The 115951-nt window shown below is 41.9% G+C and overlaps 2 protein-coding genes and 1 pseudogene across 4 annotated transcripts; 1 reads left to right on the top strand and 2 right to left on the bottom strand.

The window, feature by feature from the left end:
• Nucleotides 1-10425: 10425 nt before the first annotated feature.
• TBC1D22B (TBC1 domain family member 22B) lies at nt 10426-95799 on the bottom strand. Of its 3 annotated transcripts, XM_045843768.1 has the most exons (14): nt 95593-95799; nt 82304-82360; nt 76572-76617; nt 69098-69405; nt 66600-66779; nt 65987-66057; nt 64411-64539; nt 62974-63039; nt 59555-59669; nt 38671-38777; nt 38122-38197; nt 35660-35787; nt 35273-35368; nt 10426-12402 (listed from the first exon to the last, which is right to left on the bottom strand). In XM_045843768.1, exons 2-14 carry the CDS (start codon nt 82344-82346, stop codon nt 12274-12276), a joined length of 1494 nt encoding a protein of 497 aa, XP_045699724.1. In that variant the 5' UTR covers nt 82347-82360; nt 95593-95799; the 3' UTR covers nt 10426-12273. The 3 variants fall into 3 exon arrangements, with proteins under 3 accessions (XP_045699724.1, XP_045699723.1, XP_045699725.1); XM_045843767.1 differs by lacking the exon at nt 76572-76617; XM_045843769.1 differs by lacking the exon at nt 76572-76617 and having other exon boundaries at nt 69098-69226.
• On the bottom strand, nt 26637-29834 carry LOC123821389 (annotated as a pseudogene).
• LOC123821983 (guanine nucleotide-binding protein G(I)/G(S)/G(O) subunit gamma-5-like) lies at nt 78219-78645 on the top strand. The gene has a single exon (XM_045843771.1). It carries the CDS (start codon nt 78219-78221, stop codon nt 78423-78425), a length of 207 nt encoding a protein of 68 aa, XP_045699727.1. The 3' UTR covers nt 78426-78645.
• Nucleotides 95800-115951: the final 20152 nt, after the last annotated feature.

Raw genomic sequence — 115951 nt, 5'->3', positions numbered from 1 at the left:
TTCTGTAATATACAAACCCCAAATATTTGTGGTTAAGGCAGTAGAAGTTTCTTTCTTACTCACGCAGTTATCCGGTGCAGTGTTTCTGGCTGGTGGACAGCCTCCCACTAAGTCATTCAGGAACTTGGACTACTGCTGTCCTGGGTATTCTCTGTTCTCCAGGGCTTGGAGTGTTTTGCATCCAGAAAGCAAAACAGGGAAAAGGCACACCTACTTTTTAACTGTATAGTCCCAGAAGTGACTTATATTACTACTGCTCACATTTTATTGGAGAGAACTGGTCACACAAACCCCACCTAGATCCAAGGAAGGTTAGGAAACGTTGGCCAGGCAGTTCCCAGAAACAACTCTCGACTACAGAAAAGCAAGCATGAATTTTGGTGGGCAGTTAGCCATCTCTGAAAGACTTTAAAACTCAAGTAAACGAATTAAAATGATGATCATGACGAAGCTTCCCCTTCCTCTCCCCCTCTCTCATATCCTTCCTGTCTCCCTGGAACAGAGGTGGGATAAAAGGATGAAAGACAAGTGATCACATTTTGCTCACTGTGTGGATTTGTGTGAGGCCAGCTCCCATGCAAGTCAGTGGTAAACTAGAGGCCACTGCTGCAGTGTGGCCGTGAGGTGTGTGGAGTCTGGAGCTGGCTGCCTGAGCTCAGATCCTTGCTCTGCAACTTAGTAGATATAAGACCTTGAGCAAGTTACTTAACCTCCCCACCCCCAGCCTCAGTTTCCCCATTTGTAAGATGAGGGTGATGATATGGATAGCACTTCACTTATAGGATTGTTATGAGGAGTAACTCGGTCAATTCTATGCTTTGTACATAGAAAGTACCCAGTAATCATTCGCTGCTGTTGCAGGAGAATGGGGTGCTAGCTTCTGCAGAGCCACTTCCTGTAGACACAAACTCTGTCTTCCTGTTGTTTTTCCATGTTCTCTTATCTAGGAGATGTGTCTAGGATGCTTCCCTTCTCTAATTGGTGAAGTTATAAAGTAGAAATCCCTCCAATCAATCTTAGATCCTCTTATTACCCATCTCTAAGCAAGATGGGTTTTTCAAAATGTGTAAACCAAACGGTTTCCTCGGTGAGCAAGGGCCAATCCACTTTGGGGGCAGAGCTCTGCCAGTTGATTTGAAGTGTGATGTCCTGTGTGAGGTTCAATAGGGGTGAGGTGGAACATTTTCATTATGTTTTCATAGACTGAACTGAGAAGAAGGGGGTCTTGCTGTAGCATCTCAAGCAGTCCTGTTGTTTCTCCCTAAGTAATCTCCTCAAGTTGAGATCACAGGCCAACTTTTCAATACATTGCTGCCTTACTGCTCATCTTTGGGGCAGGGGGGCTGCGAGGCTCAGATGGATCCTCTGGACTCAGGGGAACTGGGGGAGGCAGACTCCCGGATGGGGTGACCCAGCTTTGTGTGCGCTGTGGGGGCAGGAGGTGGGGCTCAAGGCTCCACAGTCCCCTTCACTCTGCCTTTCGTCTTACTCATGTGTTCTACCACCTTCTCTTTTCCACCCACACCCAAATTAAGACTCTGTGCTGAAGGAATCAGGGAAAGATGTCTTCTATTTAACGGGAAATGTTTTAGAAAAACAGAAATAGGCAAAGCGGGGAAAAGGAGCCATCTGCTTTGGACAGATTGTGTATTAAATGCTATTTTATATAAACAGGATTTCAAGTATAGAGTCAGAAAGATATTTCTGATACCTTTAATCAAGTTTATTATATTTTAGAAGTACCCATAATGGCTCATCAAGTTTATTTTCTTCTGGAGGTGTCTGTAAGCAGTAATTAAGGTGAATGTTTTAGAGGTACTTGAAATCAGTACTGTAGGAAACCACCTTGTTCCTTATTGGTTGGGCCCTAGCTGTTTCTTTAAGCATTCACATCCTTTAACTTGTCATCAACAAGCATCAGCATCCAATTCAAATATTTATTACCCATTAGATTTTATTAAGGAGCGGGAGGAGGAAGGGTGGAGGGAGGCATGCAAAAGGGAAAGAAGGCAGCGGGAATTAGGCATCAGTAATTACTTGTTTTCCTCTCACTGCAGAGTTGGCTTCAGCCTGTTTATTTTTACACATAATATATGGAACCAAGTGCCTAATATAAAATTAGGCTTGGGGTGACTTACAATTAAACCACACCACTTTGAGTTGGCTATTTGTAGACTACAAAACCCAAAAACATCCCTAACTCGATTTGCCTTTGTCCAGGACTCAGGAAGGGTGGGGGCAGGGGGAGTGTTTGTCACATGGAGAACGCAGAGTTCTATAATCTAAGGTTATAATGCAATTCTCATGACATTTTTTGGACTCACACATTGACTGCTCTATGAGTTCTGGCATTTATTAATCAGGATTTGTTGAAATGTGCTTAAGTTTATTTCAATTACTAGTGGGCTTCTCTCTCCCATTTCAGTAATAATGTTTAGAGCTGTGTTTTCCAAACCCAGCTAGCATGCGCTAATGAATGTTGACCATCACATCTGAAACACGGAGTAGACAGAGCAGGGCAGGCCAGCACACACGGTGAGGGCAGGCAGTTTGTGACATGTCACTGGTGTTTGTGTGTGTCTGTCTGGGTGCTGGGCTCGATGTGAAGGGGGGTTTTCACTGTAGGTTGTGGTGAAAAACATCTGGAGGGTCTCTGGCGCTAGACAAGGTGAAGCGAGCTGGCTGCGGCCTCTTCCTGCCACTAAATACAGCAAAACATTCTGGTCAAAATACAACTACCTGAAAACTCTGAAAAATAAACAAGCACACAAATGTGGGCAGAGGGACCCAAAACTTGAAGAAGCTATCTGTATAGGGTGAATTTCTCAAAATTTTTTCTTCTTTTGACTCACAGCTTTGACCTGAGAGTGGGCCCCAGGTGGGGAGCTTCACAGTAGTAGAGGTAGCAAAAACTCGGAGGGAAAATCCTGAAAGAAAACAACTCTTATTTCTTCCACTCTACTCACACTTCCACATTTCTGGCACCAAATGTGTGTGTGTGTGTGTGTGTGTGTTTTCCACACCAACCGTCCTACAGTCCAGCTTTGACACCAAACACCTAGAGTTGGTGCAGACCCTACACGTCAGTCCCACAACACCTCCCCGCTTTGGTGCCAGTCACCAGTCTCAGGGTGTCACCTGTACTTATGACCAACTGGCTGCAAATTGGGGGTTCCCAGGACCCCTTCCTCAGGTTGGATAGTTTGCTGTCACAGCTCACAGAACTCAGAGAAGCAGCCTATGGTTTACTCTAGAGGACCAGCCAGATGGAGAGGGATGCGGGGCAAGGCCAGGGAGGTCTAAGCACAGGAGCTCCGTGCGGTGAGTCCGCACACATCTCCCTAGCACGTGGGTGTGCTCGCCACCCCGGGGGCTCTCTGAACCTCTTCGGTAAGGGTTTTTTTATGGAGGCTTCATCACGTAGGCATAATTGATTATTAACTCAAACCCCAGCCCTTCTCCCCTCCTCCGAGGATGTGGGTGGGGTAGAGCTGATGGTTTCAGGCTTTTTCTAACCATGGCTTGGTCTTTCACTGACCAGTCCCAACCCGAAACAGTCCAGGAGCTCCCCAAGGGTCACCTCCTATCACTCAGGAAATCCCAAGGGTTTCAGGAGCTCTATGTCAGGAACTGAAGTAGAGACCAAGTATACATTTCTTATTATGTCACAAACCCATCTGTCTGACCAGAGGACTTGGGGGAAAGGGTCCACGCAAGCCAGACAGTTGGGAGGGGGAAATACAATGAAATTTTTTTCTCTCTCCCACACCTGTGTCAAGAGCAGGCCTCTATTATGGAGCAGTGGTGGTAGCAGTAGAGGCAGAAATTTCGAGAGAGACACTGTCGTTCTGACTAATTGCCGAGGAAACACAGCACCTGTGAGCCAGAGTGAAGCAGGAATCCAGAGAGAAGTCGGCTAGCGAAGGGGATCCCCTAACTCTGTGTATGATATGGCACAGTTCTGCATGGCCAAAACCAACCCAAAGCAGCCTCTGGAAACTAAAAGGGCAATGAATGGTGGTCCATGGAAGAAAAGACAGAACTTGCAGTTTGGACAGGACTGACTGCCTGCTAAAACAGAACAAAATCAACACTTTCCAGAGCAGGGGTCAGCAAGCACTTCATAAAGGGTCAGATGGTAAATACAAAGCCACATACTCCATCACAACTATTCATTCCTGCTGTCGTGCCAAAGCAGCCATAGACAATATGCAAATAAATAGGCATGGAAGTATTCCAATAAAATTTTTCTGATGCCAAAACCTGGGACAATGGAACTTTATTTATAAAAACAGCAGGCAGTTTGGATTGGCCTGAAGGCCATAGTTTGCTGACCCCTGCTCTAGAGGGTCTTAATAAGACCCAGCATCTCACCCATTATATTCAAAATGTCCAGGATACAATCCAAAATCATTCAACATACAAAGACCTAGGGAAATGTGATCAATATTAACGAGACGAGATGCTGGAGATGCCAACCCCCATATGATACAGATTGGAATGATCAGACAAAGATTTAAGACACGTATTGTAACTATCCTTCATGAGGTAAGTAAGCACACTTGAAAGGAAGAGAAATGGAAATATTCGAACAGTATCTAAAACTTAAAAATCACTGTATGGGCATGACAGTAAATGGAAATAACAGAAATGAAGTTAATGAACTTGAAGATATATGAAGAGAAAATAATCTGAAGAAGTAATGAACAGAGACTTTGGGACTGTGGGTCTAACACTCATATCACTGCAGTCCCAAGGGAGCAATAAGAGCTTGGTGCAGGAAAAAAATATGTATTTGAGGAAATAATACCTAAAAGCTTCTGAAACTTGGTGAAAGACAAAAAAACTATAGATTTAAGGAACTCAGTGAACCCTAAACAGTGTAAAACAAAACAGTGTAATGCAGGACTTCCGGCCAAGATGGAGGCGTAGGTAGACACTGTGCCTCCTCGCACAACCAAGATAGGGACAACAGTTTAGAAACAGAATAACAATCAGAACTGACAGAAAATTGAACTGTATGGAAGTTGGACAACCGAGAAGTTGAAATAGACCCGTTCATCCAGACTGGTAGGAGGGGCAGAGTTGGGCAGCCAGGCATGGGTCGCAGTGTGGAGAGCAGAGTGTGTTGGGACTGGGTGAGTAAGGCATCTGGGGTGCGCAAGACCACAGCGGGTGGACCCTGAGTGCGCAAGCAGTAGATGGCAAACCCCAGCCGAGGGGTGGCAACTGGCAGACCCAGCGAGGCGGCGATTGTGAAGCAAGGCACTGAGAGCAACCCAGGATCCCAGCACCGGGGAACAGAGCCTCGGGACACTGATTGAAAACACCTGTGAGAGTTGAGGTGCACGGAGAGACACCCAACCTCACAGGAGAGATCCTTGGAAAGTCCCACGGCATGCACAAGCCCACCCACATGGGAATTGGCACCAGAGGGGCCCAGTTTGCTAGGGGGAAGCAGCAGAAGGTACTGAGGTCACACGGAGAACAGAGCAACCGCCATTGTTCCCTCTAGACTCCGCCCCCACATACAATGTCACAACCCAGCGACTGGGGTGCCCTGCCCTGATGAACACCTAAGGCTCCGCCTCTCACACATAACAGGCACAACCAGACCAAAGGCAGGGTGGGGCAGGGGTGGGGGGGTGGAGGAAGATGGCTCAAACAGAAGTGAAAGCCCCACAATAGTACTTTTAAGTGACGGAGAGATAGCCAACCTATCAGATGCACAGTTCAAAGCACTGGTGATCAAGATGCTCATAGAATTGGGTGATTTTGGTCACAAATTTGATGAACAAATACAGGCTACGATAAGAGAAATGAAGGAAAATGTGAAAGAAACCAATAGTGATGGGAAGGAAACTGGGACTCAAAACAATAGAGTGGACCAGAAGGAAGAAAGAAACAACCAAACAGAAAAGAATGGAGAAATAAGAATTCAAAAAAATGAGGACAGGCTTAGGAACCTCCAGGACATCTTTAAATGTTCCAACATCCGAATTATAGGGGTACCACAAGGAGAAGAGGAAGAGCAACAAGTGGAAAACAGATTTGAACAAATAATAAAAGAGAACTTCCCTATTCTGGCAAAGGAAATAGACTTCCAGGAAGTCCAGGAAGCTCAGAGAGTCCCAAAGAAGTTGGATCCAAGAAGGAACACACCAAGGCACATCATAATTACATTAGCCCAGTAAAAATGGAGAGAATCCTAGAAGCAGCAAGAGATAAGGAGACAGTAACCTACAAAGGAGTTCCCATCAGACTGTCAGCTGATTTCTCAAAAGAGATCTTGCAGGCAAGAAGGGGCTGGAAAGAAGTATTCCAAGTCATGAAAGGCAAGGACCTACATCCCAGATTGCTCTATCCAGCAAGCTATCATTTAGAATGGAAGGGCAGATAAAGTGCTTCTCAGATAAGGTCAAGTGAAAGGAGTTCATCCTCACCAAGCCCTTATTTTATGAAATGTTAAAGGGACTTATCTAAGAAAAAGAAAATAAAAAAAAAACATGAACAGTAAAAGGACGGCAAACTCACAATTACTAATAACCACACCTAAAACAAAAACAAACTAAGCAAACAACTAGAACAGGAACAGAACCACAGAATTGGAGATGACATGGAGGGTTAGCAACAGGGGAGTGGGAGGAGGAGAGAGGGGGAAAAGGTATGGAGAATAGGTAGCATAGATGGTAGGTAGAAAATAGACAGGGGGAGGGTAAGAATAGTATGGGAAATACAGAAGCTAAATAACTTATGACACATGGACATGAACTAAAGGCGGGGAATGTGGGTGGGAGAGGGTGTGCAGGGTGGAGGGGAGTGAAGGAGGGGTAATAGGACAACTGTAATAGCATAATCAATAAAATATATTAAACAAACAAAAAAACCAGTGTAATGCAAAAACAAACATAAAACCTCCAAAACAAATACACAAAAAGCAATACAACCCACACTCAGACATATAATCAAAACTTCTGAAACCCAAAGGGAAAAGAAGTCTTAAAAGCAGTCAGAGAAGCAAAATGGTGGGTCCTCAGAATATTAAAAATAGAATTACCATATGATTCAGCAAGTAGACTTCTGGGTGTATACCCAAAAGAACTGAAAGCAGGGACTCAAAGTGATACTTATATATGTACACAGTCACGGCAGCATTATTCACGATAGCCAACAATGGAAGTAAGCCAACTGACCATCATCAATAGATAAATGGGAAACCAAAATGAGGTATATACATACAGTAGAATATTATCCAGCCTTAAAAAGGAAGAAAATTCTGATATATGTGATGACATGGAAGAACCTTGAGAACATATACTAAATGAAATAAGCCAGACACACAAAGACGAATACTGTATGCTTCCATTTATGTGAGGAACCTAGAATGGTCAAATTCACGGAGACAGAAAGCAGAAGGGCAACTGTCAGAGCTGGGGGAGGGAAAATAGGGAGCTGCTGTCTAATTAGTACCGAGTCTCAGCTTTGCGAGACGAGTTCTGGAGGTGGTGGTGGTAGTTGCAAACAATGTGAATGTACTTAATGTTACCGAACTGTACACTTAAAAATTGTTACAATGGCCAATCTTGCCACATTTTTTAGGAAAGCAGCCTAAGAAAGATGATGACCATGGAACAATGATCATGACAAGGCGGGACTCCTCATCGGGAACTGCGCAGGGAGGCAAGCAGACAGCGGGCTGTCTTTAAAGTGCCGGAAGCAAATAACTATATCCGGAGAAAACATATGCAGGGATAAAGGCCAAGTAAAGACACTTCTCAGATGAAGAAGGATAGGAAGACAGCATACCTGCTCTACGAGAAATGTTCAAGAAAGTTATTTAGGCTGAAGGGAAATAATAGCAGAGGAAAACTTAGGAAATGAAGGAGAAACATGAAGTGGTAAACGTATCCTCCTAAGTTCTTTTAAATGCATGTTAACTATTGAGAGCAAAAATTGTAGCAGTATCTGCTCCGGTTTTCAGTGTATGTCCCCATAATTTATACAACTGTGATATAAAAGGGGGAGGGTGAAAGGGTCCACATGGTTATAAGGCTTCTACATTTTACTTGAAGTGATAAAATATTAGCTGTACATAGACTGTAAACTGTTCTGATTCTGTGTTAATTTCATCAAGAATCTAAAAGCCTCTCTTTGGTGTCGGTGGCAGCCTCCAAACCATCTGTGCAGAGATGTAGATGTGAACAAAGCTGACTCCATCCTCCTGTGCCCCCTGGTTTCTTTCAAATTTCCATGTTCTGAACTTGACCTAATAGTCTCAGCCAGCACCAAAGCCTCATAATAACTAGTTGTGTCCTGTAAACTTACACAATGTAACCATAAAGAATCCTGTCAGTAAAAAAAAAAGAATGGCGTAGCAACTGAGATAAATACCAAACTAGGTGTGTCAGTTGTAAGCATCATGAGACCACCAGGAGGTACTGTCCCTTTGTCTTGTCCATCATTGGCAGTTCAGCTACACTAGAAAACATTTATTGTATCTATTATAAGTAACCTACTCTACAATAAATCGTTATAATTCTGGGTTGCCTACGATTGCCTGCCTCATTTTCTGGTCTCCAGATATCTTCTTGGTTTGGTGGTCACTGCACGTTTGTTCCACCTTCAGACAGTCTCCAGCTGGGAACTGAGTGTCAGAAGTCCCGAGAACAGGTATCAAGGGCACAGTTATTGGGGCTTAGTTTCTGATTCCAATTCTTAAAGCTTTACAAAGATGCTGGTCATACAAAGTCCAATCCAAAAACAAGCCAAACGCTGTAAGCCAGAGGCTCTTGCCTCAAGAAGTAAATGAGGTCACTATTTAGGTGACCTACCACTCCCACTTCACAGATGAATAAAAGCTGAGGGAGGGCCGGCCTATTTAAGTAGAACTGTAGAGCTTTAGGTTACAGAAACACTGTAGGTCAGAGTACGCCAGAATTAGTCTGAAAGCTTTTTATCAATTTTCTAATTGTGACCAAATGTATTTCAGAAGAATGCTCAGTTGCAGGCCAGATCACCAGTTGGGGGCGTGCGAGAGGCAACCGATCTATGTATCTCTCTCAATATTTCTCTCCCTCTCTTTCTCCCTCCCTTCTTCTCTCTCTAAAAATAAATTTAAAAATCTTTAAAAAAAGGAAAAAGAAAAATGTTCAACTTCCTATATAAATGAAAAACAGAATTTTGAATGAAGACTAATTCAGATTATTTTTTCTACCAGACTCAGAAATAATTATATGGCCTCAAGTCCAAATAATATCAAAGACAAATCCCTTCTATATGTTTATGGGAAAGTCTGGTTTTTATTTTCAACTCATTTTCTTCAGTTCTTATTGTAGAGATTGCTACCTGAATCCTAGTATGTTCTCCCCTTCCTCCACAGTAGTAGAATCCTGGTTTTGAGCCAAGGTATGTGGCTGCCTGGAACTGACTAATCCCCTGACCTCCCTTGCAACTAGGGGTGACCTGCCGTGGGCCTGAGCTTTGACCTGTGAGTTGTAAGAGGAGGTATTAAGAGGCAGCTTCCTGGAACCTTCCTTAAAACACTTATGGAGCGTCTCCTCCATTCTTTCTTCTTTGTCCCTTCTTTAATCCATCCTGTTGCTTGGAAAGTGGAGGCAGCAGCTAGGGCACTAGCTGTCACCCTGACTGTGAAGACCTGGAGAAGAAGCCCAGGCTCCTAGAGGCCCTGTGAGTGCTCATCATCCTCACTCCCGGTTGCCTACTTTTGGACATTTACGTTAGGGAGAAGTAAATCCCCTTGTTGTGTGAGCCAGTTACTTTTGGTTCCTGTTACATGCACTGAATTTAACCCTAATGACTGAAACCAAGAAACACTCCCAAATGAATCCTAGGAAGCAGTTTCAGGTGTTGAAACTATGGAGTCAGGTTACTAGGAGAAAAACCAATTAACCACCAAAAAACTTTAACGAAGACCTTATTAACTGGAGGGCCATTCTTTGAATACATTTTAGTTCTAAATGGTTCGATGACAAAAACACTGCCGGCAAGCCAGAGGGCCGTCCTCTGGACTTGGGCTTGGACTGGACAATGAGGGTGTTGAACTAGACATCTGGTCCAGCGCTAGAATTCTCGTCCATTTTCTAACCTCCATTACATTATAAACTCCTCTCCACTAAATACGTCCATGTCAAGTGCTTATCCTAGTGTTTGGCGCACGGAAGACGCTCTGTCAGCTCCTAGGCACCACATTGCCTCTCATTTCCAGTTTCTAGTCCCTTCGCACAGATGGTGCTCTGCGAGGGGCTCCTGGCGTCCACTGAGGCTGCTTTTTGATCTTCGGTTGATCCCCGCTTGCCTTCCAGAAGGCGTCTCCCCCACACTTACTAGTGTCAACAGGAAAAGCCTGAGAAAAGGAGACTCCTTAGGTTCCAAGCTACACAAATCCAAGGGAGAAAAAAACAGCAGTGGAGGAGGAAATACACCATTTATTTACAATTCTTTCACTTTATCCACAATTTCCCATACAAACATAAAAACTAAAAAAATAAAACCACCACTTGGGAACACGAGTGTCTTTCTTCAGTCCGGCTGAGGACGGGTCACGAGCCCTCTCTGCGGAAGAGACGGAGGCACACGGAAGGGGCGGCGCGGGGTTAGGAAGAATGCCTGAGACGCAGCTCCCGATGAGAAACGGAACACGCCTGCCTGTGTGGAGGGGCTCCACTGGCAGAGACGCAAGGGTGCCACCCACCAGGGACACCGCTTGGCTTCTCAAGAAGATGACATCTGCTTGCCACCATCCCTACTTCTCCACGACCAAACACCAAAAATCGATCATGGGTCACACAGCTCAGGAGCTGGGTGAGGTGTGATCATGATAGCGGGGGACACTGGACGCCTGTCTCTGAGAAGAGCCCCAAACCTCAGAGACACATGGGAAACCCCTTTCCTTGGCACTGTCAGTCACAGCTTTTGTCTTTAATACAACGCTGACTTAAAAATGTAAAAACAAAAGCCCTCCTCAGATTCTGGGGAAAGGCAGGGGCTAAACACATGCAGAAGGGCTTCTGCCTCTGCGATCCTCTCTCCAGGAGGCTGCTAGGGGAGGAGGGTGGGGAGCTCTGTCCGAAGATGGAAGGAGCAGGGTAGGTGCTGCACCAAGGCCTGGAGCGGGAGGGGAGTGGGGCAGGAAGAAAAACTCTGGGACACTGATGTTGGGGATGGCTGCCACTGGTCTCACAGCAGCCCCATCTGCTCAGTGATGCTCATGCTAACAGACGCCCATGCGCCTCCCTCACAGGACGGCACCCAGAAACCAACCTGGAGGTGCTGACGCCACCTCCCTGGCAGCTTCACCTGTGCTAGTGACCTGGATTGCTTTCACATGTTGATGCACATTATAAATATAAAATCATATCTGCTACAAAGAGGACATATATTTGTACATCTTTACCCATATACATAATAACACAATTTACACATAATATCTTGGAGTGGGTCATCATGGAAAAAGGATTGGGAGAGGTAAAACGCCCCTCCTCCCTTCCCTGCCCTGATCCTTCTCAAGGGACACTTGTACACTTAGTCACTGGGGCCGTTCCCAGCTGATGGGGCTAGTCTGGATAAAGGAATTCAGACATGTAATTACATGTTGGGTGTGTACACCCACCTATGCACACAAATGCACACTCACATACTGGTGACAAAAGGAAAAATAAAACTCCTAGCCCTTGGGTGCAGGCCTCTTCCCAGAGTTATAAGCATCAGTACCTCGCTCCATCTGAGAACAATGGTCTTAAAAAGCTGCCCCTCACTGGCTCAGACCAGGACAGAAGGTAAAAGGGCTAGGAACTGGGAACAGGGGAGAGGGGGCCAGGAGTATTTTGAAAACATAAGGCATTTTTGACCTGTGATTAAATCAAACCACGTGACAAAAAGCAACAGTATCAGTTGGGGCTAGGAGGCAAGAGACAGCCAATCCATGGAGGGATGATGTGAGTTAAGACCCTGAGCCTTCCCCTTCATTTGTCCAGTTTCTTTTAAAGGGGCAGACAACCCTGTACCTCCTTTTCAGTCCTCTCCCAGGGCTGGGCCCATCCACGTGGCACGGAATACTGACAGCGGTCCAGGAGACCCACCCGGAGACATGAGGTGGTGGATAGGCACGCCGAAAAGTTAAGACCTGGGCGGCAGATGTGAGTGTTCTACAGCAGGAGTAGTTCCTGGCCGGGGTCCACAGCTCGCACAGTGTCCACAGTGATCAGATCGCCATCAGAGATGGGGGCAGTCTGGGTTCCCAAGGGGAGACAGCACCTATCGGCGGTAGTGATTGGGGGCGTCGGCAAACATATACTTGAGTCTGTACGCCTCGGCGAGAAGCAGCCCGATCTCTTCGTTGCCCCAGTGTATCGTAGGTAGGTTTTGTAGCAGCATGAGGAGACCCTGGAAGGCAAGAAAGGACTGTTCCTCATCCCAGGACTACAGAGCAAAGGACCAGCAGGCCCTGGAACGGGGCCCCTTTGTCCTGGTTCATACATCCCAAAGGGTAAGGCCTCTTTCCTCCCAAGCAGCACATGGCCCTCAGCCCAAAGTTCAACTACAGGGAGCCTTGAAAAGCCTCTGCTAATTCTCGGACCCATTAACACCTACCTCTTTAAAAGTACTGTAGAGAATGACAACAATAAATAAGGATATTTTTAAAAGAAAAATAATCACTCAGCCTCAAATATCTCTAATTTTTTTGTCTTTTCACATGCATATTTCTTTAAATAGCTGTAATAATAATTAGAATTTTATGTGCTTTCAAATCATTTTTACCCATAATTTTCATGTTTTCCCATGTAGCCTTCAAAAATGATTATATTAAGTATTAGTATTCTGTCATGTGGCTACATCCTAATTTACTCAACCATTTCCCTTTTGCCAGTAACTTAATTTGCTTCCTTAAAAACAAAAACACAAAAAACCTTTATTGGAGACTGCTACCTATCATTCTGCATTTAACATTTTTCTCACAATATCAATGTTACTTGTAATCACCCTATTTATCCTCTGCTGTGTTCTCCAAAGACTGTCCCCAACCTACATGTCCCGCTTATTTCCCACTTTTCCTAACGTGTATGCCTCATCCAGCCAGGTCCACCTCAGCCAGATTTACTTCTGCCTCCATGGTTTATGTTGTTCCTTTCACTTGAAACACCTTCTCTTTTCTCCTCCACCTATCTAATCCTATTCAGTTTTCAAAGCACAGGTCCCTGAAACAGCTCCATGGAGATAGCCTATTAAAAAAGATATTAGAATTAAAAATAACTGTGAGATTTAGGTTCTCTTTATAGTTTAGTTACTCGTGCTATTATTGTTGCTGCTTCAAGTTCTTCTTCTGTCTCTCTTTCTGAACTGGTATTCTTGCTATTTTTCTGATTATAAAAGTAACAGTAGGGACAGAAGACGGCAGCCAAGTAGGTGGAAGCTACGTCCACTTGTTCTTGCAACTCAGATACTCGGCTGATCTGCCAACAAATAAACTGAACATTCAACAGAATCTTAGCTGATATGAATTTGGAGCCAAGGGGAACAGAAGACACCTTGCAATGGGTGCATACAAGACATGGCAGGGGTCGTGGCTCCAGCTGGAGGGGAGAAGCCACCAATGAGCCGCCAATAATCAAAGCCCAAGAACAACAAGAGAGCCCACATACACGGAATAAAGGGCAGCCCTACCGCATCCAGATCAGGAGATTAAAGAGACAGTACCACTGAGTCCCACAGAACTCCTACCACAGAAGTTCACCTCACGAAGACAGCAGGCAAACTAGAGAAACCTGAGAGGCAGAAACAAACAAAAAGCCATCTAAAATGGGTAGACAAGGAAATAACCCCCCAGAAAAATAGCTAAAGAAATTGAGGCAAGCAATTTATTAGACATACAATTCAAAATAATGGTTATAAGGATGCTCAAGGAACTCAGTGTGAACTACAAGGAACTTTATGGGAGGTACAAGGAACTTACTGGGAACTACAGCAGCATGAAAAAGGACATAGAAACTATGAATAAAAACCAGGAAGAAATGAAGAATATAATACCTGAAATGAAAAATACACTAGAAGGAATTAAAAACAAACTAGATGAAGCAGAGGACCAAATCAGTGAGCTGGAAGACAAGGTAGAAAGAAATACCCAGTCAGAACAACAAAACAAAAAAAGACTCAAAAAGAACAAGGACAGTTTAAGGGAGCTTCAGGACAACATGAAATGTAACAACATTCACACCATAGGAATATCAGAAGAAGAAAAGGAGCAAGGGATAGAAACCCTGTTTGACAAAATAATGACAGAAAAGTTCCCTAACTTGGTGAGGGAAAAAGTCACACAAATTCAGGAAGTACAGAGGGTCCTAATCAAGATGAAACTAAAGAGGCTCACTCCAAGACACATCATAATTAAAATAGCAAAATTTAAAGACAAAGAGAGAATCTGAAAGGAAGCAAAGGAGAAACAGCTAATAACATACAAAGGAACTCTGATAAGGCTAATAGCTTATTTCTGAACAGAAACACTACAAGCCAGAAGGGACTGTCATGAAATATTCCCAGGTAGTGAACAGCAAGGACCAACAACCAGGACTACCCTTTCCAGCAAGGCTCTAATTTAAAGTGAAAGGTGAAATAAAGAGCTTCTCAGACAAAAGAAGGCTAAAAGAATACACCCAACAAACCAGCACTGCAAGACATGCTAAAAGGACTGCTTTAAAAAGGAGGAGAGAGAGAGAGGCAGGGGGAGAGAGATAGAAATGAGAGAGAGAAGAGGAGGGAGAGGGAGGGAGGGGGAGGGGAGGGGAGGGGGAGGGGAGGAGAAACATAGGTATGGAAAAAATGGCAATGAATAAGTACCTACCAATAACCTTAAATGTAAATGGATTAAATGCTCCAATCAAAAGACATAGGGTAGCTGAATAGATAAGACAACATGACCCACATATCTGCTGTCTACAAGAGACCCACCTCAGAACAGAAGATCTACACAGGCTGAAAGTGAAGGGATAGAAAAACATAGTCCAAGCAAACCGACATGAGAAGAAAGCAAGGGCAGCAGTACTTATATCAGACAAAACAGACTTCAAAACAAAGGCCATAAAAAGACAATGAAGGTCACGACATAATACTTAAGGGAGTAGTCCAACAGGAAGATATAACCCTTGTAAACATATATGCACCCAACACAGGAGCACCTAAATGTGTAAAGAAAATCTTGATGACTTCAGGCAAAATACTGACAACAACACAGTCGTGGTAAGGGACTTTAACACCCCACTGTCAACAATGGACAGATCTTCCAAACAGAATCAATGAAGACATGGTGGCACTAAATGACACCCTAGACCAACAGACTTAATTGATATATACTTTTAATTGAGATATACTTTCTTTGGGAAGAAACTTTCACCCCAAAGAAGCAAAATATACATTCTTTTCAAGTGCACATGGAACATTTTCAAAGACAGACCACATGGTAGGACACAAAATAAGCCTCAACAAATTCAAGAAAATTGAGATCATATCAAGCATGTGCTCGGATCAAAATGGACTGAATCTAGAAACCAATCTCAAGGAAAAAACTAAAAAACCCTCATATGCATTGAGACTAAACTACATATTATTAAGTAATGAATGGGTTAACAATGAGATCAAGGAAAACATCAAAAAGTATTGGGAAACAAATGAAAATGAACTCACAGCAACCCAAACCTATGGGACACAGTGAAAACAGTCCTAGAGGGAAGCTCACAGTGATACAGGCCTACCTAAAGAAGATAGAAAAACCTCAAATAAACAACCTAACCCTACATCTACAAAAACTAGAGCCCAACAAACAAAGCCCAGATTGAGTAGAAAGAAGGAAATAATCAAGGTCAGAGTAGAATTAATCGACACAGAGACTAAAAGAACAATTCAAAGGATCAATAAATCCAGGAGCTGCTTCTTTGAAAAAATAAACAAAATTGACAAACCTTTTAACCAGAGTCATCAAGGAAAAAAAGAGAGAGAACCTAAATAAATAAAATCAGAAAAGAAGAAGTTACAACCAATACCACAGAAATACAAAGGATTGTAAGAAATTACTATGAAAAACTCTAAGCCAATAAATTGGACAACCTGGGCGAAATGGACAAATTCTAAAAACATACAATTTTCTGAAACTGAATAAAGAAGCAGCAGAAAGCCTGAATAGAACAGTAATAGTGAGATGGAAGCAGTAATAAAAAACTCCAGACACACAAAAGCCCTGGACCAGAAGGCTTCACAGGTGAATTTTACCAAACACTAAGGAAGAACTACCACAGTTTTCAGACTATAAGATGCACATTTCCCTCCCCCAACAAATTTGGGAGGAATAATGGTTGTTAATGCTGCTATTGAGTTCTACTTACATTTACACTGGTGAAATATATTATTTATGTTATTAAATATTTTATCACATTTTTTGTTTCAAAAATTTTTTCCCCCATTTTTCTCTTCTAAAACCTGGGTGCATCTTATGGTCTGAAAAATATGGTAATTCCTATCTTTCTCAAACTACTCCAAAAAATCCAAGAAGAGCCCTGGCTGGTGTAGCTCAGTGGTTGAATGCCTGTAAATTAAATGGATACTGGCTCGATTCCCAGTCAGGGCACATGCCTGGGTTGTGGGCCAGGTCCCCAGTGGGGAGTGCTCAAGAGGCAACCGCACACTGATGTTTCTCTCCCTCTCTTTGTCCCTCCCTTCCCCTCTCTAAAAATAAATACAATTTTTTAAAAAGTTCACGAAAAGGGAAGACTCCCAAACTCTTTTTATGAGGCTGTATCATCCTAATTCCAAAACCAGGTAAAGACACAACAAAGAAAGAAAAACACAGACCAATATCTCTGATGTATATAGATGCTAAAATCCTCAACAAAATATTGGCAAACCAGCAATACATTAAAAAGATCATACACCATTATCAAGTGGGATTCATCCCAGGGATGCAAGGATGGTACAATATTGGCAAATCAATAAATGTAATATATCACATAAACAAAATGAAGGACAAAAACCATATGATCATATCAATGTGATCTACCCAAAGCAATCTATAGATTCAATACAATTCCTATTAAAATATTCCATTGGTAAATGGCATATTTCACAGATCTAGAACAAATATTTCAAAAATATATATGGAACCAAAAAAAGATCCCAAATAGCCTCAGCAATCTTGAGAAAGAACAAAGTAGCAGGGATCACCATACCTGATATCAAACTATATTACAAGTCCACAGTAATCAAAACAGTCTGGTACTGGCATAAGAACAGACACATAGATCAATGGAATAGAAAAGAGAGCCCAGAAATAAACCCAAGTCTCTATAGTCAATATTTGACAAAGGGAGCATGAGCATACAATGGGGTAAAAATAGCCTCTTCAACAAATGGTATCGGAAGAACTGGAATGGTACATGCAAAAAAATAAAACTAGAGCACCAACTTACACCGTACACCAAAATAAACTCAAAATGGATAAAAGACCTAATATAAGTTATACCACTGTTAAAGTCCTAGAGGAAAACATAGGCAGAAAAATTTCAGATATCCTATATAGCAATTTTTTGCCGATATATCTCCAAAGGCAAGGGAAATAAAGGAAAAAAAAATAAACAAATGGGAGTACATCAAATTAAAAAGCTTCTGCACAGCTAAAGAAACCATCATCAAAATGAAAAGGGAACCAACTGTATGGGAAAACATATTTGCCAATGATACCTCAGACAAGGGTTTGATGTCCAAAATACATAAAGAACTCATATGACTCAACACCAGGAACAAATAATCCAATTAAAAAGTGGGCAAAGGACCTGAACAGACACTTCTCCAAGGAGGACACACAGAGGGCCCAGAAACATGAAAGAATGCTCAGCATCACTAGCCATCAGAGAGATGCAAATTAAAACCAAAATGAGTTCTTACCTCACACCAGTCAGAATGGCCATCATTAATAAATCAACAAACAACAAGTGCTGGCAAGGATGTGGAGAAAAGGGAACCCTAGTGCACTGTTGGTAGGAATGCAGACTGGTGCAGCCACTATGGAAAACAGTATGGAATTTCCTCAAAAAATAAAAAATGGAACTGCCTCTTGATCCAGTGTTTCCATTGCTGGGAATATACACTGTGAAACACCAATTCAAAAGAACATATGCACCCCTATGTTCTTAGCAGCACAATTTACAATAGCCAAGTGCTGGAAATAGCCTAAATGCCCATCAGTAAATGAGTGGATCAAAAAACTGTGTACATTTTACACAATGGAATATTAAGTAGCAGAAAGAAAGAAGGAACTCCCACCTTTTGTGACAGCATGGATGGAACTGGAGAGCATTATGCTAAGTGAAATAAGCCAGCTGGTAAGAGACAAATGCCATACGATGTCACCTATAAGTGGAGCCTAATAAATAAAATAAACTAATGAACGAAATAGAACCACAGGAGTGGAAACATGGAACAGACTGACAGTGACCAGAGGGGAAGGGGGAGGTGGATCATGGTGGAAAGAAGGGGAAGGGACTACTCAAAGAACATGTATGAATGACCCATGGACATGAACAACAGTGTGGGAACTGACTGTGGGAGAGTAGGGTGGGCTGGGTGGGAGAGGGCAAAGGGGGAAAAATTGGGACAACTGTAATAGAATAACAATAAAAATAATAAAAAAAAGTAATAGTAGCAAGACATAAACCCCAGAGCCATAAACAGACTGAGAGATTTGGTTACATATAACTCTGAAACCTTAATATGTTGTCTTGGCTACAGGACACATATTCATATGGTCTTAACCAACACAGGCTATGGCTACCAAAATCAGAAACACACGTGGAGTTGGGTCCTGGACTACATCTGTGTCCCTTTCCCCAGGAAATACTCCCACTCCTGTACCAAAGTCTCACTGCATCACTACTTCAAACGGTGGGAAGTGACACTAGAGTCTCCGTCAGTATGGGAATAGTTAGATGAACCACGGTTATCTATACCATGAAACACAAGGCAGCACCTCTAACAAATGAATTAGGACTCCATATGCCAAGGTGGAAAGATATCTAAGACATTTTTAGGAGAAAACAATAGTAAGTTGCAGGAAAATATGCATAATATGATATCACCTAGGTAAATGGGAAAACACAATATATTTGCAATTTACATATGCACATATGTAAATAAAAACTTTAGAAGGCTAGGTGGTATACTGTTAACAATGGTTACTTTTCAGGATAGGAGACTTTCACTTTCTCATTACACTTCTGTATCTTTCAAGTCCTTTGTTTTCAACTTTTACAATAAAGTGTCTATATATTACTTGTGACCGAACACTTTTTCCCCTGAGTAATACCCATTCTATGGAAGTTTTAATAACAAGTAAAGGAAGCAGAAAATAAAAATACTTATAACTTCATAATCAAGAGTAAGCTTGCTTTTAATGTTTTGATATATTTTCTTCTAGTCCTTTTTCTATCACCTTTTACAGTTAAAACATTTTCTCTATATAATTTTTAATCTATTTAGCATTTATCATAAGCATTTAATCTAATATTAAAAACTCCTTGTAGCCCTGGCTGGTGTGGCTTAGTGGATTGAGCGTGGGCCTGTGAACCAAAGGGTGTCTGGTTTCGATTCTCAGTCAGGGCACATGCCTGGTTGCAGGCCAGGTCTCCAGCAGGGGGTGCACAAGAGGCAACCACACACTGGTGTTTCTCTCCCTCTCTTTCTCCTACCCTTTTCCCCGTTTAACAATAAATAAAGAATATCTTTAAAAATAAATCAAACTCCTTGTAAACAATTCTCAATGGTCAAACAATTTTTCATGATGCAGATGTACTATAATTTATTCTACATCCTCCTGTTTTAAGCACTTGATTATTTCTGGCTTTTCACTATAATAAAATTACAATGAACAGCCTGGTGCATAAAGTCATATTTATATGATTTCCTTTAGCTAAATGCCTAGAAATGAAATAACTGTGTCAAAGGGCATGAACATTTTAAAGGACTTAATGCTCATCCAGAAAATGCATTCCAGAAAAATGCTCATTTTCTACCCTGACTGGCATGACTCAGTTGGTTGAACATCCTCTCAGAAATCGAAAGGTCACCAGTCTGATTTCCAGTCAGGGCACATGCCTAGGTTGTGGGCCACATCCCTGGTTGGGGGGTGTGCGAGAGGCAAATGATCGGTGTTTCTCTCCATATCTCCCTCCCATCCTCTCTCTAAAAATACATAAATTAAATAAATATTTTTGAAAAAGCTTATTTCCCTAGATTAGGGGTACCAAATTAATTTTCACCCAGCCACATCTGCTTCACAGTTGCCTCCAAAGGGCTGAATGTAATTTTAGGACTGTATAAATGTAACTACTCCTTAACAGTTAAGTGAGAGCTCGGGCTGCCACCTGGTAGAAACAAGGTGCCAGGCTGGATAAAACAAGGTGGAGGGTCAGATTCAGCCTGTGGGCCTTGTGTTTGCCACCTGTACCCTAGATCTCCACCAGCACTGAATATTCTCATTAAACAAATTTTGTTAATTGTAACTCCTGTCCCTGAGATCTCCAAGCCTGAGATTAGAACGAAGAGCCTTCAGTCAAAATGGTGGTGAACCCACTGGAAGAATATAATGAAAAGCAATTCGACTTCTGGCCTAGATGGAAGCGTAGGTAGACACACTGTGCCTCCTCACACAACCAAAAGAAGGACAACAACAATTTAAAAAGAAAAAACAACCAGAACTGACAGAAAACTGAACTGTGTGGAAGTCCAACAACCAAGGAGTTAAAGAAGACACATTCATCCAGACCAGTAGGAGGGGCAGAGTCGGGCAGTGGGGCAGAGAGGGCCTGCAGCAAAGTGGACCCAGCAAGGCAGCAGATTGTGGATGGGTGCCACACACAAGGCGGCTGGTGGACTGGGCGGTCCCACATTTGCGTGCAGATAAACCAGGCAAAACTGGGGAGTGAGACAGACAGCACAACCCAGGATCCCAAGCTCAGGGAAATAAAGTCTCAAAACACCAATTGAAAACACCTGTGGGGGTTGAGGAAGCAGCAGGAGAAACTCCCAGCCTCACAGGAGAGTTCCTTGGAGAGACCCACAGGGTCCTAGAATGTACATAAACCCACCCACAGGGGAATCAGCACCAGAAAGGCCCAATTTGCTTGTGGGAAGCAGGGGAAGGGACTAGAATCTGGCAGAGAGCGGTGAAAGCACTATCATTCCCTCTCTGACCCCCGCCCCACAGAGAGCATCACAACCCAGCAACTGGGTTGCCCCGCTCTGGCGAACACCTAAGGCTCTCCCCCTCACTACATAACAGGAGCATCAAGACAAAACAAATGGCCCAAATGAAAGAACAGATCAAAGCTCCAGAAAAAATACAACTAAGAGATGAAGAGGTAGCCAACCTATCAGGTGCACAGTTCAAAACACTGGTAATCAGGATGCTCACAGAATTGATTGAATTTGGTCATAAACTAGATGAAAAAATGGAGGCTACACTAAGTGAAATAAAGAAAAATGTACAGAGAACCAATAGTGATGGGAAGGAACTGGGACTCAAATCAACGGTGTGGACCAGAAGGAAGAAAAAAACATCCAATCAGAAAAGAATGAAGAAACAAGAATTTTTAAAAAATGAGGACAGGCCTAGGAACCTCCAGGACATCTTTAAACATTCCAACATCAAAATTATAGGGGTACCAGAAGTAGAAGAGGAAGAGCAACAAGTGGGAAAGTTATTGGAACAAATAATAAAGGAGAACTTCCCCAATCTGGCAAAGGAAATGGACTTCCAGGAAGTCCAGGAAGCTCAGAGAGTCCCAAAGAAGTTAGACCCAAGGAGGAACACAACAAGGCACATCATAATTACATTAGCCAAGGTAAAAATGAAGGAGAGAATCCTAGAAGCAGCAAGAGATAAGGAGACCGTAACCTACAAAGGAGTGCCCATCAGACTGTCAGCTGATTTCTCAAAAGAGATCTTACAGGCAATAAGGGGCTGGAAAGAAGTATTCCAAGTCATGAAAGTCAAGGACCTACATCCAAGATTGCTCTATCCAGCAAAGCTTGCATTTAGAATGGAAGGACAGATAAAATCCTTCTCAGATAAGGTCAAGTTAAAGGAGTTCATCCTCACCAAGCCCTTATTTTATGAAATGTTAAAGGGACTTATCTAAGAAAAAGAAGATAAAGAACATGTACAGTAAAATGACAGCAAACTCACAACTATTAACAACTGAACCTATAAAAACAAAAACAAAATCAAACTAAGCAAACAACTAGAACAGGAACAGGACCACAGAAATGGAGATCACATGGGGAGTTATCAACAGGGGAGTGGGAGGAGGAGAGAAGGGGAAAAGGTACAGAGAATAAGTAGCATAGATGGTAGACAGAAAATAGACAGGGGGATGTTAAGAATAGTATGGAAAATGTAGAAGCCAAAGAACTTATATGTATGACCCATGGACATGAACTAAAGTGGGGGAATGTGGGTGGGAAGGAGTGTGCAGGGTGGAGGGGAATGAAGAGGAGAAAATGGGACAACTGTAATAGCATAATCAATAAAATCTATTAAAAAGAAAAAAACAATTAGTCTGTGTGCTTTTCTATCTACCCATCTTTCCCCATCATTTAAAAAAGATGTTGTCCTTGAATACCCTCCCCCAGGGACTCCCTGACCTCTGGCTCCTTTGACTCCTCTTCTGCTTCCTGTGCCTTCCCCCAAATGCCCACCCCCCACCACCCAAACTGGAAAAGTTATCATCTTTTTTTGCTAGCACCCTCCTCAGGGCATCAACTTTTATTCTAACTTTGGCAGACTCTATTATAGAGGTCTTCACCTTTTCTGTACCTCAGAATCTGGCTATCTCAAAATAATGATTTTAAATACATAAAATAAAATACACAGAATTGCAAAAGAGAACAATTAAGTTGATGTATAGTTATAAAAATATTTCTTAAACAAATGTGATATTATAATGTATGTACTCATTAATATATTGTATAACAAGCTCTAATGGCAGACTAAATAACTACCACAACGTCAAAGCAGTAATGAACACCTTACGTTGCTGACAAAGACAGGCACTGCTGCCACTGCTGTGCTGTGTTGCCTACACTCATTATTGTAGAAGATGCTAATTTTGAATTAGGAGTCACTGAAAATAAAACTATAATTGTTTTTTCCATCCACACCCAGGGTTCTCCTGACTTCTAAATATGGACACTAGGTTAAAGTCCCGTGCTCTTTTAGTAACTTGCTCTTCTCTTGATCCACACCACAGATAACAAGAACTCTTATACTTCCCTTCAGAGTCTAGAACACTCAAGTGTCCACACTAACACTAATAATGTTAATTTTTAACTTAAACATTCATTGGAAAACTTTTCTTTTTTGTTTAAATTGCTTTTTGTTGGCATACAATCTCATTTCCACTTTCAATAAACTCACTGGATAAGGTCAAGTTGCTATCCTATTTCTTGAGGACATACCTCATTAACCCAGAACCAGCCCTTGCCTTCCAGAGAAGGGGAGCTAAAGGCATGGTGTCTGTTTAGACTCATCCAGAACATAAGTAAGAAGATTTCAGGGCCCTGGAGACTCAATGAGACCCTTAAGCCTTCAACTGATCATCCCACTTGCCATCACAGCCCCTGGTTCAAACCAGGCTGCAGGAAGTTAATCAAACACAGGAACTCTTAGAAATGCATGGGTCCAAGCCTCATTCCTGGAGTTTTGGATTCTAAAGACTTGAGATGGGATCTGGCAACCCTCACCTTTCACAAACATCTCCAATGATCCCATCAGGCAACCGGGTTTGGGGTTACCACTACAAGTACTAAAAAGCTCTTGATGGAATAAAAGCACACTTAAGATCTCAAGAAAGGAAACCCACAGATGTCCTACGAGATATCCTGCAGCCAAGTTGTTATTTTAATGTTTAAAAAAATTTTTGCACAAGCATGTACTCATGAAGTATGTATAAAATACAAAAGTGGGGGAAATGGTGTATGCCTATGCTTTATGACATTATAGAACAACCACTGTATTTTGTAAAGTGATAGAGATTACAAAATGAAGCATACAAAATGCTTCCATTAACAGTTACATACAACATGTGTTTATTCATATAAAATTGCATATTGAAGTGTCTGGGAGGAAATATCTCACCTTTGTATGGTAAGATTTCAGGTGCCTAATTTTCTTTCTACATAATGGTATTTTCTAATTTTCCTATAATGGTACATACACATACAATTGATTTTTTTTTAAATAGCAAGAAAGGGGTAATCTTTCTAGAAGAGAATATTCTTTGCTAGGATAGGATCTACCTGTAATTTCTAATTCTTCTAGCCTTGCTAGAAATTTCCCAGAAGCCTGGAAATAATTCTACCTTCGGCCAAGTTATCCTCCCCACCTTCCCCTAGGGCAGTGAGGTTTAGGAGCGAGGAACCACTCCGCCACCTGGTGGCTATGGCTAGGAATGCACCCCCCATCGTAGTGCTGTAACAATGGAAAACCTGACCAATACACTGATAAATCTGAGAAAGAGATAAAGAGGTAGAAACCAAATATTCATAGCTTAGAGAAGGTGTTAGGCACAAATCAGGTGCTTTTATCTAGAGGTAGAGAAGAGACACTGCCTGGGCAGAGAATGAACAGCTGTTCCAAAGACAGCTCCTGGGAGCACTAGCAGGACATGCAGTCAGATGAGACACAGCAGTTGTGGGAAGACAGCTTGTGGGGCAAGCAAAAGAGAGGGTTCCAAATCAATGCAAAGAGGTGATGGCTGTCAGAGAACAAAAGATGGAAATGGCTGAAATAGTAGAACCGGGCCTGGCAGAAGTACCTGCTGAGAATCCACAGATCACAAAGGAAGAGAAGAATGGTAGAGGAAGAATTTGAGCTGTGCATGTATGGAGGGGTGGGGTGGGGAGAAGACAATTAGATAAGGAGCAAAGGGAGAAGCAGTGATAGTAGGTAATAGGCAAAGAGGCTTTGGTAAGGAAAAGATACAGGGAAAATCTGTTAGAGAATGTCCAATAGATAGAATAATTGATGAAGAGGGAGAGATCAAGGATAATAACCATTATAATGGTAGTATCATTTATTAAGCACCTACTGCATACCAGACAGAGCCCTAGATGCTTCACATGTACTCTGGATTAACACATTTCATTGTCATACCAACTATGAGATACATATTAGGTCTGTTTTACAGATAAAGAAGTTGAGGCACAGAGGTTAAGGAACTTGCCCATGGTCACTAAGTAGTTCTGGGCTGAGATCTGAACCCAGGCAATCTATGAGTGAGAACTTGTACTCACACAACCACTATTCTTCACACTGCCTGCCTTGGAGTGAGAAGAAACCTGGGGCATAATGTAGAAGGAACAAGAAGTCATAGGAGTGGCTGTTTGAAGGAAATCTGGAAGAATTGGTTAATTTTACTCAGTGATAGGAGCCAAGCACAACCAAAGACAGGAGGTATACTAAGTGACAGCAGAAGAACTTGATTACAGCCACATCAAATATATATTACGAAATAGGATACTGCGTGTAGAATCACTTAGCAATACTAGAACATTCTTTACAAGTAAATGTAAAGTGTATTCAGGCATGTAAAAATACCTTCTTAGTCAAATATCTACTTTAAAACAAATCCTTCCTGTTTTGAGAATCAGTGAGGTAGCAAAACAATTCCTCTGATTCAATTTTCAAAAATGTGTCCTCCATGTAAACTTTTTGAAAGCCAAACTTCTGTATGGTTTCTCTAACGTCAAAGTACCTAGTACATTTGGCGAGTTCCCCCTCAGAGAAAGGCATGTTGAGACCCCTCGATGGCTTGTTTTGTTTACATGTCGAGGAATCTTGTCCTTTCTCACACCAGCCTGCTTTCTGCAGAAGATCTTCGGTTCCCAGGGCTCTCTCTGAACCCTTCTGGGCAGGATTCAAACTGGCAGTTTACTGGGTATCTGTGAAGATGGGACCTGCATTTAGGCAACATTCCATGACCCCACCCTTGAGTTTCTGCAGAAGTGGTGGGTGGATGCCATCCAGTTCAAGGGTTGTATTTACATTTAGTTTGTTATTTATGCCTGGAATATCTCACAGCTTAGCACTGTTTTATTTCATAACTCTGTCTCCTACAAAAGACACTTTCAGAGTGGGAATCTCTCCAAGGTCTTCTTCAGGAAGATGAAAGCAAAGGATTCTGAGACTCGCTGCTACTTTGGTTTAGGATCATCAGCTGGTCCCAATGACTTGCCAGTTCCCGTTCTACGTAGTTAAAGGAATTTTGATTATTGGTCCCTGTAGTCCCCTCGAAATCACCTGAAGCACCTGAGGCCTTGTCGGCACCTACCCTGGCATCTTGGTGGGGTCCCCTGCTCTTCTGGCCCTCACAGATGCTGTCCCAAGGTGACTTTTTAGACTGTAGGGTGACCAGGCATTGGCTCAGGTCCCTGTTCTGATTTGGGCACACACTTTTCCTGGATACATTGTTACAGTCAAATAGTTACCAGGGTATCTGGGGGTTTCTTTATTCTGTACAAATCTTTTTCTTAACTATAAATTAGGGATTTATTATAAAATGCAAAATGTTAGTTTCTCATCATCAGTGATTCAAGAAAACAAGGTGATGAGTCCTAGGTGGGGCTCGGGACTGGAGCCAGCTCCAGAGAGGTCCAACAGGCACATCTGCAACATCCAGCAGATGGCCATTCTCGAGGGCAGCTGCCACCTGCCCCTTCTTGTTCACTGCATGCTCAGAGATAATGGTCCCTGGATAATGTCCATCTAATACTGCATTTAATACTGGGGAAGCTTTTGCAGAAGCTTGACCTTGATGGGCCTTGATGATCTTGATAGACAGGCCAATAAGGGTGGCCACGCTGCAGTGAGCACAGTGGGTGTGAAGGCTTTGGCCACTGTGATCTCAGCTTGCGCGCCAGAACCGGGCCTTGCTCTACTACATTCAGTTCTTTTGGTGTCAGTGGATGCTCTGGGTCATTGATGGAGCAAATCAGATCAAAGATCTTGTGCATGTGCCGATGCTGCCAGGGATTGGCTGGTCCTCTTCACCCATGGTCACAGCCACTCCCCCAGTGCTCAAAGATGAGCAGGTAAGCATTCTCCAGGAGGCTACCCCCACCCCACCACCACCCACTATAGCAGAACCCCTGGTATAAATTTCACGGGCAGTTTTCCTAAGTGCCCACAATTTGACATAGCTTGTGCTCTAAATGTGCACTGGGTTCTTGACTTTTGGAGGTATTTCCCTTCTCCCTCCCAGCCACTCCTTTTGTTTGATTGTATTCTGTGGTGTTGCACTGACCAGAGGGTCTGCCATACTCATTCACAGAACTCACTCACCTTTCCTGTCCTGGATTTGACATGGGGAAGTCTCCCCCAAAATCTGACTTCCACACCTGCTTCAATGGTGTGCTCTGGGTGTTAGGAATAAAGACATGTTTTCCAGTGACCTAATTCTGTGGATTCCCCACTCTCATTTAACATTCCAGGCTTAGCCTTGGCCAGAAGGCAGAAGCTGCAAGTCCACTCTGACTGCTGTGATTTTGTTATTGAACACTGGAGTGTACACCCCTGAGACTCAGCTGGATTCTGGGGTGGGACCAAGGCATCCCTCCTCTTTCCATTTCCAAAAAGCTGGCAGTGCAGGTCGGGCCCAGACATCACAGGGCCAGGCTCTAGGGCTAGGGCTGTTGATGTGACAAACGGAGGGGGTAAAAGTTTCTCTGTTTTAGAATCAAGCTCAATTTCCTTCCCATGGTCTTCTCCAGATCAGTCCAGAGCAGCCAGCATTCGCCCCTCACCTCTTCTGACACTCCAGCCACACTGCCTTCTTTCTGCCTCTTTCCTCCCCAACACCTCAACCTCTTGCCCCTTCAGCGGTACAGGGCAGTCCTCTGTCAGGCTGGCCACAGCTGCGATGTCCTTTCCTCTAGCTCACCATCAGAAAGCACCTAAAAAAAGTGTGTGTCTGGGGCAAGCACTGAGGTCTTGCTTTTGGTGCAGTCTTACATCTGAGTGGGGCTGGCTGGCCTCTCCAAACTCACAGGCTCAGCCTGGTTCCCTGGAGGGTCCCCTTTGCTTGCCTTCTCCTTTTAGGACCCACAACAGCCTTGACAGCCTTCTTCAGGCTCTCGGCTTGGGGAGAGGAGCCCCATGTCCTCTCTCAGCAGTGCGCAACTGCACACGGAGGCCCTGCTGACTGTGAATTAAGGTGTTCATTCCAAGGTCAACATCACTCTATCTGACCACCACTAAAGCTCCCCTTTAGCCAGGAAGGCTGCCCACCATTACTGCTCCCATCCCTAACACACTCAGAGCGGCACAACCTCCTGCACAGCCACCACCCCCACAGCCGATTAGCTCTGTGACTATCAGCCCTGAATCCTAATGGTCACACTTCGCCCTTCAGACCCCTAACTTGCTGATAATATCAAGATCCTCACTACCAAAATTCAAGTATTCAATGCAATCATGTACTCTTCAGCCTTTCCCTGTGAAAGAGGAAGCTTTTATCCATTTTGACTTGGGTAATTTTTACAGGGTCCGCAGTCTATTTGGTAGGTGGGTTTTACTGTTGTTGCATTTTCCTTCCCCATTCACATCCCTTGCAACCTTTCAATGGTGGCCTCAGGACAAACTGGACCAGTGCCCTTCTATCACGCACTCTACTGCCAGCTTCAAAAGAGAACAAAAAACCCTTTAAATGCAAATAACATACAGTAACTACACAAATGTTAATACAGCACCACCCCATCGATGAGAAACACCCCCTGTGCCCTAGACGACTCATGTTCCTCCCCAGTCAACACTCCCCCCAACCACTGACCTGACCTGCACCATCGGTTAGTGTTCTTGACCTTTACATATATGCTTTCCTACTATCTTATTTCCAAAGTAATCATGACATCTCTAAATATTTCTTAGTGGCAAAATACTGGCTTAACCAGGGTTCCTTGAAGAAGCAGCTGATTCCAAGGCTGGAACAAAGAAAATCACTAGATAAACCTGGAACACCCTGTGGTGCCAGCAAGGAAGGAAGCCTGTAAGTATTAATGGTGTCAAAAAGACTCAGAACCAACCTGAAGGAGCACCCAAGGCCCAAAGCTGGACAACCTGAAGAGCAGAATAAATAATGACAGTGTTGGGAAACCCATAAAGTAAAATAAATGCCCATGAATCCTATATCGATATAAATACTTGAATAAATAAGTGGGAGATAAGGAACAGCTCTTCCTTAGAGTAGACTGCCAATTAATAAATGTGGAAGGAATGATGAAAACAGAAAATCACTGTTAGGCAAACATCACAGTAATGACTGGTATAGGCAAGAACCATTAGCACAAGTTAAATTACCAGTAAAAGAATGATGGGATACCCGGTAACTACATAGTCTCAAAGTGTCTAGCCAGAAGATACTTACTAATTACCAAGAGGAAAATAGTTAACTTTTCCGTGAGGAAGCCCAGTCAACCCAACTAAATCAGTGATTTTCAACCTTTTTCATCTCATGGCATATATAAACTAATTACTACAATACTAAGACACACCGAAAAATATATTTTACCAATATGACCAAAAAAAGGGTATAATTTTGATTCATTCACACCAGACAGCTATATGCCAAACAACCCTAAATTAAGAGACATTCTACAGCTTTTTTTTTTTGGGAAGTCACAGTTGCATCTGCACCTCGGTGCCGTTCAGCCCACTCCTGTTCCTGGCTCACCACTGTTCGCTCTTGCTGAGGAACAAGTCGGTCAGGAAGCCGCGCTGCAACCATGGCTTTTAAAGATACCGGAAAGACACCTGTGGAACCAGAGGTGGTGATTCACCGAATTAGAATTACTCTAACCAGCCAGAACGTAAAGTCTTTGGAGAAGGTGTGTGCTGATTTGATCAGAGGCACAAAGGAAAAGAATCTCAAAGTGAAAGGACCAGTTTGAATGCCTACCAAGACACTGAGAATCACTACAAGAAAAACCCCCTGCAGGGAGGGTTCTAAGACTTGGGATCAATTTCAGATGAGGATCCACAAGCGACTCATTGACTTGCACAGCCCCTCTGAGATTGTTAAGCAGATTACTTCCATCAGTATTGAGCCAGGAGTTGAGGTTGAAGTCACCATTAGAGATGCCTAAATCATTCTTTTTAATAAATTGACTATCAGTTGTTAAAAAAAGAGACATTCTACAAAATAATAAATAATTAATCAGTAATCTTCAGAATTTTTTTTTTGAGAATTTTCTTTGTCATGAAAGGCAAGGACAGCCTGAGGAACTATCCCAGATCAGGAACCTGGTCTAGGAAAAAAACACTAACACAGAAACTGCTGAGATCCAAATAAGCCCTGCAGATTAACAGCATGTCATCAACGCACACCTGCTGGCTCACTGAGGCACTGTATGTAAGACATGATATTCAGTTGATAAGGGTGGGGTGTATGGGGACTCTGTACTACTTCTTTTTTTTTTAAGATTTATTTATTTTTAGAGAGACAGGAAGGGAGGGAGAAGGAAATGGAGAGAAACACCGATGTGTGAGAGATACATCGACTGGTTGTCTCTCACACACCCCCAGCCGGGGACCTGGCCCTCAACCCAGGCATGTGCCCTGACCGGGAATTGAACCAGTGACCCTCTGGTTTGGAGGCTGACACTCAATCCACTGAGCCACACCAGTCAGGGCAGAATTCTGTACTATTTTTGCAACATTTTTGTAATTGTAAAATTATTTCAAAATAGAAAGTTAAGAGAGAGAGAGAAACATACACAAACCCTTTCAAAAACCTGGTTTGAGTGGAATCCCTCCTCCCCCAGCCCTTCCTGAGCCTAATACTCGGTCTTTAGTGAGCAGGTGGCCCTAAAGCCCTCAGCTCTCTCAGGGCTGGGGCTGGGGTTGAGGACTTCACAGGCAGAGGCCCAGAGCTGCTGTCTGCTCCAGCAACTTGCACTAGTGCCCAGTCAGCTCCAGTGATTCTCAGAGCCCCTCCTTCCCACAGAGACACGTACAGGGTGCTTTTGAGCACCCTGGGTAGGAAAGCAGGAAAGGGCATCAGGATGTCACAGGTCCTCCTGGCAACAGAAGGAGAAAAATCCAGGGACCAGAATAGTGGAAGATCAAAAGGAGGACCTTGGAGGACTTCTTTTTCTGTTTCAAAACCACCAAGTTTTGTTAAACATTTACTTTATGAGAAGAAATCCTACTAGCAATAGCCAGTAAGAAGGTAGGAGTGGTGAGGGGGTAGGTGAAATCTTGGGAAGGGAAGGTGGGGGAGAGGGATGGAGGGAGAAACAGGGAGAGAGTGAGGAGGAGCACAGTGCAGATCCCTGCCTGCCTATGAGCAGCTACCATGTAAGCATGGAGTTGCGTCTCTACCCCTTATTCCCTGGGTGACCTTGGCCTCATTACTTAATCCTACTGTGACTCAATTTCCCCGTATATCAAATGAGAGTAGTAATTATGGTCTACCTTGTGGGACTGTTCAAGGATTAAATGAATTAACACAGGTAAGCATTTAGAATAGTTCCTGGTACATTAAAAATGCTGATTATTTATTAGACTGGACCTTATGAAACAGCCAGTATTTGACCATTTTGACCCATAAAAACAATCTCATAAAATGTAACTTAACATTATCATCGCTATTCTGTGACACCAGCCCAAGATGAGGGACACAAGTGCCAAGGCCTCCTCTACCATACAAGAGGGTTGGCCCAGCTCTGCTGAAGTTCTCATTTCCAGCAGCCCGTGGCCCAGAAGACCAGACCATTCTGCCCCTCCAGCACCTGTGTACAGATATGCCTCAGGTTCCCGTGCTCAGAGGTCTCAGGAAGGAAGCCTGTTTAACGTGATCCTCTTGTCAAGTTTTGGTCCCTGCTCCCAGGCAACTGCTTGGCCAGAGGGAAGCAAGTGCCCATCCTGGGGGTTCTGGCCACAACTGGAGCACTGCCCTTTGCCCCTGTACCCTCTGACACCTCCTCTCCAGCCTCAATTGTTCATCCAGCTTCACAGTTTCACCCAGGGTTAGCCAAGCATTGTTCACTCAGGTAAATTAAAAAGCACTCAGACTTGGGTTCCTTAACTCTGTCTTCACTTCACTGCTTCCAGACTCAGGAGTGTACTGCAGGGAGCCCTCACTGTTTTGAGGGCTATATGCACAGTACACCATTCTAACCAAGCCCCGTGCATTAATGTGATAATCTTCACAATAGCCCTAGGAGGCAGGTACTCTTAACCCTATTTTACAGGTAAGAAAAGTGAGGTATCAAGAGCCCCTTTACTTCTTAAGTTTGTACATCTAGAAAAGCAACAAAACTAGGACTTGACCCCAAGCGGACCAGCTCCAGAGACTGTGGCTTAATACTGCTCTGTTATGCATAGTCTTCAACTTTAGGAGGAAAGTCTCTGCTTCCTGGAACTCCCCACTAGCTCCCCTCACAGCTGGCTCCCCTTCTTGCTGGTTAAGGATGATAAAGGTCTGGTCTGCTGAAACTGCCTCAACTTTAACTTTTGCCTCTGCAGCAACTTCATCTGGTTTTCCTTCAAGTCACTGCAGCTTTTAGCCCTAAAACTTCTCTCCCCCAGGCTAGGCCTCTTTGGCTCTCTTGGATACCTGTATTCATTTGCAGAGCTTCCTTTGCAGTGATTTGATTACAGGAGGCCCTTTTCTCTGCAAGGTCCCAGGCCTGCATCTCACCATCTGACACAATGCTCTTGTGCCCCGTGCCACACTTCTGTCTCCTAAAGGACACCTCCTGTCTATCTTAACACAGCCCGAACCACTGTTCGTGTTATTCACAGAATTACAGGACTGTGGGGATGGGGGGAGCTTTGAGGATTATCCGATTTCATTGCTTCTTCTATTTTGTCTAAAAGAAAGAGGTGAGACTCCTCTCCAAGCAGGACTGCAGTGTTATATACAACAGCAGACAAAAAGCTCCATTGTTATTCTGTGGGTTATTATAGAAACATCTAAAATCTATCAGATAATGGAACATGCTATCCAGAAAGAACAGCTCTATGTCTAACACAGTTGTAAAGTCAGACTAGTATCCTGTGCTCTGTCAACACTGTGCATCGCTAAAAGCCATTCCAGGAATCCCCTCTCCATCCCTGAGCTAATCTGGGCAGCACTTTTATCACATATGACAAGGCCCTCTGAGCATGGCTCATGATAACTAAATTAAATCCCATGCTCTCAGTATCCTGCTCCACTTCAACCACATTATCAAAATTGATAGCTCACCCCAGCACACAGCCATTGCGGCCCCTTGTGCTCATTTATCCTGGGATGTCACATATGCTGCTTGTTGGCAGAAGCTGTGGCTCTTTATCAGCTGCCTGCAGCCTTGGCACCACAGCCAGCATCTACTCAGAGGCTTGCTCTTTCCTTTTTCTTCTAAAGCCCTCACTTGGGCAGGTCGGGTCCTGTCTTTCCATCTATCTGCTGAACAGGTTTCTGCCCACCTAACACCAATTATGGAGTGGTACTCTTCGGGGATCACATGGAGAGGCTGCTGCTCTTGAGGACACCTATGTTATTAATTAGACCTTAGGAAGACACTCAGCCTTCTCTGGCTTTCTTCCCCCTGCTTTCAAAAAAAAAAAAAAGATACTCACTTGGAAAAAACCACCCTTAGTTCAGAAATGTACAAATCAGAAAAACAAAAGCTCACTAACGCCCCCAGAGATAATGACCGTGAACAGCCTGCAGGCCTTTCTCTCTGCAGACTACAGAGCCTGGCAATCTCTCTCCTCAGACCCATTTCCCTGTCCCCAAGCCTCCGGGAGCAGCTGCCTGGCATTCCACCACCTAACACTTGCCATTCATCCTCTTGAGGCTTCCAGGATGCTGCACTTGAAGGCCATCTCCCCTGCTCCCTTTGCTCCGACTATCTCTACTGCCTGGTCCTTGTCTCTCCTCTGCACTTACTTCCTTAGGGATCTCATCCACTATCTTAGCTTTAAGGAGCAATAGTTAAAGGCTCCTAGACATGTATGTCCAGTCCAGACCTCTTTCAAACTTCAGACTCCTGAAATTTATCTGTCTACCCTACCTCTCTGTCTGGATGTCTAATGGTAGTTAAAATTCAACAAGCCCAAAACTGGACTCCAGATTTTCCTCTGTGAACCTGCTCCTCCTTCAGCCTTCTCATAAATTGTGAAGTCACCCTGACTCATCCCTTTCTGTTATGCTTTACACCCAAATCAGAAGGAATTCCTCTTGGCTCGGCTTACAAAATATATCCAAGATCTAGCCAGTAGACACACCTCTACTGCCACCATTCAGGTTCAAGCCACTCTCCTGTCTCACCTGGAGGACTACAGTAGTCTCCTGATTTCACACTTGCCCACCCCAGAGAAGCGAGTGATCCTTTAAAAATATCAGATAGTGTCCCTCCTCTGCTCAAGACACTGTTACAGCTCCCCTTCTACTCAGAGAAAAGGTCAAAGTCCTTATAGTGTCCCCAAAGTCCTCTGTGAGTTTTCTGGCCTGACCTCTCCCAACTCTCACCCGAACCACTCTGCTCCAGGCCACACTGGCCCCCATCATGCTTCCCTAAACAGCAGGAGCTCTGCTGCTTTAACACCTTTGCTCTGGCTGGTCCCTCTGCCTGGCCTCTTCCCCAGATGACCATGTGGTTGGCTCCCTCCCCTTCCCCAAGCCTTTGCTCAAATATCACCTTCTCGGTGACCCTACTGTGATCACTTCGTTTGAAATTGCAACCTACCCCTTCTCTACCTCCTAATAATCCCTTTATCCTGCTCTACATTAGAAATATGTTCTTATCACCCTGTCACATTCTTTTTAATTTACTATACTTTTGCTTATTATAAATCTCTTTCCAACTATTCAACAGTAGGTAAGCTCTATGAGAACAGAGATGTCTGTTTTACTCTCAAATATATCCTAAGCCTTCAACAGTGCCTAGCATATGGCACTGAAAAACATGCTTGTCAGTGAATGAGAGGTCTCTCAGGGATGCCCAGCAGGTCTGCAGCAGCCTGTCAGGCACTAAGACCCTTTCACACCGAAGAGCTCTGGCCTCCTAGGACTGCCTGCCAACTGAGAGTGGCAACCTTTTCTGAACACCCCTTCTCCTTCCCTCTTCCAAGCCAGGGACCTGCTGTGGTACCTTCTGTCTGTTCAGTCCACCAATCAGACAGCTCCCATTCTGCTGCCCAGCCCCAGTCCAGGCTGAGCTCCTGTCCACTCACCTGGAAGTCCTCCTCATCCAAGATTTCTTTTCTCCACTTGATCAGGAAAGCTGCACACACGTAGAGATGGAAGTGGGAGAACCCTTCTGGTTCAGACTGGGAAAGCAAAGGACAGAGTTAGGTCTCTAAGCCCTGACCAGCAGCTGGCTTTAGTCCTCTTGGGTCCAATCCATTTGCAAGATGGGAATGCAGCACAGCAGCCCTTTCACAGCACGGCAAACAGAGGTCTAGGAAGACTGAGCAGAGGCCTTGCCCCTGAGGCCAAGGAAGACACAGAAGAAGCAGAAAGGAGGTGGGGGAACTTCAAGCAGCTACACTCCCCACCAGGGCAGGGAGCGGGCACCCTAGGGACAGCCTTGCAAGTGGAGGACAGGGAACTCTTCATACCTGGTACGTGTCCCACAGTCGGATGGTGCAGCGAAGGGGAAGCTCCCGCATGAGCAGGTTGTTCATCCAACGAAAGGCAAACTGTAGGTATTCAACCTCGTACCTCCTGAAGTGATTATGTACCTGCTCTGAAACAGGAAGTGTCACTGGCACCGGGAGCACAACCTGGGGGATCAGGCCCTGAAAAAGTCACATGAGCCAAAAAGGCAGTTTCCATTTCTTCCCCCCTAACCCCAAGAAGCCAGACCGAGGGGCCGAACCAACACCAACTGTCCTGCATGTTTGATTCCCCTGTGTCACGGCAACACTGCACACAGAACTACTTTCGCATCACGGAGTCATGGTCTTGGTGTCTCTTCCTTCTCAGGGCTGCTCTAGCCACAAACCAGAGACATAAGGTTCCCTTGGCTGCCTGATCTTATTACTCATCAGAGAAGGAGCCAGAATGGAAAAGAACACAGGGTCACCTTGGCCACCCTCCTGCCAGTGAGGATTTCCTCCTCAGCAGCCCCCACAGATGGCAGCCGGCAGGGGCTTAAACCCTGCCAGTTGAAAGAGGTTCACCGACTGCACTCAAGGGCAGCCTCTCCCACCGAAGTATTAAGTGATTCACCAGAAAAGTATTTCGCCGTATTCAACAGAAACCATCTCCCCTAACTCCCACCCCTTGGTGTTTGTGTGCCATTCTGGAAAAACCCAAATCAAACCTGACCCCTGTTCTACAAGACAGTCCTTCAAATAATACTTAATAGAATTTTTTGACTTTTTAATAGAATTTTTTACATCATTATCCTCCTCAGTTTCCCGATCTATAAAATGGGGATAATTGCTCATACCTTGGAAGGTTTGAGAGAAGATAAAATGAGAAAATAAAAGTACTTACAACAGCACCTGGCATGTGGTAAATACTTAATACAATTTTTGAAGGAGTAATTATTAACAATGGTTACTTCTGGTGGGTAGAATTTGAGAAAGGGGGAGAATTTTTACTTTTTATTTTGTGTTTTCTGAACTGTTTAAATTTCTGTAGTAAGTATTACTTCTATAATTCAAAGGATAAAGGTATATACACTTCAAGCTCCACTTTCCTAAGCACTAGGCCTTTTTTACCAGGCACGTGTGAGGGCAGAGAAAACCAGGCGAGGGCGGCCGGTGGCAGGAACTGTCAGCCGGCTCAGCAGCCACCTCTGGCGGCAGGCGCCAAGTGCCAGAATCCAGGTGGGGGACACAGAGACAGGGCCCTGCCCTGCCCTGGAGCTAACAGCTGGTCGGAGTGGTAAGAGAGAAAACATGCCACATATTACATAGAGAAAACAACTGAAAATAAGCAAATGAACATGGAAGACTGAAACCCTAAGTCATAAAAAGAAGCTGAAGTGAGAGGAACAAATCAGGGGAGGTTTTCATGGGAAAAAAACCTGGGGAAGGAGAGAGAAAGATACACAATTCTGTGTGGGATGGAAGGCAATGCTTCAGCAAAGCAGAAAGCCCCTGCCTGGGAAAGCCAGGAAACGAGATTTAGTAGTTGGTGTAGTAACTGGTGAAGTCCTGAGGAAGCTTTACAGCTTCACTGGTGCTGCTGCTGCCACGTAACAGACCTCACTGTTCAGTTCTATGTGTTCTTGATAAAACCTAACTCTGACTTCTCTCCCAGGGCCTCAGTTTCTTTGTCAGTCAATAGCAGGCTTCCTGAGTTGCCTTTTTTTAAAAATTAATTATGCCTTGTTGATTATGCTATTGCAGTTGTCCTGAGTACCCCCCCACCCCCTCCACCCAGCGCCCCTCACTCCCTCAGGCAATCTTCATTGTTCATGTCCATGGGTCATGTGTGTAAGCTCTTTGGCTCTGAGCTGCCTTTTAATTCTAACGTTCCATGATTCTAAGCCACAGCTAAGGAATTACTATAAGGCTCCTGTTACTCAAAGACATTCTGCTTCAGGAAAAGTCACCCAAACAGGTCACAGTAGCTATGGGAAGTCCTACTGGGCTATCAGCCAGACTTGAGGACCTTGTGTCAAGCCCAGGAGTCCTGAGTTTTATCACCATATGAAGGACAAGGTCAGACTACAGAAGGGGAACTCAACCAGAACAATGCTTAAGAAAGATGCTGTCATGTGATAGAAGGTTGGAAGAGGAAAGGTTTAGAGCAGGCAATGGCTGGCTCAGAGCAGTGGCTAGGGAGATGGAGCAGGGAGGATGAATTTGAGGAGAGATGCTGAAGGAGAATTGATAGAACTTGGTGACAGAAAACTAAGCAGAAAAAAGAATTTGAAATAATAGCTGAGTTCTTACCTCAACTTCCTGTTGCGATTTGAAAGGATGCTGGTGCCACCAACAGCACAGAGTAAATCAGAAAGGGTCACAGCTGGGAGGAGGGCTGAGGGGGGCACCCACAGCATCACTTGCTTGCATTGGAATCATACTGTGCTATGGGTAGAGAACTCCCAGTCCTCTGAACCTACCATCAATCCGGCTGACAAGCTCTTCCAGCGCCTTGACCTTCTTCTGGATCCCTGGTTGTGCAAAGGTGTAGTTATCCTGACAATGAAACAGAGCCCAGAATAAACAGGGACTCAGAACAGTCATGCTACCACTCCTCAAGTTCACAGAAACATGTTTAAAAACACCAGCTGTTTTTCCAAAGCCAGTGCCAGTATTTGGCGGAACGAAGGAATCTCCAGAACACCTGAGTGTGGGGAAGCCTAACAGAGCAAAGCTGTCCTCGGCAAAGGTGAATGACATGGCCCAGGTGCACAGTGGAAGGAAGGAGCATGCTCTGATGTCAAAGCCAGGGCAACATGGACACTGTCTGAGACTCCAGGGGACGCTAGACCATTGCTTTTTGAAAACTTTAAGCCAATGAAAGAGGTAAAGATGGATGGACAATAAGGGGAGGTGCCATGCCAGGTGAGGTGGGGGGGAATGTCTGATGCAGAAGAGCAGTAAGGAACCCAAAGGCCCACAGGAAGCCCTGTGAACCCAGATGACCCACAGGGGCAGAAACTGCTCACCTGGATGCCATCCAGCAGTTTGCTCATGCACCAAAAGCTGTCGGCTTCAATGCTTCGCAGCATGTCCTGAGACAAATTGGTCACATCGAAGTTCTCCACATCCTCTTCTGTAAAAGAAAAGGTGAAGAAGGTCCAGAGGTCTTCTCTGGACAATGGAGAAAGACAGAGTCTAGTATCGTCACTGGGGCCCTTTGGGCAAGGACAGAGCCAGGCTAACCTGATGCCGAGGACAGGGACTGCCCTCCTCCCCTTGGCAGGTGGGCAAGTGAAACCCAGGGGAGTTCTTGATGATCTCATTACAACACTGAACAGGCCATTCCTCACACCAAGTCTGCTGGGTCCAAAATATCTTTCTCTTCCCCTGCATTTGTTCATTCCATTTTAGAAAAAGACACTTCAGGCCTCATATTCAATGAGCTATACACCCAGGCCCCTGAACAAGGTCTGGAAAAATTATTTGACTTCAGAAATTCAGTGAGCTGTGTAGCACACTCATATGTAGTGAGAGCAACTGGGATCAAATAGCCCCCACAGCTCATTTTTAAAGGCGGGATCCCCCAATTCTGACTAGACAGACCCACGGCCTCCCCACTCAGAAGTGATGAGTGTGAGAAGGCAGCCCAAACCTGTGGTAGCTACTAATTTTATTTTCAATGATTTGGTAGTTCTCAGGATGGGCTGTGTAAAACATAATCCTAGAGGATACTCAAGAAAAAAGGGGTTCCACAGACAAACGTGGTTGAGAAATGCCACATTATATATCCTCACCTTGGAGATTCACAAAGGGCATAGCCAACAAAAATATTTGAGAAGCTGTAAGAAATTCTCCATTGAGTAAATATGCTTAGGGTAAGGGGGGGAGGCGGGGAGAGAAACACTGATGTGAGAGAGGAACGTCTATCGGTCGCCTCTTACACACACCCTGACAGGGGACTCAACACACAACCCAAGCATGTGCCCAGACTGGGAACTGAACCAGCGACCTTTCGCTTTGTGGGACGACGCCCAACCCACTGAGCCACACCAGTTAGGACATGGGCCCTCTTTTAAAAAGGACCATCTATTAGCTCTCATGGAAATCCCACACCAAGTAAAAGGAGTGAGAAGTCATCTGTCTGGTCTGAGACCCCAGTGGGGAGAACATAAGGAGTCCTCAAGACATTCAGAGAAGGAAAAGGCCATGTGGTGTTTCCTTCCTGCTGCAGAGAAGCAAAAGTACTAAGAAAGGCTCTCCTTGCCCGACAAGATAGGCCACCCCAACCCACAGGCTCCTGTATGTCTGTCAGAGGCCACACGAGGAAACATTTAGGCCCTTGAGTTCTGCACCAAAGGTAGCTTCTCTCCCAAGACCCATACACCCTGTTTTGAAAGCAAGAAATTTACTGCAGTCCCTGGTGCTGCAGACAGACACAGGCATCCGACAAAATGTATTCAGAATCCAGCCCTTTCATTTATGAGAATTATTACCAAGACCTACAACTGAACCTCCTCGAGATAACATGTAATAACAACTCTCAGATTTTCCTCTTGTATAAATAACATTTTTAAATGGACATCAAGGACTGTAAAAACCCTTTTAGGGAAGGGGGGATGTTTTATTAGAAAAGCTATGACCCTGGAAACAACCTAGAAGTCCAGCTCGAAGCACAGACACAAGTAAATACATGTTAATACATGTTAAATGCTACCAATGGGGCCTGGCACACAGTAGGTACAATATAGTTCTAGGTGTAGTTTATTAGGAATTTGTAACATGGGAAAGTAAATCACTGTGTGAAGGGAAAAAACAAGGTTCACAATTATTCTTGGTACACTCTCAGCTACTGTATGTATGTGTGTTTACATAAGCACAGTGGAAAGACGAAATATATCATAAGGTTTAGATATAAACCCGGGCTTGTTCCTCAGGTGGTAGGGATAAAGGATTTTTATTCTCTCTAAGTTTTATTAGACTTTTCAAAATTTCTACAATAAGCATAATTTTTATAGTCAGGGGAAAATGTAATTATTTTAGATAAAAAGCTACAATTGATGACACCTGCCTTTTATCACACACAAAAAAGAATAAAGCAGTTTTTCTAAAACACAAAGCTTGCAGAAACTAAGACTTCAGATAATATATAAAGGTCCATTTGAGAAACTACATTGAGGGGAAAAAAAACCTTTCTAGAAATATCATCTTTCTTTTTTCCTAACTTAAACACTTACTATGTAGTGTTTTCTAGGGGTGGCCATATATGTACTATTAATTTAGTTAAGTGATAGTAAGCTGTAAGACCCACCCAGCTCAGAACTTTCTTTTTCTTCTTGCTTGGTATTACTTCTCTAAGGTCCTTGCGTGTGGCTGTACGTATCTGTAGCCTACTGCCCCAGGGTGCTCACCCACCCCCCGAATTCACATATCTGTTCCCCAGGCACAGATCCCCAGGTGCCTCCAACTGCCACTACTACAAACATGCCTGGAGAAAACTTTCCCTTCCTCCAGTACGAGAACTGCTCTGGGTCACAGGTACTGCCAGGTCCAGGCTCACAGCAGTGCATGAGGAAATAATGCCATTTCCTTTCTAGTAAGCATAGCTGCTCACACGAACCAACGGAGATGCTCCCTCTTCTGACAAGGAAACAGCCTTGTCAGAAAAAAGTGAAACCCACGAGGCAGGCTCAGGGCCAAAACCACTCCCACCACTCACTCTTGTGCCCAGAGGAAGCTCCAGGGCTCCACAATCACTTGAAGGGTCTTTTCCACCGTAGGCATTCTACAGTTCCAGAACATTGTAGTGGAAATGTCACTGCGAATGGAAACCACATGTAGCAGAGTAACAAAGAGCTTGGGTCCCCGAGAACAACAGGGGACAGAGCTGCCATATGAGCCCTGGCAACCTATGGCTTTTTGTCAGACACAATAGCATGTAATTAAAAGAACAGACTCTGGAGCCAGACTGTGTAGGTCAAATCCTGACTCCCTCAATCACTAGCTATGTGGCTTTGGGCAAATCACTCTACCTTCTGAGCCTCAATTCCTCATCTGTTAAAGTGGTGATTTCCAACCAGTGTCATAGGATGGAATATGGGTTAAACAAGTTAATATATAAAAATGCTAACAGTGCTTGGCATAAAATAAGCATTATGCAAATATCAGCTAGTATTATTGTTATTAAATGAGGAATAATAAACTCCTGTCCTGTTTCAGCCCACTTTTTAAATTAAATGTATTGTGATGACATTGGTTAATAAGATTAGATAGGTTGCAAATGTACATATCTATGATACATGATAAGTATATTGCATTGTGTGCCCACCCTCCAAAGTCAAATCTTCCATCACCATATATTTGACCCCCTTTACCCTTTACTGCCTCCCATCACCATTCCCTCCGGTAACCACCACACTGTTCTCTGTGCTTGAGTTTTTGTTTGCTTTTCTTGTTTGTTGACTTGTTGCTTTCAGAGCCTCAGTTATTTTGGATCCCTGTTATTTGCAGCCAAACCTAACATAATTCCAGAACATACCTTAAAAATTTTTAAAGTTTCCATTTCCACCATTTGGTCTTATGGAGAAGATTTAACAATGTGGGGACTTAAGTTGGTAAGATGCCACTCTCAGCAATTGTGCCAACTTCAGACATTCAGCTGCCTTTCCAGGGAGGAGGAGACCAAGAGACAAGATGCCAGGCCCTCTTAGGGGGCATCGATTTGGGGGCTCTTTTTTCCCTATGTTCTGCCCTAGTGCCAGGCCTGTCCTTGCTGTCACAGATAGGGGAACAGTTTACCAGTACTTCAGATTGGGGAGAGAGTTTAGTTCTAGTGTTCTGCCTGATGGGAGGACAAAATTCACACATTTAGTAAAAACACTGTGAGCTGAGTGCCCCAGCAGAAAGCAGCAGAGATAGGGAGGCCCAAATGCTCTGTGAAGGGCTTCATTCATCATAAACAGTCTGTTCAGAAGGATCATTAAATGTCCCACTTGAGAAAATTCAACATATTAATTGAGCTGGGATGGGAAGCCATGCCAGCAACATAGTCTCGAATGAGGACATTGTCCCTTCAGTCATCCCTACAGACATGCAGCAGCCAAGGACTCCGGCTGGAGGGAAAGATTTTAAGGGATATTTTATGGCTATTTTAGGAGGCAAAGCATCTAAAAAGAGAAAATCCAAAGCTCCTTATAAAAATAAAATTGCCTACTCTGGGTTTGACAGAAACATGCCCATTCATAAGCAGATAAAATGTCCTTGAGTCGTGGCTCATGTCAACTGTTTATTTTATTTTTTTTTTTGAGAACTGCAAGTCCTGGGCCTAAAATCAGCCTCACATGTGCCTGAAGAACTCCTCCATGGCTTAGGGCTTTGCTTAAACTGACAAGAGTTACTTGTCCATTCACTGCTCGTGGCATTTCCCAGGATTTGCTGGGTCAGAAAGCCTGACCGAAGGCACGACAGGGTTCCAGGCACCAGATTGCAGATGGCTGTCTCTTATCCAAATCCTCTGGCTTATTTGGTTCCTGTCTTTTTCTTTCTTTTAAGTAAACTCGTAAGAATACCTTACATATTTTTTTATCACAAAAGTAAACTAATTGAGAAAAGGAAAATACAATTTTTTCAGCCACACATCTAAAGAACCTCATAAAACAGAAACTTAAATTTTTCATCCAAAACAGTTTTTTAAGAAAAGCTGTTTTAAGGAATTCATCTAATTGCCTGTATGTAATAGTTAAGTGGTTCAAGTGCCATAAAAATATATTGTTGGAAATTATTCACTTAGTACTTGGCAGTACTAGGTAGGTACTTGATGGCAGCAGCTGAGACAAGGACACCATTGAAAACCTTAGTGTGGAGAGCACAGAGGGGCCACTCAGCTAACCCCAGGAAAGTGAAATCACCACACAGAGAAGGGAGAGTAGCAGCACTGGTCTCTCCAGGGAGGACGTCCGAGGAGAGACTTCTGAGGTTCCTGCAGAGCAGAGACCCAGAGGGTAAACGTTGTAACTGTGTGGGAGACTGTTTTAAAGACACAGAGAAGCAGCTGACCATGGAGCCCTTCCTGACACTGTGCCTGTTCATCAGGGTAGTAACCCAAAAGCTAAATAGTAACTCGGAATGACTCATGAACTCTGGCTATACACTACCCAGTGTGGAGTACCCTGGGTATTATGGATGTCATGATACCTGGGTAAAATTAATTTTAAAAACCAACAAACCACAAAATTTTCTCTATTTTCCACAGATTTCTGTATTACTTTTACTTAGCAAACATTAGTGGCTGCTGGTTAACTTGATCTCATGGCACTGCTGGCTGTAGGACCCTAGGTTATATGAGACCAAACTCTGTATTCAAGTTACGAAAGCAAGGGAAGGGCGGGTCCAGCACACACTTAACCTTCTAGGATGTGCCCAAAGACCACCCACAGAGACAGGCAGCATGTATGTGAACAAGCTCTGGGAAGTCCAGATCCCCCAATGCCAATGTCAGCTGCCCCGAGGTTCCTCATGCAGGGTCAAACATCTTGAATACATTGGCTACCTTAGTTTCTCCTGTTATAATTTCTCACTTATTCTTGGGGTCAGATGAGAGTGAGCACACATACACATGCCACTTGTACCATGAGCCAGGGAGAGGGCAGGCTAGGTCTCATCTCAGAGATGACAAGCCACAAATTGACTTTGGATAACTTACCTCCTACATGATAGGAAATGCAGCACTGGATATCCCAGTAAATGCACACTATTCTCAGAAGTGTCAGCCCAGTCGCTCAGCACTCTGACTGGGCTGTCTCCACATATGTGTCTACTTCTGGGAAGGGTCTCAAATACTCAGCCTGTCACATATGAGGCTGCCTCATTGGTGAAGACAGGGCCAGGGGGCATCTTCAGGAAAGGGTTAGAGTCCCAAATAGGGTGAGTGCTAAAGTATTCAGCATCAGCTCCACTCACCAATTCCCTCCAAACCAAAGCATTAAAATGGAAAATGAAGTAGCCTTACTATGTGATTCATTTCATATACAGTTTAGAGACAGGTAAAACTAACTGAGGTGTTAGAAGTCAGTGCAGTGGTTACCCTTGCTGGGGCAGGGGTGAGGGGCACTAGAAAGGGACTTCTACAGCACTGGGAATGTTCCATACCCTGATACAGGCACTAGTTATTTAGGGGAAATTTACCAAGCTGTGCATGTATGATATACGTACTTTCAAAAATATACGTTATATTTCATCCTTGTGTGGCTCAATGGATTGAGTGATGGCCTGTGAACCAAAGGGTCACTGGATTGATTCCCAGTCAAGAGTCAGGCACGCACCTGGGTTACAGGCCAGGTCCCCAGTTGGGGACATGTGAGAGGCAACCAATCAATGTCTCTCCACACACATCATTGATGTTTCTCTCCCTCTCTTTCTCCTTCCCTTTCTCTCTCTGAAAATAAATAAAATCTTCTAAAAATATGTTATGTTTCAATGTAAAGTATACATTTTTTTTATCCTCACCAAAGGACATGCTTATTGATTTTAGAGAGAGGGGTGGGGAAGAAGAGGGAGGAAGAGAGAGAGAGAGAGAGCGAGAGAGAGAGCAAGAGAGAGAGAGAGAGAGAAATATCAATGTGACAGAGAAACACTGATTGGTTGCCTCTCGGACATGCCCAGACCCAGGGACAGAACCTGCAACCCCGGCATGTGCCCTGACTGGGAATAAAACTGCATGACCTTTCAGTTTATGGGAGGATGCTCCAACCAACTGAGCCACAGCAGCCAGGGCTAAAGTTTACATTTTAAAAAGCAAAAAGAAATGTCCTCTCAAGACAATAATGAAATCCCACCATTAGTTTGTCCAGGTTCATCTCTGGTCTCCACACCTCATCAGACAAGGAAGAACAGGATGAGCAGGGCGGATACCACATGCAGAGTCGGATGTGAGTGAAGAGTGAAGCCGCCTAGCAACTGAGAGCATGGAGCTGAAGCATGCAGCCCAGGAGCAGACATGGCAGCGGGGCCTCGGTATCTGGGCATGTGGGTGTTTAATACTCACTTCCTTTCTCTGAGAATGAGTGTTAACTATCAAAAGCTAACTGCATGGCCTGCCCCCTTGACTGAGTCAGGGCTCTGCTCACACGTCGTCTTCTCATGATGACCTTGGCTTACCACCCTGTCAAAAACCTGCTCCCATTCCCACTCTTGCCAACAAGGCACATCTCTGTCCTTTCCTGTTTCGTTTTTCTCCATAGCACTTATCACAATCCAACAAATGCCGGTTTTTCTACTTATTCCGCTCATCAGAATTTAAGCTGCAGGAAAGGGATTTCTTTCTGCATATAATTTACAGCTGATTACACGTAAGTGCACAGCTGTTTCAACACATGTATACATCTGTGCAAAAATAGGCCCCAGTCCAAACAGAGAACATATCTAACAACCCAGAAAGTTTCCATGCCTCTTTCCAGTCAATCTCCATCAGAGTCAACCATCGTTCTGATTTCTATTGCCATACATTATTTTTAAACTCTACTTAAATGAAATCATATAATGTGTAATTTTTCTTCAACATATTTTTTAAAAATCTTTTTACTTTTCAATTCCTTTGCTCATATTTAAACATTTTATTTTTAAGTATATTTTATTAACTATGCTATTACAGTTGCTCCCATTTTTTTCTCCCCTTTATCCCCTTCCACCTGGTATGCTCATTCCCTCCAGCAATCCCCCCCTCCTTAGTTCATGTCCATGGGTCATACATGTAAGTTCTTTGGTTTCTCCATTTCCTATACTATTCTTAAACTCCACCTATCTATTTTGTACCTACCATTTATGCTTCTTATTCCCTGTACCTTTTCCCCCATTCTCCCTCTTTCGCCTCCCTGCTGATAACCCTCCATGTCATTTCCATTTCTGTGATTCTGTTCCTGTTCTAGTCATTTGCTGAGTTTGTTTGTTTTTAGGTTCAGTTGCTGATAGTTGAGTTTGTTGTCATTTTACTGTCCATAGTTTTGATCTTTTCTTTAGATAAGTCCCTTTAACATTTCATATAATAAGGACTTGGTGATGATGAACTCCTTTAGCTTTACCTTGTCTGGGAAGCACATTATTTGCCCTCCCATTCTAAATGATAGCTTTACTGGATAATTTTGGATGTAGGTTCAAGACTTGGAATACTTCTTTCTAGCCCCTTCTTGCCTGAAGGTTTCTTTTGAGAAATCAACTGATAGTCTTATGGGAACTCCTTTGTAGGTGACTGTCCCCTTATCTCTTGCTGCTTTTAAGATCTCTCTTTATCTTTAACTTTTGGTATTTTAATTATGATGTGTCTTGGTGTGGCCCTCTTTGGGTCCAAGTTCTCTGAGACTCTCTGAGCTTCCTGGACTTCCTGGAAGTCCATTTTCTTTGCCAAATTGTAGAAGTTTTCTCTCATTATTTTTCCAAGTAAGTTTTCAATTTCTTGCTCTTCCTCTTCTCATTCTGGGACCCCTATGATTCAGATGTTGATATGTTTAAAATTGTCCCAGAGGTTCTTAAGCCTGTCTTCATTTTTTTGAATTCTTGTTTCTTCACTCTGTTCCAGTTGAATGTTTATTTCTTCTTTTTGTTCCAAATCATTGATTTGAGTCCTGGCTTCCTTCCCATCACTGTTGGTTCCCTGTGCATTTTCCTTTATTTCATTTTGCATAGCCTTCACTTCTTCCTCTATTGTGCATCTGAACTCAATGATTACCAATGTTTTGAACTCTGCATCTGATCAGGTTGACTATCTCCTCAGCACTTAGTTCTTTTTCTGGAGTTTTGATCTGGTCATTCACTCGGGCCATATTTCTTTGTTTTGGCACACCTGTTACATTGTAAGGGACGGAGCCTTAGGTATTTGCCAGAGCGGGGCAACCCACTTCCCTGTGTTGTGGTGCTATATGTGGAGGGGGGTCACAGAGGTAACAATGCCACTTGCTCAGCTCTTGGTGGACTTTGAGTCACTTCCCATTTCCCCCAAGTGACTGGTGCCCTTCTAGGTGCTGATTCTCTGAGTGGGTGGGCTTGTGTACATTCTAGGACCCTGTGGGCCCCTCAAACTAATTCTCCTGAGAGACTGGCAGTTACTTCCAGTGCTGCAACCACCACAGATTTTTTATAGCCAGAGGTTATAAGGAGGGGTCAGAGAGGAAACAATGCTGCTTGCTCGGCTCTCGATCCGCTTTCAGACACTTCCTCTGCTTCCCCAAGCGACTGGCGCCCTTCCAGGTGCTGCCCTGGTGCTGAATCCTGGATGGCTGGGCTTGTGTACATTCTAGGACTCTATGAGCCCTGCCCCTCCAATGGACTCTGAGTGACTGGCAGTTTCTTCTGGTGCCGCAACCTCCACAGGTTTTTACAGACAGAAGTTCTGAGGCTTTATTTTCCTGCTGTTGGAATCCTGGGTTATATGGTCTGTCTTGTACCCCAGTTGTTCTTCCTGGTTTTTATATGCATGCAAACGCGGGACTGCCTGGTCTGCCAGTCACCACCTCACCACCCCGGCTGCCTGTCTCCACCCCTCCTACCAGTCTGGATGAACGTTTGTTCATTAAGTCTTGGTTGTCAAACTTCCATACAGTTATATTTCCTGACAGTTCTGGTTGTTTTTTATTTTTAAATTGGCTGTTATCCTTCTTTTGGTTGTGCAATGAGGTGAAGCATTTTATCCATCTATGCCTCCATCTTGGCCAGAAGTTCCTCAACGTAAATGGTTTCTGAAGTGGTTTGTTCAATGTTGTTGCCTTTATCAGTAATTTGTCCTTTCTTATAGTTCAGTACCTTTCCACTGCATGATTATCCATTCTCCTGCTAACAGATATTTAGGTTGTTTACAATTTTTGTCTATATGAACATTCTTACACAGCCTTTTAGGGAGGATAAGTTTTCATTTCCCCTGAATAACTAGAAGTGAAAGGCACAGATTTTTGCCTATTCTGTTTGTGGTTGTATCCCCAGTGCCTAGAGCAGTGCCAGATAAATACTTGCTGAGGAATGGTGGTTCTCAATCTCCATCCCTCAGAAGAGATAGACCTTTTGGCTACCTCAGCACAGTATCAGAACACAGAATGTAATTCACTGCCCTCCAGTGGCCAAGCACAGTACAGCCATACTCATTCCTGGATATCTTGTGACATTATCATAAACTTTTCATTCTTTCATTTATCTAGATGTATGAAAAGTATATTTTAGATACCAAATTGAAGGCGCTGGGAATATAAAGATGTTTAAAATTGTCTCTGGTCTCAAAGAATCATACAGTTTGGTGGCAAAGGGCAGGAGGGAAACACAGAAATGTGTATTACAGTAAAGTGCTCCAGACAAAATGTACAGGGTTATGGAAGCAGTACTGCTGGGGTGGCAGGGGTTGGGGGGAGGTCTCAGGGAAGGCTTCCAGGAGGAAGGGGAGTCTTAAAAGATGCATAAGGATTAGTCTAGGGGATAAAAGGATGGTGCAGAACAAGGCTTTTGATTAAAAAATGTCAACACCAGGCTGCTGAATTTAAGGGGTGATGCAGGGCAAAGATCACCCAGGGCATTACACAACAAGCTAGAGAACCTGGACATTTTAACCTGCAGGTGATGAGATGCTACTGAAGGGTTTCAGGCAGAGGAGCTGCATGGGCAGGTCTGTGTTTAAATGGTGTGGAAGATGGGCTTGAAGGGGATGAAACTGGAGATGGGAAAACACTCTTGGCAATTTCAGCAATTCAGGCCTGACCTAAGGCAGTCATAGGATGGAGAGGGGAACAGATTCAAGAAATATTTAGGACATAAAATCACCAGAGCTTTGTAATTGACTGGATATGGAAGAGTGAGAAAAAGGAATCATGAAGCATTCTTTACATTAAGTGACAGGAAATGCTGCTATCTGAGGCAAAGAGGTAGCTGGGAATAGGGAGGAGAGGAGTCAGTCAAACAATGAGTCTCAGGGGCCACATGGTAGCAAGGACTGCCAGTTGTCTACAAATGACTATTCCCCCTTCCTTCTTGGTGACAGGGCCCCTATGGGTACTGGCCACCTGGGATACAAACTGTTTTCCAGCCTCACTTGCAGGCAGTAACGGCCATTAAGACTAAGTTCTGACAAAAGAGATTTGAACCCAAGCATCAGGTATTTGGGGAGTGTCCTTAAATGGAAGGAGTATACCCTTCTCCCTTTCCTCCTCCTCACCTGCTAGAATACAGCTGTGATGGCTAGAACTCACAGCTATGTTGGATCACAAGAAGGAAGCCATGTGCTGAGAAGGGTAGAACAGTGACAGGAAGGAGCCTGGGCCCCTGATATCTGGGAGCACAATACAAGCCCTCTACTACTTACCTCTGGAGTTTTAATGTTGAGAGAAATAAGCTTTTCTCTCTTGCTTAAGATACTTAAGGTATCTGGGATTCCTTGTTACATGCAGCCTTTCCTTACTGATCATCTATGAGAAATGGACAAGTCATATAGGGAACTGGATGCATGAGTCAGACGTATGGGAAAGTGTTTCCTTTGGAGAGTTCCGGTGCTGTTCTGGCTCTAAATAGAACCTGACATGAAAGTCCTGCTGTACTGCTGCGTGCAGAAAAGGGGGAGTTACTTGATACTAGTGCTTCACTGGTGATGAAAGAAATCACCAGACATCACTCTTTTTTTGAAAATAGGACATGTCCTGAGCCTCACTCTTTTACATGATTTCCTCATATGTATCACTTAAGTAGTTGCTGATCAGCAGTTTATTTTAGTGATGACCTCACTATCAATTACTTGACCTCAATGTGTTCAGAGCTGGATCAGTAACATCGTCTAAGCCCTGGTGGGTGTGGCTCGGTTGGTTGGGCATTGTCCCACAAAGTGAAATGTCACTGGTTTGATTCCTGGTCAGGGCACATGCCTAGGATCAGGTTTGGTCCCCATCCGGGGTGTGTATGAGAGGCAACCAAATGATGTTTTTCTATCACATCAATATTTCTCTCCTTTTCTCCCTCCCCTCTCTCTAATAAAATAAATAAAATCTATAATAATAATAATAATAATAATACCTAAACCCAGAGATTTTGGAGATTAGAGACTAGAGGTATTCTGCAGTCTCAGAGAGCATAGGCCAGAGATTGTACACTGTTACCCCTGGACCAAGACACAGAGGGCTTATCCACAGAGGAGGTACTCCTATGTGAGCAGCTGGTTTCAGCAGATAAAAAAGCTGCTTGGGGTCTAGGGTAGTATGGACAACTTCTCTCTCAACTCAGGGGAGAGTCTGGATCTGTTTTCAACTATTTAAAAAAAAAATGACACAAAGCATGAAGCAAGCTCAGGTACTAATTTATAAAGGTGACAGAGAATAGCTGGGGGAGGATGCAGGAGAAAGGCCAAACAATGTCCAGGTGGCGTATGGGTCCCGCAGCTCCAGTGGGACAGAGCATCCATGCTACGGCTCAGGAAGAGGGGCTGGGGGGGGTGAGGCTGCCTGGTGACAGTTGTCCAGGATGCCTACTCCCTGAGCAAAGAATACCTGAGGTCTCCTGAACATGGAGCATCATATCAAAAACCTTTTATAGTAGCTGCCTTTACTAGGATATGACACCATCAGAGAAGGGGATAAAAGAAGGATTATTACTCAGATAAGAGAATTATTCTCGAAGAGCACAATGTTGTAACTAGTTCAAGAAAGGCCTTGGAGCTGGAGAGAAGTCTGTATGCTTTGTGTCTTTGAAACTTAATTTGCATCCATCAACTGGTGAGCAGATAAAGTGTGGTATATCCATACAATTAAATATCACTGAATAAAAAGGAAGTGCTGACACATACTACAACCTGGATGAAATGCAAACATATGCTAATCTTTAGGCCATCTGACCTTGGCAAGTTATTTAACCTCTCTAATCTTCAGCTTGTTTATCTATAAAATGGAGATAATGAAAGTACTACTTCACAGGATTATTGTAAGGATTAAATAAAATAATGATTAACAAGGCTTCAACCCACACCTGGTAAGCATTCATATGTAAATAAATAAACTGTAGCTATCATTATTTTGTTGTTATTCCTCCAATTAAAGACTGATAACCATGCTCTTAGGTTAGACATCTGGAGATGGCTGAATCAGCCTTGCCAAGACTTCAGTGTCCATTCCCAATGTCTTATCCACTCCCTGTGTGCTCTAGCAGACTGTGCATATTTAAGAGGTGGCCTGTTGTTCAGCAAACGAAGTATCTCACTTGGATATAAAGAATCACAGAGCTTAAGGAATAAATTAATTTAACATTATCCTAAAATGCTAATAAGACTTGTGGGGATTTATCTGTCTTTACCTTATAAAAATATTCAATAGAGTAAATACTATGTACTATGTTTTAAGAATAATACTAAGAGCTGAACATTTATCTACTAGGATACTAAATCCCAAATTTGTCTTTTAAAGACTAAGTCAGAGCTTACCCTTAGGGTTTCCTGTTAGAACTACTGTGTAATGATTATGTTTAAAAGACACAGTCTGATAATAAAAGTAAATTAAACATAAAAAATATATACAAAGTGAAAGAAGCCAGATACAAAGACCACATATTGTATGATTCCATTTTTATGAAAAGTCTGGAAAAGGCAAATCCAGACACACAAGGTAGATTAGCAGTTGCCTGGGGGTACAGAGGAAGGGGGACTTGGGGCTGATGGCTAAGGGGTACAAGGTTTCTCTGGGGAGGGGTAATGTTCTAAAATTGATTTTAGTGATGGGTCACACGACTATTAGACATACTGAAAACTATTAAATTGTATCTTTTAAATATCTGATATATTTATTTTTATCCTTACCTGAGGACATGCTTATTGATTTTAGAGAGAGGGAAAGGAAGGGAGATAGAGAGAGGGAGAGAAACATCAATGTGAGAGAGAAACATCATTCTGTTGCCTCTAGCATGCTCCCTGACCTGGGACCAAATTCAAAACCCAGGCAGGTGCCCTCATTGGGAATCAAACCTGCAACCCTTTGGTTTATGGGACGATGCTCCAACCCACTGAGCCACACTGGCCAGGGTTTGAATTGTATTTTAAACAGGTGAGTTGTATGGTATGTGAATACATCTCAATAAACCTGCTACTCAAGAAAGCTCCCCACAAAACTTAGTTTATAAATTAACTTCAACCTCAATAAAAATTTTAAAGAGTTCCCTACCTCTTGAATTTGGCAAGTTGATTCTAAAGTTTATCTGGAAGAAGAGCCAAGGCAATTTTTTAGAAAGGGTATGAAAGAGACTAGCCCTGGAATAATAAAACATACTATAAAGCTCTAAAATCCAAGCCATGAGGTACTTGCACAGAAATGTATATAAATGGGAAAGAAATAAGCAGAACTATGCAATAAAGGAATTTACGTTGTATGATGAAGAGGGGTTTCACAGCAGTGTGAGGATGCACTACTTATAAATGGCGTTGAAACAATGAACTATCCAGCTGGAACAGTAACTTAAAATCTCAATCCCCACAACACAGGAAAATAAATTTACTAGTGAAATTTAAAAAGCGAAATGTAGCCCTGACTGGTGTGGCTCAGTTGGTTGGGCATCATCCCACAAAGTGAAAGGTTGCTTTTTTGATTCCTCGTCAGGGCATACGCAGATTCGGTCCTTGGTCCAGGCATGTGCTAGAGGCAACCAACTGACATTTCTTTCCTATGTTGATGTTTCTTTCTCTCTCCCTTCCCCTCTCGCTAAAAATAAATAAAATCTTAAAAAAAGAAAAAAAGACTTCCGGCCAAGATGGAGGTGTGGGTAGACACACTGTGCCTCCTCACGCAACCAAAAGAAGGACAACAATTTAAAAACAAAAAAACAACCAAAACTGACAGAAAATCAAACTGTATGGAAGTCCGACAACCAAGGAGTTAAAGAAGAAACATTCATCCAGACTGGTAGGAGGGGCAGAGTTGGGCAGCCAGGTGAAGAGGACACAGGGCAAGGTAGCAGGTGGTGGACCAGGGAGGGCAAGGCCACGCACGGATTGTGGAACAGGGTGCTGTGCACAAGGAGGCTGGTGGACCGAGTGGTCCCACATTCATGCCCACATAAACCAGGCGAAACTGGGGAGTGAGATGGACCTTGAAAACCAGGGTCCCAGCTCAGGGAAATAAAGCCTCAAATCACTGATTCAAAACACCTGTGGGGGTTGAGGTGCTGGGAGAAACTCCCAGCCTCACAGGAGAGTTTGCTGGAGAAACCCACAAGGTCCTAGAACATACACAAGCCCACCCACACGGGAATCAGCACTAGAAGGGACCAATTTGCTTGTGGGAAGCGGGGGAAGTGACTCACATCCGGCAGAGAGGGAAGCAAGTGTCATTGTTCCCTCTTGGACCCCTTACTCACATACAGTGCCACAACACACTGATGTGGGTTGCCCCGCCCTGGTGAACACCTAAGGCTCCACCCTTCACTACGTAACAGGTGCTCTGAGAAAAAAATATGGCCCAAATGAAAGAACAGATCAAAGCTCCAGAAAAAATACAACTAAGCGATGAAGAGCTAGCCAATCTATCAGATGCACAGTTCAAAACACTGGTAATCAGGATGCTCACAGAATTAGTTGAATCGGTCACAAATTAAATGAAAAAATGAAGGCTACGCTAAGTGAAATAAAGGAAAATGTACAGAGAACCAATAGTGATGGGAAGGAAACTGAGACTCAAATCAACGGTGTGGACCAGAAGGAAGAGAGAAACATCCAGTCAGAAAAGAATGAAGAAACAAGAATTCAAAAAAATGAGGACAGGCTTAGGAACCTCCAGGACATCTTTAAATGTTCCAACATCCAAATTATAGGGGTACCAGAAGGAGAAGAGGAAGAGCAACAAATGGAAAAGTTATTGGAACAAATAATAAAGGAGAACTTCCCCATTCTGGCAAAGGAAATAGACTTCCAGGAAGTCCAAGAAGCTCAGATAGTCCTAAAGAAGTTAGACCCAAGGAGGAACACACTAAGGCACATCATAATTATACTAGCCAAGATTAAAGATAAGGAGAGAATCTTAAAAGCAGCAAGACAAAAGGAGAGAGTTACCTACAAAGGAGTGCTTATCAGACTGTCAGCTGATTTCTCAAAAGAGACCTTAAAGGCAACAAGGGGCTAGAACGAAGTATTCCAAGTCATGAAAGGCAAGGACCTACATCCAAGATTACTCTATCCAGCAAAGCTTTCATTTAGAATGGAAGGGCAGATAAAGTGCTTTCCAGATAAGGTCAAGTTAAAGGAGTTCATCATCACCAAGTCCTTATTTTATGAACTGTTAAAGGGACTTATCTAAGAAAAGAAGATAAAAAACATGTACAGTAAAATGACAGCAAACTCACAATTATTAACAACCCCACCTAAAACAAAAACAAACAAAGAAAACAACTAGAACAGGAACAGAACCACAGAAATGGAGATCACATGGAGGGTTATCAGCAGGATAAGCAGGATGGAGGGAGTGGGAGGGGGAGAGAGGGGGAAAAGGTACAGAGAATAAGTAGCATAGATGGCAGGTAGAAAATAGACAGGGGGAGGGTAAGAATAGTATGGGAAATGCAGAAGCCAAAGAACTTATATGTATGACCCATGGACATGAACTAAAGAGGGGGGATGTGGGTGGAAGGGGATGTGCAGGGTGGAGGGGAGTGAAGGGGGGAAAATGCGATGGACAATTTTAACAGCATAATCAATAAAAGATATTTAAAAAAAAGAAAAAAAGAAAAGCTAAATGTAAATCCAAATCCACAAGAGTATTAAAAGAAAACATGGGAGAATATTTTTATAATATTGGGGTGGGGAAGGAAAGACTTCCTAACAAGTTACCAAATCCAAAAGCCATAATGGAGGAGACATTTCCTCCTTGTCCTCACACTTTGCAAAGACTTGTTTACCTGTTTGTGGATCCTCCCCCACTAGATGGGAGGAACCACAGGGCAGGGCCCAAGTCTGTCATCTGATTTGCTTTATCCCCTGGTACATAATAGGAGCTCAATAAATACTTGTCAAATGGAAAAATTTGACTATATAAAAATTAGGAAGTTCTATATAAGGAGACACAATACACAAATTAAAAAGACAAATGACCTGGGAGAAAGAAATATTAGGTTGAACCATATAAAATTCCTGTGGGGAGAGGTAAAAAATGGTTGAATATTAGCAATTTCATGTGGTTCATTCAACCTAATATTTTTAACACACACCAGATGAAGAATAAATATATCTAATCTACAAAAACCTCTTACAAAATAAGTCCAAATATCCAATAGAAAAAATGGCTAAAAGATTTGAACAAGTAACAAAGAAACATGTAATAAAGAAACAAACACTAAAACACATACGAAAAGATAAACAACCTCACTGATGAGCAAGTGAAAATAAATATGAAACGCAAACCATGGTGGTATATGTGCTATATTGGTGCAACACAAGTGCACTAAGAGGCCCAGTTGTGCTAAGGATGTGAAGAAAAATGCACTCAAACATCAGTGATTAGAGTATAAGCTGGTATAAACTTTTCTGGAGTGTAATTCAGTAGTACCTATTTGGCATGCTCTTGGGACTAGCAATTTCACTTCTAGAGACTCCCATTCAGAGAGATATATATTTTGACTAAAATGCACAAGAAAATATGTACAAGGATATTCAATGTTATTTATAACAGCTAAAAGTTATAGACAATTTAAATGTCATTCTATAGAACTGTTAAACTATAGTAAAGCCTTATTATGAAAATAAATGTAATTGCTGAAAATGGTAAGTTACAGTAGACCTGTATGCTCAGACTTGGAAAGGTGGCCATGATATTTGTGAGCGAACACATCGGTATACAAAAACGTATGGATAGTTTGATCCCATTTTTCTGAATGCAACAAAGAATAATAATATATGCAGGCCTATCCACATGCAGGAAAAAGTATGGAAAAATATATACCAAAAGGTCAATAGTAGTTATCTCTGGGGGCGGGAGGCAGTTAATAGCACTTCAAAATTTTTTTGATTCTTTTTTTAATGAACAGGTACTTCTACTGCAATTTTTTTAAAGGCAAGGAGCAATAAGAAATGTGCCTGCTACCTGCTTTGGAGCATAGAAGGGAGCAGAGGGAGCCATCAGAGGTCCAAGGGTAAGGATCTGAGATGAGACAACCCTGGTTTAAAGAGCATAGGTATTAAGGTCAAAAGACCTGTGTTTGAGTTTTAAAAGCTCATTAAACCTCTGAGGCTTGGATTTCTCACCTGTAAAATGGGTTGAAACATTTAGCTTAAAGAGATATTGGGGCCTACTAAATGAAATCAGGTATGTCAAAGTACTTTGCAAATGGTAAAGTGGTTTAAAAATCAGGGTGAGCCCTGACTAGTGTGGCTCAGTGGATTGAGTGCTGGCCTGTGAATCAAAGGGTCGCCAGTTCAATTCCCAGTCAGGGCACATGCCTGGGTTGCAGGACAGGTCCCCAGTAGGGGGCACGTGAGAGGCAATCTCACATTGATGTTTCTCTCCCTCCCTGTCTTCCTCCCTTCCCCTCTCTCTAAAAATAAATAAATAAATAAATAAATAAATAAATACCAGGGTGGTATTACTGCCTGGTATGGTGAAGCCCTAGGCTGAAAACTGGAAAAACAAGGGCTAACACTACAAAGTCCTGAGAGAGAGAGAAAAATGGGAACTGATGAGACATATCAAGCAATTAGAATGTGTGGAGTCAATTTGGACCCTGATTCAAATTGTTAAATATATTTATGAGAATCAGGAAAATTTAAATACTGTTATACATAACATCATATTAAGGAGCTATTATTACTTTTTAGCTATAATAATTGCATTGTGGCTGTGGATTTCTTCAATCATTGTGTTCTAGAGATACATATGGGAATATTTATGGATGAAATGATGTGATGCTTGATTAGCTCTAAATAATTCACAAAGCTGAGAGGATGGAGAATGAGTAGAAGTACAGATGAAACAACACTGGCTGTTGAAGTTGGGTGATAAGTATAAAGGGTTTTAAAGTATGATTTTTTCTAATTTTACATATGCTTGAAATGTAACATAGTAAAATTTTGTAAAAAATGAGTGGATGCCACCTTCCTAGGTCTAGGAGAAGCTGATCGGCAGCCCGCTGCAGTGGTGATACTGAGTGCTGCAGAGGGCTTGCCATGAGCAGCCCATGCTGCCCTGCACGAGTGCTGGGAGTCAGTAGTGCTTTCACTGGTCAGCAGGCGGGCTGACAACCAAATACCAAAATCAGAATGCAGTCCTACTTATCAAATAAAGAAAGGCACTGTGCGTGGTGGGACTGGTGGGGTTGAGGCAGTAATGGGATGGCTTACTCTAGAAAGTAAAGAAAATTTGGGTACAAAATATAAAAAGCAGCTAACAATATAATTAAATATCCAACTGGAACTGCTTTTAATTGGCATAATACTGTCACTAAGATTTCATGCCAGCATTTAGACTTCAAATGTAGACTAATGAATGAATTAATACCTTTCTAGGCTCCTCCTTTAATGCTATTTTAGAAAAGTGCTATTGTAAGCAGCAGCCTACAATATAGTATATATATCCCAATAGATCAGCTGCAGTGTTCCTAATAAAATTAAATACACAGATTTAAGCTGTCTCTAAAAGTTGACCTGTGAATGTGAAGGGAAAATGAAAAGTCCTCTAGCCAAAGCTTTATTTATATGCTTCCAGTAGCTGAATTTTCACTAGTCTCGCTTTTGCTTGGGATCACCTGACAGAGTGGGCAAGAGTGACCTTCCACCCTTACTCCAAGGTCTGCCCTGGTTGCTTCCACTAAAGGGGAACCAGGATGATATCATTCAGTTGTCTTACTTTTTGAGACTGCCTTATGGAGAACCAAAACACCATCCCTTTAAGCCCCATCAGAAAGCCTGAATGGGACGAATCAAGTGAGACATTTCCTAGCCTTCCCCTGCCAAGGGTCTCCACTCTAGTCCACTTCTCATTACTTTACTTTCCTACCCCCCTGCAATGGCTTTCTCCAAAATCCATAAAATCCAACCCCCGACCCCTAAGTCTAAAGAAAAAGGTTCTAGTCCTAGCCCTGCCACTAAGAAGGAGTGAATCTTACAGCCTATCTGTGAAATGAGAAGATTACATGGCTGGTTTGCTAAGACTCTTATCACTGTTGATTCTCATGTGAGCTTCCCTTTAAGAAGAAAACATCAGGCCATGACAGATGGGTTTTCCTTTGAATTTATTAACACAAGTAATTAAGGAAAAAAAAAAAAAGGCGGAGGATCCTTAAATCCTTTTAAGACCACCTAATTTAGGCCTGGCCAAGGGAGGAGGCCGGGGCTGCAAAAGAACCTAACTGCCACAGTGACATCTAATCATTCCACCCAAAGTGACCAGAACCCAAAAGGGTAAGAGGTGAAGGAGGAGGGGAAGAAATCAAGGTGCTGGGGCTATCCTTGGTCCACCCCATTACCTCCAATGTGAGCTGGATTCTGGTGCCACGACCTTTGCCCCTGTACATGTCCACATCCTACTACTGAGAAACAGCGTGTGAACTAAGTGAACTGCTGTGAACAGGGTGTGAACTAAGTGAACTGATATATCGTACAATCTAAAATGCCGGCTTTCATGGATGTGGGCCTGTGTTTCACACAAGTTCAAAATAATCCTAAAATGACCTCAGATAAACTATCAAATCCTCTGTTTATGGCAGAACGTAACATACCGATTCAATCATTCTTGTGAGAGAGCAGGTCTTTTTAGGTGAGATTTATGATCATTGCAAGAGATAGATTCCAGGCTTCTATGTTGTTAAAATAGCCTTAGCTCACTCAAGTCACTATCTTGACTTAGCAAGACGTGCCTACTGGCTGCACTCGGGAAGAACAAACAGACTGAAGAGAAGAAAGAACAATAGCTCGTCCAACTTGGTACTCATGCTTCTTACCCACATATTCTGATAGGAAGACGACAAAGAACGGAGTGACCAGGTCATTAATTCCCTGGACATACCCACTGGCAGGGTGTCGGATGGCCCAAATAAACAGAATTCTTTCGAAGATCTAGGAAAGAAGGAAAGAAGATATAACTGTTAAATTATGGGGATACACTCCCTCCCTCCATTTACCTGCCTCATACTTTATCTCAGGGTCGCTGTAAAATTTTTAAATGCTATGAGATGAAATACAGAAATATAAAGTTTCTAAGGTGCCAATTGTTTTTAAGCAGAGGTAGATACTTCTTGCCCTTTATCTTTACAGTGTGTAGCCAGTCTGGTGTAAGATTAGGAAAAGGATGGCAACACAATGCCTCAGAAAAGGTTTGCAATGCAAGTCACTGATTCAGGATGTCATTTGAAGACACTGTTTTTCTAGTTCCAGGAGCAAGTATCAAACAGCCAAGTTTTGGTACTTTTGCTAAATCTCTTTTTTGTCATTACAGAATGGAGATAGGAAATACCTTCTCTACCACCTTCTCCTTTCTCCCTGCTGAGATGGAAGAAGATGTAGTGACAGACAATAAATACAGGAAGTCACTTCATATATCAGGATGCAACCCATACATTTGCTGGGGATAGCAAATCAAGTAAACCAAATCCTATTGGACTCTTGCAGCTGGGAATCTGAGAAAAGAGAAATCAGCCAGGGCCTCCATGGAAAAGCTTCTGTGGTTATGTGTATTAGCCACAAGGGGCCAGAGGGTTAGAACGGGGAGAAAGAAGAGCTCTTTATGGTCCCTTTACAGAGTCTGGCCCTGTCCCATTCAGCTACACTCCCCACTGCTTTCATTAGGCCCTCTGAGCTTTTCTCCCATTCCCTGGCTTCATCCCACTGACCACAACTCCTGGGCTTGATGTGGACTGCTCATGTCTCTGTGAACCACGCAGAGAGTGACACAGGTGTTAGTGGTATGCAGAGGGACAGGAATAACAAGCCCACCATAGCACATGATGTTGCAGAGCCCCAGACTGTTGGCTCTGAGGGCAAAATGAGGAGGCCTTCTCAGAGGTCAGGTGGAGAAAAAGAAAAGCTCCCAGGGAGAACAGTAAAAAGGAAATGGTTGTATGGTTTTAGAGTCGATTAGCTAGTATAGGAGTGAAGAGGAGACTCTAAAGACACAATAAAGGACACTCCCCAGCCCTTCCAGCTGGCAAAGCGCTGAGAAACATTCCCACTGTCAACCGTCTGGCGCTTCCAGGCCATGAGAACAAAGCTTTCTGGATGGGGCTGACCTCTCTGCCTCCACTAGACTTGCCCACTTGTTCTCTGGGGCTGAGAAAGGGCAGAGTATCCCCATTTGTGTTAGACTCAACTCTGTAATGGGGGCTCACCTTCATTCTTTCCTCTCTCTACTAAATGACCCTCCCTCCCTTGAAACTATAGATCAAGCTAGACCCACCAAGTTCAGGAGAAGTTAAGGATTCTCTACATCACTTTATCTCCTCACACCTCCTGCAACCTGTCTGTCTAGATATCTCTGTTAAAAGCTCCCTCAGGTCAGCCCTTCTGAAGGACTTACCAGGGCCTCTATTCCACACCCTCAACCCCTTGTGAATACACAAATCCTTGGTGACTGGCTTTAATAATGGCCACCGGCTACCCATTCACAATCAGGACCTGCAATAAACGCTCTGTAGTAAGGACGGGGCAGTGCAGACACACACTGTACAAGTGGAGATGACAAAGAGATAGAAACTGAATAGGACTAAACCTGGTTACCACTGGAGACCATGGAATCTTCATTACAGAAAAATGTCTGGGATAATCTGGCCTCACGGAGAAGAGAGGAGAGGATAATACCTGAGGGTTTTTCTACACTTCTACCAGTGTGAGTAACTCTGACTTACTATATAGTTAATGCCGAAGTACCTTTCAGGTTCGCAAAGCAAGTCTTTCAATATTCAGAGTTACTTGGTTCTCGGCTCCTTGGTTAGCATTTTGCTGTTTAAGGGGACTACAGCCTGCTAGACAGAGCAGAGATTTGAGAAAAATTGAGAAGGCTACAGTTTGATTTTCCTTCTTCGTATTCAAGTTTCCACTATTAGGAGAAGCCTTTTAAACAAACTACTTTCCCTGTGTCTAAGTGTAGAGTAAGCATGCACAGGCAGAGGTATCTGAACATCTCCAGGTTGAAATGAGGAATGAGCAAGGCTGGGTCGGTAGTGGGAGCTATGTGGTGACACACAGGGATCCTGAGTGGGCTGGTAGCTTCCTCTGAGCTGACTCATACAGGTAAAGTAATGGTGTCACCCTCAAACCTTCTTTATGCTATTGGTGAGTCATGAGGGATCCCACCAGTAGAGACATATACAATTAAACACAATTATGAACATAATCTAAAGTCCATATAAACTATTTTGAGCATGTTTACCACCATCCCTCCCTATTATGAGGATACTTGCAAGTGCAATTCAAAGATCATTTAAACTCAGTGCCCTAGCAACTCTGAAGCTGCAAAAGCAATGCTTATTCTCTGGGAGTTTATAGTTACTGCTTGGGTAAAAGGTAATAGTCCCACTGAGACCTTCCATGTGCTTCACTAATTTGTTAGATCTCAAAGTGTCACTACGAATTCAATTTCTGGGCACACACCCAGAATTTAAAACAGGGATTCAAACAGATGTTTGCCTGCCCATGTTTACAGGAGCATTATTCACACCACCCAAAGGTGGAAGCAACCCCGCTGTCCACTGACAGATGCCTCAGCCAGTAGTATGTATTACACACACATACAGTGAAATATGATTCCAACTTAAAAAGGAAGAGATTCTGACCCATGCTATAACATGGATGAACCTTGAAGATATTTATGCTAAGTGAAATAAGCTAGACACAAAAGAACAAATATTGTATGATCCCACTTATTTGAGGTACCAAGAGTAGTCAAATTCATAAAGAAAGCAGAATGGTAGTTGCTAGGGAATAAAGAGTTAATTATTGTTTAACGTACTTAATATCACTGAACTGTACACTTAAAGTTGGTTAAAATGATGAATTTTGTTACACATATTGATAGCAATTTTTTAAAAATCATTACCCCAACATGATAAAGAACAGGAAACACAGGTCTAGGAATTCTAAGATGCGGACTCTAGTCTTCATTCTGTCACCAGATATTCTCAAGACTCTGGGCAGGTCCCTTAAACTATCAGCACTACTCTGCCCACGGGTTTGTTACGAAGATCAAATGAGGATGCACAGGAAAGTGCTCTGAAGGGACCAAAACTCCACAGCTGCACATGGGTATTATCACAATGCAATGTAAACCTGCTCAAGGTTGGAGAGAAGGCTCCAGCACTCATCCACACAGAAAGGTGCCACAAAGGTAGATGGGAGAAAGGCCAAGAATGTTAAGTACTTCCCTCACCTCCTGTACAAGTGGTTGCTGGAACAATGGAATGAGAGGATTCGTCCTTGGAATGTCAATGTGGATCTGAAAAAGAGAAGCCATGGCCAAAAATACAAATGCAAGTCTGTTCTCTTGAGAGGTTATTTTCTTAGTAAGAACTAGGATCAAGGGAGTAAGAGTGAGAGCACAATTTATCTTCAGAAAGAACTAACTGACATACGAAAAAATAGTCTGTCCATCTAGAATACATTTCCATGATAGCAGCAGCTTATTGAACAGCAAAGAAACCTCCCCACAAAAAACCACTTATCTCAAAAAGCAATAGGCTTCACGACCTAAGAGAATCACCCGCTTTTCCCTATTGGTCTGAAGTCTGTTTCACTCTGAGCTGGTACTTCTTTAATCGGTATGATCAAAATGTGTACCCCTCTTTCCGATCTTACTCATCAGCAGTTTCCAGGAACTAAAAGAGCTCTGACAGCTACAAAAACGTGCCAGAATGAGGAACCAAGAAGGACCTGCTCATGAAGTCACGATGCATAAAAAGTGGAGAAACTCCAGGGAGAGCTGACCTTCGTAACTGGCACCGAAAGTTCTGACTTCTGTTACCAAAGAGGTCACTACAGTTGGTTTTGGCTTCGTGATTTCCCAAGTCTAACAATTGCAAGGCCTGTGTCAGCAGTGGCAGAGAGTACTTCAGTTCTTTTTTCTTTTTTTTAATTTTATTTTAATCATTGTTCCAATACAGTTGAGAGTACTTCAGTTCTTAGGGACTGTTGCAGACAGCTGCCTCTCCCAGCCTTCCCCTCTTCTGCAACCACCAGACTCCTCTTCTCCCCCCACCCTGAACCACCTTCCCTTAGGCTGTGGGGGCCACAATTTGTAATGATGGAACACTCTCTGCCAAGGCTGTTGATGGTGACGGCTCCTGCAGGCAGACCAACAGACATGGAGGCTGAACAGGCACTGGTGTCCCAGTCCTGAGGGACTGCACTGTCCTGAGTGAACACACCTTGCATCTTGTGCCCCATACTCTTACTACTACAGTGAGGTCTGTGGAACACAGTGTTGCCATTACCTGGGGCTCATTAGATGTGAAGGTCTCACCCCAGACCTACTGAATTAAAGTCTGCATTTTATCACAATCCCTAGGTGGGATTTCATCAAAATCCTAGGTGATCTGTATGTACATTAAATTTGAGAAGCACTGCCACTGCCAGGAGGAAAACCCTATTTTAAATGGCTAAAATTAAAGCTACCGAATTAGAAAGAAGGAATAAATTTTTTCCCCAAGCCCCCAGTACCTACTCTGCATACTCCCAGGAATAAATTTAATTCCTAACCAACACACCATAGACTAAAGACTTGGAAAACCTATATCTGATAGTACTCCCAAGAGACATACCTTAAGATTACATGACAAGTAAGCAAAAGGGCAGCATGTGATCACTGTACCTGTCTGTACGTATCCTGGTGATGTTCCTCATTTCGAGAGTCATAATACTGTTCAATGAAGCCAAAATATTCTTCCCGCTTCCGCTGCAGGGTCAACTTCCTTCTCTCCTTGTTGGCTGGGAGATAGCCCTATAGACAGGACTGCTAGTCAGATGGGGACAGATGATGGTTGGATGAATCCTTAATTTTTATTTCAGCCTGAGCAGTGGCTTGGAAACTATCAAAGGAATGGAAGGAAAACTGCCAAGAAAACAAGGGTAGATCCCTTTTTGGTTTTGGCCACCCAGAGTCTGCCCTCTCCTCATTCAATGACATCCACATGTGGGTGAATGAACCCGAGTTCCCAGGGATATGTACTCTTGTAGCCCTATGCTGTGCTTCGAGCTTGTACTGCTGGTGAGTGCCCCGGAGCTCCCACAGCTGGCACACAGAGCAGTGAATGTAGGTCAGTCGGAGGGAAGTGGACTCAAGTAAAAACCTCTGAAGGCTGTGTGTGTGCAAGGTAATGCTTCTGAGAATCACAGGGAGATGCCTGTCTCTACAGCACATTTCAGTGATAAGCCACGTAAGTGTGTGCTGGTTACCCCTTCTTTGCCACGATAACATTCAGAATTACTAGCATGGGAAGCTGAATGGAATCTGTGACATAGCAAATGCAACATCCACACATACAACTTCTGGCAGCAGCCCTCTCCTCACCAAAGCTCCAGGCCGACTTTCATTCTTGTCCCTTATCTAGACCCCACTCTCAATTCTTACATCTCCTGTTCTTCTGTTCTCACCATAGCATTTGGTGAGACTTTAATTCTACTCCTCATAGCATTTGAACTTATTAGAAGTGCAGAAGTTGCCAAAAAAAAACCAAACAAACAAAAAAAGAAGTGGCAGAGGCAATAATTCATGGTTGTGGGACTGAGGGTGGGGAGCAGTCAGGAGAGAAACCCATCCTCTCATGAACATTTATGCAATATATTCCACAGTGAGTGCTTGTGGGCAGAAACTGTGGTTGATTCATTTTTGTATACCCTCCCAGTACCTGGCACTGTGCCTGGCAAACAGCAGGTCCTCAATAAATCCTTGCTAGGTGAATGAATGAATTTTACAGGCTCAGAAAATCCAATATTCCTATCACAGTGGCTGGACGGTGCTCTACACTTGGTGAAAATGGGACTATGAAGGCTTTGGAGGGAAACCCATTCATCAACTCTTCATAGTTGCAAAATGGGTTTCAACCACTTTGGTTATTCCTACTGAAAAAGGAGTCAAGCACAGGGACTGTGCGACTTGCCCAAACAAGCACTAGGACCACTGCACCTCACTATATCCTTCCTCTCTGGTGTTGAGAATGTGAGACTGTCACTATGGGAACCAAGTCATGCTCTTCTACTTGTGTAAGAATAAACTCTCCAGAATGTGTTTCTTTAGGAACAGAAATAGGATTACAGTCCCACAGTTGTGTCATATCCAGTAGGACTAGAGAAGTCTATGGAGTAAGACCAATGTGCTCGAACTAACCTCATTAGGTAAGAAGGGCTGTGTGAGGCTCATGCTTCTCTACACAGTGGGTAGAACTCACCGACAGGAGTCTCCAGGTTACAGGTCGAACCTCCCTGGGAACCCCTGGCCAGCTACACTTTCTCAGTTCATCTGCAAACAGATAACAGCTTTGTTGGATTTACCTCTTCCCAAAACCTAAAACAAGCCTTAGCCAGCCCTGCCTGATGCCTCCCACCATTCAAGTAAGATGATCACCACCATCACTATCACCACAACCACCACCACCAGCTACTGACAAGCACAGGGGTAAAGGCCAAAACAACAGCCCTGAGCAGCAAAGTGCCAAGGACACAGCTCTGCAGTGGGGATCTAGTCAGCTAGAGATTAGAGTTAGAGGGGAAGAGAAAGACCAGTAGGTGTGGATTTCAATAGAGTTGCCTTGAGGTGGGGAGACCAAAGCCAGAATAATTGCACTATGGTCTACAGGCCACAGAATCCAGTCCCACCTAATTTGGTCCCTAATTTCTAGTAACATACTTCTGACTTAATACCTGCATGTCACTGCAATGGGCACCAGATCAGGAGATGCTGGAAAAGTAAAAGAAGGAAGAATAAAGAGAAATAGCTTCCAGGTCTCTGAGAATTCCAGTCACCAAGAGGCCCTATCTTGCCCAGAGCTTATGGAAACTCACCTAAGTCAGTGTTGTGGCTGGAGAGAAGCTGACGGAATTTTTCTAGGCGGGTTTTCTCTCGGACAGTCATTGGGGGTGCCCCAGAAGCATTCTGGTCCGAGATCCGGGCAACAAGGGGGATGATGGGTCGAAGAGGAAGTGACTGCTGTTTGTGGAGTGCATTCCTCAGGCACGTATCACCTGAGATAATACGAAAGAGAAAGAAACAGGCTGTGTGAAGAGCACGGACTCTGAGAAACTTTAAACCTGACTGTTTAGTACCATCTCCTCCATAAGCCACAGCTGCGTGGCTTGTGGGCTGCCGGAGGTGTCCAGCTGAGAGGCAGCAGGGGATGGAAACCCAGCTGTGCAGCACTCTTCCCCCTGGAGGCCAGGCTGTGTTTTTTATCACACATACAAGGCACCTTATGTGCTAACAGAGACTTGGGATGCTGAAGCAACTTTGAGCACTTTTTTTGGTGACTCCAGAGGACAATCAAATGTTTTCTTTCTACCCCAACCTGGAACTCTTCTTGGGGCCTAATAATGAGTTTAGGGGCAAGATAATCCAAGGCCACATTCGCCTTTCCTGTCCACGTCACAGAGGAAACAACACACAGGAAACAACACTATAAAGCATGCTGCAATATCAAGAGGTAGCTGTGTTCCTGAAGCCCCAGCCCCACTCAGCTGCCCCAAGAACGGGGAAGGTCAGTATCCCTTGGCCCAACTCTAACCCGTTCTTGGCCCACAGTACGCCCTGCACAGGATGAGAAGCCCTGGCCTACAGCAATCCCACTTTTGGTGGCTGTAGTTCCTTTATGCTCCACATGTTTTACCAAATGAACCAGCTTTTGATTCTGCTGGGATATAACTAAATAACCAGAACACAGATACAAGCTGAACTCTATGTCTGGTTCTAGACATTTCTACATTAGATGGCAAGGTAAGAGAAATGGGCAGTATAGGACTAACATTTATTGAGTGCTGGTCATATTTACATATTTCTCCTTTGATCCTTATAACATGTGGTGGGAATTTACTGATTTCTAACTCTCCTGCAGTTGAGGAAACTAGAGCTCAGAAAGGTTAACCAATTTGCAAGGGGGAGCTGAGGAGCCACCCTAGATCGTTCTGACTCCAAAACCCTTATTTATTTTACTACCCCAAACAAAACTCAGTTTTCAATTCTGACTGTCCTTTCATGACTGTTTCATATTCTTTATATATCAGGGCCTTAAAAAGTATTAGTCACAACAAGAATTAAACAGTGACTACCAGCACAACCAGAAGGTTTACAGAAACAAGTGCCACAGGGTACTTGGCTGGGAAGCCTCGTGTAACATGAGGCCTAGAAAACACAGATCACACATTGCAGCGCTCAGGCCCACGTGCACAGCTAACGGCAGTGATTGACAGACTGATGCTTGCAGGAGGGAACCTCACAAAGGGAAGGCTCTGGGTGATCCTGGCTGCACAAGGGGCAGCTCAGCTCATAGGGATCATGGAGGGGTCTTCCTCACACTGGAGACTCTCAGACATGGTGCACAGACGCTGTTTGTAGCTGTGGCCCCTTGTCAACCAGCACTAAATGCCTATCAGTGCAAGGCACCAGAGGTTCAAGCTAGGGCCCAAGCCAGGGATAGGAAGTGACTGTGGAATGATTTCAAAGGCCTTCCAGCCTAATTTCATGACCACATGCTTAGTCTAAAGCTGTGAAAGAAGTTCTCTTAGAACACGAGCCAAGACATACGCTAGGGCTCTGACATTCTTCTACTTCCTTTTCACCCTTCGCCAAGCAGTTGTTTTAACTTTCACTAGAATGATGGCACTTCCCTCTCCAGCTCAGAATAACTGGCTTCCAAAACACCCTTTAAGGCAATATTTAATATAGCAGTGCATGTTTAAAAGTATATACTGAGAGTCCCCAAATCTCTGATAAAGCCACTATCACCTCAACCAGTTATGGTAGTCTCCTAAAGAGACACACCAAAGGATCTCCTCCTGCTGCCCCGACCTGACAGGCAGGGAGCTGTGACACAGGGCCTTCACATACATGTTGCTTTGTGCCTCAGGAACAGGAGAGACAACCTTATGCTAGTTGCTGTTTCCCACGGCTGAGGAGGCCAACCAACAGTACTGAACGTTTGTGGAATTCAGCTAACAACCTTAAATATATGAGTCAATATTCTTTAACCTGACCAGGACTAAAGCAATGTGAAGCAAACAAACTACAAAAGTCTGGACCTCAGCACAGGGAAAGAGAGAAGAGATTTTCAGGCAACACCTGGGTGTCAGGAGGTAAAGCCCCAGGTTGCAGGGCCAGGCAGCCATCAAGGTAGGAGAAGCAAATTCAGCTTATGACCAGTTAGGCTCACTGATGTCATACCTTAGCCTTGAACTTGCTTGTTTACCATCCAATGGAAAAATCTGAGTGATGCCCTAAAGAAAATATGTTTTTATGTAAAATGCACTCTGTTGGAAATGCAGAGGCTATGGGGGGAGCAGGATGGACTTACTGGAATTTCTGGACAGCTGGGCATCACTGTTGGATTTTATGACCTTGTAGCTGGCAGGAACGTCAGACGTTGTTGACTGGGACCGTTCTGGTTTCACCCTCAGCTTGCTGTGGTTTTCCAGGACTTGGGCTGCAGTAGCCAAAGCAACTTTTGAGTTCAGAGTTTGGAAAGAAGGGGAGGAAAAGTCCTCTTCCTCATCATCGCCAATGTCCCAAGCATCACTGGTATTCCGGGCAAACTCATGAAAACTGGAGGCCTTCTTATTCTTCAGAGGAACTGTATTAACTTTTGATCGTTCTTTAATGAAGCTTTAAGAAAGGAAACACCATTACCAAGAATGGTCTAACACACCTCACTACTTGTTTAATGTGATATTAATATTATTACAAATGATCTCATACACAATCATTATCATCTTCAAACAAAAAACACCCATTATCTATTCCTCACCCAGATGCATCTAGACCAGTCCTGTGCTGCAGACAGTGGTAAGACAGCAACGCTCGCCAACTCTTCCATGTTCTCCTCTACACTTCCCAGCCGCCAGGCACTTAGGCGAGGCCACATGACTAGCTCTGGTTGATGGGCTGAGAAATGAGACAACTACTTCCAAGTCCAAGTATAAAAGAAAAGGTGTGAGTTCTCTATAAACTTTCTTCTACTGTGGTAACTGATGAGGATCCAGAGAGTGGTGCCTCCTTCAGCCTGGGTAACAGGTGGGCACTGGAACAGGTGAGCATTGGTGTGCGCTCCACTCCCACCTGACCCCACTCTAGACATGCAGCATGAGCATGAAACAAACCTTTGTGTGTCAATCCATCCACATTTCAGACTTAACCTGTTATGGCAACATAACCTCAACTACTCCTGAAGCCACAAACTACTGGTAGAACAAGAGGTAACTTTAGTTAGACCAGATGTAGCATTAAACATCAAGTTCCAAAATGAACAAGTAAGTCATCCTTTTTGTGCCGTTCAAGTGCTTCTGCTGGCTGTGAGGAGACAGTCTCAGTTTGGTGCCACTCTGTCTATACGACTATTTTTTAACAAAGTGAGCAACATATTTGTAAGCAATAGGACCTGGCTTAGAATTTAATTAGTAAGATTTTAGTTTTTCACTGTTTTTTTTAGGTTATTTTCTATTTTTGGCAAATGATACTGGTTTTTCATTTATAGAAGTGATAAGGTTTATTTTTTAAAATAAATCTAACTGTGTAAATAAAATGAGGTTTTAGAAATGTATTTAGTTTATTTCTGGGCTTTCTATTCTATTCCATTGATTTATGTGTCTGTTTTTATGTCAGTACCAGGCTGTTTTAACTACTACCACCTTATACTATAGTTTGATATTAGGTAGTGCAATTCCTCCAACTCTGTCCCTCTTTCTCATGATCACTGTTGCTATGTGGGGCCTTTAGTGGTTCCCCATAAATTTTTGAAATATTTGTTCTAGTTCTGTGAAATACATCATTGGAATCTTGATAGCAAATGCACTGAATCTATAGATTGCTTTGGGTAGTATGGACATTTTAATGATGTTAATTCTTCCTATCCATGAACACTGTATGTGTTTCCTCTTATTTTTATCTTCTTCAATTTCTTTCTTCAGTGTCTTATAATTTTCCAAGTACAGGTCTTTTACATCCTTGGTTAGGTTTATTCCTAGGTATTTCATTGTTTTTGAAGCAATTGTGACTGAGATTGTCTTCTTAATTTCTCTTTCTGTTAGTTCACTATGGGCATATAAAAATGCAGCTAAGTTCTGGATATTAATTTGTATCCTGCTACTTTGCTGAATTCATTTATTAGATGTAGTACTTTCTTGGTGGAATCTTGGAGGTTTTCTACCTACAGTATCATGTCATCTACGAATAAAGACAGTTTTACTTCTTCCTTTCCAATTTGGATACTTTTTATTTCTTGTTCTTGTCTGATTGCTGTGGCTAGGATTTCCAGAAGCAAGCACATCCAATAGGCTAAAGATAGCTTATTCAATAAATAGTGTTGGGGAAATTGGACAGATATGTGTGAAAAATGAAACTAGACCACCTTCTTACATCACACACAAGAATACATTCAAAATGGATCAAAGACTTAAATATTTGACCTGAAACCATAAAAATCCTAGAAGAAAACACAGGCAGCAAAATCTTGGACATTGCTTGTAGCAATTTTTTTTATCAGATATATCTCCCCAGACAAGGAAAACAAAATAAAAAAATAAAGAAATGGGACTCCTTAAAACTAAAAAGTGTTTGCACAGCAAAGGAGATTGTCAACAAAATAAAAAGACAACCCACAGAATGGGAGAACATATTCGTCAATATATCTGATAAGGGGTTAGTATCCAAAATGTATAAAGAACTTACAACACTCAACACCAAAAAAAAACAAACAACCCAATTAAAAATGGGCAAAGGGCCTGAATAGATACTCTCCAAAGAAGACATACAGATGGCTAAGAGACATATAAAAAGATGCTCACATCATTAATCATCAAAGAAATGAAAATTAAAACCATAATGAAATACCATCTCACACCTGTCAGAATGGCTACCATTGATAAATCAAAAAACAAGTGCTGGCGAGGATGTGGAGAAAGGGGAACCTTTTTGCACTATTGGTGAGAATGCAGATTGGTGCAGCCACTGTGGAAAGCAATATGGAGATACTTCAAAAAATTAAAAATGGATATGCCTTTTGACCCAGTGGTTTCCCTTCTGGGAATATATCCGGAGGAACCCGAAACATCAATTCAAAAGAACATAAGCACCCCTATGTTCATTGCATCATTACTTACAATCACCAAGATTTAAAAGTGACCCAAATGTCCATCAATAGGTGAGTGGATGAAACACCTGTAGGACCTTTACACAATGGAATACTACTCAATCGTAAAAAAGAATATTTTACCTTTTGGGACAATATGGATGGACCTGGAGAACATTATGCTAAGTGAAATAAGCCAGTCAGAGAAAGACAAATACCATATGATTTCACTCACATGTGGAATCTAATGAACAAACCGAGCTAACAAGGAAAATGGGAACAGCTTCATAGGTGGAAAGCAGGATGACAGCTAGTGGGGGCAGGTTAGCGGGTGGAGGGATTGAGCAAAAAGGAAAAAGGCCTCATAGACATGGACAACAATGTGATGATCGCTGGCAGGAGAGTGCTATAAGGCAACAAAATGGTAATGGAAAATTACAATATAGTATTATAATACAAAAATACAATAAAGATTAAATTTAAGAAATGTATTTAGTTAAATAATAGTACAGAAAATGGCCAAAAAAAGTGAAGATTTGGGGAACACTAGATTAACTCACTGAAGAAAAAGCCTATTCCCAAGAGTTGTGTAGGACATCCCTACTTCTCTGAACTTTCCTCTCAATCCAGTCCCTGGGGACTGTGCGGTCAGGGCATTTCTAACTCAGTCTTATCTAGCATCCCTCCTACCCCAGACAGGGAAGCAGAGGGTATAGCCTCGTGTAAGTGTATACCTGGGGACTGGGATGCAAAAAACATTAAAATGCCTGCCTGCTTCCCCCAGGAAGGCAGGGCAACTCTAGAGTGAAAAGGCTCTACCAGAGGAGCTGAAGTTCCCTCATTTCCAAGAGATGTTTCTTCCTTTGAGTAGAAATGTGTGGTCTAATAATCCACCCCACCTCCCTAAATAAGTCCATTCTTTATTCTGAAAGACAATTGTCATTAACATTGATAAATCAGTCTGGTAACTCATACAGCTCTTCAGAATGTCCCTATAATTAACACCAAAAAAGGAGTAAGATATCACTGAGGAATTATTTTCAAAAACTAGTTTCACACAGAGTAAAGGAAAATACATCACATGAACACAGGAGAGAACACATAATTACAAGATGTAACAGCTCAAATGTAATGAAAACAAGATATCATTGTCCACCCCAGTGCTAAATTAGCAAAGATTTAAAGATGTATTCTCTTCAACTGACCAGAGTGTAGTGAGATCAGCTCTCTAATATTGCAGGTGGGGGTGTATGTTATCTGACCTTCTGAAAAACAATCTGGAAATATGTACACCATAAGCCTCAAAATGGTTCATTATCTCGACGCTCTCTCTCCCAGGAGTAAGCCTGCATTTTTCCCTTCCCCTTTTTCTCCCCCACAGGCAGGCATCTACTAAACTCTGAGCATCCCCACAAGACTTGCAATCAGGGGAACAATCAGCACTGGTAGCTGATCCTGGGCTAACCCCCTGAATCTGTCTCCAAGGCCCCCTTTGTCCTTCAGTGAGCCAAAGCGTCCCCACTTAGGCTCTCCTATTGCTTCCTCTATCCTAAGCCCTTCCGTGTTTCACTGTCCCCAACTTTAATAAATGTACTCTCAATCACCACAAAAAGGGTTCATCTTCTCTGACCGTAAAAATATAATCAGAAAGTCAAACAAAAATGATCTAAAACAGTTACTGGTATTATTTATTTTGGTTAAAAACTACAAATAACATAAACATCTAGAAATTGGAAAAGATGGATTAAATTATGGTTCAGCCGCCAGATGGAATGTTATACAGTGAAAATCACATCTTGAGGACAATCTAAAGGAAGTAAAAATTGGAACAAAAATTATATATTTTAATGGTCTATTTTTAAAAAAGTAAATGCACAGAAAAGAACAGGCAGAAAATACATCAAAATGTTAACAGTGCTAATCTCTTGGACTGTGGAATTATAGGCGATATTTAATTTCATTTTTATACTTCTCTGAATTATTCATGTTTTCTAAATTGAGGATATTATTTTATTATTCAATGGAAAATGTTTTGTTGGCTTTTGTAAATCCCAAAATAAGAATCCTTATAAACCTACTGAAAGAATAATTGGAAACAAGAGAGCCCAAATCAAAGAAAATAAAACCGAGGCAATGCAGTACAAATATCTGCATGTCAAAAATACACTTGAGTCAGAAGGCAAATTACTCCCCTGCAGGCCTGCTGGGGCTTCATGTTCTGGACTCATCGCTATGACTGCCTCTCCTCTGTAAAAGAGGCCCAACGTCTAGCACCTGTAGTACACACTGCAGAAGCTTCACTGTCAAGAACAAATAGGCAGATGTATACAAAAGACCTGTCATCAGTAAAATACTGCATAGCAGTATGTGGTGGTTATTATTATTGTTTTCCCCTCAGGGGCTAAGCATAACTTGAGGCTGCACATAATGAATCCAGTGGCATGATATGGAATACTTTGGATCACAAGGTTTAACTACTGTTTTTGTCTTCTGGTTGATGTTTCCTAAATACCCTCTTATATTTTAAGGAGTCTTTAAATAAACCATCAAATTAACAAGCTGAATTTTAACTCAGGTAGAAGAATTGACTGGATGCTGGTGGTCTAACCTTGGGTCCAGCAGATACACACCTTGGACTGGCTTACAGCTCTCTACCAAGAGACGAGCGTGCCAAGGGTCGGGCGCTAACACACACTGAGCTCCCTCTACAACTCGAGGAGGTAAATTAGCTGAGTGCTGGGCACATGTCTCTTTGCTATATATTCCTTTACACCTTCGCATGCATTTAAAGTATTTCACTGTATTTTCTGAAGCAGATGAAGATTCAATGTAAGTGAACTAGATTAAGAATTAGAATTTACTCAAATAAAGGCTTTGCAAATAGAAACTGGAAGGACATATTCCCACTCAATGAGGAGGGAAGGCTGTCATTCTTTGTGACAGAAAGAAAGGAGAGATTTGAAACAGATCATTTTGAGGCTGCTAGAAATTATTTTAGAGATACCTACCCCACAAAACCCAAAACTCAACTAACCAGTTAAAAAGTCAGCTCTGTCCTGAGAAAAGAGTCTTTGTGGAGGAAGAGGCTGATATCACCCAGAGTGGTGGGAGTCTGAGGACAGAAAGAGAGAGTGAAAGCCCCTGGTGCACCACTGGGTGAGAGCAGAAAATCTGGACACCAGTGACAGTGACAGGAGATTAAGGCTCTGAAGATTTTTCCATGTTTATTAATTTTGTTCTCTTCAATGGGGATAATATAAACTCCTATGTACATAATGGTTAACATTTATTGGTTACTTACTAAATGCCAGACTGTGCTAATATTTCCATGAACCCATTTTCTTATTAATGCTAATTCACAACTCTGTAAGTACTATTATTATTATTATTATTATTATTATTCCCATTTATAGACGAGGAAACTGAGGTTGATTGAGGTCACAGGCAGGCAGCCAAGTCTGGGCTCAAATCCACCTGACTGCAGAGCCTGCATGCTCTCTAACCACACTGCCTAGAAAAACTGGGGGGGAGGGTTGAGGCGTGGTAGGATCTGCAGCCTGGGAAAAGGAGTCACCACGCAAATTGAGCACATAGCAGCAGAGCTATAACATCTCCAGGTGTACATGGCTGACAGTCCTAACTTTCTAGTCTTGTAGGAATTAACTTCCTGTTTTCACAGAATAGGCTGTTCATGTCGGTAGCCAGAATGGGAAGTCACATGTAGGGATGTGGTCCTTAGGGGAAAAATGTCCCTCTTCCCTTTTAACCCCAGTAGTCCCAGTAAAAAAAAAAAATCAACCTAGGTAATTCTAGCTTGAGGTGCCTCATTTTAACATGGTCCCTACTAAGTTATACCTAACCCAATACAATAATGCCACAGTGTGACTTGAAGTTTAACCAAGATTATTTAAACAAAACCGTATCAAAGTTACAACCAAACTGGCCTCGGACAGACATTTTTACCATACCTCCTCACAACTCTATGCCAAATTAGAGTTTAAAAAGCACTTCACAGATACTCATTTAATCCTCACAACAACTCTGTGACCTGAGTCTTATTACTCCTATTTTATGGATGAGGAAACTAAGGCTCCAAGTGGTTAAGTTACTTGCCCAAGATCATGGAGGTAGCAAGTGGTAAAGAAAAAGGGATTCAGAAGCGCAGGTGAAACTAAAAACTCACAAAAACACAATAAATGGCATATTGAGAGAAACTTAGTTGTTTGCTGAATAATAACTTAAAGATTAACACAAACACCTACAGGTATTTTGAAAAGGAATGGTTACAGGTTATACTGGTTAGAAAACAAAAGATCAATCATTCTGTAATTTGACTAATATTACACTGTTTTACTGATACAGTTGTTCATTCAATAGACATATGACACAAATTTGTTTAGAAAAATAATGTCTGACATTGGTAAGGGATGTGAAGAAAGTGGGGAATTTAGTAACAGTCAAATGAATTCAGTCATCACAATTGCCAGTGTGGCTCTGCGTGAACCAGCCTTATAACTTGGAATGAGGATATCTACTCAGAAAACAATAAATTTAGAAGCTTGTCATGACATCAAGTCGCTAATGGGGCTGCTTTGCAATAACACTAGTTTTATCTGAGCTATAAAAATTATTGCAGGCAATATTATCACTAATGGTAATAATTTGGCAAATTGAAGTCAATATACACAGATGGGGAATGACTTACTTGCTCGTGCAGTTTAGATGATTGAAGACCCAATGTAAAGCTTCTGCTGTGATGGGGATTAACCACACAGTAATTAATGATGGTCTGAAGTGGAACGATAATCAAGTAGCAGGGAAAGTAATAAAAATGTCCTAACAAAGGTATAAAATAAGGGCAATAAATGTTTTATAGTAACAATCTGGAATTGTAAAACGGTCCAGTGCAAACCTAGATGTTGTTCCATGCTGTAGACTATTACTCCCAAACCACTATCTGCATGAAATGGGACACGGTTTATTCAGTGACAAATATAGTCCTTCCAAATTGCAGAGCTAAGTGATTACCTCTATTGAAAGTATGAATGGAATTCTGCTGAATGATCAGTGAAAACAGTCATGGTTTTATATTATTAACAGGTGGGAAAACAAGAGTATATAAAGCTGGTCATGGCAGTTTGGGATATGGTGACATTACAAGACCTGGCTTAAATACAAAGTCAGAGAAAACTCTGTTGTTGACAGGTGCAGACAAGGTGTGGTGACTTTAACCCAAGCGTAAAATGGGATAGTACACCCACTACCTTATGTATGGGTAGACAGATTTATATGTGAACCAGAGTCTATCAAAGGTCACTATAAAATATGCTGGCATGGAGCAATTACCAATCAACAAACCCTGGCTGTGAATAAGACTGGCTACAAGGAACTGAATTCTCAACTATGATGCTTAAATTGTAAAGACCGTGATGTCAGGACACTGAGCTGGTTGGTGTTTCTGCAATTCTCTTGGTCTTTCCCTCAGGTTACAAGTTAGTTGCTACAGTTTTCAGCATCTCAATTTCACACTACCACACTGAAAAACAGGAAATATGGGTGGAGGCAAAAAAACAGGCTTTTTTTTTTTTTTCCCAAAATGATCTCTCTGATCATAAGAATCTTTCCAAGAATCTTCCCTCAGGGCACTTTCTTATGTTTCACTGGCCAAAATTCATGAGATGAACTCACCATAGACCAGTTACTGGGATTACCAAAGCATTATTGTAAAAGGCCTAAACTAATCCTCTAAGTATACCATCACCAGATTAACAGCTGAATAAAATTATGTTTATTGAGCAAGGAAGAAGCAGGGCCAGAAGAAATAGTTGGGTGGGTAATCAGCAGTAACTGCTATACTAGCCAACTGACTAGACAGTCTGTTGGTAAAACCAAGAAATAGAATTCATTCTGCTTAATGGAAACATCACACAAATCTCACAGAAAGCATGTTCCTCTTAATAAGAGCTAACACACAGTACAAAGTAAGAAATATTAAAGAAAAGCCTGCTACCTAAGTAAATAAAGGGTTACATTCCTCATTCCATAAATGTTTGCCCAGTGCCTACTACGAGCCACATCTATTCCAGGTACTAACAGTGTAGTGGTGAACAAAATAAAGTCCCTGCCCTCAAAAAGCTTACAGTCTAGTGGTTTCTGATATAAAAGTTGTGCATCTTACAGAAAAGAACAGCAGTCATACTTCCAAAGTAAGAATGTACCTTCTACATACTGGACAAATTGCAAAAAGAATGAGTTAGTAGAATTACAGAAAGTTCACCATACATTGAGCAAAGTTATTTTTAAAATATTAAAATATTGGACTACCGACAAATCAGCCTAGCTTGCGTGCACCATGTCTGGTTCCTCCAGTGTCACCGCTATGAAGAAGGTGATTCAACAGCTCCAGCTGGAGGCTGGGCCCAACCACGTGAAGGTTTCCCAGGCAGCTACAGATTTGAAACAATTCTGTCTGCAGAATGCTCAACATGACCCCCTGCTGACTGGAGTATCTTCAAGTATCAACCCCTTCAGACCCCAGAAAGTCTGTTCCTTTTTGTAGCGAAATGAATCTTTGAAGGTGTTCTAAACCACTTTTCATGAACCAGTGAATATTCAAAGAGAGCTAAATTTGAAGCTTGTACAAAAAGCTTATCCCTATAACACGTGCCACACTATACAAACTTCTGCTTTGTCAGTCCTTAACATCTACCTCTCTGAATTTTCATGAATTTCTATTTCACAAGGATGATTATTTTATACACACTGAGAGCAGCATTCAAATAAATACTTAGTATAAAAGGGGAAAAATATTAAAATATTGGTAATGCATATTTGATGTACCATATTTCTAGGTACTTGAAATACTTGATGAACCTAGGTTTCCTGCACTTCTCAAGTCATTCCGCTTTCACTACAAACTATAGGTCATAGAAATAAGTCTCTAACATTTAAGTATACCCAAAGATAGAGGCCAAAGTTCTTAGAAAATCTGAGATGAGGACCCATCTCCTCACTGTGGCTGAGTGATAGTCCATTAGAGAAAGTTGTGATAAAGTGGTAATTAGGGGTATTGATTTAGTTAGGGTCTCCGTTGTGTTTGAAAATAATTTATTGGGGGCCCTGGCTGGCGTAGCTCAGTGGATTGAGTGCGAGCTGCGAACCAAAGTGTTGCAGGTTCAATTCCCAGTCAGGCCACATACCTGGGTTGCAGGCCACGGCCCCCAGCAACCACACATTGATGTTTCTCTCTCTCTCTCTTTCTCCCTCCCTTCCCTCTCTAAAAATAAATAAATAAAAATCTTTAAAAATTAAAAAAAAAGATAATTTATTGGAATTTTACTAGAAAAATAGCCTCCAGGGAGCTTTTTCATTCTGTTGTATGGCTAGGTTTCCTTGAGTGTGTCAAAGAGAAAGAGGACCTGAAGAAAGCCAGCCCTACAGTTATATTCTACTTGCCCTAATTCTCAGAGTATAAATGAAGAAAAGGTGGCAGACCTACCTACATTCAAGAGCAATAAGCCCCAGAAACCAGGTCTCTTGCTCAAAGGAATTCCTCAATCATCCAATTTCACAACAATATTTAATCAATAGAGACCTTTTCACCAGGACAGAGACTACAACACCAAATCCTACATATATCTGCTTCTTGTGTAGAAAAAAAATCTTTGGAGTTAATTTCCCACTGAGTAACAGACTGTTCAGAGGTAAGACTGATTACTCCAAAAGACAGCAGAAGAGAAGGTAGAAAAGGTCAAAGTGGTAACTGTCATTCCAACAAAGTAGGGGAGGGTTGGGGGTGATGGAAGTACCCACATGAAAGGAAAAACAAACTTCCGGTCAAGATGGCAGCACAGATAAACACAGCTCACTTCCTTGCACAACCACACTGAAATTGCAACTAAGTTATAGAACAACCATAGGTCAGAACCATCAGAAATCAAGTTGAATGGAAATCTAACAACTGTGAATTAAAGAAACCACATCCATCCAGACTGGTAGGAGGGACAGAGATGCAGAACAGGCTGGTCCCTCATCTGCATGTGGTACATAAAAATTCAGGAGGGATATCTCCGGATTGAGGAGTCCCAGCCCTCCAGGCCCCCTAAGCCCAGGGTTTCAGTGCCAGGAAGATAAATCCCCAGAACTTCTGGCTGCAAAAACAAGCGGAGACTGAGTCAGTGGAAGAAACTTCTAGAGTCCCAAGCAGTTCCTCTTACAGACCCCCACACATGGACTTGCTTAGACTCACTCCCTCTGAGTTCCAGCACTGGGGTAGCAGCTTGAAAGGCACCAGTGGCATATAGGGAAGAACTGAAGTGTCTGGTATCAAGGCGAGACCTGAGGGACAGCTTTCACTCACAAAGAAAGGTAGGCAGAGGCCTTTTCCGAACCCTCCCCTGACAAAGCCACAGAGCCAGCAAGTGGCATATCTGAGACTCCATCAACCTGGTCAACACCATTTGCCCTACCCTGGAGATCTCTTGGGACTCTGTGCCACCCAGCTTACAGGACCACCCAAGCTGTTAATGAAGACTTTTCCACCTGAATTGCTGATCTTGGCTCATGCTTCATAACATCCTGAATCCTCTCAAACAAGCAACAGCTAGCCTCAGTGAGCCTCCAGCCCAGATACCTCTTACTAAGTGGCCCCAGGCCGGGCACTAGCAGCAGCCAGCCTATATTCACAGCTTGGCTTTGCCTGAGAATCTCCAAGCCAGCACAAATAGTAGCCATCTCAGATTGCTTTAGAGCCCAAGCAGGGTGGCTCTGGGCAAAACATAGGTGGGAGCTAAAACTGGCTTGCACCATGTGAGAAACCCCAGAGCCTGCACACACAGTGGACAGCTGCAGAACACATTGGAGCACTACCATTCTGCCCTTGCACAGCTGATCCTCCATAGAGGGTGGTGATTCATTGTAAGTTGTCAAGCCAGTCCTTGCAGCTGACTGGCCTGGCTAAATCCCTCCCACTGACCTGCCAACAGCAAGCCAAGCTCAACGACAAGAGGAGGATGTACTAAGCCCACACAATGGGTATACCTTGAGTACCCGGCTTGGGTGATAGCGGAGGCTATGCCACTGGACCCTATAGGACACCTACTACACCTACATTAGGCCACACTACCAAGACAGGGAGCCATAGCAGCTCTACATAACACATAGAAACAAATGCAAGGAGGCTACCAAAATGAGGAGAAAAGAAAAACACAGCCCAAATGAAACAACAGATCAAAACTCCAGAAACAGAACCAAAGAAAAGGGAGATAAGCAATCTATCAGATGCAGAGTTCAAAACACTAGTTATAAGGATGCTCAAGGAACTTAGTGAGGACCTCTACAGCATAAAAAGTATCCAGTCAGAAATGAAGGATACACTAATTGAAATAAAGAACAATTTACAGGGAAACAACAGTAGAGTGGATCAATAGAGCAGAGAATCAAATCAATGATTTGGAACATAAGGAAGAATAAAACAACCAGTCAGAACAGTAAGATAAAAAAATGAGGATAAGCTAAGGAACCTCTGGGACAACTTCAAGCATTCCAACATCTGCCTCATAGGGGTGCCAGAAGGAAAAGAGAAAGAGCAAAAAATTGGAAATCTATTTGAAAAAATAATGAAAAAAACTTCCCTAATTTGGTGAAGGAAATAGACATTCAAGTACAGGATCCACAGAGATGATCCAAACAAGACGGATGCAAAGAGGCCCACTCCAAGACATATCAAAATGTTAAAGGTTAAAGATAAGGAGAAACTCTTAAAAGCAGCAAGAGAAAAGAAGTTACTTATCTATAGGGGAGTTCCCATAAGACTGTCAGCTGATTCCTCAAAGAAACTTTGCAGGGAACATTCAAAGTCATGAAATGACTTTGGGACCTACAGCCAAGTCTGCTCCACCCAGCAAAGCTATCATTTAGAATCAAAGGGCAGATAAAGAGCTTCCTAGACAAGAAAAAACTAAAGGAGTTCATCCTCATCAAAACATTATTATATGAAATATTAGAGGAACTTATTTAAGAAAAAGAGATCAAAACTATGAACTATAAAATGGCAATAAATACATATCTTTCAACAACTGAATCTAAAAAAACAAACTAAGCAAACAAGAACAAAAACAGAATCATGGATACAGAGAGGCTTTTGATGATTCCCAGATGGGAGAGGGGAGGAAGAGAATGGGTGAAGAGGTGAGGGGATTAAGAACTATGAATAGGTAGTTACAGAATAGCCATGGGGATGTGAAGTACAGTATAGGAGATGGAGTAGCTGAGGAATTTATACGTGAACAATGAACAATGGTGTGCAGATTGCCTGAGGAAGTGAGGAATGCTAGGTGGAGGGGGGCAAAGGGGGAAAAATTAGGAGAACTGTAATAACATAATTAACAAAATACAATTTTGAAAGAGCAAAAAAGAAAAGAAAACAACTTGACTTACTTTTTGGTGAGCCGAGGGTCCAGAGGAGGGTGCTGTGCTCCATACACAGGCTGGATACTAAAAGCAAGAGAAAAGGAATAAGTAAATTGTCAGGACACTAAATATGTTTGATGAGTCCCATCTACATCACAAAATTGGAAGGGACTTTGGGAAACAGATCACCTCCAAGATCAACTATATCCAATCCAGCCCCAAAAGACGGCAGAAAAAAAGTCTGACAATGTTCACCTTCCTTGGTGAGGTTTCAAGGCCCTACATATCTGATGTCAGGAAGTCCTATCTGTAAAAAAGAGTAGCATGTAAAGATAACAGGCTGCAGTGCTGAAAAGCAGAGCTCACATGTCAGTTCTGGCATCCACTACCTCTATAAACTTGCACCAAATTACCTGACCACTTTGAACCTGTTTTCTCATCTGTAAAACAGAAGTACAATATTACCTACCCCAATGGATCACTTGGGCTCAAAGACAATGGAACAACACTACATATCAAGGAAAGGTGACCCAAGGAACTCTCACACATTGCAGGTGGGGGTATAAAGTAACAGAACCCACTTAAAAAAGTTTGGCCATATTTAGGAAATACAAAATGTATATACTCTAGACCTAGCATTTTTACTCCCAAATACACACATATGTGTACCAGCAGACATATAAAACTATTCATAGCATTTTGGCTCCTTATAGCCCCAAACCAGAGATGATCCAAGAGTTCATCAACAAAGAAATAAACTGTAATATGTTCATATAATAGAACACTACATAGCAATTTAAATATAAGTGGAGCTGCAAGTAGCAATGTGAATGAATCTTAGAAATGTGATGTTGAGCAAAAAAGCAACGAAGGATAAAAGAGTGAACACTGTATGATTTCTATTTATATACACCTCAAAAACTGGCAGGGGGGTGCAGATTGGATGAAAAAAGGTGGAGAGATTAGCCAAAGAACATATATACATAGCCCATGGACACGGACAACAGTGTGGTGAGGGACAGAAGAAAGGGAGGGCAGGGTGGAAGTGGGCAAAGTGGGGGTGGGGGAATAGTGGACACCTGTAATCGTGTCAACAATAAAAAAAAAAACCTTTAAAAAACTGGCAAAATTGACTTCTCTTATTTAGGGATGCATCCATAGTGGTAACACCATAAAGAAAGCAGAGTGATTGACATGAAAGAATGTGGTTGTCTCTGGGGAAGGAGGGAGGTGTGATAAAAGAATGCACACCTGGAGGCTTGTGGGGGGCTCACTTCTGGGGTGTTCATGTTGTGATTATTCATCAAATTATCATACCACAAAACTGTTTCATGTACTTTTCTGTAATAGTTCACACACACAAAAAGTGACCCAAGAATAATTATATATCAAGCCAAACTGCTGTTTAAGTACAAGGGTGATAAAAAAACATATTTCTACATCTAAGAACTCAGGGAATATGGTTACTAGAAGGAAAACTTTAATTAATGAGATAAATGTAGAAGCTATGGCAAAAGGACTAGTGGAGAACAGTTAATTAACTGTAAGACAAATCTTAAATTTGAGGTTTTATGGTTGCAGAATGTAACAAAAACCAAACAATCCAATTAAAAAATGGGCAGAGGGCCTGAACAGGCACTGCTCCAAAGAGGACATACATATCTGTCCAAAAGACATATGAAAAGGTACTGAATATCACTAATCATCAGAGAAATGCAAATTAAAAACTACATGAGATATCACCTCACACCTGTCAGAATGGTTAACACCAATAAATAACAAACAAGTGTTGGAGAGGATGTGGAGAAAAGGAAACCCTCGTGCACTGTCAGTGGGAATGCCAACTGATGCAACCACTGTGGAAAGTAGTGTGCAGGTTTCTCAAAAAATTCAATGGAACTGCTTTATGACCCAGTGAGTCCAATTCTGGGTACATGTCTGAAGAAACCCAAAATACTAATTCAAAAAGATTTATGTGCACTGCAGCATTATTTACAATAGCCATGATATGCAAGCAACCCAAGTGCCCATCAATAGACAAGTGGGGAAAAAAGTTGTGGCACATATATATAATGGAATATTACTTGACCATAAAAATGACTGAAATCTTAACATCTGCAATTGAAGCAGGGATGGACCTAGTCCTAGAGGGTATTATGCTCAGTGAAATAGGTCAGAGAGAGAAACACAAATACCACATGCAGAATCTAAACAAAAAAAAGAATGAACTAGCAAGACAGAAAAGACACGTAGACACAGAAAACAAAGTGATAGTTGCCAAAGGGGCAGGGGTTGGAGGACTGCATAAAAAAGGTGAAGGGATTAAGAAGTATTAATTGGTAGTTACAGAATAGTCATAGAGATGGAAAACACAGCATAGGGGATATAGTCAATAATATTTTAATAACTAAGTATGGTGCAAGGTGGGTACTTGAAATATCAGAGGGATTGCTTTATACATCATGTGATTATCTAACCACTATGCCACACACCTGAAACTAATATAAAATAATACTAAATGCCAACACTAATTGAAAAATAAAATTTAAAAAGATATATTGCAATTATATACCAAAAAGAAAAAGATGTAAAAATAATGTATTCGGCAAACTACATAAGTATATACACTGATGTTCTCATCTTTTACTGACAAGGCTCAAAAGACATTGATGGCTGAGAGCTCAAGTAATAGAGACATGAGTATGTTTTAAGATATAAAATAAACCCAAGAAAAATAATATAGCCAAATAAAAGCAGGTGGGGAGAGGGCAGAAAATGTAACTACTAATTTCATCATTGTTCCTGTAAGGGAGTCAACAGGTATTATCTGAAGAAATATGGTATAAAGTTATACTTATAAACATAATCACTAAAATGAAAGGGTAAGCCTTCCAAATTAACAGAACATATACATGTATACCCACCTCCAAAGTGAGTACAGTCTTTATAGTGAAACATTTTTAAAGAAAATATTAAAAATAGAACTAAGTCCAAACATATTAATCATTCCAATAAATGTCATGGACTGAACTTACCTACTAAAAGAAAAATAATTATCATTAACAAGAGACTGGTGAAGTAAATTATAATACACCTGTTAAAAACAACGAAGCAGTTCTATATCCGCTGACATGAAACAAACTCTAAAACATTCATTGGAAAAAGATGCAGAACAGTATGCATAATATGCCACCATTTCTATAAAAAACTTTAAAATAAAACATACCTACATATTCATATGGAATTAGGTCTATGTCCTTATAAAGCACCTCTGAAAGAAGACACAAGACACTAGCAGCAAGTGGTTTGAAAGGAACCAGATGACTAGAGGACCGGCAGCAAAGAAATGTAGTTTTTACTGCAAATCTTTTTGTACCTTTCTAAATTAGTATCATGTACATCTGTCACCTTTTTAAGAAGTAAATTAACTAATCTTAAGAGGGTTGGGAGGTTTAAATGAGACAGTGTGTAAAAAGCCCTTTTAGCACAATTCCTGGTGGGTGTTAATACCAGCAGGTAGCGAGGTCGATTTGCAAATGTTAGAATGCTATCCAGCACACACTCAATGCCCAAGAAGTGGTTTTCTATCTCCCTCCCATTTATTTATTCCTTACCCAACATTTAGAAAACACAAGTTTACCATGTGCCTTATTTGACATAACAGAAGTGATCCTAAAGTTGCTTTTAAATAAAAATGTAACCAACTCAATCATTTTCACAATGATTTCTAATATTCCAGAAGGAACATTCTTTTTTTTTTTTCAAGTTTTTTTTAAAGATTTTTTATTATTATTTTTTTTTAGAGAGGGAAGGGAGGAAGAAAGAGAAACATCAATGTGTGGTTGCTGGGGGCCATGGCCTGCAACCCAGGCATGTGCCCTGACTGGGAAAATTTAATTCAAATTTTCAACCTGCGACACTTTGGTTCGCAGCCTGTGCTCAATCCACTGAGCTATGCCAGCCAGGGCAGAAGGAACATTCTTGTGTATAGATCTTTAATTATGGATACATCCCCTACCCTTTTAACTAGAAAAATCTCTATTCCCTAAACTTCTCTGTAAACAAACTGTTCCATACACTACTACAGAAATACAAACAATGCTACTTTAACGTGTTCACGGTTTCTTTGGCTGAGGAAAGGAGAGAGAAAATAATAGGGATCAAAGCATAATGTGAAAGTTTGGCTTACAGAGAAAAGTATTAGACAAAACAAAAATTAAAACAAACAAAAACACTGAAAGGGACACTAATTTGTCTTTTAGTATTTGCAAATACGCTCAGAGGAGTACACTTGAACTCTCCAAGTTCACAAGTCTCTTTGTAGTACAATCTAAAGATCAGAGGATAAATTTCAGGACGACGTCAATGGGCCAGCTAGGTTGGGTGACAAGGTAGAAAAACAAGACCCCTCTTATTTTTAGATCCTTAGATTCTCCCCTTAAAAGGGTATTACCACTTGCCAGTAATCTATGCAGCAAAAAAGCAATCTCAATTATGTAGGCTTAAGGGCCAAAGGCCATCAATTACTATCTAAGAAAGAAAATTTAAAACCATAGTGGACTATTTTTTTAGAGACATCAGCTGAATGTGCTGGCACAGCCAGAAAGGCCAAGATAAATGACGGCCTTCATCTGCAAAAGTATCAGAGCCCAAACAGAATTTGTTAACATATTCTTAAACCAAACAGTGCTGTATCTGTACCTGGAACATTTTGTAAAATTAATCAGTTTATTGAATCTCAGAAAGGACAGGTAGAAGTTAGAAAAGAGAAACCGAGATGATCACAGAGATTAATGAAGACAGAATAAAAGCCTGGAGATTAAGATGCTCTATTTCCTGGCATTTATAATTCACCTATACCATCTCTATTCCTCCCAAATCCAAACTCAACTCTAGAGCACGCTGGTCTCTACTCCGCCTTCCAAACACACCTAAGTTACTAAATCAGGCTCTTTGCCCTACTCCTGTTCAAAATTGTATCCATCCTGAAACATTCCCTTCACACTGCACATCCCCTCAGTCCCCCACCATTAGACTTTCTCTGACCCTACACCAGCATCCACTAGCCCATGCATTCTCTGATTCCCTAAACACATACATGAGGGCTTATGTTGCTTTAAAAAAAATAGACTATTTTTTAAAATAAACTAGATTTAGATCATAATACAAGGTTCTTTATGTTCAACATCTGCATAAGCTTTAAAACATTATGGAATTGAAGCTTCAGCAGAACCCCTCCCTTCCTTCCTAGGAAGCCATTTTATTGAGTCTGGCATTTTTCACCCTCGTTTTTTGTTTTTACATTTTTATTTTCTATGTATAGTATTGTTTTGCATGTTTTTAAATCTATATAAATAGCATCACACTGTATATATTACTTTTTAGGCTCTAAATCATAAATGTTACCTTAAATATTACTAATTTCATGGCTAGCTGTCTGATCTCCCCAACATAAACTGAAAAAATATTTGTTCCAAAAAGGTATAAAAACCATTTAATTCAAATTTTCAAACACAAAAGTACAGAGAAAACTATAACAAAATCCATGAACACCCATTACTCTGATTTAACAACTGTTAATATTTGTTGCATTTCTTTTTTAAAGAAATTAAAGCACTAGAGAGACTAATTAAGTCCCAATGGCAGTCCCCAGCCCCACTGCCCTTTCTCCCCAGCGGTGACCACTATCCTACAGTGGGAATGAAGTCCTCCCCTCTGTCTTTACACTTTTACATATGTTCATGTATCCATAAACAACATACAGTACTTTTTAATGTTTTAAAATGTCACATAAAAGACTGCATGCTGTACATACCGTTCTACAGCTTGCTTTTCTCACTCAACAATGTGTTTTCACCCAGCTCCACATTTAAGTTTTTCTGATTACAAAAGTAGCATATGCTTAGCGGAAAAACCAGAAAGTCACTAACACACAGCATCCTCACCAGGGGAAGCCACGGTGCCAGGCCGGCTTTCAGCTTCTAAAGAGCAGTGCTGGTGCATGTCTTTGTGATCCTCTCAGCACCTGGCAGAGGGCAGCACACCAGCAGACACTTAACAAAACTTAATGAGCTAAGATTTGAAGGCTACAAAACCCAGGTCTGTTTTAAGCTGACTCTTGTTTTGCCAGACCTAAAAACTAGAGGCAAACTCACTGACTCTCAGAGAAATCACATTGTGTACGCAGAGGAAAGATCACACAGGATGTGCTGCGATGGGAAAAAAACAAAAAGGACCGAACATCCTGGTCAACTTCTGTCATTCTCCTTGATAAAACCAATACGACAGAATGTATTGACATAGCTTGTTTAGGTAGCTGGAGCAGTGCAAAAACCTTGGTAGGAAAAATCAACACATAGGTGTTTTGCTTAGCACTGACAAAGGAGCTAAAGCAAATATGGGACTAGAGCTACCCAATTTAAAACCAAACATGTTGGCAACTGATTCAGGTTCACATACTCACTCCATGGAACTCTTCCAGACAGGGGGATCTACGCTGTTTTAGTTGTAATTTATTATATTCCTTACTTTATCAGTAAAACACTTCCAAGCTAAGAACAGGCTGTAATATACCTTCCCAGACAGGGCAGGGCCATTATACCAAATCCACAATCAGATTCATTAATGTTATGAAAAATGACCAAACAACAGAGAAGGCTCCTATATAATTCAAGTGATTAGACACTTTCTTCAACTTCATTTAATGCAAAAAACAGTTCCTTGACTTTAATAAACACCTTTGCTTAAAAAGAGGGAGAAGTCCTTCCCAGAAAGATTGGAAATAAGAATGTGGGAAATGAGCCAGGCTCTGGCTCACACTTGTCTCTCCCATTCCAAGTCTCATCCACATCTTTTCACTGGAGGTGTCCACATCCTTGGACTGGATGAGGTGCTTTGACAGAGGGTGTCTTAATTACAGCAAAGATTAGGGAAGGGGGAAGGGGGAAGCAGTAGTAGAGAGAGCATGAACCGGAAGTCAAGAACTCTGCAGTGTGATTTGCGGCAAGTCGTCACCCCTCTCTGGCCGCAGCTTCCTCACCGGCACTGGTCTTAAGAGTCGATTCTATATAAAATTCTACGGTTTCATGACACTCAGATGTTCGGCAGCACCAGCAAGTCACTACTTTCCAAGACAGCAAAGCCTACTAAAAGTACCTCCCACCTGTGCTCTTACCTATGAATCATGCGTGGTGTGAGTGACAGAGCAAAAGAGAAATATTCAATGACACGAGTTGCAATTGGTAAGTTAAAACATAATACTCAACTTCAGAACTGGTGAGAGCCTTAGTGTTCACTTAATCCAAACCTCTCATTTCATGGAGAAGGAAAATGAGCATGGAGATTTTAAGGACTTTGCCCTAATACTTGGCTTTTTCTCTAAGGTTATCACACTACAATCTCACCTGAGTACCTAAGCCAGAAGCCTGGGAATGACACCTCCTTGCCTGCTCCTTCTCCCTCGCTCCCCAAATTCGATGATTTACCAAGTCCTGTAGATATTCTCAAACTTGACCTCTCCTCACCATGCCAACATGGCCTCTCCCTCACTGACTGCAGTAGCCCCCTAACTTGGAAATGTAAATGTATGTGGGAAGGGTAATTGTTCCAGTAACTGGTGGCCTTCCTGTCACTTACTGAGCAAGGACCAGAGAAGTTAAACATCCTATAGTCCAAGTACATCTCAGAATACACACACCCAAAACAGCAACTGTGTGTCTCCACCCCTAGGTGTTGAAAACACTGATCCAAGCCATTTTCCTCAGGGCAGCCAGAAATGATATTTTTAGAAATGCAAATCTGACCATGCCTCAGCTCCCATCAACCTTCTAATGGCATCCCAATACTCTTGGGATAAAGATCAAAATCCATAACTTGGCCTATCTTTCCAACCATGAAGGGCCTGAAAGACTTAGACTTTGGATTTGATCCTAACTACAAACGAGAGGTCTTTAGAAGAGCAAGAAGAGAAGCAGGAAAACCAATTAAGAGGCTACAGCAGCAGTTTAGGCAAGAGAGGACTGGCACTGATCCATGGTAGTGGAGACAGAAGTGGTGCAAACAGCTCAGACTTGGGACATACTTGAAGAGCCAACAGGACTTGCTGATGAATTGGATGGGGCAGGAAGGAAAAAGAAGAATCAAAAACACTGGGATTTGGGGTCTGAGGAACTTGGTGAACTTAGGCCCATTAAGTGAGATGAAAAGAATAGCTTTGCAGGAATGGACAGATGAGGAAATCAAGAGTTCTGTTTGGATGTGTTAAGTGTGAGATGCATTAATTATTCAAGGTCCATATGGCAAAAGCCCCCAGCACTAGAATTCAGGTTTCTTTCAATCAATTCAGGACTCTTTTCTCAGTGGTTCTCAAAGTGCAGCAGCCCGATTAGCAGCAGCAGTATCACTTGGAAACTTCTTAGAAGCTCAACTTCTCAGGTCCTTTCTTACAACTTCTGCATCTGAAACTCTGGAAGTGGGGCCTGGCAGATCTATGTTTTACTGAGCCCTCCTGGGGACTCACTGAAGTTTGAAAACCATTGCTCAATATCACACTTCTCATAGCTAAAGAATACCTGACACCACAGCTGTCCCACATTAGGCTTCTTTGTGTCCCCATAAACCTACTGCCTAGTTAATAATAGGTGGTATTTTTTTTCCCAACCAGTACTCACTGAGGCTCCAGACATACCACTGCTCAAATTTTTTCAATTCCAGTTTCAGAAACTAAAGCAAGGGGAAGAAACAAATATAAATAGGAGATTCTGTGATTACAACTATCATTTTTAAAACAGCTAATATTATTGAGTACCTCCTATGTACTTTCTATGCATTATCTCATTTAACCCTCCTTACAGCCTAATGGGTTAGGTACTCTGTTCCCATTTTATAGATGAAGAGACTGAGGCATGGAGAGGTTAAGTAACTTACCCAAGGTCACACAGCTAAAAAGTAGCAGAGCTGGGATTTAAATCCAGGTAGTCATGTTCCAGAGCCTGCTTTTTTTTTTAAAGATATAACTGACATAAACATTGTGAAAGTTTAAAGTGTACAATGTGTTGGCTTGATACATTTATATACTGCAACTGATTACCACCAAAGTGTTAGCTAACACCTCTATCACACAATTTACCACATAATTAATAAGTCACATAATTATTTCTTTTTTTATGGTGAGAACAATTAAGATCTAGTCTCTTAGCAACTTCAAAGTTTTGTTGACTATAATCCCTATGCTGTTTATTACACCTCCAGGATTTATTGCTTACCTACTAGTTGCAAGTTTCCACGTGGTACATATTGCCTCCTATCTTCCTAGGTCTTCACACAAGGACTATCTGATGTATTAAGTAGATTGGGCTCTTATGAATAACTGGGAGAACTTAAAAGGATGTTTAATTCCATCAAGTTACCATATGATCCAGCAATTCCACTACTATATATACTCAAGAGAATGGGAGACATACATCCACACAAAAACCTGCCTGTGAATTTCATTGCATTATTCATAAAAGCCCAAAAGTGAAAACAACCCAAATGTCCACTAACTGTTTAATGGATAAACAAAATGAGGTATATCCACACAACAGAATATTATTTAGCCATGAAGGAATGAAATACTGATGAAATATTGATATATGATACATGATGATCCCTGAAAGCATACTTAATAAATGAAACCAAAAAAGCTCTCATATCACATTATTCCACTTATATGAAATGTCCAGAGTAGGTAAATCTATATAAACAGAAAGATTAGTGGTTGCCAGGGGCAGAGGGTAGGGAGTAACTACTAATAGATAGGGTTTTCTTTTTAGGGTGATAAAAATGTTCTGAAATTGGCCCTCCGTGAGTTGACTGCCGGCCTGTGAACTGAAAGGTCACCAGTTTGATTCTCAGTCAGAGCACATGCCTGGGTTATAGGCCAGGTTCCCAGCTAGGGTAATGCAAGAGGCAACTAATCAATGTATTTCTTGCACATCGGTATTTCTCTCCTTCCCTTTCTCCCTTCCTTCCCCTGTCTCTGAAAATAAATGAATAAATAAAGATGTTCTGAAATTAGTGCTAATGGTTATACAAAACCATCTATATTCTAGATGAATATACTAAATATCTACTGAACAGTGGGTGAATTTTTGGGGGTGTGACTTATATCTCAATAAAGCTGGGTTTTTTTTAAGATATTTAATTCATTATGAACTTGGGCTTTTTTAGTAAATAAAATTCCTATTTCTTGTCAGTAAAGTGCTAGATCATGATCAAAGAAACTGAAAGTAACCTGCCATCGCTTTGAATTTTTACCTTTCAGTTTGCAAAAAAGGGTAAACTACTTTCACTTCTACACTGTAATGGATCTAGACACAGTCATCTATGTCATTTTACCACCTAGAAGAAAGTTTTTCTTTTATTCTTTAAGATCTAAAGAATATAAATGCAAAAATTCTATTATTAGGAAAATGCCTAAAGCACTTACTACCTGGAAGTAAGGAACCAGGGGCTCCTGGGGCTTCCCTGTTAAAGCACACAACTAACACTACATCCCTTCAACAAGCAAGTACTAAAAACAAGTTGAATTGTGGCAACATTTTAATGCCTTAAGATAGATAAACAATGAACATAAATACCTACATAAATACATACCTGAACGTAAGTACATATCTGAACATACCTTATGTTTCTACATACCTGAATATAAGTATGGGGTAAGGATCTGAGAAACATTCTTTTAAATGTTTACTTGCTCTAATATAACAGTAATACTAATAACTAGTACTTATTGAGAATAAACACTATTCTTGGCTCTTTACAAATAGGTGGTTTAATTCAGTCTTCATAGTAACCCTCAGGAAAGTATTTTAATCCTTATTTCACAGAGAAGGAAATTAAGCAAATAATTTGTCCTTGATCACTCAGGTAGGAGAGTTCAAATAAAAACCCCAAACAACAAGTGTTGGTGAGGATGTAGAGAAAGGGGAATGCTTTCGCACTGTTGGTGGGAATGCAGACTGGTGCAGCCACTGTGGAAAGTAGTATGAGGATCCCTCAAAAAATTAAAAACAGATCTGTCTTTTGACCCAGCGATCCCACTTCGGGAATATATCCAAAGGAACTCAAAACACTAATTCCAAAGAACATAAGCAGCCCTGTGTTCACTGCAGAGTTATTTACACTCGCCAAGATATGAATGCAGCCCAAGTTTCCATCAATAGATGAGTGGATAAAACAACTATGGGACATTTACACAATGGAATACTAGTTAGCCTTAAAAAAGAAGAAAATCCTACCCTTTGCAACAGTATGGATGGACCTGGAGAACATTATGCTAAGTGAACTAAGCCAGTCAGAGAAAGACAAATACGATATAATTTTATTCATATGTGGAATCTAATGAAGAAACTGATGTAACAAGCAAAATGAGACACTCACAGATGGAGAGCAGATGACAGCTAGTAGGGGGAGTGGCGGGTGATGGCAGAGGTTAAAGGTAGAGGAATTGAGCAAAAAGGAAAAAAGATTCATGGACAACAGTGTGTGGTGACTGCTAGGGGGAGGGAAGTATTATGGGACTAAATGGTAATGGGAAAAATACAATAAAGATTAAATTTAAAAAAAAACAAAAACAAATAAAAACCCAAGTCATTCTGAACTCAAATGATCTCTTGTCTATCCCTCTATATTCCTCTTCAAAATGAAAAAGGAAGCCAGAAACTTGAAGAAACTTAAGAGACCACCCCTTTCCTATCTTACAAAAGTAGTGCTTTGAAAAGGTGACTGTTCCTATAGTACCAAAGAGGAAATAAAGAAAACAAAAGACTGTCACCAAGAGGGAATACAGAAAACAAGAGATTGTCACCACAGAGGAAATAGAGAAAATGAAAGACTGTTAATAACAACCAGCAGTCATAGTCACAAAATACCATGCCATGCCCCACATCTCACATACTGCTTCCTGATTTAACAGTTTCCCCATTGATTTTGCTTATAACCTTTAGAATGCCAAAATTTAATGATCTCATTATGGAAAACCCCAGAGAACACCAGTTAGTGAGACTGGAGAACTCACTGGACCAGGAAGGAAAAGGAATCAGTTGGCAGGAAGTGGTGTTTATCTAAAAACATAAAAGTCTTTAGCATGAATATTAACACTGTAATTTCACAGTACTTTATTTTGAAGCTATCTCTCATTCCTTTCCATTATTTTAATACTGTTTTACTAAAAGCTGATTCCCACTCTATTCTCCATATTTAATAAGATCCTAAATAAAAAATAAGACTGCTATATAGCCACCACAGACCTTCTTTGTGTTGTGTGTGTGTGTGTGTGAGCGTGTGCATCACAGTTCAATGAATTATCCCAGACTCAATTAGGAAAGGTGACATGTGAGGCACAACCAAACATGAATTTCATCACCAAGTAGAATCTAGCTGGCAGAAATCTTAAATTCACAATTGAAACATGCACTCATCCTTATGCTTCTCAGGACTCTGCCCAAACCAAACTGAAACTGTAAACCAACAACAGATTGATGGATGTGCAATCACTAAGCATATACACACACACACACAAAAGTAGCTTAGAAGGTCTGCTCTCCAAACAATTGAAGAATGAAAAAATTAGTGCATGAAAAATTTGCACAAAAAGAACATGACAAGGCATGGGGGTTAGGAGTCGCTTGGGGTTGAACAAATCCTTAGAAAATGCTTAAGAAATAACCTCGATTCTTGGGTCACCCTGTAATAATTCAAAATAGGTAAAGGTCAACTCAAAATAAAAAAAGGTCAAGCTTGAGAATTTTCCTCCCTTTCCCTGTTCCCCTCGCTGACAGTCCCAAACTCCTCGCAGAGCCTTGTGTGAGTCCAGGAGAAAAGATTCGTTACGTGCTGAGCTGGGGGAGCAAGGGAAGAGGCCATCCTCATGCAAACAACCACCTGTGCATGATGAAGACCCCCATGAGGGAGTTCTGTTTAAAGTGAGAAGCAGCGGTGGGGATGGCCCTCCTAACCCAGGACATACACTGGATACTCACTCAACTCCACTGCCCCTCACACCCGGACTCTGGCCACCTCCCAGCTGAGAGCAGCCGCTCCACAGACCTCGGCTCTCAGACACGGGTCTCTCCCCCAGCCATTGCCAAAGCTCGCTGCCTGCTCCTCTGCCTGACAACTGCCTTGCCACCACCAAGCAGTCCCAACTCCCGCAGCCCAGGTTGGCCAAAATAGCCTCCTGAGGTCGGTGGCGCCCCAGGCCCGTCGGATTTAGTGCTTTGGATCTGGAAGGGTTTGTCCAATCCCCTCTTCCACCCTCAGCGTCCTAGGCTCACCTCCCCGGCAGCTTTGCGCTCCTCTTCCAAAACTGCTTGCTGTTCTCGGCGGCCATTGCTCTTGCCCAGGGAAGGCCTTCTAGGCGGGCCAGGGGGTAACCGGCGAGATGCCCCCAGACCCCGCAACCTGAAGGCCAACCCAGGCCGCTTCCCGGCCGCCGGTCAACGGCTCCCAGATCCTGGAAGCGCCATCTTGGATGTGGGCATTTCCCCCCCAATCCGGAGCCACTGTCATTGGTGGGTTGCCAGGCCGTGGTCGGACGAACCAATCGGGAGCCGGAATCCTGCAGGCCGCTGAAGCCGAACGGTAACGTCAGGGGCTGGGCACACAGGTGGACCGGGAAGGCGGTGCTTGGACAGCAGGGAGGCGGGGCTGGAAGTTCCTCATCCCCGAGAGGGGAAGAAGCAGGTAAACTATCTAAGGGAAGGAGTAAAGGATACTGTTTACTTTGGGCGCGGGGGAGGGAGGGGAAGGAGGTTCTCGCTTCTCATATTTTTTGGAAAGAAAACATATGTATTATATGCATAAATCTTGACCTTCAAGTACGGTCCCATGTGTTGTATGTAGCCCATTTCTAAAATCTCCTAACTCAACTACACTGGTTATTACCCTCTGCTTTCCCTTTCATTGGACCCAGGTTTTTTGTTTGTTTGCTTAGTTGGTTGGGTTTTTTGTTTGTTTGTTTGACATCTGAGAAGTAAGATCAATAGGGATCCTATAGCTCAGGGTCAGTAACTGTTCAACACATGAATAACGGTTGGTTCACGAGAGTCTTTCCCTCCTCTGTTAACTGAACACTGTTGAAGGACTTGTGCTGTGAGTGAAATTCGAACGATTGAATCCGTTTCAACCAATAACTGTGACTTTCTATGAGAACCAGATGCTGACAAACAGCATTTAGGAAATGTTCTTATTTTATTCATCCAATTGAAACTACCAATTAATGTTTCTTGTGAGGACATGATATATCTCCATGTCATAAATCACAAAGATTAGGAATATACCTCCCAAAAGACTTAATTTATCTTATTAATCTATTATAAATCTTTCACTCTTGAATTTATTTTCAGTCCACTTTTGACTCAGAATGAGATTTAATGTGAGCATTTTGAATCCTTTGAATTTCTTGACTGTGGTTTTTTTGTTTTGTTTTGTTTTTTTTGTTTTCTCTCTCTTTTTGAGTTTCTGTGGTTGTGTACCATAGCAATTGGGGGGAGGTCAGGAAGCACACACCAGTCCAGAATAGTTTTAATCCCAACAAGGGACTGTTGAGGTGGGCTTGTTGGCCCCCAACTGCTGTTTACTGCTACCACATGTCCTTTTATATACTGGAGAATACTTAAGGACCACCTGTCTAAAGAACAAACTTTTTTTATATACCCTCCAATGGTCTCTTTCTACACAGACATTACTCCCATTTTCAAGCTTCTTTTGCCCCCCAATTTCACAATCATGGGACTGTATAAGAAGGGCTATTTTTACTTTCGCTGGGCCTTTCAAGCTTTTATAGGCTTTCATCTTATCTTGTCTCAGGTAGTCAACTTTTATGGGCATTTAATCCATCAAATAAGAACCCCTCTTATCCTTTTAATATTATCTTTTTTAAAAATCATTTTAGCTGCCTTTCTTTAAATGCTCTTTTTCTTACAGTGCAGTGACCAGCAATGAACTCCAAGAGGGCTTTCCTGAGGTTTTGTTGAAGCTGACATTTTATCTTTATTCTGGACAGATTGAATTTTTGCTGGCATTTTGGACTTTACAAGAGCTGATATCTTAAAGGAATAATATATAGCGGCTTCTAGATCCCTTTCCTTGGTTGCAACTGGCAGTTCAGAGTTCATTATCTTAAAGGTATCATCTGAGTTGTCTCTCCCTATGTGAGCTGTCTTAACACTTATCTATATGGCAAGTCACCTGTCACTTTCCAGCCTACTCACATAGCTTTAGAAATGTTCCAGAAGAACTCCCTATTAACATGTTACTTCACATGTGGAAAGCAGAGTATAATTTGTGTATCCAGAAGTGTCTCAGTGTTCCTTTTTTTTTTAATTGTTTATGAAATGTTAAGTAACACGAATCTCCTAGGGATGTTGTTTACATTGTTCAACCCAAAGAAGCTCTATTATTCCTATTCTTTGTTCTCTGTATCTAAGCCAGTTAACCATCCAAAATTTAAAAACTTCACTCCAGTCATCTGGTAATAACTTATTAAATAATCTTTATTGAGGAAGTTGAAATTGCTGGGACCTTTCTTACTACCACCACCACTATGACTACCCAAATCTAAACCAACCAACATTCTTACAGCAACCTGCTATTTGGCCTCTCTGCTTCCACTCCTGCCCACTTACAGTCTATTCTCCACACTGCAGCCAGAGAGAGCCTTTTAAATTGTCAGTCAGATTATATTGATTCTCTAGGCCCAGTACCTTAAAGTGGCTCCATCACACTTCGCATAAAATCCAAGCTACTTAAAGACCCTACATGATGTGTTTCCAATCTTTTCGTTGCTTAATCTCTGTTCCAACCATGTTTGTTGGCCTTTTTTGCTGTTTCTTAAGCTCTTCCAGCATGTTCCTACCTCAAGGCCTTTGCATTACCCATTTCCTCTGCTTGGAATTCTCTTCCCCTAATATCTGGATGATTTCATTTTATTCAGGTATATTCCCAAATGTCCTCACCTTGGGGGGTTCTTCCCTGACCACCTCTCTTAAATAGTGGGGTCTGCCACTCTGGGTTTTGTTTTTTAAGCACTATCACTGCCCGCTATATTACATGCTTGTGTGTTGTCCGTCTTCATCCCCTAGAATGTAAACTTCACAAAGGCAGGGATTTTGTCTGTTTTGTTTTCTGCTGTAACCCCAGCACCTAGAATAGTGCTTGGCGTATGGTAGGTGCTTGATATTTATTGAGTGAGAGAATGAAGAACATAAACTATTGTTGTCTTTTGGTTCTTGGTTGTTCCTACCCATTTCTTATTGGAAAAGGTGATAGAAAATGTTTTCCAGCCCCTAGTAGGATGTACCCACTTTACCAAAGATTCTATAAGCTTGCCTATACTCTTAGCTGAAAAATAGTCTTCCTCTCTTGGGAAAGATTGTCCTTTTTAAACCCCTTTGCAGCTTTAGAGGAATGAATCTGTTCCTGGAATGATGGGGGAGGGAAGCCACCCACCTAGCTAGGAGATTAATGGAATCAACCCTGTTCATCAAAGGTGTGTTAGCTGTGGCAGCCAGATCACCCTCACACCAAACTCTGCCTTACTAGAGGTAAACTTCATTGGTTTGAAGTTCCCAAGGGGTCATTGGAGTACTTTTGATGGAGGCTGTTGAGGCAGGCATTTACTGGACCATTAGACTAGTGATTCTCATACTTTAATGTACATGTCAGTCACCTGGATGTCATATTAAAAGCCTATATTCTGATTCAGTACATCTGGGGTAGAGCCTATTTCTGCATTTCTAACAAGCTCTAGATGACACTGATACTGCTGATCTGTGGACCTCGCTTGGTAGATCTTCTGTTACTAGAACAGTATGGCCTGTGATCCTTGAATTTTTCTCAAAGGTTTGATTATTTTTAAACTTTGAGTAGAAGATTTTCAATGTTGTCTGCCTTCAAGTTACCACTTTTCTTTCTTTAACTTCATGTTCATTCAAAGAAGAGTAAAACAACTTAGATTCGAGCACAGCAGAGTGAAGAGAATGAGCTGTGCATGGATAGAACTGGACTCAAAAAGGGAGGGTGTATTCCAGTTCTTAGAGAAGGTTCTGTGGAAGAGATAAGCCCTAAGACATGCAGAAAAAGAAAGAACCACCTGAAGAACAGTTGGGAGGAAATTTCAAAGCAGGACTCCGTGGGAAAGATAGAAATCAAGAAAAAAAGCCTTTGGACGTAGTTACCAACAGTTACTTAGTTACTTGCGGACTTTAACCTCAGCAAAGGAGTGGAGTGGACCCTGTAGTGAGAGAATGAATTAGGAGATGAGAGCAAGAAGCAGCTCTCACAGCGCACTGCAGAATGTTGGACCACCCGAGGGTGGGTCAAGCTGGGATCTAAGAGCAAGAGAGCTTTTTCCAATACCTAAGCAACCACTAGAAAGAGCCAAGTGAGATGGATCACTTGTATGATAGAAGGCAAAGGAAAAGCAAAAAGACTGACAAAGCAAGAAGTTATTGGAATAAAGGGAGGAAGGAGAAAGTGGTTAGAGTTGGGGATGTGGGCAGGCAGAGGGAAGACTAAGAATTTTTTTTAGGAATTTATTCTAAGAAAATAAATCAAAAGTAGGGGTGAAGCTCTATGTATAAAGATATTCCTTTCCTCATAAACAATAATAAATGGAAATGAAAAGAATATAAAGATTTAAACATGAAGAGGTAGTTACACAAATTATGGTGTGTGGTTTGGAAACCTGAACCATGCTATCCCATTACAATGTGTAAGTTTGAATGCTCACATAGCACATCAACAAAGTTTATGAGCTGATGTATGGGGTGGGGAAGCAGAATGCACAGTGTCTTTGCCTAATTTCAATAAAAATCTATGGGTTTTCTCAAAGAAGACCACATGAAAAAATTAAGCAAATTGTATTAGATGGTAGAATTATACATCTTTTTTATTTCTGGAATTTTCCTCTAATGCTCTATTTTTTAAGTATTATGAACTATATACCACACAAGAAACCGAGGGCTGTCACATTTTTTCTCTACAGCATCAGATTGTAAGTATTGTCAGCTTTGCAAGCTGTACAGCCTCTTTTACAACTACTCAACTCTGCTGTTGTAGCATGAAAGCAACCCTAGGTGATATGAACATAAACTGGCATGGCTGGGATCCAATGTAATATTGCTGGTGGACATGAAAATTTTATGGAATTTTCACATCTCATGAAATATTATTCTTTCATTTTTTTTCAACAATTAAAATATGTAAAAAACATTCTTAGCTAATAGGCCATACAAAAACAGAATTGGCTCAAATCTCAAATCTGGCAGTTTGCCAACCCCTAAAGAATGAAGAATAAATAACATATAAGAACAAGGTTAAGAAACAGAAAGCCTTATGATACAATTGACCCCTTTGCCCCTCCTCGATCCCCTTCCCATCCCTCTCTCCAGTGGAAGCCTCGATCCTAATTTATGTGCTCAACATTCTCATGCATGTTGTAGACTTTTATGACATATGTGTATACCCATAAACAACATGTTTTCCATGTTTTGAAACTTTAAAATAGCATCACACAGTACATATGCTTCAGCAACTGGCTTTTTTTCACTCAGCATTCTGTGGAAACACAGAACTCTCATTTACTCAACTCACATGCAACGTCATGCTCTGTTATGTGAATAGACCTTGATTGTTGCATCCAGTTATTTTTATTTCAAATAGTTCTCAGTTAACATTCTTTTACACATCACCATGGGAAAATGCAGCCTTTTTCAAAATACAGTTTGTCTACTATTGGAGAATTGAAATAAATTTAAAAGCTCATACCTTCAATTATAGGTATGTACAGGAATAGGACAAGATTACAGTGTCTATAGCATAGACAGGAATAGGACAAGATTACAGTGTTGTTCCATGGAATGTGGATAAGCATTGTTCTGAAAATTTTTTGTTTCAACTTTATACACACATATGCATGTGTTTGTGTGTATGTGTGCCTGGTTGTAATATATATTTCTTTTTTTTTATCTTCACCCAAGGACATGCTTATTAATTTTAGGGAGAGGGAAAAGGAGAGAGAGGGGGAGAGAAACATCAATCGGTTGCCTTTTGTCTGTGCCCTTACTGGGGAGTGAACCTGCAACCTAGGCATGAGTCCTGACCAGGAATCAAACCTGTGACCTTTTGTTTTGTGGGAAAGTGCTCCAACCAACTGAGCCACATGGGCCAGGGCAAGTATATTTCTTAATAAGAGGGGGTTTTTTGGTAAGTGAAAACCACTTTTTAAAGGCACCCAGGAATACTTAGGTGAGGCATTGCTAGGTCACAGACTATACACAACTTCCACTTTACAATATACTGCAAAATGCCCTCCAAAATGTTTTTTTTCCCATTAATATTCATCTTCATGGCAATTAATGAGTGTTTCTATTGCTCTGTATCCTTAACCTATAGTAGCTTTTTCTCACAGAATGTTACATATATCATACACAACTAAATAATATATAAAAATAATATGTACAGCCACACATGTGGTGATGGAAGGCGATTTGACTTTGGGTGGTGGGGCACACAGTGCAATGTAGAGATCATTTGTCATAGGAGTGTGTGCTTGGAACCTATGTGATCCTATTAACCAGTCTCACCCTAATAAATTTAATTTAAAAATTTAAAAGATATAGAACAAAACTAATATGCACAGCCAATGAATAATAACAACATTGGCACTCTCACGTTCCTATACCCCACACAGTACAATAGGCATCACCAGTACTCTAGGAGCCTCTGGGAGGTCCCTTCCTCTGGGCATTGCCCTTTCTCCCCACTTCAGATGTAATCACCATGCAGAACTTTATATTAATCACCCTCTTGTTTTTCTTTATGCTTTTTCAACTATGTTTGTAACCATAAGTAATATATCATTTATATTAATAATATTGTATTGTCTCTCTTCTTCTGTTGCTTATTTCTTTTAGACAGCAGTATGGTGTTAAGATTTAACTATGTCAATGAGTGTAGCTATAATTCATTCATTTTCACTGCTGTATGGTACTCCATTGTATAAATAGCACAATTTATCTGTGTTATTGCTGATAGGCATTTGGTTGTTTCACATTTTGTGCTACTGGGAACTCTGCTTCTATGAACATTCTTATCCACGTTTCCCGACTAAGTGGACAAGTGGAAAGGTTTCTCTAGGATATTGATATAGGTGTGGAATTGCTTGTCTGGAGTGTATGCATGTGTTCAACTTTGCAAAATTGTACCCAGTTATTTCTCAAAGTGAAAGTTTTTTCTCAAAGTTTTACTACTTTCTTTTTCCACACCTGTGGGATGAGAATTCCATTTTCATTTCCTAGAACATGATTTCAACAGTAAATAAACATTGGGGTGGGTGATACTTCAAAGCCAAATTCTATAAGAACAAAATTGTGTTGAACATGAGAAAGAAAAGTAGAAACTTGAATATCTGTTCAGTCACATGAGTCTTTCTTTTTTCTTTCTTTCATAAATTTGTACATGATACTAATTCAAAATGTACAAATAGGTATGTAGTAGGTTGAATGGTGACACCTCTCCAAAAAAAGATATGTCCACATCCAGCCCTGACCAGTGTGGCTAAGTTGGTTGGATATTGTCCTGCAAAGTGAAATGTGACCAGGTTTGATTCCTGGTCAAGGCACATGCCTGGGTTATGGGCTCGGTCCCCAGTCAGGATGCGTATGAGAGACAACTGATAGATGTGTCTCTCTCACATCGATCTTTCTCAATCTCTTTCTCCCTTCCTTTCTCTAAAAATAAATAAATAAAATCTAGGGGGGAAAAAAGATACCTTCATGTCCAGATCCCTGAAATCTGTGAATATTACCTTATTTGGAAAAAGCATCTTTGCAGATATAATTAAGCTAAGAATTTTAAGATAAGATTCCTGGTTTACTTGGTTGGACCATAAGTCTAGTAACAGGTGTCCTTATAAGAGAGAAGACACAGAAGAGGAAGAAGCAAGGTGACCATGAAGACCGAGACTGGAGTGATGAAGCCACAGTCAAAGAATGCCTGAAGACACCAGAACCCGAAAGAAACCAACAAAGATTCTCCCCAAAAGCCTGCAGAGGGAGTGTGACCCAACCAACAGCTTTATTTTAGTATTCCAGCTTCCACAAGTGTGAGAGAACAAATTTCTGTTGTTTTATGCCACCATATTTGCAGCAATTTGTTGCATCAGTCCTAGGAAACTAATATAAGCTATAAAGAGAAAGTTGGCTTCCCTCACATCTTTGGCCCATAGCCACCCATCTTCCCTTCACTGTTGCTGTGTGTCATCCTTCTAGAGATATTCTTGCAGAGCCTCTTAATAATTGGCAGGGAAATTTGAGGTTGTTTTACAAATGAAGAGTCTAAAGCTCAGGGAAGAAAAAACTTGTCCAAGGACCCTCAAGCTAGTCAGCAGCAAAGATCAATAGGAACCCGGGTTTCCTATCTCTTGGTTTTGTGCTCCTTTGATATTTAAAAAAAGTGTCTAGGAGCAGATTTTGATACTAGGATAAGGAGCAAGAAGAGCAGGATACTAGCTGAATGAAGGAAAAGGAATACCTGGAGATGGTAAAGGAGCATAAAAACTGTTACGACTTCACCAGATCACTGATACACTGTATAGATAGAAATTGATGCTTCAATCTAACTAGCTTTTATTGAGCATCTATTATATTATGGGTGCCAAACTATATTAAGAGCTGTCAACTTGCAGCCCCTGTCCTCAACAAGTATAATATCTAGTAGGGAAGTTAGGCTAATAAGTAAAGCAATATGATAAGTGATAAAAAAAAATGAGGTGTTTATTGCATCCTTAGAAAACACAGAATGAGACATAGTCCTCTCTATTTAGGAAGCTGGGAAAGGTTTGAAATATGAGCAGGAGTTTACCAGGTAGACAGGGAGGGAAAAGCATCCTAGGCGGAAGGCTGAAACATTTATGGAAATATGGGAGTTGACAAGAGAAATATATTTGAGAGACCACGTAGGAGATGCTGTCAGTGCCTCACCCGTATCCCTCAGCCTCTCCATGTGCTCGCTTTGCCGCAAGGCTCTCCCCACAATCCCCAGAACTGCAGAAAGCCATACTTCCCCCACTTAATGGCATATGAGAAGTGCCCAAAACCTAACTCCTCCTGGAAGCAGCCCTCAACCAATGACTCTGAGGAGTCAGTGTGTAAATGCCTCAGCTCCTTAACCCCTCAGATGGGATAATTCTGATGCATGTGTTCCCCAGAGTTTCTTTAGGCATTAAGTTCCTGTTGTCCACTGTGATTGTTGGCTTAATAGCTCACCCTTTACGGGCTGCCTTCCTTTCCTGTATCACTTTCCACCTCTTCCCTATTAGTGTTTCCAACACCTCCCAAATAAACTTCTTGCACTCAAATCCTTATCTCAGGATAAGCTTCTGGGAGAATCCAAAATAAAATAAACCATAAGCAGGTCTACATGATAGAACAGAGTATAAGGAAAGAAACTCAGTGACAGGAGATATTGGAGCAGGGCCTATCATGGTGGACTTCTAATGTCGTATAAGGATTGTGTTACCTTTTCCTTGGGCAATGGGACATTCATTGAAAGTTTAGTAGGGGTATGAATGACAAGACCTACATTGTAGAAAGACCACTGTGGTCACACATACAATCATTAAATAGTTTTCCCTACCCTTAGAATGAAATCCAAACTCCCAACCATGGCTTAAAAGGTATTGATTGCATTACCTGGCACACGTCTGCCTTCTCATCCTCTGAAAACTCTGTTTGATGTGGCAGTTGTCGGGTTATCGTTGACTCAGCTGGCTCAGCAGAGTCAGAAGCCAGATGAATAGTTGTAATTGACTGGAACATTCTTTCCACCTCTTCACTCCCTCTTTCCACAAAACCTTGCAGTACATGCAAGTAAATGGAATGTATTCTCCTGCTAGACTTCTGTTGGCCAATGGAATGTGAGCAAAAATGGTGTGTCTTAAAAGGCATCACCCACTGATTCTCTTGCACTTCTACCATTCACATTGAGGAAAACAAACCCTGAGGAGCTGCTGGTCCAAGAAGGACAAGAGATGCATGGAGCAAACACCCAACTAAAGCCTGGAACCAACCATCCTGCAGCCTGAAACATGAATGAGAAAAACAGATGCTTGTGGTTGTAAACCACTGAATTTTTCATTTTTAGTATACTGATAACTAATTACTGCAGAAGTGAGCTAGTAGGGAGCTAGTATTTAAGCTTAGCTGTGAAGAGAATGAGAGGCTGATATATTCCTCTTTCTCTTCCTTCTCCTCCTCCTTGTTCTGCTTTGGCTTTTTAGCTGCCCATGCCATAAGTCCCTTTCCCATGTATGGACAACTTTCCACTCTATGAAACTTTGTGGGGAGAAGGAGCCCACCTCCCAGTAATCTAGCTAAAAATGCCAGTTCTTTCCTCACTTTCCCATTCTTCCTTGTGAACTAAGTCATGTGAATTTGTCATAGACTTGCTAATAAAATCTGCTCAACCTAGACTTTGAATCAGAAGGAGCTTGTAATTCAAAGAAGCAGAAGCAAGAAAAAAAATCCATTTCTTTGGTGGGCAGTGCCAGTCATGGAGCAACACCCAGGGTCTGGTCCTGGAAGGTCTTGTGGTGTAACTATGGTGTCATATGCTCATTAGTGGCAGTAATAGTGTCTTCAGTGGCCAGCTCTGTGGTGTGATGTAGGCTACTACCCTATAAGCAAAACCTTTGAATGTGGTATGGTAGATTGAGTGCATTAATGGCCTCAATTCTTCACCTCTCCCTGCATCCATGGTATCTTGTCAGACCTTCCCATTCTGACTCTGGACTCACCCTTGTGACTCGCTTTGAACAATGGATATTAGCAAACATCCATTTGTTTACACAAGCAGTGGTTGAAAGCACTTGTGTGATTGGGTTTCTCTTTGTCTTAGTGTGTCTGGGCTGCTGCAACAAAATACCACTGGCTGTGGGGCTTGTAAACAACAGAAATGTATTTCTCACAGATCTGGAAGCTGGAAGTCCAAGATCAGGATGCCAGCATGGTTGGGTTCTGGTAAAGGCTTTCTTCTGGGTTGCAGACTGCTGACTTCTCATTGTGTCCTCACATGATAGAAGGAGCAAGAAATCCTTTCTGGAATCTCTTTTATAAGGACACTAATTTTATTCATGAGGACTCCACCTTGTGACCTAATCACTTCCCAAAGGCCCCACTTAAAATACCATAACCTTCAGCATTAGTTTCCCACACATGAATTTTGGGAAAACACTTGCATAGCCCCTTCACTGTTGTCCTCTGCCTTTGCCATTAGAACATGTCTTGGCTATCCTGTTGGATGACGAGAGTCATGTGGCACTAGGCCAAGTCTCCCTGAGTTATCCCAGCTGAGGCCATCCTAGTCAGCCAACAGCCAGCTGAGCTTCAGACATATGAATGAGCTCAGCCAAAATCAACAGAGCTCTCTAGCCAACCAACAGTTGACCCCAGACACTCGAGTGAGTCCAGCTGAGATCAGCCCAGCTCAGCACAGCCCCACATAAGCTGAACCCCACAGATTTGTGAATTAAATACTATTCATGTGAAATGCCACTGAGGTTTTCTTGTGGTTGTTTATGTGGCATTACTGTGGCAACAGATAACTGGTGTGTCTCTAGCTCTTTCAACAAGCCTATGAGCTGCCTTTCCTGCTTAAATCAGCCAGGAGTCAATATCTGTTGCTTGCTGTGACTGACACAGAGAAAGACTGACTGTAAATTAGAAGAAACATATAGGGTCAAGGGAGAGATTGTTTGAGGTGGGAGAGACTTTAGCATGCTTATAGTCAGAGCATTGGAAGGAGTTGTATTTATTAGGATACAAGTATGTCTGCAAAATAACAATGTTTTAAACATGATAGAAGTTTATAGTTTTTCTCATATAGAAGCTAAACTAGCCTGGCAGCTCTGCTCTGTGAAACTTTCAGGAGCCTAGACACCTTGTCTCTATGTTCCATCATGTCCTCACCCAGTTGGTCCAAAATAGTTCCCCACCACATCCACACTTCCGCCATCAAGATGAAGAGAAGGATGGATATGACTTTCTACATACTACTTGGGAGTTACATTTATTTCTTCCCCTTCCAACCCATTCTTAGAAATTGGTCATGTGTCTATACTTAGCTGCAAGGGAGTCTGGAAAAGGCAAACATTCTGGCCAACCATGTGTATATCTAATAATTCTGCTTCTGTGGAAGAAGGGGCAAACAGATAGTAGTAGTTCCTGCAATGTTAATGAAGCAGAAGGGATAATTAATGGAACAAGATCTCTACCATAAACTTTTGGTAGCCATTTTCTTCCTCCTTCCTTGTTAAGGGGAATCATTTTTTAGAGCAGTAAGGCAACTGTATTCCCAGTCAGTTGGGAATAAATCATAATTTGGGAGTAAATCAGTTTATGGGAGTAAATCGTAATTTGTCTAAACCAGTGTGGCAGTCCCGCTCAGCTTTGCTGGGAACTTGCCTCCCTGCAGCTCTGGGTAGCTCTGTGGTGCAGTTCTGACCAATGAGCCATGAGGGGAAGATTTCTAGGGGGTTCTGGAAAACAGTTTCCTTCCTGTGAAAGAGACAAACATGGAGGTGAGCTTCCTGGCACACTCCTGCTTGGAATCCTGGTGTGAGGCACTATTGTAGTCAGCTTATAACCACAAAAGAAAGGCCAAGGGAATTATAGATGCCAACCTAGAGCCCTGATACCTTTCTGAGGATTCAGATGACTTTAAGGGATGAATAGGGGTGAGCCAGCTGGAGAAGGGGAGAAAAAAATATTTGAACAAGTGAGAACGTTGTACTTATGAGAAGAAATGCTCAGAGACGCCCCTGGAAAGTTGGATCAGAGTCAGATCATGAGGCTTTTGTATGCAGTAATGTGATTTACTATCAGAATGACCTCATTCAGAATCAGGGCTGGTTTCCCTGCTTATCAGCTGATTCACTACCAAGGTATTACAGGCATTTTCTCCCTATAGGTTTAAAAGGACTGCCCATCTCTTCCCCCTTCAGAGAGATAAGAGACTTTTGTTTTTGGACCATCTAGGCTCTCAAAGGCAGAGATCTAGATTGTGTGAGTGGGTGGGGGATATTGACTTGAAAAGTTGAGGGAGAAGGGAATGGATCCCAACCCCAAAAGCAAGTGGGATTTCCCTGTCCTTAAGAGAATGGAAAGGTGTCTTGTTCTGCCTACCTTGGAGCCTGTGTTTGACTTCCAAGCCCTGGAAGGACAGGATGTCTAATGGGTTAGCTGCATAGACACACAAACTGAGCTCTAAGCCACAGCCTTTGGGGCTATCAGCAGTGGAACAACTTCAGGGTCTCAACACTCCCCTTCACCTAGACAGGAGCTTCTGTTTTTTTTTTCTTTTCTGATAAGGAATAATTCTCTGTTGTATAAGGAACTCATACAAATGGGAAAAAATCATTAATGTCCTGGTTATGTTTTACTTGCTTGTTTGTTTTGTTGATTAGGTTCCACTTATAGGTGAGATCATATGGTATTTGTCTTTCACCATCTAGCTTATTTCACTTAGCATAATGCTCTCCAGTTCCATCTCCATGTTGTCTCAAAAGGTACTAGCTCCTTTCTTGCTGCTGCATAGCATTCTATTGTGTAAATGTACCAGTTTTTTGATCCACTCATTTACTGATGGGCACTTAGGTTGCTTCCAGCACTTGGCTATTGTAAATCGTGCTGCTATAAACATTGGGGTGCATAGGTTCTTTTGAACCTATTAGTGACAACTGTACTTGAGCAACAATAAAAATGCAAAAAAAAATTGCATATGTATAAAAGAAAAAAATAAACTTGTGTTCCATGACCACATCACATTAAAAAGAAAAAGAAAAAATAGAAAAATAACTCTGATGTCCCAATACATGGACATATTAGGTAAGGGATGTAACTCATAAAAGGGGCAATAAAACTGGTTAACAAATACTTTTGAAATATTCAACCTTAGGAATAATCACTAAGATGCAAAAATTAAAATATGATTTTTTCACTTCATAGCTTACATGGAAAGAATAAGTCAAAGTGGAAAATAATTTTATAATAATACCAAATGGTGGCAAATATGTGCTAAAACAGGTAGCTAGCCTCCAAGTTGACCTTCAGTGATCCCTGTCTCCTGGTATTTATACCCTTGGGTAGTCCACTCCCCAGAGTCCCCTCTGGGGTTGGTGTGTGTGGCCAAATGAATGCCCCTGAAATGAGGATGTCACACCTGTGATTGGGTTGTAAAAGGTATTGCAGCTTCCATTTTGGTCTCTCATTCTTGAATCACTTGCCTTGAGGGATGCCAGGTGCTGTGTTGTGAGGACACTCAAATAGCCTATAGAAAGGTCTGTAAGGTGAGGAACTGAGGTATCTAACCAACAGCCAGCAAGAGACTGAGACTACCTGCCATCAACAACATGAAGAGTCTGGTTGAGGACCTCCTTCCCCACAGAACATTGGGATGACCGCAGGCTCAGCCAACAGCTGGGCTGCTACTGCATGAGGCACCCTAAGCCAGACCCACCCAGCTAAGCCACTCCCAGAAACTATGACACAAAAAATATTTGTGATCATAAGCTTCTAACATTTAAGGTAATTTGTTAAGCAATAAATAAATAATACATTTTCATTGCTTTTAGAGAGAGGAAAGGAGAGAGGAAGGGAGACAGAGGGAAACAAAGAGAAACACTGATGTCAGAGAGAAACATTCATCAGTTGCCTTCCACGCTCCCCAACCAGGGATCAAACCTGCAACCTGAGTATGTGCCCTGACCGAGAACCAAACCCACAACCTTTTGGTCTACAGGATGAGGTTCCTACCAACTGAGCCACACTGGCCAGGGCTAACTAATACAATATTTGATGAGGGGAAAAGTCAAATATACTTAAAGGGTTAAAAGAAAAAACAACAATTTTCTATCCTACCTCTCCTTAGCCACCAAGATGTCTTCCTCAGAGGCTGATATCCAAACGCCAGACTGCAACTGCCAGGATTTTTGTTATAAAAAAAATTGTCTTTATTTGTTTAAACTACTGTTGTTTGAGTCTCTGTTCTTTGCAGCCAAAAGTACTCTTAACTGATATAAGTGCCTTAGGTTGTAAAGCCTTATAATGTGCTGATTGTCATTATTTTCCTCCCCCTAATCCAATAATGCAAGAGATCCAGCTGAAGGGAGCTGGCAACAACATGTTCTTCTGGGATCATAGTCAAATTGTTAAAGGAACTGAAAATATAAAGTTCATACCATAATTGAATTAATCTAAGATGACATAAACTGCACCACTATTTCAGGTACCACTGAGAGAAAATACTATTCATTAAATTATGCTTAATGCTTTCTCATAATTTTGAATTTTTGTTTTCTACTTATCAAAATAATTTAAAACTTATTTAGACAGAGATTTTTAAATGACATATCAATACTTAAAAGAATATTACTCAACCTCAAGCGATCAATAAAATGCAAGACTCTCTTTTTTATGTTAACATCCTTCACATCTTGGCTTTTGCCTTCATACCTGTTGCCTATAGTAACAAAATAGCTACTGAAGCTGTAGGCATCACGCCACATTCAAGTTAAGAAGAAGGAAGATGTAGGAATTGTGCAAGGTACATCATCCCCTTTTATCAGGAAAAGCAAAAGTCTTCTTAGAGGCCCCAGAAGATTTCTGCTTATATGTCATTTGCTAGGACTGTGTCCCATGGACATCCTTAATACAAGTTCATATCTAAAAAAGTAAATATTTTGCCTGCATCTAGGTTCGTTGCATCCTGAACAAAAGCAGACATCTATTAGCAAACAAGGAGGAAAACACAGTATTGGGAAGGAAGCTAATAGTGTCTGGAGCAACACAGCTTAATAAACAGTAGTTTACCATGCATAATAAAGAGTAGTTGCCCCTTGGCATAAAATAAAAATAATTATGGCAAAAATATTTATATGGCACAGTGCAACTATATTCCAGGCACTATTCTAAATATTTTAAATGTATAACTCATTTCACTCTCACAGCAACTTAACAAGTAAATGCTCTTATTATCTTGTTTTTATTTTACTTTCTATTTTATCTCATCTGCTTACAATTAGATTTACGGTCATCCTGGGTGCATGACATAGTCCTCACTGCTCTTTGCCTGGCTTTCTGTTATTTGCTTTTTGAGTATCAGTTATTTTTATTTATTTAATTGTTTATTTATTTATTTAAATTTATTGGGATGATACTGGTTGATAAAATTATACAGGTTTCAGGTGTATGATTCTATCATACCTCATCTCTATATTGCACTGCATGTTTGCCATCCCAAGTCAAGTTTTCTGTCACTGTTTATCCCCCACTTTACCCTCTTCAACCTCCCTCCACTCCCTTCCTCTCTGGTAATCACCATACTATTGTCTGTCTATGGGTTGTTTTTTTTTCTTAATCCCTTCACCTTTTTCACCAGTCCCCGACCCCTGATAGCTGTCAGTTTGTTCTCTGTACCTATGAATATGTTTCTATTTTGTTTGTTAGTTTCTTTTGTTCAGTAGATTCTATGTGTAAGTAAAATCATATGGTATCAGTCTTTTTCTGATTATCTTGTTTCACTTAACATAATACTCTCCAGGTCCATCCATGCTATCCCAAAGGTAAGATTTCCTTCTTTTTTATGTCCAGGTGGTATTCCATTATGTAAAATGTACCACAGCATTTTTATCCATTCATCTACTGATGGACACATGAGCTGCTTCCAGATCTTGGCTATTGTAAATAATGCTACAGTGACATATGGGGTACATATTTTTTTTAATATTAGTGTTTTGGGTTTCTTCATATAAATTCTCAGAAGTGGAATTACTGGGTCATAAGTCAGTTCCATTTTTAATTTTCTGAGTTATCTCCATACTGCTTTCCGCAGTGGCTGTACCAATCTTCATTCCCACCAATAGTGCACAAGGGTTCCCTTTTCTCCACGTCCTCACCAGTACTTGTTTGTTGATTTATTGATGATAGCCATTCTGACCAGTGTGAGGTTTTAGCTCATTGAAGTTTTAATGTGCATTTCCTTGATGATTAGTATCATTGAGCATCTTTTCATATGCCTGTTGGCCATCTGTATGTCCTCTTTGGAGAAGTGTCTATTCAGGTCCTTTGCCCATTTTTTAAATGGATTGTTTGATTTTTTTGATGTTGAATTGTATAAGTTTTATATAAACTTTGGATATTAACCCCTTATCATTGTCGAATATTTTCTCCCATTCAGTGGGGTTTTTTATTTTTTCAATAGTTTCCATTGCTATGGAAAAACTTTTTTAGTTTGATGTAGTCCCATTTGTTTATTTTTTGTTTGTTTTCCTCGCTCAAGGCAAAAAAAATTTTCTTCGAGAAATATCTGAGATTTTATTGCCTGTGTTTTCTGGGATTTTTATGGTTTTAAATCTACATCCAAGTCTTTAATCTGTTTTGAGTTTATTCTTGTGCATCGTGTAAGAGGGTGGTCTAGTTTCATTTTTTTTTTACACATATCTGTTCTTCCAACACCATTTATTGAGTAGACTATCTTTACCCCATTGTATGTTTTTGCCTTCTTTGCCAAACATTAATTGACCATATAGGCGTGGGTTTATTTCTGGGCTCTCTTCTATTCTATTGATCCATTTCTCTGTTTTTATGCCAGTACCATGCTGTCTGGATTACTATGGCCTTGTAGTAAGTTTGATATTAGGTAGCGTGATTCCTCCAACTTTGTTCTTCTTTTTCAAGATTGCTGTGGCTATCCATCTAACTCTTTAGAATATTTGTTCTAGTTCTGTGAAATACACCATTGGTATCATTTTTAAAATGATATTTTATTGATTATGCTGCTGCAGGTTATCCCAATTTTTCCCCCTGTGCCCTGCTGCACCCACCATTCTCCACTCCCTCAGGCAAATCCCACATGATTCATGTCAATGGGTCATGCATATAAGTTATTTGGCAACTGCATTTCCAATACTGTACTTGACATCCCCATGGCTATTCTGTAACTACCTATTTGTACTTCTTAATCCCCTCACCCCTTTACCCATTCCCCACAACCCCCCTCCCATCTGACAACCATCAAAATGCTCTCCATATAGTTCCCATTGGACTGTCAGCTGATTTCTGAAAAGAAACCTTACAGACAAGAAGGGGCTGGAAAGAAGTATTCCAAGTCATGAAAGGCAAGGACCTACATCCCAGATTACTCTATCCATCAAAGTTTTCATTTAGAATGGAAGGGCAGATAAAGTGCTTCTCAGATAAGGTCAAGTTAAAAGGGTTCAGCATCACCAAGCCCTTATTATGTGAAATGTTAAAGGGACTTATCTAAGAAAAAGAAGATAAAAAAAAAACATGTACAGTAAAATGACAGCAAACTCACAATTATTAACAACCACATCTAAAACAAAAACAAAAACAAACTAAGCAAACAACTAGAACAGGGACTGAACCACAGAAATGGAGATCACGTGAAGGGTTAGCAACAGGGGAGTGGGAGGAGGAGAGAGGGGGAAAAGGTACAGAGAATAAGCAGCATAGATGGTAGGTAGAAAATAGACAGGGGGAGGGTAAGAATAGTATGGGAAATGTAGAAGCTAAAGAACTTACAAGTATGACACATGGACATGAACTAAAGGGGGGAAATGTGGGTGGGAGGGGGTGTGCAGGGTGGAGGGGGTGAAGGGGGGAAAATGGGACAACTGTAATAGCAAAATCAATAAAATATATTTTTAAAAATGCTCTCCATATCCATGATACTGTCTCTGTTCTTCTTGTTTGTTTTGCTTGTGTTTTAGATCAACTGTTGATAGTTGTGAATTTATTGTCATATTAATGTTCATAGTTTTGATCTTCTTCTTTTTCTTAAATAAGTCCCTTTAACATTTCATGTAATAAAAGCTTGGTAATGATGAACTCCTTTAGATTTACCTTGTCTGGGAAGCACTTTATCTGCCCTTTAGTTCTAAATGATAGTTTTGCTGGATAGAGTAATTTAGGTTGTAGGTCCTTGCTTTTCATCACTTTGAATACTTCTTGCCAGTCCCTTCTAGCCTGCAAAGTTTCTTTTGAGACATCAGCTGACAGTCATATAGGAACCTCCCTGTAGGTAACTAACCTTTTTTCTCTTGCTGCTTTTAAGATTCTCTCTTTAACCCTAGTTGGTGTGGCTCAGTGGATTGAACCTGCAAACCAAAAGGTTGCCGGTTCGATTCCCAGCAGGGCACATGCCTGGGTTGCAGGCCAGGTCCCCAGTTGGGGGCATGCAAGAGGCAACCAGTTGATATATCTCTGGCAAACTGATGTTTCTCTCTCTTTCTCTCTCCTTTCCCCACTCTCTAAAAGTACATAAATAAAATCTTTAAAAAGAAAAGATCATCTCTTTATCTTTAACCTTTGCACTTTAGATATGATGTGTCTTGGAGTGGACTTCTTTGGCTTCATCTTGTTTGTGACTCTGTGCTTCCTGGACTTGCATGTCTATTTCCCTCACTAAATTAGGGAAGTTTTCTTTCATTATTTTTTTTCTAATAGATTTTTAATTTCTTGCTCTTTCTCTTCTCCTTTTGGTACCCTTATGATGCAAATTTTGGAATGCTTGAAATTGTCCCAGAAGCTCCGCAGCCTATCTTCATTTTTTTTAATTCTTTTTTCTTCTTGTTGTTCTAATTGGTTGTTTTTTGCTTCCTTATGTTCCAAGTCATTGATTTGATTCTCAGCTTTATCCACTGTACTGTTGTTTCCCTGTAATTGTTCTTTATTTCAATTAGTGTATCTTTCATTTCTGACTGGATACTTTTTATGCTGTTGAGGTCCTCACTAAGTTCCTTGAGCATCCTTATAACTAGTGTTTTGAACTCTGCATCTGATGAATTAATTATTTCCCTATAGTTCTTTTTCTGGAGTTTTGATCTGTTTCATCAAACAGATGAAACATGTTTCCCTTCTCTCCTCATTTTGGCAGCCTCTGTGTGTTTGTTTCTATGTATTAAGTAGAGCTGCTATGATTCCCAGTCTTGGTAGCATGGCCTAATGTGGTGGGTGTCCTGGAGGGTTCAGGTGCACAACCTCCCCTATCAGTCAAGCTGGGTACTAGAGGTGCGTCCTTTGTGTGGGATGAGTATACCCTCCTCTTGTAGTTGATCCTTGATTGTTGTTGGCAGGTCAATGGGAGGGATTTAGCCAGGCTAGTCAACTGCAAAGACTGGCTGTGACCACTGACCATTGACCCACACCATCTGTGGAGGATCATCTGTGCAGGGGCAGGGTGGCAGTGTTCTGATGTGGTCTGTAGCTGTCCACTGTGTGCACAGGATCTAGGGTTTCCTGGGTGGTTCAGGCCAAGGTCAACCCCAACCTGTATTCTCCTGGAGACACCCTGTATGAGCCATAAAGCAAACTGAGATGGCTGCTACTTGTGCTGGGCTTGGAGATTCCCAGGCAAAGCTAAGGTATGGGTCTAGGCTGGCTGCTGCTAATATGAGGGCTAGGGTCACTTAGCAAGAGGTATGGGGGCTGAAAGCTTACTAAAGCTGGCTGTTGCTTGTTTGATAGGATTTAGGAAGTTGTGAAGCCTGAGACAAGACCAGCCATTCATATGGAAAAATCACTGTCAACAGCTTGAGTGGGCCCACAAGTGGGT

The sequence above is a fragment of the Phyllostomus hastatus genome, unplaced genomic scaffold (assembly GCF_019186645.2).
Source record: "Phyllostomus hastatus isolate PE091 unplaced genomic scaffold, TTU_PhHast_1.1 phas_contig_40, whole genome shotgun sequence".
NCBI classification, from domain to species: domain Eukaryota; kingdom Metazoa; phylum Chordata; class Mammalia; order Chiroptera; family Phyllostomidae; genus Phyllostomus; species Phyllostomus hastatus.
The sequence above is the reverse complement of the archived record's forward strand: the minus strand, read 5'-3'. Positions and strand labels throughout refer to the sequence as shown.

Coding starts and splice junctions, on each gene's coding strand:
- TBC1D22B (XM_045843767.1), bottom strand. CDS start 95,648: ATGGCCGCCGAGAACAGCAAGCAGTTTTGGAAGAGGAGCGCAAAGCTG. Junction 66,780..69,097: donor CCAGCTGTCCAGAAATTCCA/GTAAGTCCATCC, acceptor GTATTATCTCAG/GTGATACGTGCCTGAGGAAT. Junction 59,670..62,973: donor AGCAACCACTTGTACAGGAG/GTGAGGGAAGTA, acceptor CTTCTTTCCTAG/ATCTTCGAAAGAATTCTGTT.
- LOC123821983 (XM_045843771.1), top strand. CDS start 78,219: ATGTCTGGTTCCTCCAGTGTCACCGCTATGAAGAAGGTGATTCAACAG.